The 126,490-nt window shown below is 37.3% G+C and overlaps 2 protein-coding genes across 4 annotated transcripts; one reads left to right on the forward strand and one right to left on the reverse strand.

Annotated features, from left to right (window-relative positions):
• Positions 1–13,250: 13,250 nt before the first annotated feature.
• Positions 13,251–121,270, reverse strand: TRPM3 (transient receptor potential cation channel subfamily M member 3). 3 transcript variants are annotated; one of them, XM_053466593.1, is made up of 27 exons: positions 121,055–121,270; positions 61,787–61,866; positions 59,460–59,664; positions 58,570–58,783; positions 57,965–58,089; positions 57,332–57,503; positions 48,499–48,673; positions 47,579–47,702; positions 45,067–45,139; positions 42,749–42,849; positions 41,429–41,563; positions 39,990–40,040; positions 32,789–32,824; positions 32,488–32,628; positions 31,322–31,351; positions 30,194–30,483; positions 29,674–29,902; positions 29,012–29,179; positions 28,423–28,500; positions 26,002–26,139; positions 24,809–24,937; positions 23,425–23,676; positions 21,949–22,123; positions 18,084–18,234; positions 17,424–17,623; positions 15,153–15,285; positions 13,251–14,685 (listed from the first exon to the last, which is right to left on the reverse strand). In XM_053466593.1, the coding sequence occupies exons 1-27, from the start codon at positions 121,142–121,144 to the stop codon at positions 13,251–13,253; spliced, it is 5,130 nt and encodes a 1,709-aa protein (XP_053322568.1). In that variant the 5' UTR covers positions 121,145–121,270. The 3 variants fall into 3 exon arrangements, with proteins under 3 accessions (XP_053322568.1, XP_053322577.1, XP_053322585.1); XM_053466602.1 differs by lacking the exon at positions 28,423–28,500 and having other exon boundaries at positions 121,055–121,269; XM_053466610.1 differs by lacking the exons at positions 28,423–28,500; positions 32,789–32,824 and having other exon boundaries at positions 121,055–121,269.
• On the forward strand, positions 97,898–100,433 carry LOC128496815 (uncharacterized). Its single transcript, XM_053466619.1, has 2 exons — positions 97,898–98,660; positions 99,451–100,433. The coding sequence occupies exons 1-2, from the start codon at positions 98,553–98,555 to the stop codon at positions 100,114–100,116; spliced, it is 774 nt and encodes a 257-aa protein (XP_053322594.1). The 5' UTR covers positions 97,898–98,552; the 3' UTR covers positions 100,117–100,433.
• Positions 121,271–126,490: the final 5,220 nt, after the last annotated feature.

Raw genomic sequence — 126,490 nt, forward strand, 5'->3', positions numbered from 1 at the left:
GACCACTATAATTTTACAGTCACCATATGACATTTATCTCCAGAAATGCTTCAGTAATGCCTGATGTCGTACAATGTTGAGTAGGTGGTGTAGTTTGGAGCATTGCTGTTGACAGCTGCGGATGATTTAAAAGCATTTTCTTGGAGGCAGACTCTATAAGAACATAGATGTATTTTAACAAATTCAGTGGTGACTGTCTCCCCCCAAGGTACTATGACACGTTGTGCAGTCTCTTTTCTGAGTGCCAGGACATGATGTCACATCATGATGCTCTGCCTTCTGAAAGATGACACAGTGCTACAGATGATTTGCTGACTAGGAAAATGGAACAGTTACAAGGGATATCTATGATCCGTCTAACTTGTTCTGTAATGGCACTCTCCTGAGCCTGATCACCGACAGCGTTCTGAAAATGCAGCAGACGGGCTTCATCTTTCAAGGACTTTCAAGAACTTGTTTGTTTTTCAGGGTAAACACAATATTCTTGAAGGCTACATGAAACCAGTTGGATAAAAGCTCTAGTCCTCTATGTCAATGTTGTAGTGAATTTGTAAAAAAAAATGTAATCCAACATTTTGTGTGTGTGGATAGCTGCTTGAGTTAGTGTTGGTGATGGAATACATTAGATGACATAGGCTTTATTAGCTGGATGGAAGCTGGTTTAAAGCTCTCTCTTGGGGTCGTATAATCAATGGGAATAAACTATCTGTATCTAAATGTACTATCCCTAACCCTTAAACTGCACGTTGTGTAAAGGCAATTGTCTGATATGTTTAGGAGCATTGTTGTAAAAGGCAAATGTTTAAAAACAAAACTAATAGTCTAACTTAAGAGGATATGAACTTAACATAATTAGTAGTCTGTAAGCAAAAAAGAAGGTTAACTATGAGTATATCTAGTAGTAATAAATGTAAAATGAATGTAAAATAAATCACTCTATTTATCTTTTTACCAAAAAATATTAAACCTCTTAAGGGTGGGACTACAGCAATTCTCATGTTTTTACAATGTCTCTGTTCAACTGTAACTTGCCTGTGCACCCACAAAGATTATATTTTGTTTTTCAGCACAAGTACTGCTTTCTTTAGAAGACATATTCATAAATGTAAGACATTATTTTGTATGAATAAAATTGCAACAAAATTTTAAAAAAACCACATTTTTTCAACTGTTACACATATATAAATTGTACAGAGCTTCAGTCAATAGAATAGAATAAAATACCAAAATATATTCATTAACTTGCCCTGGTTCTTTGTCCGTAAGGACCATTTTCTGGCAACATATGGTTTTGAAGGTTTTAAAGAGGTCAGAAAAGCCATGTAAATACTGTACATTTATAATCGTAGATAAAATTGTTACTGTGTGTTACAGTGATTCTATAATTTGTTATATAACATATAATACTTACCAGAGCCAAATTAATATCAGTGCATACACAGCAAATACCATTCAAAAACACCCATCTAAGGCATGAATATTGGGGATTCCGTCACACTATATGGCCATATATTGCTTAGTCCACCACGTCAAAATAAAATATCTTGTATGTGAAATGTTAATACAAACTTAATGAAACTGTTCATAGAGCTTAGTTAAATATAACAGCACCATCTGCTGCTTTTATATTATACTGCACAATACAGAAAAAAAATATTGTTGCGTTTATCATGGCTGGTTTTCAAGTACAGTAATCTAGCTTTTCCGCAGGAAAAAATAGTTTTTTGGGGTATTCACTAAAATATTTGAAGGGCAACTCAGCCCTTCTCTAAGATGAAACACAGCGACGTATCTCCGGGGCTTGGACTGGTCATAGGGTAAATAGACAAAACTAGGCATACTTTTCAGTTGTACAAAGTATCTAATTATCTAACCTGTGACCTGGTGTGCTTTAAATGAGGGGACTATGTTTGATTCCAGTTTGGCCTTACTTGAATCCACTGATGGAAGCCACTAGATGTCCAATGACATACTTTTTGCAGGTTGTTGAACACACAGTTTATATAATGTGTTTATCTAAAGAAAATCAAACATGTACTGTTGGGAGGGTACTTGAAAAATTACACTGAAGAATTTAGTTATTTTTTTTTTTAAATGCGTAGATATTTAAAAAGAGGATGTTGTCAGTTTGCATTCCCTTTGGCTTAAAATCTGTTGTCACAAAGCCTGCTTTTACATACAAGTTTACCTTTTTATTTTTTTTTTTAAATTGTGAGCTTGATTCCTTTCTTCCAGGAATATGTTACTGAAATTGTCTACCAATGAAACCTCATGTCTACAACCTTTTATTTAAGAGACATGCATCTTTGCCTTAATGTTATAAAGTCGTGTGAAAAAAGAAAGTACACCCTCTTTGAATTCTATGGTTTTACATATCAGGACATAGTAACAATCATCTGTTCCTTACTAAGTCTAAAAATTATGTATATACAGCCTCAGATCAACAACACATGGCATATTACACTGTGTGATCATTTATTCAACAAAAATCAAGCCAAAATGGAAAAGCCATGTGTGAAAAACTAAGTACACCTTTACTGCTTCCAGAAGCATACCTAGTGGGGGGTGGTCCAACCCGTCAGGGTCAGGGGGTGACACGGTCTAGGGTGACCACATGTCCCGGATCGCTCAGATCCCCGGCAGTGTCATCACTTTTTTAACACGGAGGAGAGAGAGGGGTGCCTAGCAACCGCTCGGCGTCCCTCAGTCTCCGCGAGGCCTCTAACTCCATTGCGGTGCCGGCATGTCATGCTGAGCGGCGGAATATGACATCATATTTCGGCGCTCAGCAGTGAAGCAGCGCAGCGGCAGAACAGGAAGCAGCGGCAGAGCAGGAAGACGGAGGCATCGTGCTCCCACTGCAGGACTTCTGGATGGTAAATCCAAAACCCTACAAAGGGAGAGAGGGTAGATAGTGAGAAGGGAGGGAGGGGATAGATAGAGGTGGGTAGATAGTGTGAAGGGAGGTGGAGGGGTTAGATAGTGTTAAGAGATGGGGCAGATAGTGAGAAGGGAGGGGGTAGATAGTGAGAAGGGTGGGAGAGGGGGTAGATAGTTAGAGGTGGGTAGATAGTGTGAAGGGAGGGATGGGGTATATAGAGGAGAAGGAAAGGGGGTAGATAGTGAGAAGGAAGGAGGAGGGGGTAGATAGTGAGAAGGGAGTGTGTAGATAGTGAGTAGGGAGGGGGAGGGGGTAGATAGTGAGAAGGGAGGGGGAGGAGGGATAGATAGTGAGAAGGGAGGGGGATTGATAGTAAGAAGGGAGGGGGTAGATAGTGAGAAGGGAGGGTATATATAGTGAGAAGGGAGGGGGAGGGGGGTAGATAGTCAGAAGGGAGGGGGTAAATAGTGAGAAAGGAAGGGCCAGATAGGGAGAAGGGAGCGAGAGGGGGTAGATAGTGAGAAGGGAGTGAGGGGGATAGATAGTGAAAAGGGGGTAGAAAAGGGGGAAAGGTAAATAGTGAGAATGAGTGAGAGAATGAATGAATGTGTGGATGAATTGTCTGAATGAGGGAGATAATTAATGAGTTTGTGAGACTGCATTAATGAATGTGTAAAGTTATGTGAATGAGTGAGAGAATAAATGATTGTGTGAATTAATTATGTGAATGAAAGTGTGAATTAGTGAGTGACTGTTAAAGTGTTTGTGTGTATGATAGATGCATAATTGATTTGTGGAAAGGCAAAGATGGCACAAGCAGGATGTTTGAGCCTTGGGGACCAAGATGACACAGGCAGGGTGTTTATGGGACAAAGATGGCACAGGCCGGGCTGTTTGTGGACAAAGTTGACTCATGCTGGGCTATTGGGGGCCAAGAATGGTAAATCCTATGTGTGTAATCTGGGTGCTGGTCAGGTTCTATATGGGCAGTGTAGATGCCAGAGCTGGCTTTGGGTTGTGCAACCTATCATCTATGCCTGTAGTTTTATCTCTTGCTATGTTTCCATACATTATTATTGTATACCTGCAAACGGGATTTGTATGTCTGATTCTATGCCTCCAGTGCTGAGTTCACATGTGAACAATAATAATAAAAATATGTATATATATATATATATATATATATATATATATATATATATATAATTGCTAACAGCAATCACACTCATATCATGCCAAGTCAGCTAGTACATGCTGGAATCTGGGTATGCCTGGGCATGATAGGAGTGTGATTGCTGTTAATTATATATATATAAATATATATATATATATATATATATATTAATATTTTTATTGATTTTTTTGTCCTATTTTGCTGTGTTACTTACTTTAAATAAAAGTGTGAGATTTTTTTATGGTGGGGGGTCATATTTGGTTTCGGACAGGTAAATGCTAGAGTTTCAGTCCAGAATTTTTCGTTTCGGTGCATCCCCAAGCCAGACAATGAGGTGGTAGGCCTACACCACATCAATGTTTGGCTTAGTATATAGTGATAGGAGTTATGCTGCACTATTATCAGTGTCTGTCTCATTGTATAGTGATAGGGATTACGCTGTACCACCGTCTGCCTCAGTATATAGTGTTAGGTGTTATGCTGTACCCCCGTCAATGTCGGCCTCAGTATATAGTGATAGGTGTTATGCTGTACCCCCATCAATGTCTGCCTCAGTATAGAGTGATAGGTGTAATGCTGTACCATCGTCAATGTCTGCCTCAGTATATAGTGGTAGGTGTTATGCTGTACCGCCGTCAATGTCTGCCTCAGTATATAATGATAACAGTAATGCTGTACCACCTTCAATGTCTGCGCCAGTATATAACGATAGAAGCGATGCAGTTTTAAAGTGTTTGTGTGTGGGGGGTGCCACATACAGGATCCGCCCCAGGTGCCAAATACACTAGGTACGCCCCTGACTGCTTCCATAGGGATTAAGATGCTAAGTAGCAAATAGGTGCTGCTAATGAAATGCCCTTGATTAATTGATCATCAACAAGTGTGACCACTCTATAAAAGCAGAAGTTTTAGCAGTTTGCTGGTCTGGAGCATTTAGGTGTCTGCCAAAAAGGAAATATATCAACAATGATCTTAGAGAAGCAATTATTGCTGCCTATCAATCTAGGAAGGCTTATAAAACCATTTCCAAACAATTTAAAGTCCATCATTTTACAGTGAGAAAAATGTTCAAAACTGGAAAACATTCAAGACAGTTGCCAATCTTCCCAGGAAAGAACATCCACTCTAACAAATTCACTCTAAGGTCAGACTTAGTGATGCTTAGAGAAATTGCAAAAAACCCAAGAGTTACATCTCAGACGTTTGGCCCTTGCATCCTTTGCGAAGGGTTTCCACAAGATTTTGTGTTTGTGGTCATTTGTAAGGTCAGACACTGATGTTGGGCAAGAAGCTATGGCTCGCAAGCTGCATTTCAGTTTATCCAAAAGGTACTCAATGGCGTTAATGTCAGGGCTCTGTGCAGGTCACTTGAATTAGTCCACATCAAACTCATCAAACCATGCCCTTAAGGACCTTGCTTTATACACAGAGGCTCAGTCATGCTGGAACAGAAAAGGGCCTTCCCCAAACCGCTGCCACAAAGTTGGAAGCATACAATTGTCTTAAATGTATTTGTATGCAGTAGCATTAACACTAACCTTCATTGAAACTAAGAGATCTAGCTGAAACCCTTTACAGTAGGCATTTTCTTCTAGTATCTGCCAAATCCTGAATCGCCTATTAAATGTTTTTGTAGTTCATGAAACCAGAAAACATGTTTTCATTGCTCCAGAGTCCAGTGGTGGTGTTCTTTACATCACTCCAGCTGATGCTTGGTATTGCGCCCAGTGACCTTTGGGTTGTATGCAGCTGCTTGGCCATGGAAACCCATTTTCCCCCATTCACTCTGCCTTTGTGTTATTTATGTATGTGTAATTTTTTCCATATTGTCGCACGTCTATATCACATCCAAAGTTAATGCTGGTTCTGATAGAAAGGTGTCAGAAAGCACAGTACATTGTAGTTTGTTGTGTATGGGGCTGCAAACCTGCAGACCAGTCAGGATGCACATGCTGACCCCTGTCCACTGTCGAAAAAGCATACAATGGGCACATGAGCATTAGAACTGGACCATAGAGTAATGGAAGAAGGTGGCCTGGTCTGATTAATCACTTTTTCTTTTACATCACATGGATGGCCGTGTGTGCGTGTGCGTCGCTTACCGCCTGAACACATGGCACCAGGATGCATCCATGGAGGCCACAACTCTCAATTTAAAGGACCTGATGCTAATGTCTGGGTGCCAAGTACCATAGCACACCTTCAGATGTCCATGATTCCACGGATCACGGGGGGGGGGCTACACAATATAAGCAAGTAGTCATAATGGTATGGCTGATCTCTGTATTTTGCCCATATCCAGTGTGCATTACTCCTTCAACTATTTAATTTTTAATAGATGGTCCTTGGAACTATAGAATTGTGCAAAACTTTAATTTTGTTCTTCATTTTACTTTTCTGCTCTTACTGGTGTTACAGACAACAATACACAAAATTCAAAAGAATTTAAACCACATCTTTTGTTTTATTGCAAAACATTTGTTACATAAACATCAGAAATGTCTACAGAAGAAATGTATTTTGTCTAAACATCTAACCTAAAAGTGCATTGTGGATTCAGTAAACCATTTACAAGTTATTTCTTCATAAAACATTTCTAGATTTATTTACACAGTCATTTTTTATGAAGCAGATTATAACTTGCTACCTTATTGAAATGATTTTTTTCAAATAATGCAAACAGCTATATGTACACATGGCACTGGCTTCTGTATGGAGGAACCACATTTGTATAAGAATCAACACAACAATCTGCTAGAAATTATTGTGAAATGATTTATTTAAAATGTCCTCCTATTTTCCCTTTTCTTTAAAAGCTATTAGTCCTTGTACAATTTATAGAAAGAAAACCCAAAGAATAATCTATAAAATAGCATTGCAAAGACTGTTCCAAACAGCAATAGCAGCAAAGGTCATCCGTTTCTAGGTAGTGGAGAAAATCATACTTCAAAAACCTCTTTGTTTTTCGACACCTGAAGGCTATTATGATCAAAAGTTTAAGTATAATTTTACATTTCTGACCCTCAAGGTCTTTGGTGATGGCTTGGGACAGCCTGGCAGTGGCAACAGCTGAATTAGATCATCATCTTTCCATGTACAACATGCCCAATGTCGAGGCTAATACGGCATGGCTACAGATTTGCTTGTGCAGATCAGACTTCAGAACCCATGGGAGATCTGCGATGTCACAACACACACACTTGTTGCAGAAAGAGACCAAATGGAAACGTGGGCACTGTAAACTACTCCAATGAGAGACATGTATGGATGTATTTAGTGTGTCATAGTGAATTCAAATGGATCAATAATGATGGTAAAATAATATTTATTACAACATTTACACCTTCACAGGATATGGAATTTGAAAATTGTATTGTTTTCACGGCACCTGCTTATATGTAGTTCTGTGCCTAATGTTCAATAATTATATTTATGAAGGCAATCTTGTAACATATCTGTCTATTGATAATGTATAAACAGTGATTCAGATGGAAAGCTTGGAAAATAGTCTTATCTCTAAATAAACCAACAGGAAGTTCCTGCATGAAGTCCAATTCCAGTTGCTGCAATGGGGAGACCTCTTTAACCCTGCATTGTGTAACTACTAAAAAGACCAACAGAGCACCAAACTCACAGAATTATTATCCTACCATTAGTTCATGAAATCATTAAACTAAAAGGCCATTGCTATTTAGTCTAATATTCATTCTTATGTCTCCTAACATTTCCTTAGTGTGCAATCATTATTTATTGTGCAAGCCTTTAAACAATGGCCTAGCTTGTTCTAAGTAGTCAACTGTCAAAGCTGAAGCTACTCTCAGCCCTTAACACCCCTCATACTCAAATTGGTGTATTTTGTATGTGTGTGGGGAAACTATCTTAAACTAGCTAATTTTGTAAATAGTGCTGGGATGGTAAGGTCATTGGTGATCTATCGAAGATGACTGGGACCCCCTTGCCTGTAGAAGGGATGTGCCCACAGCTTCTATAGCATATGAGCCAAAGTGTGTTCAGCTCATGTCTATGTGGGTCTGTTTACCAGAGTGAATCATCATACTTTACTTTGGTACATGTTAGCAATTGCATCTTTCAAGTTCTGTACCTCAGAATAAATATAGAACAAGTAAACTACATGTGATTATGTCAGTGAAATAATCAGGGTCATTTGTATTTAATAAATAAAATATATGACACCCTGTTCTGATTCTTAATACTTATATACTACTAATACTGGCAAGAACTGAATGATTGTAGTTGGTATTAATGGAAGATTTCTTATTAAAATGTTACTATGCATTACAAAAATAATATATATGATACATATGCAAAAATATTGTGCCCCCATTGTCTTTAATGATGTTCTGTATAAACATTTCTCAGTTTATAAATATTTCTCAGATTTAAGTGGATTCGGTAGATCCTATTGCTTGTCTCAGCTCCCACCAGAAAGCCGTATACCACAGTTCAAGTATTCAGCTATATAATCAGTGCATATCAATTGTATTGCACCCTTAATCAATGTCGTTACTATAGGGCATTTAAAAAGACTTACACACAGAAATGAGCTGTGAATATAAACAGATAAAATGTACTATATATCCATATTCACCAGGAATGGAAGATATCATTTCATTTTCATCTATGACATCAGAGATTCATAACTAATACACTTATATTTTCCATTGATAAATTACGAGTAGCAAAACTAACATGCAAATCCCGGTAAATTCATTTTAATCAATGAAGAAAATAGTAAAAGTAATACTTTTTTACTACTAGTATTTTACTAGTATATAAACATATTTTAATATTTACTTTCAAGTTAAAAGCCTATTTATTTTGATAGTTGATGGCACAGGGTCAGGGCTTTGCCGAGAGTTTATATTTGACTTTGTGATATACTAATTACTATTTAAATAATAAGGCTTTTGTAAAAATAATTTAATGACATAAAAAAATGCAGTAAGCAATTCAATGACCTGACAAGTGCATACCACGACTGTACTGTACATTTCATTATACCAACACACTTCAGACCATAGAACACTCTGCCCTGAAAGCTATTTAAAGTGCGCAGTTTGTACAAGCAATAAAATGTATACATTGTTGTGTGTACACTTCAGACCATAACATTTTTCCTCTAATAATAGACTTCAGGGAACATTAATCAGAAGAGTTGGTTTTTAATCTGAGTTGGCTACATCCCTAGACTTATTCTGGGATTTTAGCCAGCTCGATAATAATTTATGAGAGGTCACTGATTGAGCTGGTTGCATTCCCACACTTATTCTGGGAATTTAGCCAACTAAATATTTTATGATAGGCCAATTATTTAGCAGGCTGCATTCCCAACTGCTGTAATCAAATTTGTCATGCCAAGGGATCGCTCCAGCAGACTTTTGTTTCTTTTAATCTCATTGATGGTTAACTTGGTTTGCCATTCTCACAGCATATGTTGTGATTAGGTGACATGGACCTTTCTTGCTTACATGCATTTTGGCTGACACGTTGTACATGTAGTCCGGAGCATTGAATTGCGCTTCACCTTTGTATATAGAACAAATGTTCTATATTTCCCAACTATAGCCAAATTTAGTCCGGAACATTGAATCAACATCATTATTTATACTCTAATTATTATTAGTTCTAGGGGTGTTGGACCAATTGAACGATTTTAATCTTTTACTGTGGCCCATTGACTTGGATGAGAGATATTTCAGTTTGCAAATGAATCTAGGGTTTCTATCATTTAGAGGAATCTTGCTATTTAATATTTTTTATAGTGTGGACAATAAAGGTATTGAATTCACTGCCAAGGGAGGTGGTGTTATCCAATACATTAGATACCTTCAAAAGGGGTCTCGATATTTTTTGAGAAAGGCATGGCATACAGGGCTATAAATAGAATTAATATTTTAGAGCTTCTTGATCCAAGGAGAAATCCGATTGCCTCTTGGAGTCAAGAAGACATTTTTTCCCCCTGATGGCAGAATTTGAAGTAGCTTAATTAGGGTTTTTGGGTTTTTTTTGCCTTCTTTTGGATCAAGAATAGGAAGATTAGGTAGAAGGGTTGAACTTGATGTCTTAGGTCTTTTTTTCAACCTTATGAACTATGTAACATAATTTGGTATGCTTTATCCAAATAAAAAATGTAGAGTTTTTGTCGATGCACTATAGCTTATTTTCTATGTTTTAGTAGAATTGATGCAATTCTTCTCTTTGTGTCAAACAAACACCTTGTTACATATAACAGGCATATCTTTTAAATGGAAGTCTGTTCATGTTTTATCCAGTTCTTTTTTCGTTTATATACACAACAATATATTTTCATTTTGAGGTATATAGAATAATCTCACGTGCCAGCTTTGGCAAAATATTTTACTTCATACTTTACTGTCATTTCATATTCTGGTCTCTGTATTTTTACTATAATGCTTATAGTAAATGTTTACTTTATAAATGCTAAGAACTACGTTTTCAGCTAAAGGCCACACTACTAACTGGAATCTTCCTTAGCAAATATTTGGTTAACTTTACTTGACCCAGTGTTCTTGTCTTATTTATTTCAAGTTTCTACTAACATGCTTGACATATATAATATCACAAAATGTACTTACCAATGTTGCTGCCACATATCTCATATCTTCACTTCAAACACATCCCCACATCACCCATCTTTTCTGGCCGCTGTCTTCGTTATTTCTCTCACCCTTCCCAGAAATGTCTGGTTTTCTCACCCCTGCCTGTGGAATTTACTGCCTAGATATATTCGACAATGAGATTCATCTGACTCAGCCTTCAGAGCTTTAAACTCTCAAATAATTGTCCTAACTCCCTATAGCCTGTAGGATGAATAGAGAAGGGTCCTGTACTTTGTGTGATGTTTGCAGGTATGTCAAAGCAGAACATACATTATAAATAGTATTTTAAGGGAAGAAATACAGTACATCTTAAAATTTTCAGGTAGGTAAGTCTAATAACTTGGGATGATTTGGCTTGGCAACGCTGAGGTTCTTTCAATTTTTAAAATGTTTTAACCTGACTTTTTCTTTGGGAGATGTAAAATGCTCAACAATTTATACATTAGAGTTTATACATTGAGTTCTAGTGAATAGCCAGATTGCAGCCCCTGGGATTGCATCCAAAATCCACCTTTGCCCTGTGATATGTATTTTTCCATACATTCATGCTTACACAAGAATATCAACAACATCCAGGCTGCATACTAAACCATGCTCATCATTTTTTGGGCTTTTATATATATATGTTAAATATTTTACAGATTTATCAAGCAATGAATGCTTTAACATGTAGTGTAATGTGATCATTCCACACATACCCACTAAATGCATACATGTGTAAGTATCTTTGCATTTTAAATAATGATTGTATAGCTTGATAAAGTATGTAGTTTACTTCAAATAATCAAAATGTAGTTTATCCAGAAATAATAAAAAGACACTTTTTGGTAAACACTTTTTTTAGATAAAATATAAATAAAAAGTACCGTATATTCATGTGCAATGCTGACAGATCACTAAATGATACTGTATTTATACCGCCTCCTTAAGGATCACACAATCTCTTTCCAATTTTACTTAACGTCTGAATGTGCAGCATTAGTTAGTTAAATGGATAAAGATTAAATGCAGTCAATTTCAAACTGGGCTGAGGCAAAAAAGAATTCACCCTAGATATCTGTATGTGTTCTACATCTGCAATTCTGGTGCAATATACAACACATACCAGCTTGTCATGTATTACATACTATATTCTTGGGGGGGGTAATTAACATAATTAATGCAATTATGAAATGTGAGATGGCTCCTAAAGGTTCTTGACTAAGTTTCATATTTTCTCAACTCCCCAAATCTTTTCTGTATATTTGCTGTAGCTCACTTTGATCTCCGCTTGCTGTTTGATTATAGGTCATACTTGTTATTTTTTCACACATTTCTTTAACTTAATTAGTTTTAAATGAAGTGTTGCCTAAGTGAGTTATTTTGTGCTTGTTTTTATTTTAAAATGTCTCCCACTCGTTTATATTATTGCAAAGATAAGGGGGAAAAGAACAGTTTTAGGTTTCATATGTAATGTCCAGTCAAACATGCATTCTTTTTCACATCTTATGACGTTGAAATCAATAGGTCAGACCAAAAGTACATTATAATTACATCTATCAACATCAAATACAGTATGTTAAAAATGAAAACGGCTTTACTTTATATCTTAAAGGTAAAGTAATGACTTTCAACTTTTTCTTTTTGTAAATGGTTCAGAGTGCTGGCACGTTAACAACAAAGCGCTAAAAATGATCTGGCAGTGTTTATAGAACATGGAATATAGAACTGAGAGATATTAGACCACAGTGAATGTACTTATTATACCACACTCCCATGCCTAAGCAAATTAGTATCTTAGTATCGCTGGTTTTGAAGCATGTGTTTACTGAGGCAACTGCATTGACAACACGTGATAAAAAAATAAAATATTAAAGTACCATTAAAGTACATTCATCCTGAGCTTGCTCAACTGTCCTAGAATGCCCATGAAAGACAAGAAAGTTTATTATGTACTTTCCAGAGAAATTCCTTCTTCCATAGTTAGTAATACAAAAGGCATTTCTTCCTTCTAATAAAAAATAACCTTTGTGTGGCACTGGGACTTAATACAGAACAGACAGGACAGTAATCATGCCATAATCATGTTATCTTGCTTGTCGACTGTTACCATCTCAATGAAATTGTTTGTTGGCTTATCAGGGTTCCGAAACCTGAGAGCTGTTGTTATGAAATACAAAACAGGACAAGAGGCTTTAATATAAGAAGGTAAATACGAGAACTACATATTGTGTGCTATTGTAAAATTCTTGTTGTATCATGCAAACTTGAAAACAATGTCCAGACATTAAGAAGTTCCATTGATTTTCCATAAATAAATAAATGCTGGGAATGTGTACTTGGTGTGCCTGAATTTACCTGCATATCAATCACAATAAATAATTATTTTGAAACATAAAGAAAAAATGGCACCTTCAGAGGATTCAAAAAGCTAGTTAATTGATGCTTGTAACAACATGAATGCTGACTAGTGTCAGCCTCGGCCTTTATTTGTTGTGCCATAATTTGTGAGTTCATTATATTGTGATAGAAAATGCAAGTAGTTGCTAAACCTATCCTTTATCAAAATCAAGACCTAGCTATGCTTGCTTTCAAAACTACGAAAGGCTGCTGTTCTTGAAAGTCTTCTCATGGATAGATTGTCTCCTTTACTTTCTGGCCTAGAGGATTTACTTCTTTGGAATGGGTTTCTAAGGCTTGTAGTGGTACGCTGCCCGTCCAGTTTATCGCTAATTGAATAGCTCTTCTTTGTGTGAGCGTACAGTGCACTTGGTTCCTCTGCAGAGTAGCTGTTTGCACGTTCTATTTTAGGGAATGTTAAGTTATTGGAGAGAGTTCTGGATGGGGAACCTTCATGGGCTGATATAGAGGTCATTGTACATTTGTTTTTTATTTCTGTTTCATTATCCTCATTGTCTGAGCTTGGGTGACTTAGTTCTGCCTCTCTCTCTGGATAGCAACAACTAAGGTCTTCCACTTTTTCTCTAATGCACCCTGGAGATGTAGACCGTTCTGCCGTAGCCTGTGGAGAATTGCCGACACATCTTGTATCAATACAGTCTGTGATACTTGTATACTCTGCAGTTTTTACAGGTACACCGAGATTACTGTAATAACTCTTACAGGGCGAGAAAATAAAACTCTGGGATTTCACTATGGGCGTTTCCTCTAGGGTAAAAGGTGCAGTAGCCAACAAACGGCTACTTTTAGAACGCTCTAATGTATGGTATGTAGGAGGATCTGTTTCCCATGGATTTTGGCTGGTTGGAATATTTGTTACTTCTAGAGGATATGTATCCATTAATGTGCTTTCTTCATAACTTGGATTTCTACTGCAGCTTCTCCTGCAGTGAGTGGAAGAACTACAGCCTCTGCCTGCTGAAGCTGAATCTGCAACGTGATCTGTGCAGGTTACATTCATTGAACTTTCTCCAGGTTCCAGAGCAAAATGTTCCTCATCCATTGCTGAAACATATATGTCTATACAAGATGAAGGCCTCCTTGAGTCTGAAACAACAGACAAAGAGTTTAAAGGTGAAGGTGGAGGTTTTGTATCTTTTGATATTGAATGCGAACTTGTAGCTCTATTCAAGCTTAAGGTCCTTTCCTTAAAAAAACCCTCAAATTTTTCAAAACCACTCTTGTCCTTTAAATTTGTTGCATAAAAAGACTGACTTCTCATTCGAGGGATGAGAGTAGGAGAGGTAGGAGACAAAGGCTCCTCTCCCACAGGATCTACAATCTCATGGAGTTTATATGCATTCCCTTCTTGACTATTAAAGCTGCTCTGTCTAACTATATAAGCAGCATCCGTGCAGTCTGAAGATGTTCTAGATCTTGCTTTATTCGTATCTACCCTTTCAACACCAACAAGTCTTTCCATTGCTGTAGCCATCCTCCCCAGCATTTCCTCCAGTTGAGCCAATCTAATATCTACTGTCTGTAGTGACGCTTTCATGAAATGTTCTCGCTCGTTCACTTCTTCCAGACGCATGGACATATTTTCCACTCTGCAAATTTAAAACACAGTACACAATGTATTTTCTTTTGTTGAATATTCTATCATAATCTTCAATGTTAAGAACTAGAATGTCATTGCTTAGTACTTAAGGGTTGCTAGTACACTGTGTTCTAGGATTATATGTTGCTTTGTGTAAGCATGAAAGGGTCCAATATTCTAACAACTGTAGGGAACTTAAGAGCAAACTATGACAACCTTATCATGAGATAATGTTATAAGTTGAAGTCTCTGTACAAAGACAAATACTGTCTACCAAGGCCTAAAGATTACGGTACAATTTGCAAATATATAAAAGCCTCTCTAGATATTATATGGCCAATGTTTTGTAACAGTAATACTTTACAAACCATGGCTTTTTTTTATAAAACATGCTAGGTCCTAATTATCTAAGACAATTGTGGTTTTCATATGGAATCATTCAGAAATTGAAAAACTATACAGAGAAACAATCGTTACCTTTCAGAAGTGACTCTGATTCTTTCATCATTTGAAGAATTAAATCTATCTTCTTTTTCTCTGAAATATTCTTCTATGCATTGTTCTTCAAAATCATGCACTTTTTTAAGTTCGTCCTCTGTTATAAATAATTCTGTTTTATAGAAAAGATACGAATACAATACTGTTAGTTTGCTTTCAATGGGCAAATGATGATGTGGTTTGTTCACTTTCTCATGGGATAAATAACATGATAGATGCATTCTCAGAAGTGAAAAAGAATCTCACAGTCAAAACAATACATAACACCTTGGTATTGCATCATCAGAACTAAATACAGGACATAGATTCTTGTAGGTAGTGTACTCCTAGCATTTTCCAAACCTGGATTCGTCCATCAGACTTTCAGATAGTGAAGGGGGATTCGTCATTCCAGAGAATGTTTCCATTGCTTCAAAGTCCCGTGGCACTGTACACCACTGCACTGAACGCTTGGCATTGCACATAGGGATTTTGTGTGCAACTGCTCGGCCATGAAAACCAATTTCACAGTGTGGCAGAGCCTGTCCTAGTGTGTGTATTCGAGTGTCAGTGTGGCAGAGCCTGTCCTGGGGTGTGTGTTTGAGTGTTGGTGTGGCAGAGCCTGTCCTGGGGTGTGTGTGTTTGAGTGTCGGTGTGGCAGAGCCTGTCCTGGTGTGTGTACGAACACAGAAAAGAACCCCAGCACTCCAACCTTTAGGTTACTTTATTCAGAGAAAGCAAAACAAAAAAAGCATCGTTTCGGACAAACAGGGTCTTTGTCAAGCTCAAAAGGTCCTGTTTGGCTGAAACGTTGCTTTTTTGTTTTGCTTTCTCTGAATAAAGTAACCTAAGGATTGGAAGCTGATTGGATTCTTTTCTGCGTTCGTATACTTCAAGAGGGTTTATGCTGTCCCTTTTTTTCCTGCTAGCACCCAGCTTCCTGGGAGTTGAGTGCTGAACCATTTTTTCTTTTTTAACTGTCCTGGTGTGTGTGTCTGGTGTTGGTGTGGCAGAGCCTGTCCTGGTGTGTGTTTTGGAGTTGGTGTGGCAGAGCCTGTCCTGGGGTGTGTGTCTGGGTGTCGGGGTGGAAAAGCCTGCCCTGGTGTGTGTGTGTTTGGTTATCTGTTTCCTTAATTTACAGTAGGAACTATTTCATTTTTACTTATCCAGAGATAAAACGCCCACCTGAATTTGTAGTGACTTCGGGGGACAAAACATTCAAGGCCCTGAATCATTTAGTGGAAAAGATAAGATATTGTGTTATTTACTCTATAATATTTATTTCAAGGATTAGTCGCACTAAATTGTGGCTTCAGGATTCCCATGTTGAATGACCAAGTATTATGTATGTACATATATGTTTTTTCATAAAAATGGGCTGCTCATTCTGAAATGCCTGGGCCTATTTTTTGTCCCAGTCCGGGCCTGACCATAGTAGATTGGTAATCCTGAGTAAAATGTAAATATTATATATACAGACAATGTTATTGAGGGGATACTTTAAAGGTTACACCAGGACCCAGCAGAAACCGGAGGTTGCGCCAAAAGTGACATACCGGAAGCCGGAAGTGACATACCGGAAGTGACATTCCGGAAACTGTAAGTCTGTGGAATTGGCGCCCAAACTATTGTTAGGCACATTATAAATATGTAACCAGAGGATAAGGACAATACACGTGAAAAAGACATAAAGTCGAAACGCGTTGTGTTTTTAAATATACTTTTTATATTTGGGGAAATATAGGTTTTTATACCTAGTTTTCCTTATTTTAATAATAAAAGAATCCAGAAGGAAAAGAACTGTGTGGATCCTTTTATTTCCTGGAGTGGGTCCTTTCGCTTACACCCCAAGTGGGCACCCGGAGCTGTTTATATAGAGCCTGTTCACGGCTCTATTCCATGTGAGTCTATTCTATACCCCATTACAATCATTATTGCATTTATGGGTTACACTATGATCTCTCTGTGTCTCTACTTACAGGGCTAAAAGAGAGGCCTATACCACATTTTATGCAAGTATATATACACAGATTTACTCTAAGGTTGTGTATTGGGGCATGTGCGCTTACACCTTTATGTTTATTGTTATTTGTATTATTTTAGTGGAAATTTAAAGTGGTTTTTTCACGAGGTGTGTTATAAGTTTCACTTTACTTTACACTTATTGTTAATTATTTGATTTTGTTATTTTAGACAATGTTATTGCATTTCTACTGGACATGTATTTTTTGTTTAATGTAAAAATGGACTTTAAAAGTGTTCAAGCCTTACTTAGTCCGTAATCTCTTTCATCTTGGTCACGTTCATGCTTTCTCCATCGACAGCAAAGGTGCTTACATATCATGGTAAAATGACTGAAAATAATCAAAGGAGGTGGCAAGACAGGCCTTTCGTGAAATGCCATAATCAGCTGGTACCGCTGAAATTTCCATACTTGGTTTGATATTGATTTAACTTCAAAGAATGTGTTGCTAGAGGATAAAGAACAGAATCAGAAAGTAGTACATGGACATTTACTAAGCAACTATTGAGGGAAAAAACGCCGGTACTGTGACAGAAATATTCAACAGAATTGTTAACTCACTAATTAGCCTTACATGCATTTCCCATGTACTACTCACAAACAGAGAGGAAAAGTCTGTATACCGCCAACTGCAGTGATCTCTACCTCCTCTCTCCACACAGCAAACTCACTACTAAAGCCTTGGTGCCAATCATTTGCAATTTGTTTTATGCAAGACTACAAATTCAGACAGTGAAAAGGCTATTATATTTATGGAGGCGAGAATTATTTTAGCATATGGGGGGCGGGGGAATAGAGGGGTGTGGATGGTATTATTTTGTATGGGCATCTCAACAGAACACAATTGCCTTTTTGCTATTAATTTGTTATTCATAGAAATACATACATTTTGATGGATAGACACTTACTTAAATACAGCGATTAATAGGTTTACTAGAAGAATATTTGCAACCAAAAGGTAGCAAGCCATAATGGCTGGAACGATCCAGGCGCCTGTCTTACACGGAGGAAACTCAGTCACTTTTCCATCTTCTGTGGTCTCGTTATATCCACAAGGAGCTAGAAAGATATAAAAATCCCAGCATGATATTTAGATGTTTAATACAACACCACAGTTGTGTGTGTATATATATTTATATATATACTGCTTGTCAGTGCTTCACGACTGGAATGCATGAAAGGCATTAAAGTTTCCAAATAAAGTGTAACAATACACATTTGATATTCATTAAAATTATGGTATAATTAGAATATAGAGTGAAATGAATTGTAGAAAATGTCTAAATATTGGTAAAGGAAATGTTTTAAGAACAGTCAATTTTTGGTGCATGTTCATAGTATTTAACAGAATGTACATGTTTTAGTAACTGTGTAAAATACTGCTACTTCTGTGCTCTGCGTTAGCATCTAGAGTCTCTGGGTGGCACAATGCCTCCCGGTTCCATCCACATCTTAGCTCACCACAAGTCCAGCTAGAGCTAACACTTTCCGTTATCACGGCCTCACACACTTTGGGCCTTACTATGGAATATCCAGAAAAGACCACTTAAAGGTCTTTATAAATGCAGGCCTTGTTCAATTAATTTTACTAGAGTGAATTATACAACAATCAGGGGAATACCCTTGCAGGTTGCTCAGTTTTTCTCATAGAAGCGGAAGCTCATGTAACGCTGGCGCTCCTTCATAGAAGCCCCGGCAGCAGTGGGGGTTGTCTGCATCGCACAGATGTCCACTGGCTGCCAGAGAGAAGGATCCAGGTCCCTGCAGTACTGCAGGGGGATCTGGATCCTAACCCTGGTGCTTACCTGCAGCAGGGCTAAATGAAAAAGAAAAAAACCTGCCCGGCACCCAGAACTGGGCGATACGAACTGCGCACCCCTGCGCTAAGCCCCGATTATAGGACACACTCACACTTTAAAGTATATGTGAAGGGTTCTTTTTGCTGAAGGTTCCAGCCTAAAATAAGGCTAAGCAGCTCTTAGAATTATTTTAATAGGAAATGTATTCATTTTATGTCAGTACAGGACAATAAAATAAACTCAATTGATTTTGACCAATAAAAACAAATGAATCCTGCATAATTCTTTGTGCAATTGCAATAGAAATTAAAGCAATAAACAGCATCAATATACCATTAATTTTAAAATTTTATTTTAGCTGAATGTGTAAAAATGGCTGATTTTGCTTAGAATATAGAGAATATAGTATAGGCTTTTTGCACATATTACAAATTTAAAATGAAAACAAATAATAGAAATAAAAATAGCATTTTGCTTCCCAATATTGCTAGGTAAAAGTTAACATATCGCTGCAACAATTCTTAACAGCATTATGCAATTTGAGGGTATGTTTAACAGAACTAAGGACTATATGTTTCATGTAGTAGGTCTGTGCGATAGGGCAGTCCAGATAACTTCTTGTTGGGAAAAGCGCTGTGAGTTTTCACAATTTAAGCAGTAGCAAAGAATGGAGGTGCCCGTAATGGCAAATTTTATTTGATAATAACATATAGCTAAATGCCCCTTGTATTTAAATTCTTAAATATTCTGAAGGAATAGTGATGATCCCCAGGATCAAAAAAAATGTGCTAGACCACTACAGTTATTTTGTATTTACAAAACATATTTATAATTCATTTGTTGATTTCATAAAAGCAGGTTCAATTGCATTACAAGCTGCAAGAAAGCGGTTTTGTACCTATTGTAATATGTGCAACGCAAAACTACAATATTCTGTTATATTCCAAATGTGTCGTTAATATGCTTATCTAAAATCAGCCTTTCTAGGAACCGTTTGGCACTGTTGGGATTGTAGACTATCACAGAATAGTATTATTTCCAAAAATGTTTAGCCTTTGGCAGTTGGTAATATTTTTGGAAAGTAAGTGCTACAATCAATAAATGGCTACTTGTAGAAGACGGAAATCAGTTGTAGCCTATCAAACAAAAAATAAAAGCAGACAACAAGAAATAAGGAAGAAAAGGGCAAAAGGGGCCGGTGTTTTAAAGGTAGTTTTCTGCTGCCTTGTGTCATTAACTCCGGAACATTCTAATAACTGCCAACAATGACGTTGGCATGCAAGTCATATCCACATATCAAAACCAATTGTTATTTTGTCTTAAAAGACTTAGCCAGTAAATCTGAGTTATTAACTCATTTTCATCTTGACCTTTTAGTGGGTTGTTTGTGGCAATCTCTACCAAATCAATAAATTCATCACTATCATTTGCAAGTACCATACCATAGATTAGAACAAAGCTATTGCTTGCAAACAGTTTCAGTAACTGCCTACGTGATTAAAAAAATGACAGTTTGAGATGTATCTTCTTTGTTCACTAATCCATCTCCCTAATGTACAATGTTTAAGTGTACAAATCCTAATTCAAATCTGAATGTAATTAAACACACAAAATGAGTTCACTTTTTTAGCAGACTTTTGCAACTTTACCATATGGTAATGTGAAATGTGTATCAAGAGTTAGCTGTGGCATCTCATAATCAGTCTCATAATCAATGCACTCAGGATCCACTGAATCTACATATGTATTGATAGTAGGATATCCTCATGCATCACTTTTTGCATGGATGGATGCACAAACTATTCACATTCTTTGCGTGCCATGATGACATGAGAACTGATAAACTTGGTATTACTCTTATATTAATGAAAATATTATCAGGGGATATATAAAACCTAGAACATGAACACATTGTGTCAATGCATAAGAACAACTTGATCCACCTAATTTGCCTTGTGTTTTACTTGGAAAACATCAAATTATCTAATTATTGGCTTCGTTTTAAATCTAGGTGCTCCCTGTGTCTCTTCCATGCTTACATAACTGTATTGCAAATGAACTGGAAAGAAGTTAAATGTAGGTCCTACATTTGTCAGTGGATGCAAAGGCGGCACTTTTGAAGGGGCTTTGCCGCCCAAGCCCTTTTTTTTTTTTTAAGTGGAAGAGAGAGAGGGGCGCCGAGTGGTTTTCGGTTACCAAGTTGCAGGTACCCGCTCGGCGCCCCTCTCTCCTCTGCAAGCCCTCTAGCTCGTTCTCGGTGCCGGCTTGTAATGCTGAACGCCGGAAGATGACGTCATTCCCAGCGCTCAGCATTACAAGCCGGCAACGAGACCGAGCAGGGAGACTCGCCGCAGGACTGCTGAACGGTAAGTACAAAGGGGGGGTGGGGTAGATAATAGGGAGGGAGAGTAAGGGTAGATAAAAAGAAGTGCAATAGCAATAATATAAAGGCTTATTTCGCATTTTTTGGTTTATTAGATTGACATTCAACACACACTGGAGTGGTTGATACAATCCAGGATTTGAAGAATACCAAATCATGAATTTCATTTTTTTTTATTTGCCTTTGTTTATTAAAAACTTTTCACTGATACATTTATATGCTTTACTGTAACCTAATTATGGTACAGGGTTGGTTCACACAGACAAACATGACAAAAACACCTAAAGACCTTCTGGTCTTAAAGTGGTAAATGTGGTACAGTAATGTAATTCTGTTAGGTCTCATTAATAAGTAAAAAAGGCATGATTTTTATTTATTTTAGTTTGATCCGTGCTGCCTACTTTTTCATTTTTTTATGTATATCTAGAGTCTGATAAAATTTACCTGTAACTTCTGTGCCGTTGAGCAACTAAAAGTGGTTCTTCTACACCGAGCCATTTATTGCGGATGGAAATGATCCAATAGAAACACTACCTGATCAAGGTTAAATACCTGAGTAAGTAGCTAGAGAATCATAAAGGACTTGCTTACGGTCTATCTGGTCTGCAAACACTTCTCCATAGATCATCCAATATGGCATGTAAAAAATATTCTTTGCCAACTTCCACGAGGGTTGCTCACTGGGGAAAAGAATGGCCTGCCTTGCGACACCAAAACTCATCAAAACGACTAACATAATGATGACAAAATACATCATGTCAATCATCTGAAAAAGAAAACGATGAAAAAAGTACATAGGATGCTAAAGAGAAGAGAACCAATGGATATTAAAATAATTGTTTTTATTCTACGTGCAATTGAAAAGTGTGGTTTAGGGCTTGGAAATGTTGCTCTTTCAGCTGTTGTTGTCCTGCCAAATTTAATAATATATTAGTAATGCTCAACAGCATATGAAATAAACCACAAATGATAACACTGTACGACAACTCAAATTGATTACAAAAGATCAACATAACATAAAGAAGAATGTGAATGAACCGTATGATCCATCCAAAACACTTCAATTCCAACAAAAAAAATCCAGAGGAAGGAGCAGACTGAGATACGAGATAAATCTGACATTTTCATCATTTTCCTTGATAAAGTAAACATTCGTATATGAATGAGGGGTTGATATAATGTATCTCTTTTTCAATGCCACTAGATATTGCTTTTGTTAGTATTGTATTTTTCATTCAGATTACGATCTGTTTTATATTGAAATCTTTTGCAATACCTTAAATAGATTTTAGTTGCATTTGTGGTTTATGGTATGCAGCGACTTGGCTAATACTAGATCATTTATTTTTATCTGTACATACTGCAAATCCACAATCTTCAGAATGCTCGTTGATGACAATCTTACTATCATGTCAAATACTATACAGCGCTGTAAGAGCTCAGACACACAAGCAGGTAAAATTCAGCTTCACACACACACACACACTGTATTTACTACAACAAGGGACACTTTTGTAGTTGGGTTATTTGTATTATTAGCAATAGTTAATTACAATTTTATGTATTTTACCTCAACTCAGACCCAGGAAGGCAAGCGTATTCATACTATGGAAGGTGGTGCCTAGATTTCCATAAGGATAACAGATCTTGGCAATTAGCAGTAGGGAAGGCAGCAGTAAAGGTTGCGCCACAAACTGATGGTAAGCTTAAAAATGCCTTTAAAATTCATTAAATAGACACCAAACTATAGTTTGTCTCTACTTCAAACTCTTGGTTTGATTAATAGAACCCAGAAGGGTAGAATACATTGAAATAAAGGAATGTAGGTCAAATCATATAGTAACCTAACCATGTTATCGAATCTCACATATATTGGGCCAAAGTCTTTCTATTTTTTTTAGGATTCCCTTCATTAAATAACATTTATTTACTCTGATTGATAGCATACTTAAAAAAAAAAACATGAATCCCTTTATAGGCTGCCTTAAAAAACCTGATATGCCATTTGCCTTTAAGGGCAAAACTTAAACAGCCTTAATAGAGAGGGGTAACAGACTTTCTTCTCACCATTTTGCCAATCATCATGACATAGGGCCCAAGGTACTTGTTCACTCCAAAGATGTCCAGCAAGCGAATATACCAATAGATAATATTCACGCAATATATCACTCTCCCATAGCTGCTGAAGGGCTGCTCTTGTAAACGAAACACCATTCCGATCGAAAAAAGTAGGATGGAGATGAGGTCTGTTACATTCCAGTATTCCTGCAGCCACACTTTAAACTTTTGTAACAGCTTTCCTGGCTCTGACATCAATATCTGCAGAGTGGCACAAGCGATTATCAGACCATAGCACAAACCAATGACAGAATTGGAGGAAACAATTACGAATAATAAATTCAATTCTACAAAAAGTAGTAATTACATGACAAAATGTTCATCAAAATCTACTAGTTACTGTCAGTATATGGTCTTTCCCCAATATATTATACAATAAGTACATTATCTTTTATGTGAGTTATTTTTTTTTTTTTTTTTTAGGTTTACAATGACTTTGTTTTTGTAGATTTATTTCTATTTATTTATGCAAATGTTTCATTTCTGAGCTACACTTTTCCCAATATCAGGAAGTTTTTTTTTTCTCCATTACTTCAGTTTAACCAGTATAATTATATGTAAGTTATGTGGACCGTTCTATCTGTGCTTACTATGTGATGAGATAATTGTATTATGCAACTAATGTACGCCAGGGTCAGGTTGAGTACTCCTGAGAAGAAAGATGTCTCTCAACAGCTGCTGCTAAGTTTTATGGAGCACAGAAAGGGAAACAGTTCATCACCCTGACATTTATTTTGCTTGCATGATTTATATTGTCCTGATTGCTTGTATATTTGTAAAAGGTGATGTCAGTGAATACAATAGCTTTTAAGTAGTTAAATATGTGCCAAAATTGTGATTCTGCAGAGCTCTCTAGTGGCCAATCTCTAAACTTCAGCCTTTTTTTTAATTTCTCATAACTTTTGTCAGGTTACAGAAAGTGAGTAATAAAAATGTCCCATTGCTAACATTTTCTTTATAATATTTATATAACTCTAAAAACCTATTTAGAATGTGAACCAGCCACCAGATTTGCAATGTTTCTCACAATACATTACTAAAATGTGAATATTTTTTAAGTGTTTGTCTGCAAAGTTAAATTCACTCAGATTTTAAGAACAGTTTTTCGTTAACCATTACAAAATGAAAAAAAGGAAATATGGGGTCTGGAAAGTGCATGTGGCCTTACATTTTCCTGTCTGAATATGTTGGCTCAATGCATGGTGTTACCAACCTGTGAGACTTCCTTTTTAATCGGGATCAGTAAAGTCAGCCAAGTAGTTATGAAAGAGCTAGGTACACTTTCAATAAATTGTACTCAAAAACATATTTTAGATTGACTATCTTATATTACCTCTCTCATTTTTTCTATCCCCAGGGTAAAAATGTAAGAGATAACGATCCATTCCTGTGTAGATGGCCACCGATCCATTTTTACTAGAACAATGTAGTTGAACAACATAAGATACCCCATGTAGGCCATCTGTATGAAGAAAATGTCAAGATCAGTTTAAAATGCCAGACAACTTTAAGTAATACATGATTCACACATGAAGTGAGCCAAAATACCTTAAGAATTACATTAAAACTGCATGCAAATGTATTCTCTTAGAAAAACAATTGCTTGCTTGCTTTATTTGGCTTTCAAATTGTGTGGTCTTCAGGTAAATGTATACTAACTGAAAATCTGAGGTCATCTGAGGTCACCCAAATTGATTGTCCCATTTTATAATCCCAACTGTAACAAATAACTGACATTCACTGCGGAATGTGAACATTAAAGAGCGGATATTGTAAGACTATATGATGGAGAACGGCAGAAGTGAAGTCAAGTGAAATGAGTGAAAGCAAGAATGACATTTAAGGTCGTGTTCTGTGTCAGTAAAGAGCAGACAAGCTATTTCTAAGCTATTTGGCAGGATCTGGTAATACATTGGCCGGAAGGAATTAAAGTGAAATTAGATTAAACTTGTCTACATCATGATATCTGAAGATGATAGATAGATAGATAGATAGATAGATAGATAGATAGATAGATAGATAGAGAGATAGATAGATAGATAGATGATAGATAGATAGATGATAGATAGTAAAAATAGGTGGAAACCAAGAAGTAGAATTGTATACCATATTATAAGATGTCATCTAATTAACTAACAAAGGAAAATGAGATAAACATTGTATACAGAAAGGTAATGTGAAGTTATTATTAATGCTACAAAATGGTTTTCGATATTCGTAACAGGTGTTTTTGTTGGGTATTGGCAGGGCATCATACTGTAGCATGGTACACAGTTATTGTGAATGACTGAGCAGTGATGCGTAACTAAAACATCCATAGATTTGTTATGTGATGTTAGTGTCTTTTGTAGTAATTACCATAAAAATGATATGAATAGTCTGGGTTATTAAACAAGGGACTGCATTTCACTAAAAGGAAAATAGTCTACTGGGAATCCTCTTTTGTTATTGTTGATGATTCGTTATCAGCAACTGGAATAGTCAGTGTTGAATGCAAATTTAAAAAACACATTTTGTCAAACATACTGTAAAAAACCAGAATTTGACAATTGGAGCATTGTAAAACTCATAGATTTTCCTTCCAATAGGAATTAGTCGATGTCTTGAGTGGTCCTCATCATCTTTCTTTCTAGAGGAATCTACATTGCCTCTGGCCAGCATTGCCTATAAAAATATAGAAATGTAATAAATGATTGTTGTAATTCATTATCACTTCAGAGCTTAAATATATAAAACTGAAATTGAAAATAAGGAAAATAATTCAATAAAATACAAGCTATAACTCATTTTATCCCTGTTTTAAAAAAGCACTGCTGTAAAGGAAGTAGAATTTTTATCTCACATTATACAGAACTATGAAACTTTACTAAATTTACTAAACTTTTCCATAGTATCTGGATAGTATTAGGGTGAGTTACCCTGTAAAACAAAAAGATGTGATCGGATGGACACATATTGTCCAGCAATACTCTGAAATATGTGTATTTGGGTACGTGTACCCAAGAACAGAGGTTTGCCCAGTGGTTTGCCGTCTCACTTTTGCAATATTCCCAAAACATTTACTCTGAGTATTCAGTAATAATTCATGAGGTATGTAAACTCAAATGAATGACATAATGTATATACAATTTACTCAAGTTATCATACAACTTTTTTATTTGGATTATACACAGGTTATTATACACTGCCAAATTTTGGTTATTTTTATAATAAAAAATCTGTGGCAAATTATGTATTTGTGATGGAAACTAATTAAATATTCTTGCAGAAAGCCTAACTTTGACAGCAAGTATGACCCATTATATCTTGGGTGTTACACAAAATGTATTATTAAAGCTTCATTGTATCTTGATAAAGGCAAATCTATCATGTGTTATTCTAGAGAAACATGATTTTATTGTGCCTGAAAACGCCTGTCAAAACTTTTATATTTAACTTCAAAGCAACTTCAGAACTATTTTTTCATTTGAATATTTGTCTCTATACATTTGTGAATTTTTGGAAGGTAGGGTAGAAGAAGATAGAGTTAGGACTAATTTGCAATATAGGGCATGGGGGATTTGGGATGGGCTGTGTTGGTAAGAAGAGAAGAGAAACATTTGGAGACAAGTAAAGGAGTAGCCCAGGGAGCAAATATTCCATAGAAAAGGGAACAAAGAAACATTCTAGTGAGAAGGGTGGACTTGGGGAAATGAGTTATAGGGATTGAGATGGTAGTGGATAGATGGGATCTGGGGAGAAATACAGGGCAACTTATGAAAGGAGATCGAGGTTGATGTTAGTCCTAAAAAATAATAGAAAATATTTCATTCTGTGATATGTGTATTGTTCTCTGAACACTGAACCATTATTCCCCTTTTCTAGATTTATACCCACATAAATTAAACATTGTTTTGTTAAGGACAAGTAGGGTCTTCCTTGAAATCAAATAAATACATAAACATAATAATTATTAGTGATAATATTTAATTTAATGTTTTGCAATTTTGCTTAGCATATCTTCTACACAAGTAGGTGCCACTGCTAAACAATGACCAAATTAATGTTCGGCAACATTGCCTGATTACAATAATACCCTGCATATATATTTTAGTTTATGTTGTAGATGGCCAAACCCATCTCTTACATATTACCCTATTTTGTATTTTTTAATAGATATGGGAATAGTGAAGGTTTATATATAGTATTTTATTTATTATTTTTATTTTATTTTTTCCTTTATATATATTTTTTTTAAATATTTTTTTTATGTTTAGAAATTTTGCTTCCCTGTGTCCTCCCTCTGAGTTCCTATGTACTGATCAGCAAGCAGGTCCTTAGCCCTGCATTCTTGATAGCAAGGTCTGTGATTAGCGAGCAGGAGAAGCAATCTGAGATCCCATCAGGGTCTGGATAGACCTTCTTTTCTCCCAAGACCTCCTGGTGGGGGTCAGCATTGAGCTTGGCCGATCAAGGAATTGGGCATTTATATAAAATCGGTATGCCATGTTTGTGCCAAGCACCATTACACCAAGACATGGATTAGTTATTGGTTCAGTATTACTTCTGACCCAACTTGCTAATTAGTTTAACATATCTTTCTTATCATGACTGATGTCATTTAGAACATGACACCTTGCCATCTGCATGCAGGCCAACACCTGGTGTGATTTTCCTGTACAGACTCATGGTATGCTATTCATGTACCTGGACTACAGCCTGATAATTTTATTCTAAATCCATCAAATAAGAATATTCCACATGAACAATTTTCCGAATATCAGAAAATTTGAACCCATACAACATGTTTAGGAATGGGATAAAGACAAAGGATGTATAGATGAAGAAAGAACACCTGAACACACACAGAAGCAATGGAGAAAATGGGATTAAATGTGGGATTAGGGAAACTTCCCATCCTGCTCACCCTTTACACATGGTCATGATCTTGGTTATCCAAGTACTTACAGCAGTTAATTTTCTCTTGAAGTGCTTTCTTTCTTGAAACGATTCCCCGGGTGGGCGACTCCACACCCTCACCACTCCCTGCATAAAAAAGTTTTATTGTAAACTGCCCATCCCTTATATTTTAGTTATCCCTTTCATATTTTTGTAGCTACATTGAACACACCCTGAATTCTGTTGTCTGGTGCCCACATTTGGCAGGTGTGGCAAATCCATTGATAATTAACTCACACAGGAATTTTTTTTCAAGAAAACAAAAAAAAAAACTCAATTGCAATGCATAAGGGGGAATGGATTCAAGACACAGACACCAACGGTTTCATAATTAGAAGCACAAATATTTGTTTTTAGCAAACTATAGCACCTAAAACAGGGAGTAGGCGAACGTTAACACATTAGGGATATTGGTGAAAGATTGAGCAGGATGGTTAATTGTGTATGGGATGCTCCATGGAGGAATAATGAGTGAATGTCATACAGGAAATTGTATTATTCAGTTTTATAAGATTATTGGACACTGGAAGGAAGTAGCATTGCTTCTAGGGAGGTAGCCTCTTGGACACTGTGCTCTGAGCACCTATTCATATCCTACCGTCAGCTCCATGTCATCATCTTCTTTATCCTTCACAGTCTTGTCTGGTTCTTCCACTTCTTTCTCTTGCATATCCATTTCATTTGCCTGGGACATGTATGGCATCTCATCTTTGTTCTTAAACTCCAGGCTAAGGATTGAGGGAGGTAGCAGAATTCCTAAAATGACCTACAGCAATAATATTAATCATTATAAATGCTGGAAATAATAAAAAGATCTATTTCCACTAGAAAACTATAAATATCATGTCATTAAAGGGGCAGTCTAATGTCACTGACACCCCTAATATAGAAGAATGCATATCAAATTACTATAATATTCATTCTTGCAAAATGAAAAAAATAATAAAACCCTTAAAAAAACATAAAACATTGCAACCATGGTGCTAAATCTTCTTTCTTCCTGCATGATCCGAATTTTTTTGTCCTTTCAGCTGTCCATCATTAGCAGTAAAGTACTCCAATTTAAATAATTGGGAAGACTTAATGCATGTGCACTGGGGTCGAAAGAAACCCCTGCATGTAGTGTTGAACTGAGCCTGAGCTGAATCTGACTGGCGGTGAGTACATCACGTACAGTGGGGTGCATTTGGCCAAATACACCCCCTGCAAATCATTTAGCTGGGGGGGTGGTCATGTAAGGTCATGTAAGCTAACACTAACCTTAAGACCTGAATTTTTGCGCATCCGCAGCCTGCCCATCCACATATCTGTCAAAAGCATTTGGCTGCATGTGTGAGCAATGAAGTCTCGATGCTTGGCTGCTACTGCAAGCTGTAGGCATGTGGCATTACTCCAGTTCTTCAGCTCATAGGTCAGCAGTTTCATTGCCAGCTGTTCATCCTGCTTGTATGACTGGTCTAATAATTCCACCGCCAGCTGACCAAACTCTCTAAAACAAAGTACACAGTTATCATTAGTTTTGGATTACATGACTTTCAATACAATGTTAAATGCACACTTTGAGTTATAAAATAATTTAAAAAGTAAAGAAGCCTTTATCTCAGTAAATAGTATTCACGATATGTTGTAGTAGAAAGTCTATACTACTATCATAAAAAACTACTTCCACATTCAGTTTTTTTATGTAAATCAAGGAAATGAAGACATTTCATAGTAACATAACAGCTTAGTTACAGTAAGCGAAAAACGTAAAAATGGCGAAAGAGAAAAAATGGCCCACCTGGAATTGTGGTTCAGTTCTTGTGATATGTCCTCAACCATGTCATTTTCTGATGCTTCATGTGCCATAGCTTTGCAGAGTTTACAGGCTACGAGGGCTTTGGCCATCGCTTCCTCTCCATGCTGCCAAAAGAATAAGGCCATCTTCTGACGCTTCATCAGTACAGCCCACACCATGAGCTCGTGGAAAGGGAAAGGAAAGTGATTAATCTCTGGGTCATCCAAATCAATGTCTACTTCCTCTTCTCTCTTTTTTGTGGTCTTTCTCCCTCTCCGTATAGGGATGTCATCCTGTTAGAAGAGAAAGTAACTTTTGGATTCTCAGATCAAATCAAATGCTATCCATCTATCTATATCTATAGTAAATCAAAACAACAACAAAAATATATTTTGTAATACAGTTAAAAAACATAAATGAAGTGGTTAAGAAACTCAAAAATAACCTTAAAATGGTGCATGACTGCTTAATTTTGAAATTGGTCTTCCAATTTTAGTTAATCTATCCATACGGTGTTTAAATGTAAGTTATGTGCTAAACCATTAAAACGTATTTCATGAATGTTATAAATATGCTTATATTCTACAGTTACAGTTATCACAATTCTATGTTAAGAATAACAATTAACCTTCAGACTTTTGCACAAAAGTGACCATTATTACTAAGGACATAGAGTTCAACTGTGACAACATTTCTCAAAGCAAACATTAAAGAACAATACGTTTACAACTAACCATTTGGTACTCTGAAGTCAGCTTTTAATAGTGTTTACACTGCAAAGGGCAAACCTTACTAAAATATTATCTGTGCTCATAATGATACTTTTTACAAATGCAATATTAGAAAGTATTTTTCCTCACTGTCATGATACCAGTTATACCAGGAGTTTTAAACTAGTAATAGTTGCACAAATCTACTAACTTTGTTAAGTTATGCTTTATTAATAGAGTACCTTACTTGCATATGCTTGAAACATAAAGTCTAAAAGACACACACACACACACAAAACTGAAGAAACACATTTGTGGTTTTCTAATTAAATTGAATATTCCTTAGCTGTATATAAAGTATGTTGGAATGGAATACCAAGTTGTATAAACAAGTATAAAAAAATCATATGATGTGACTTACCTCCATACCAAGTAGTTTCAAGGCTTTTGGCTGTTTGGAACATAACAAAAAACACCTTAGCAATATTTTAACGCATCCTTTGTGTAAAATATATATATATATATATATATATAAGAGAGAGAGAGAGAGAGAGAGAGAGAGAGAGAGAGAGAGAGAGAGAGAGAGAGAGAGAGAGAGAGAGAGAGAGAGAGAGAGATGCATACTCTAGACTTTCCTTGTCACAAATACTATGCAATCAAATCATTGTGAGTACAGCAGAGGCTGAATATACACAAACATGCTCAAAATTGATGTAGCATGATCAAATATAAGAGTAAAAACGGTGGACTGGTTAGGGCTAACATTTCATCATAGATGAGTACCTCTCATGACTCCCTCCAGTGGCACCATGGATGCCTACTCTGCCACATTTGTAATTGGCTCATCATGATATTTCAGTAATTTGCAACAAACTATATTATGAGATCAAGTGTCTACATTTTGGTAACAAAATGATGTGTGATCAAATTATTCAATGAATAAAAAGAACTGGGTTGGGATATTCCAGTTTATTATAGGCTGCTAATTGAGGAATGGAAAACTGGAAACTATATAAAAAAATACAGATTATGTTGAATAAATTAATTATTCATTAATTGATTATGAATTATAGTAATTAGATAAAGAGGCTTTCGCAATTAATAAATTACACATTGCCAGGAATTAAAGCCATACCTCCAGATAAATGAAAATTAGACATTAATCACGCATAAAAAAATTAATAAAATGTATAATGCCTTATGACATCACCCAAATTAGTGTACACAAATGCTTCAGAAAGGACTGTCTTTTGACCGTCCTGTTCTCAGATACATAACCCTGAATCAATATAGTGGGTCACGTTTGGTTTAAAAAAGTAGTATATAGATATGTTTGCTGAAAGCATTTAAAAATAACCACAGACTTCAGTGTCAACTTACAAGAGACTAATTAATAAAAGGACAGTTAGATATCAGCACAATAATTATCATTATTATTAACATCAAGGTGTACCAAGCGCTACAGTTACTGGTCAGAATCGTGGCAGGACAGATTATATGTTAGAGGACTAAACAATTGATACCAGGATTGTAATTTTTCTTTAAAGGTGGCCAAAGTTGAGAAAGGTGGCCAAAGAGTTAACTTACTCTTTTTGGTCCAAAGAGATTGTGGTATAGCGTTCTAAATCTTTTTCTTGTGTAGTTGCAACGATATGCTCCTCCCATGAGGTACTCAATAACAAGTCCAATATCAATCAGGCTTATCCTGTAATCCGGTGGCAAATTCCCCTATGAAAAACCCACACATTTACATATACAATAAAAAAAATAACAAAATGGAGGCCACAATAACATTTCTAACATACATTTCTACAAGTGTTCAGCTAAGTTTAAAGGAAATGAATTGAAATGTATGGAAACAAATGAAATATTATACTAGGTAATTCACCTTAAAATAGATCCAACCGAAACCTGGATATTCTCGCTTGGAAAGAAGACATAAATGAAATAAGAAGGTGCAGTCATTTATAAACATACAGGTGTTAGAAATGTATAAACTACAAACAACTTGAGCACTGAAAAAGAGTAAAAACATTCCTGCTACCCTAGATCAAACATTTTATGAGTAAGATCAATAACTATATGTTCCTACACATAGTTATTTGTTATTTCAGTCTTGGCACTAATTTTCACTCAAAAGTTGTTGACTGGAACAGATGTTTCTTTGATATCGTAGGCTTAGAAATTAAGTAGGTTATTCTTTGTTTTGACCTTGGTTTATGTTAATGTGAAAGACACCACTCAAGATTAATGATTATTTTACGCTGCTTGGTCACTAAATTCAAGCCTCAAGTTCTGGTAACTACAAGTTCCAGGACAACTTGGATAACCTTGGGCTAAAGGTGGTTTATTGGGTAACCTACCCACAGGACTTAAATGGAGTCAAGTCCACATACATTGATTAGTTTACAATGGTGTAGCCAATAAAGGTGATGTTTCCACTAATCTGCTGTTTTTAACATTGTATAACTAAATGCTTAAACATCATTCCTAGTACTATTAATTTGGAAGAGATAATTATTAGACTTGTGCACATGGACCAAAAAAACGATTCGGACTAATTTTTCATTTCCTTTTCGATCCATTAATTTTCCGTCCAGTTGCCCTTTCAGTTTGGATGAAGTTCGGAGGACTTTTTCAATTCGGAAACAAAATTAATTGTCCCTCACGCTCTCACTTGCTCTCTCTCTCACACACACACACTGTCTCTCACACTCTCTATGTAAATTTCTCCCTACATTCTCCACCAACTGCTTCTATGTCTCTGTCTCCTTTCCTGCTGCTCCTCATCTTGTCTTGCCCCCTCTTGTTCTTCTGTCTTCTTTTTTGGTCTGCTTTTCTCCTCTATTTGCTGCATTATCCAGAGAGCTTCCACAAAAGGACGGAGCCTCCTCTCATGACCTCTCTTCCAATAGAAGGAATTGGGGAGAGGCTGTCCCTGTGGCTCCGCCCTTTTGTGAAAGTACTGCAACAGGCCAGAATAATGTAGATGGACTCGAGGAGAATGTCTGCTTAGGTTTAATTTATTTCTTTGGGGGGTCTCTCTTCGTTTTCGTATATTCTTACGAATTAACAAAATTGGCAAAGTTTGTTAAAATTTTAATTTGTACAAATCCAAATGCACAAGTCTAATAATTATTTAATCACATAAAATGTTGCCTTGTTAATAATTTTTCCAGGGACACTTAATTATCATTTGACACAAAAACACTTTTTAAATGTTTGTGTGTTGTTTCTCCAAAGGACCAAAGACAAAAGTTGTGTATCGCATTGTGTTATGCCTCTGACTGGGCCATCATAGGGTTTTTATTCTTCCCTTACTATACTAAGTGTCCATATTCCTCTGTCTTTCAAAGTTTTAGATGCCACTATATTACTGGGCCACGTGGCTTTACATGACATGGTCAAAATGTGAGTTGCCCTCGATTGTTAGCACACACATAGGGCCATGAGTATAAGTTATATCACTATGTGGGGTCATTGAAGAACATTGTTCTACCAGAATGCAAAGTACCTACTGGAAAGATTGGTGGAGGAGATGGTCTTAGGCTCTTTTCTAGGGTTTGGATAGGGTCCTTAGTTCCAATGGGTAATGTTAATGCTACAGCATTTTAGACAGTTGTATGCTTCCAACTTTGTGGCACCAGTTTGAGGAAGGTCCTCTCTTGTTCCAGCATTATTGTGCCCCTGGAACACCAATGAGGTAGACCTTCTCATCCAACATAAGTGCCTCATAAACGGTCTTTTAGCACACATCTTTTAGCACACTCTCTGATGACCCAGTAATATTTTCTCAATTTTGCTTATATTACAGGAGACAGGAAGATTTTTACAACCAACTCTTCACCAACTCTTACCTTTCCATAGGTATCTTCAGTCAGGCCATCACAGACAAAACCTGACTAGTGAACATTTATTAAAAAAAAAATAGCTTAAAATATCCACTCATGGTCTGACACAACGTCACTGTTATCTACACAACTGTGATGGAAGCATTCACAGTGTGTGCAACATTGTCCAATCTGCACAGAAACTGTCAGGACTGCAGAATTGTTCCCTTGTGTTTCAATAAACGATTAGGACAGAAAATCAGAATTCATTCAGATATGTGGTATCATATCTGCAAAGTATGCATGATCGGGTAAAAACTCGACAACATGCTGATAAAAAATAATCCATGTGTCTTCAGATATAACAAGCAAAAAAGAACATGTAATGACATACTTACTGTAATTTAAATTGTATGCTTTATTTGGTTATATTATACCAGTGGGAGATGGTACTCATACTTACACTGGATAATTGAAAGGCAGCAGGTGTTTTGTTTCATTTAATTTTTGTTATACATTTTGTATCAAAGTTACTCCTGTCTTTCATTATCACGGGATTGTAACTGGATATTTTAACAGATGTATTTAAAAAGGATACAGAGTGCCTTGGGAGAAATCTATCATTTAAGTTTCAATAACAGTTAACATGTTGCAGTCACACACAACCTGTTAGTGTATATAAGGCACAATTAATGTGGCCTAAAAGCAATCCATGACACCATAGTAAATGAAACAAAAAAACGTGTTCTTTGCAGCTCATATAGACAGGGCATACCAGGCAATTTCTGGCCTGATATTCTATTAAATAGAATAAAGCTGGCAGCCTATAAAATGTCTGCCCAGAGGGGCCAAATAGGTAAACTTATGCTTCCATAAATCACTGGATTTTATGGATCCTTTTAGGAAGTCCTTGAATTTTATTACTTAGAAATAGGAAAATGGATCCCAGAATATGATTCAATTAAGCTCATAGTGAACAGTCAGAGAAGACTGTATTCACTAATCTGTGCAAGAGAACACATTTTTACTATGCATATTATGAAGGATCAACCCCGGTGGGGAAAAAAAAGACGGGCTTAGTTGGCCCAGCAGAATACATAATTAAATCTCTAAAGAAATTCATAAAAACAAAAAGTTATCAGGTCACAAGATTTTGGGCTGTCACTCAGAGTTGCATATGCTGTGGTTCCAGTCCTGGTCACTGATTTGACATGCACAGTAAGGTTTCATGCATGTTGAGGGCTGCTTGTGTACCTGTACATTACTAGGCTTTCCTTGAAAGGAACTAAATTGTCAACCTGGTACCAATCCACTCTTTACTGTACTGTTTTAGTGAAAGTAACTGGATTGAGAAATAAGTAATAAGTATAATTTTATACTTTGAGTATAACAGATTTATTCTACTAAGTGCGCCTCATAGAAACATTTGTTTATAAAACATAGGCTGTCTCTAGCAAAACCATAAATTGTGCTCACTTAATTCGAACCTACTGACAAAGTTTTAGGGACAGCAAAAAGTTGGTACTGCGGCAAAATATGGATTTTGGTTGATATGCAGTTGCAGATTTGACCGATTCTGGTTTATTGAGTATTTGCTAGAGAACAGAGATGTCAACCTACATTCATTTGATTTCTATGGTTTTATATTTTCTTGTACTAAGCATCATTGTTAGGGTTGTTCTCAGCTGCAGTATATATTGGAAGTTATATTTTTATATTTTGATAGTTATATACTGTATTTGTCTTGCTCATTTTATAGTGAAGAGAGCTATGTTGTACCACCGTCAATGTCTGACTCAGTACATAGTGATGGTAGTCATGTGTGCAGCCATGTGCATTGCCATGGCTCAGTATATAGTGATCGGAGTTATGCTGTACCACTGCCTGTGTCTGGCTCCCTATATAATGATAGGAGTCAAGTTATGCCACCCTCAGTGTCTGGCTAACTATATAATGATAGAAGTCATACTGCACAACTCTAAGTGTCTAGATCACTCTATCATGATATGAGTGATGCTTTACAACTGTCTGTCTCTGGGTTACTATATCATGATGGAAGTTATGTTGTACCACCATCTTTGTCTGGCTTGCTAGATATTTATGGGAATTATGCTCTACCACTGTCTGTGTCTGGATCATGCTGTACCACTGTCTGTGTCTGGCTTACTATATAATGATGGGAGTCATGCTGTATCACTATCTGTCTGAGTGAGTTTATCTCAGCAGCGTTTTTAAAAGGAGGAGCAATTTGGGCCACAGTACAGTATAGTCAGCATCCTGTGATATAAATAAAAATATATAATTTTACCGTGAATTATCACATTTTATGCATTTTTTGTATTTTGATGTTTATGAAGCCTCATTGCCATATTGTAACTCATTCACTAAATAATGAGGTTTAAGGAGTTTGTATGAGTTATTTATAGTTTAACAAACTTTATATGACTATTCCCCAAGTATGCATTTTAACTCTTTATACTGTAGGACCGTACTAGGTAGAGTAGTCACAGTCCTGTGTTCTGGGACCAGTTTTGCACTGTCCCGAAATTAAGCCTGGTAGCCTGAACACATATTTATACTACAAAAAAACAATACACAAGTAGTTCTTAAAATAGTTATTGGTACTTTTTGATCTTCAAAGGGACAGTACAATGTCCCAAATCTAAAGGTGGCACATCAAAGTACGTATGGTGACTGGAGTGTCTATTTTACCCATTAATCTGAAATGCGTATACTATTGCATGGACGGATGCATTGTAGAAGCGAGTTATAGTACATTGTTACAAGTTCTTGTAGCTTCTTTTTTATTTAGCACCGTAGGATTGGTGCTACATAAATAAGTATTGATGATAATCTAAACATCTATAGATTTTTGGTATCACATGTCTAATACTTCCACAAGAGGGTGCTCTTTGCTTAGAGATAAAAGGTGTAACACATTATCATTTTATCACTGTCTAGCAGTAAAACCAGATTTAAAGCACAAATGCCACATTTAAACAGTGCAGGCCACTTTGTGAACATGTATTTGTGCATTTTTCCCTTTCCCATACACATTGGGTTAGATTAAGTGCTGGGGAAAATCTATTATTATTAATTGAATACCAATGCTTTAGCAGATTGCAATGGAAAAAAGAAAGAAAAAAACAATGATGCATTTTAAAACATTTAATGAGTCTTTGTCAATATATCTCATTTTTTTCCCTCTGCAATCTATCGGGATAATGCTTTTAAATCACTTATGAAAGATGTATCGAGCCCATTAATGTTATAAAGAAATTATAAAAAAAATGCGGTCTGTGAAGCTGGCTTGAAAAATACAGGAACGATAACTAAAGTCTGTATGTTCTCTATGGCAATACAATTTTGCAATATTTTATAGTGAGCAATATTACAATAATTTATCATTGGCTTCTTTTATGGTCCTTTGTTTTTAACTTAGTACTTAGACTGTTCATTTCCCCCCAGACTGTTAAGGAAGGACGATTTAGTAAACAGAACACCAAAAAACACTGTTAGCTGAGGATAATGTGTACACATAAACAGGTTTATAGGGATCAGAAAACCATACATGAATTCAGTTATATTAGACACATGGATTTTTGTTGCTTATAAATGTATGATGAATGTGTGTGTTTACACACTACACACACATACATTCATGCACAAAGTATCAGTTATCACCTGTGAAAATGGAAATGTTCCAACTGGAGGCTTAAAAGCTCTTGTGTCTGCTTTAGAATACTATATATTTGTGTTGAATGATGGGAAACCGTGAAAAAGAGATTTGCTTTTATAACCAAATTGAATATTAATGTGTCAAGTGTTATAAAGTATTTAATTATGTCCATAGAAATGTCCAAATTGTATAATTCTCTTCTTAAATACACAAATAACTATCTGTCAATGTAGATGATGGTATAACATAATGGTAGTCTGCCATTAGCTCCTGAGAGGTGTAGAGTTTTCCCATCATTGATATTTTATAGAATTCATGTCAAATGCCACATGCATACCTGGGAACTATTTTGGTTTGGCCCAGAGTCTCGGGGTGAAGCTTTATTTTTCTGGGTCTCCATGTAAGTTTATTCTTTCTCTGGGCATGGGAGCAATGTTTGGCCATGCCTCCTCCTACACCATGTAGGCGAGGCAGCCCTGCTTCATTCATGGGTAGCCCTGCCTTTACATTTGGTTAGCTCCTACCCTTTATGAAGCTGCTTCCCTGGAAGAGGGGGCGCTCCAGGGAATCTACTCTACGGAATTCCCAGGTATGGCCAAAAAGCCCTCTAACCACAGGGATTCAGTTCAATAACAAATCTCCATTTTGAGCTTTTTTTTTTTTTTATATGAAATAAATGAAAATGCAAAACAGAGAAAAGGAATACAGAGAGATTCACCTTTTGTGGACTTCACACATTTTTTTTTTCTTATGGTAAAACAGTTTTTACATACAAGCATGTTATAAACACGTATATTTTTATTAACATTTTCTACTACACAAAATGTTAATAAGTAACAAATTATTACTTGTTAAGCATCTATCTCCACCAACACAAATATTATACACCTTACTTGGTAATTAGTGTGATTGACACATGGTAATATGTATCAAGGAAATACATGTCATATTTTTAATGCTCACAATTGATAAAACAGCGCCAGATGATAAATAATTAATATTTGAGCAATACATTATTTCTTTTTCTTCTTATAATACTATTAAAGCTGCATTATCATGGAAAAAAACATTTAAATGTTATACAGAATGGTGTTTAATGTAGTGTTTTCTTACTATGTGTGTGTTTTATACTATAGCAGACTTTCATCAGTGGAAGTACATATCTCCAAAGTAGATATTATGTAAGTATTTATGGTAATCTATATAGTACATAACACGACAATTAATGTTAAACAAATTAAGTTGATAATTGATATTAAATGACAGTATATTACTTTCCCCTGACCCATGGAATAATTACTCAACCCAAACAGCATTACAACTAATACCGGTATATGCAAAATTGTATTCAATTACATTTGAGCACCACGCCAAGCTGGATGTTATTCATCCATCTTGATACATATAATGATATTACCAAAAGAAATGTGTGGCTGAGATGAGTGTGGGTAATATGAGGAGCAAAAGGTGAAAACACATAACATAGGTCTGAAAAGCTCATGCAAAATAGAGATTGTTACTAGTATTTAGAAACAACATATAACATTACCTTTTTCTCTAATTTGGTGTCTGACTCTTACCTTTTTTACATCCCTGACCAAGTGGTATAAGGTATTTGAAGGCCCATGCCTCTAAAATAAATAAGAAAACAGAGGCGCATTAGCATAAAATGGTATATATACTTGCTGTTTAACTACGATTTTGGCTGCGCTGCTGTTTTTAAACTCATGCACAATAAAGGAAGTATCTTGGGATTGGCGTCACAATTGTGAGATTTCTGCAATTATAGGACAAATACTCCTTTTTTAGGAAAATAGTTAACAATGCTGTGTGTGTTCAGCCGTAGGGTCAGCTGCATTTGCAATACCCAGGTAGTGATGGGAGATTTGTGGTCTCAGATCACTATTCCATCAGTGTTGTGGTGGTGGCCATTCAGTAGGGCCATTTGACTTGAAGACCATGACCCCTCATTACAAATGTGGAAGAGGTAGTGCTTCCTGAGCTAAATTCCTCACTGAGGATTGCTAATTCTGCAATGTGTGTGAGTGTTGTGTGTGATGTATGTGGCCATAAGTGGTATGCGTGAAGAGTGATTGGTTTGGCCGAGTGGTCAATGTAGTGAAGAGTGGTCAGTATGAGTAAGAGTGTGGCCAGGAGTTGTCAATGTTTTTGAGTTTGTGTGGTTTAGCTGAAACCAATTAATGTGAGTTCAGTATGGTGAAAAATGGTCAGTGTAAGTTTGCATCCCCTTTCTAGGGGAATTCTGGGTTACCACACCATGAGGTGTCCATTAAAATGTGCTATGTCACAGCTCAAAAATATTACCACTTCAAAATCCTAGGAGTTATACTTCCAAAAAAACATGTATTTCGATATACATGCACCTTCAGTTTTAACGTGTATGCATAGCTATCAATACCTAGGCCAACCAAACTCATTGCTAAATACAGAACATGAATTATTTATGTATATTACAATGTATAGCCCCAGGGGACACTTAAGATGCATAAAACAGATCATTTTCAGGGTCACGTATTCATACTGAAGTGAACATCAGTGCATTTTATAATATAGCCATACCATTTCACATTGACCTTAAGAAAGTCTTTCATAAAACAAAGAGTATATATATATATATATACCCTTTAAAATACAGAGACCATCGTTATATCTTTGCTTGTCTTTTATCGAGTGTTTCCAACTGCTGAAAACTGTTTACAAATTAAAATCTCAAGGACAGATGAATTTTTCAATAAATCCTATTTTATTCATACAACTGTTAAATATTTAATAGAGTAGAGTTGCAACACTCCTATTTTAGTTGCAGAACATTATTTATGCAATTTGTATTATTGGCTTAATGAAGAAAATATCACATTTAGGAAAACATGAGTGTAGAGGGCCATTGTCACTAGGTCTTACAATGTATCTTGTAGTAAGATAATTAAAATATAGTATAGTACATTGATTATTGTACAGCTTAAATAATTCTCATTAAAAAAAAAATGTTTTTCCATACCGTATTGTATAACTCTTCTAGTCTTGAGAGGGTTAGGAAGCGATGCATGCTTACTCCATTTTCTATAAGTAATTTCACAAAATCTACTCTGTCCAGAACAAGGGCATCCAACATTGCTTGCTCAAGGGACCCCACCTGAAAAGAATTATATAATTAAAAATAGAATTACCAGATGAAAACATGGCTCCAATCAGAGTTGTGCACCAAATCTAAACTCAAACGAAATCCTAAAACATAAACCTAGCTAACTTACTTCTCTCTAAAGATGAAATTAATATACTTCATCAACAATGGCTGTGGTATAATTGCTCTCACTACAATCTGTACTGGAAATATACTAATTATTTACCACACAAAGTTGTACTTAGCCTTACATATTCTATTTACAAAAAATGAGTTGCTGCTGAGTCAAATGGTATTAAGTTGGACCTATTAAGTCCAATTTCTGGCAAGCAGAATTAAACTACTGTTGGGTTCATCTTGACTACTGTCAAATCCATTCTTATGTCTGTCAATTCTGTTAAATTTAATGGCATTCTGGGTAAATTCATCCCCTTCTGAGGAATCGAGTTGATTTTGTCAAGTTAACTTTATGTTAAAGTCTTCTCATGTACAAATTTAACCAACTCAGCTGAGCAGAATGGAGAAGCCTAACTTTTGACTCTTTTTCAATAGACCTTAAACAATGGGATCCACAAATAAAATTGCAATGACATTTAAAAGTTCTATTAAAGAATAGGATTCTGACATTTATATTTGTACATTATATGTTTTATCTTACGTCGTGTTTAACTGTTGGTTGATGCAACATTAGTTATTATATAATTAGTAAACAGACTTCAATGCAAACCACATAAGACTGTTAAAGTATATCTGAAATGTTGATATATATAGGGTTATTTTAGCTTCATAGAGAGAATATATTTCTAATTAATAGTTTGTTACAAAACAAAGAAAAGAAAAAACGTCGGTGCGCTAAGCTAGTCTCAGGCTCAAATAATACAAATGTGTAATACGAGGCCTACCAAACAGGTGTAAGCATGCTGCAAAAACAGTGTATTGGCTGTACAATGTATACAAGAAACAAAAACTGTCTGCGCTTCTTACCCTAATAAAGTTGGCAACAAATATATAAACATCTCATTTATATTATGTTTATATATTTGTTGCCAACTTTATTAGGGTAAGAAGCGCAGACAGTTTTTGTTTTTTGTTACAAAACAAAATATGCCTTTCTTTCAGCCATTTAATGATCATTTGTCATGGGATGTTGTTTTGATATGATTCAAATTCTATATATTCTGTATGAGTGCACTATACCGGCCACTGTTGCCCATATATAAAGATCTGACTTCTAGCGATATCCACTCGATTCCAGGCTAATGCAAGGCTAAGCTGGTCCGGAGCAGAGGCATTGGCACCTATTTATGGAAGTATGACAATTCAAATAACAAGAAAAAAAGTTTAGAGCTTGAATTATTATAAAATACATTTACATAATATAATGTTCAAAACAGATAAAATGTGCAGTTATATTAGAAAACATATTTTTTATATTTCTACCACTTCTCTTTTTTAAATATCTCATTCACTTGAAATGGATTTATTAGCCTAATATGTTTACCAAAGTCAAGCTAGAGCACAAATCCATCCATCGCTATGTACGTACAATGCATGCATTCCAGAATTGTGAGTGGAAAATAAGCTATGGGGTAAGAAATACGCCTCCTGACTAGTTAATGAATTTACACGTCCATACTACTCTACCGGTTGATGACGCCATGGGGTCATTGACATTACATCTCATCACCAAAAGAGCTATAAGTCACCTTTAATAAATACAATATATCTTTAAACGACAAGCTACTAATAAGAATGAACTAGAAGTGAGCAAATTGGCCTGGACAAGGCATAAACCGAGCCAATCCAAGGCTCTACTCATTGGCCTCATGCAAGGCAATCCAGACTAACTTGCAGGAGACCAAATATCCTTGTACAAAGATGCTCATATTACCATTTTTATAGATGTTCAAATGAATTCTAAAATATCCATAACATTTTCAAAAGGGCATAGCATTGGTGCCCTCAATTTTCTGTACCAGTGTGTTTGCTGGTACTTTGATGAAGCTGTGACTGATTCCCTTTTGTGAGTTATTACATGTGTGACAAAAAAATAACACTCAAAAATTAAATTTTCTAAGGGATGGAATTATGATGAGGTTAAATTTACAGAATTTTACATCTCATCATCCAAGAATAACTATAAGCTATTTCTATGCAGAATTTTCATATGTTACCTTAATGATTTTTATGCCTGGTTCAATTTTAAACTGTTAATCTTCATCAACATTGTGTAGCTCTAGTATACAATTAAAACAATGTATTCATCATTGTAGTTCCTTATGGGTACTTAATGTATCTCTCCCCTTATTAAACACACTCAGGTTTCTGAGCAATCGTTTTTTTTTATTTCACCTAGTCCACTAATATGTAAAGAGGCAGCAGGTTCCTATAGCATATACCATATAGCAGGATGCATTTTTTATGTGCAGTGATAGAATAATGCTGGTCACATCCGAAGCAATCTCAGCACTGTGCATCGCTACACAAAGGAATTTCAGTTTGATGGGATTTCAGTATTACGTGTAGTCACTGGGGCCCAGGTGTCTGTCTGGTCATTTAGAAAATGAAAACAAATTTGCTGTATTCACATTGACAGACAACCTTTTGGAGGCATAGCAAGGTTGTATAAACAAAGCCATAGAGTTTTAGCATTAACATATCAAATTTGGTCATTTATTGATCTGCTGCCACCTGCTTGTTATTTACAGCTAAAACGTTATTAACCTTATGATAAAGGCACACTTCTAAAAAGTATCCTTACAGTTCCTACGGACAGTTCCTGTAAATTTTGGAATAGTCATCTTTAACATGGGCCACAGCGTCTGTTCCCTGCCCTCCCAACTGTGCTGCACCTCTCCTAATGCTTTCTCTCTTTCATCATGTGCTCTGCATGCCATTAGAGAGTGCATTAGAGAGTCCTACTGTCCACAGAGGGAGCGTTAGTGTCTGTTTTAAGTCAGCAATTGCACAGACCTCAACTCAGGAACCGTTGGGTTGGGGAAGCCACAAGGGGATCTTGCATGGGATCCTTTATTTTTAAAGACAGCCCTACATTCACCTATATCATTCACCAGATAAGGGTATTTGGCAGGGTTCACCTTTGATGGACCTTTGGGTCTATTCACTAAGAAGTCTAGTGATCATTTGAGTTAATGGTAACTTAGACTTGACTTCAGTCACATGCCCTTACATGCTGAATGCACATGTCCTCAAAATTAACACCACAGCTATATCAATTTAAAAAGATGAATAAGTTAACCAAGAAAGCCTAGGGCCTAGGGCACAAGCTCAAGGGCAGGCAGGTCTTGGGGGGATGCCAGTCCCTCTGTTCCCTGGCAATCTCCCTATCCGGCCTACTTAAGCTTTATTGTATAGAAAGTGATGTCAACATAATGATGGTAACTGCACCCCAAATAATGAACACAAATAGATGTTTCAGGTTTATATTATTTGTCAAATGAGATTGTAAACATGGTTTAAATGTCCATTAGACAATCAGATAAATCAGATTTTACCTTTCAGCAGAGCTGTAAGGATTGCTAAATCAATATCTTGATGACCTTCTGATCCCATTCTGAAAACAGTGATCTGAAAATTAGTGATATAGAGATTTTAGAACAATTCATTTAAAGAGCAAACAGGAACAGAATTGTATCAGATAAATGATAATATAAAGACTTTCAAAATTGTTTTTAAAATTAAAACTCTAATTAGTCATATATACATATATATATACACACACACACACACTATATGGGCAAAAGTATTGCATTGCATTCTAGCTAGACATTGCATTCTAACTACATAGACCGTTTGCAACTATAACAGCTTCCACTTTTTGATTTTAGAGTGTTTCTGTGGGATGCAATGGTGTTGAGGTCAGGCCTTTGTGCTGGATGGTCAAGTTCTTCCCCATCAAACCCACCCAACCTGGTCCTGGTCAGGTTCACTGTTCAGGACAGAGCTCCTCCACACCAAACTCATTAAATTTTATGGAACTTGCTTTGTGCACTGGGGCACAGTCATGCTGGAATAGAAAAGGGCCTTCCTCAAATTGTTCCCACGAAGTTGGAAGCCCAGCATTGTCCAAAGTGTCTTGGTATGCCTACACAGAGCTCTGACCTCAACCCCATTGAACACATTTGGGATGAACTGGGACTTGTCGAACATCAGTGCCTGACTTCACAAAGGCTCTACTGGATGAAAGAGCTTGGTTTGCTCTATAGAATATATAGTTAAATCCTTTAAATTTATTTAGTCTCCTTACTTATTAAATTATACAGTGTGAAGTATGAATTATGAGTAACAGTGCCTTCCTAGCTGAAACCTAACAGATTGATTTTCTCAACATTCTTTGTTTTCTTCAGGTCAAATTAATCATGTTTTGTGTCCAGCAGCCACAAAGGTTATGCAGCTTAAATTCAGCTAACATGACCATAAAAGCACCTAGGGGGTCCATTTTAAATTTATGACTAATGACAGAATTCAACTTTTTTATTGATAGCACCTAAACTCAGACTATTAATCCAGGCAGCATTCTGCAGGTTTTTTCTGCTAAATTGCATGAAACTTCTGCTATGTTCTTGTGACTAGTTTTGCAATATGACATATTTTCCAGCACACTGAACCAATAAACAACGCCACCCAACTACTGAAAAAAGGTAGGCATTCAAAAGGCGGGTATTACATTGCCGCGGGACGACGACAGTACAATGGCTTAGGGGTTAGTTCAGCGGCTAAGGGGATATTACACAGGCTGAGGTCATAAATACAGAGGCTAAGGAAAATTTAGGGGCTGTGGAGAATATTACAGGGGTCCAGGGAATATGACTGGGGGCTGGGGTTATGACATGGGCCTGAGGCATTTGGGGGCATATGCCACAGTAAATCATATACCAAAGGTGATCTGAGAGAGGGCTGGGCATATTACAAAAACTAGGTATATGACAGGGATAAGGTATTTGAGAGGAGGCTGGGGCCCACTAGGTCCCAAACTCAAAGGATAGACAACACCTAATCTAGCAACTTCTCTGACATGGCAATATATACTGATCATAATATAATAATATAGACACTGTAAATATGTACAATGCAATACAATATAGCATCCTTATATGATCAAACTAGGTTGGTGCAATAGAGTAATGTGGTACTAAAACAATGTGCCATGCCATCTTTAAATCTCCGCGTTTGTAAAAATAGTATGTTATATTGGTAGACACTCTAGCGCGAGAGGTCTGCAAATTGCCTCCATCAATCAAAAATTGAACATGTAACGGGGGGGGGGGCATGAATTGACTGCTGATTTTACTATGATTGAGATAGCTGACAACTTTCCAATAATGTACTCAATTTGAACTGTTACTTGGTATAGCGATATATATGTTTTCTCAAAGGTATCCAATAAATTAATCAATGTAATAACTTCATTAGCAATTTGAGAAGAAGCAAATTATTTTGCATTATATGATCAACATTGGTTAAAATGAAGGTATAAAAACGTAACTAAAAAATTTAACCTTATGTAAAAATCCACTTGCTTTTAGCTTAGATTAACCCCTTTACCACCAAATGGACATACCAATACATCTATAAAAGGTGAGGCAAGATGCCCCTTTGGATGTACCGGTCCATCCAATCTTTTTTTTACAGTTGTGATGGGCTCTGTGATGGATGTATTAAATATGTATTTTAAATGTATATGATGGAAACAACTATCTTCTTATTCACTACATAGGAATTCGATGATTATTTTTGTCTCATTAAATTGTGACGGTTGTGTCGGTAGCCATTGTCGATGTGGGATGAGAAGAAACGAGAGGGATTTCAGAATCGGGGCCTAATCATTAGAGTATTTACACAGATCCCTCTTTGAAGTAAAATAATCCGTTATTTTAACAAAACAATGTCTAAAACATTACACTTATTGGACAATAAGTCACACAAGCTATTTTGTTTTAATTTACGTTACTATTACCACAAATTGGTGTCATAATAGCATTAAACAGGTAGATGCTATGTACACACCAGCTCTTTTTTCTTCATGCATTCCATGAGGATCATAAATAGGTGCTGTGCCTGTGTACGAGTGTAGGTAAAAGTCTTCTGAATTGTAACTAGCAGCTGGTCTCTTAGGGATTCATTGATAAGACTGAAACAAGAAAATAACAATTTGCATAATGATATGCACTTACGATAATAGAATTACAGAATTCAAAAGGCAAAATCTGTTAATAACATAAAATTATCCTATCAGCATAATTTGTGTCAGGTGACTTCAGGCTATAATTGTTCTGGCCCATTTACCAATTTTAAGGGGCGATGTTCACAAATATACATTTATAAAACTATGAATTACAATCAAAATCACCAAAAAAAATGTAAAAAAAAAAATTTAATAGTAGAATGGTATAATAGTAAAAATAATAAACAGGGGCTTTTAATTTAAAGTAATAACTACAGGTATTTCTCGGGTACACTTTCCCCCAAAGTTTCATGGGAAGATCACCTTATGTCAAATCTAGGTCTTTAAAATAACTGCAAACTTGGGAAGAGATTCTTAAGTATTATTAGTAGAAGACAAATAACACCTCTTCTTTATATTATCGCGTGATCTGCATTCTGCTCAAATAACTAAATAAATAAATACATGGGGAAAGGCAAATAAAAGCAGGGACACTAATTTATAACATGTTTCCGTGTTGAAATTGACTTTGCACATACATCCACAAAAAATCTAAAATATCATTATTCCAGATTCATTATTGGAATCTATTGACCAAAGCAACATGCATTATAGATCAGGTTTTATAGATTGCTGCAAATGTGTGATGTGTAAACATGACACATTTTTGAACATAACATGTTTATTTCATTACACCCCAATGTTTTCTACTGAAATTAAACACAATTATCTATTTAAAAAAAAAAAAAAAGGAAATAATTACCCTCCTTCTTCAGAGTATTTATGACCAAAGGCAAGTATGTCAGATGCACGTCCACTTCCATCACAGACTACAACAGGGACTGGAGGACTGTCACGTAGATATTCTAAGACAATCGATATCACGTTGGGTCCACCTTCTACAATTAGAGCTACTACAGGAACACCTTGTCCAATTCCTGTAGTAGCAAAAAAAACACACCCAAAGCAGCAAAATTTTATTAATTTAAGGATTCCATGCATACAAATTATAGGTGAAATGAACTGTAAATGTTTTGGTACTCAGCAGCAATTATAAAGTCAGTAGATTAATAAACGAGTTAACAACCCATTATATAAGGATACTAAAATCCTTCATTCTCCTATGGATGTATCATGTACAGGCACAATCACAAAAAGCTGGCAAGATGTCCCTTAGGACGTACATGCACATCCCAAATATTTCTGCTGCACAGGAGATCATGCTGTGCAGAAGACAGCATCCCTCTGGAGCCCTGCTTGCTGATCACAGTGTGCTTCGCACAGTAGAGATCAGAGGGAGGAGAGAAGAAACCAAAAAGCATTAAAATATGAATTCACATGTATATATATAAGGTTTATATTTAAGGTAGCAGTGTTATACAATATTATATTGTATTTGCTTTGGAAACTAAATGAGTTGAGAATGAAAGAAATCGACGGAAATGTTAGCTGAAGGGTCATTGAGTAGTTTCTGATTTATAGCTGAATGCATGATTAGTAATTGCATATATATAGCCCTAAAGATAATTTTTGATATCCTAAGTCTAGAAATAATGGGGCACTCTAAGGCAGGTGAATAGCACCCAGTATCTGTCAGATCTGGTGACTAAAGGGAGCGCCTTGAGTACCTGCCATTATGATTTGTTTTATTTTGTAATTTTGTAAGTTGTAACATCTATGATGGTCTGGTATTGCACTTACATCTGTGCACAATGCAATGCCTCCTAAAAGAAGGGAGGGAGGCGCTAAAGTGTGTGGGTGCACCTGAAAATAAACTGCAAACGTAGTGAATAACATTTGAAGGTATGATGAGTAAGAGATGACTGGCAATAATTGGTGGTAACAGAGATTTAGTGTATGGTGTATAACCTGAATCTCTGAATAATCTGCATATTGGGGCACACAGACTGATGCTGTATGTTTGAGGCCCAGACTGACAAATGGACATATGACAAAAGTGCCCAGTGGCCAGAGCTAGTGGCCACACCAGAGCTTTTTGAACCCTTTCAAGAAGCTGCATATGTTCACTGTTAGTATAGTGTAAAGTGAGTGGTGGTTTTCAATTCTGGGCATGGTCACCCTTACAAATGATGCAGGATCATACATTGATTTAGCCACCTGTTGACTGGTTGTGTTGTAACCTTCTACTGATCAAGCTACTGCTTGGTGTCCACAACTGTCTCAGACTGAACAAATTGAAGCTAAATCAAGATATGTGGGTCTATGGCTGGGAATTGATAGAGCTGCTGACAGTTGTTAAAATCGGTATATGAGCTGTGGATGTACTAGAAAAGAAATATGAAGAAAAGGAAGAAATTGGTGTGTTAAGATATGTGATGTAAAATGAGAATAGAAGGTGTCCTAAAACTGAACCTTGTGGTTCATCAACTTGGAAGCAGAAAGGAAGAGTTAGTAAAAAGGGAGACATTAAAGGTGTGATTATGGAGGTAGAATGTTAACTAAATTGTGGAGGGTTTGAAGAAGTGAGTAGTCCACAGTGTCAAAAGAAGAAAAAGGGTCCAGAAGGATTAGCAAAGAGTAGAAACAGTTGAATTTAGCATTCAGTATATCATTGGACAAGTGTGCCAAAGCAGTCTCAGAAGTATGTTGAAAGCCAAGAGTCCAGATTCAAGAAGGAAAAAGGTTAGAGCCAAGAAAATTAGTTAGATACAAGCTGTTCAAGAAGCTTAGAGATGAAAGGAAATAGACAGATAGGGTACCGAGTGGTAGGATGTAGAGATGACTTTTTAATGATGGGAATTATAATAGCATGCTTGAGTTAAAATGAGAGGTAAGGTAAGAGCAGGAGGAAGACTGCCCCGATATTTTGCATCTAATTGCCTCTATGTTATCTGTAAAGTAAGTCTCAAAGTCAGAGGCTTTCAGAATTATGAGGCAGTGAGGAGAAAATGGAAATGAAGTAGGTTTGCTTCGGAATGGATAAGGCAGAGTGATAGGCATGTAGTATAAATGTATGGTGCAGAAAGTCAGATGTGGAACAAGAACTCCCCCAGAAATGTCGAAGACATCTAGCTAGTGTCATGTTGTTGTGATGCATGGGAAGGAATAGGGGGCAGAGTCAGAAGGCAGGAATAAAGGTGGTGGAGAGAAAGGGGGGGACAGGAATTAGAGAAGCTAGTGATGGAGCACAGGCTAGAAAAACATAAGGTCCATGGTGTATATCCTATTGAGTAGGGCAATCAGTATACTATGTGAGATCAAAGTAACAAAGGGTTTTTCGCTCTAAAACTGGCATGCTGCTTTAAAAATATTTTAGATTAGTAGAAAGAAAGGAACTGGGCTGTTTAAAGATTCATTTTTGAGATGTGTTAAAAATTTATAAAGTTCAAATAAAATCCCCGTTATAGTGCACATAAATAAATTAGATACTGACCTTCATATACTGTACTGTACACATCACTGAATAAAAAGATGAGAATAACCAGTTTTTTTAAGCTCATGACACTCGGGTCTTTTTACATCCTGTGAACCATGAGAACTATGTACTGTAGTTTTTTTTAGATATAGCTTTAGCATAAAACCTGATGGATTTAGGAGCAGATGTGGAGGGTACTCCTATGATGAGAGGACTTGTCATCAGCTTTTCATCCTGTGTGTCTTGTGGTGGATCCTGCATGTCATTAGAAGTGCAGGGAGGCAGAACAACATCTGTTTTTTTTGTTGACAGAATAAAATTAATCTTGGACGATTTATGTAGGGGCCTAGTTGTTTATGATCAAAGCTGTCTAATTACCACTGGAACTGTGACTTCATTACTTTAAATCTAGATTAACCGAAGTGAATTATTTGGAGTTATTGTCATGTGTCTGAAGAGTAGAAAGGTTGTAGTCCCTTTTTCTTGACACAGGCCCTCATATGTACGAGAGAGTACCTTTCATAGGTCTACGAAAGTATCTCTGTTCATTCCCTGTTTTCTCCGTTTTCTTCTACTGAAGATTTAAGTTTAAGAGAGTCTAACAAAGAAATATGTAAGTTTCCAGTCCTCATCAATGTGCTCATTATGTTCATCTCTTGCTATAAGTCTCACCACATCTCAACCCCTCAATTTTCCGCTCACTCTCTTTCTCCTTGTGTGCGTTTCTTTTTTCTACTTACACTCCGAAAGAGCACAAGAAACATTAAAAAGTGAGTTTTTTTCAACTGAGTCACATGGTGGGGCCCACACCAGGATATGGTGAGATTAGGGCCAAGCAATCGGACAGTAAGTATGTGCTGATGGTAAGTGTTTGAAATGCCACTTTTATAGCAAAGGCCCATTCTGAATGACTCCACTAGACACACTCACATCAGAGATTGAAATTCTTCGTTCATTTGTTCCATCGTCTCGGATGCCATTTGAACTACAGTAAGAGGAGGATAATCTCACCATTTTGCCTGCACTAAGAGAAGGAACACTGAGTTTGCTAATCTTTGTCCAATCAGCTCACTCCCGTCACATCGTGCTGAGGGCTTGTCCAATGACAAGAAGTCATAGAGAGCCTATATAAGAGCAGAGCAGGCATGTCGCTGTGACTGCTTTATGTGACTCTGCTGTGCTTCATCTGAGCATTTTACAGAGTGAGATTCTTCTGTGTGAGATTTGGTCAGCTTCAGCCTACCATTTCTCACACTGTATAAGGCTTTCTAAAGTTTTAAACCATAACCCAAAGCTAATTTTGATGGTCTTTCTTACATCCATTGGTCTCAAATTCCCTACTGAACTTCTTCTACTAGTTTATTTCTTGTTTCCATGACATCAACTATTCATGGGATTTCTGAAAACGAATATGAAAATGAAAATGGAGACAGACAAAGAACACCCCCCCCGAAAACGGACACGAACTATCCGCTGGCGTCCAAGTCTAGTGAAAAGCTTTAGTGAGTCACCAGAATGAGGGATCTGCACACACACCAAAGGAACGCAGGTGCTTAACTGTGCCAGGAAGGGCCAGCTCCCCAGTAGATCAAAATAAATAAAGGCTCCAGGCACTCAAGGGTTCCAGCTCAGGCAGATTTATTAAAGGAAAACAGCAACAAGGTTTTGACCTCACAATGAGGTCTTTATCAAGTGAAAAGCTTTAATCACATGCTTGTGTTGAATCATAATGCCCACGGGGGCCAACATGGCCAGAGTGGGCCCTGACTGGGCTCCTGAGTAGGGCCAAGCTTTGGCGCCAGTTTTGGTAGGGTGGGGTTTAGGGGGTAGTTACTTAAGGGGCTGTGACACAAGGTTTAGGGACATTTTGTAGTTACCTTACCATGTGTTGTTTTTCCCGCCCTCCCTCCCTGTTTATCGTGTTATGCTGAGGTATTTGTGTTATGTTGGGGTATTTCTGCTGTCACAGCCGGGTGGGTAGCTTACCAGGCATCTAAGGGGTGTGAATGCTCTGGGGGAGAGCATTTGACGGGAGGTTCCCGGTAGGTGGTGCTGGGAGCCTCAGGTTTTGGGCATCTTGATTTCCATGTCATCTGCTATTATATTAAACATAAAATGAGTAGAGATGCAGTGAGGATGTAGAAGAGGTGCCCTCTTGCCCCTTATAGTTCATGGAATACTTATTAGCCCCTTTGATGGGCCACCCACCGTGTAGTTCAAAGGTCTTACTAACTAATTGCATTGCAATTGTACTTGGAATGTGTCTAAATACTGCAGACAAGACAGGTTGACTAATATACATATAGCCTTGATGTCACTTTCTCACATCTTTTTACTTATTATTACTTAATTTCCTTCTCTTTTCTTCTCTCACACCTTTTCACATAACAGAATGCACCAGAGACTTATAAAAACATTGGTTCTCCGTTTGACTTTATTCTGCGCACTTAATATTGACAATTTACTGTAATGTCACTTCTTTTTGGAGTTCCGGCAAAATAAAAGAATGTTACATAGTGAATGGCTGGTTATCAATGAGTATAACGTCCTGATGTCTTATGGGTGTTATCAGTGATGTCCTTAATGATGGAGCGATGAGGGAGATGTCAGTAATGACAGTTGAACGTCCCTTTGCCTTCCCAGCCCCCATCATATATTCTCAGGCATAGGATGACAAAGGGAAGCCCACGGGTCACGTGACAAGGTAAATCATCACTACAAGTCTGTTAAGGAAACAGCAACCATTTTTCTAGCACAAAAACAAAAGTACAGTGGATGATTCTACTGTTGTAGCTCAGTGGGGGTACATTAAAAATACACTGACTATGAAGGCTTTTCCTTCATAGTCAGTGAAAATGTGGGAAACATATTTGGATTTGTTCCTTAAAATGTTTGATAACAAACTAAAAAAATAGTATTAATCAACACTGATTGGACATTTAGTAGCAACAAAAAAATCATATATAACTACAAAACCTTCCGTGTCATAGAAAATATTTGAAATAAAGGGTAGGCAGATGTTCTCTGCAAAGAGACGGGTGCGTATTACATCAGACAATGAAGAAGTGGGATTATTGTAGAGACCCCAAGAGTATGGGTATCACTGCAAGTAGTACCTCCAGTTCAAGACCTCCCTTAGCCCCTTTATTTACTGGTTGAGTCACAGTGCTCACTGGGCATAACTTTTTTAAATGTGCACGGAGGTTAGAATACAAATCCCTCTACAACGAAACTATGCTCCTGCATAGAAGCCTAATTTACGTGATAAAAAAAAACCTTCACAAAAAGTACACTTTCAGTTTTTTTTACTGGCAGAACAGACTAGACGGGTTTGACACCATGATGTAAATGGACAGACTTAGAAAAAAGCTGGAATTGAGTTTCTGTCATTTTCATCTTTTCATAAACTGAAATCCTCTGCCAGAGGGTTTTGAAGAAGATACTAATAGTTGAAGATTTACATTGTAATTTAAGTCTAGGTAGATCTATATATTGGCCAAAATGTTGTTACTAAACCAAAATTAGTATTTATACATGTGCCTTAATGGTAAATGTATAATTCTATATAAAACTAGTATTTTTTTGGAAGGCATGGCCACAATGCTAATCTCTGTGGCTGATGCACTACTACATGATTTAACTTCATTTTTAGAGTCATGGAGAAATGTTCTGCATCTGATGAAACTGGAAACCTAAAGGTAATGCACCAACTATTCAGTTCCTCTGCTGTGTTTCACAATATAGAGGACACAAGGGTTTCTTGAATGCTTTCCTGCTCCCCACAGTGCTAAAATTGACAGATTCTGTTAAACTGACAGAAAATCCGTCAACCGTAAATGCATCAATAAAAATAATCGTGAAAGCCTATGGTGAATATGTATGAGTCGTTTCACCTTTCTGCAGTTGAAATATCAATGGCAAGAGAGAGAGATGAGAGTGAAATGCTATTTACTGTAATATTCCTTTAGTATAATAGTTTCCCCATTAATTATCAATTAAAGAAATTTCCACTCTGCCTGGTTGATTTGTAGTCCATATATAGAGAATGTGTTATGTGGTCACCATCATCAAACATTATTGTTTACAGTGACTTTTGATTGAGGTCATAGTTCTTATTTTCTAATACAGAAGCTCTGGCTTTAAATTTGCTTCTGAGAAAATTAAAAGTCAATAGTGAATCTCTGAAGTGACACTGATCCCAAGATTAAATTGTATGCCATATTTGCTCTTGGGATATCATTACTGTAAATGTGCAAAATCTGTAGCTATGCAAACCATATTTATACACGGATTGTTTACACCTCTCACATAATTGAAGTTTGCGTCAGCTAAGTGAGGGAACCCAACAGAAATATCACTATTTATGTTCTCTATGAAAAACCCTAGCCTGCAGCAGGGCACAGGCCAACCATCAGCACACAAGGGTTGAGCCTCTGGCTTTAAACAGCTGGATGCTATTAGTGCATATATTATAGGCACTACAGACGTTATGTCCATCAGTCAAACAGTTCAGTACACAGGAACAGGGCAGCAGGCCCCAAAGCCAGGATGGGTATAATTATGATGAGTAATAACAGCCAACCTGACTAGGATAGCAAGCCTCAAGATATACAGACTTGGAGGCTACAGACCTTAGAATGCAAGAGAGGTCTTATAGGTCCCATGATATAAGACTTTGATTTCCATAAACACAATGTATAGGTCAGTGCAAGGAAACTAGTTGTTAGATATGTGTTTACAGGACATCAGCAACTGATAACAACAAATAACACAATTTGCAGTGTTCTCTTTTAGAATTGTGTAATGTACCTACTTACAGAGCTTGTTTCACCATCTCAGCTTTTCTAATCAGTCTAACTCTACAAACATAGACCTCTGCTATGGATCCTAAATCCATATCCACATCCACTTTCATGATCAAAGGAAGAGTAGTTGCTGGCAATGGAGCTTACATAAATAAAATTCCTATCACCTGATTAATACTATACTTTCAGCCTTACCCTCCTCCTATGTTTAGCCAGGACTGTAAACTCAAAGAAGTCATTATTATTATGTAATCATTTGGCATTGTTTTACTGTTTAGATTTAAAGAACAATGGATATTATTCAGAGGCCAATTAATTCTAACCTGTGCTAATAAATTGAACTTCTGTCGGCAGATTTCTGTGTTGATAAAAGAGAATACATGGCAAACACCCTGACACTCTTTATTATACTTCCTTTCATTATTCATAGTACTGTTGAAAGTCCTAGCCCGTGTCATCAATAATTGAATTAAGTAAAAATTTGTCTTGATCAAATTTTTGCCATGAATGTTTATCATGTGACCAAAACCAGGCACTGATTGATGTTACAGAAACTGATAAATTCTCAGTTTTTTACACCATTAAACCTTCACTTACCACATCCTCCCACCCACTCTGCAATGCCTCCATCCACCTGTTTTGCCCCCTCCTTCCTCATGCTTTACCCCCTCTAATGTGAGGTGAAGTAAGGTGAGGATAAGTGAAAAGAGGAAGGGGTAGGGGTGGGGTGAAAGAGGGCTGCTGATTGATGTTGCTTGTGGGAGGGGTGGGTTGGTGCTGATGATCTGTGTTGTGTAGGTGGAGCAGGTTAGGGCGCAAGGGTCCTACCAAATTGTGGATAGCAATGGAGAGATTGGGTTGGGGAGGTAGACGAAGAGCAGTAACAGGAGGAAAGCAGGATAGAGGAAAAAGCGGAACTGAAGAAAGATCCAAAAGGAAAGGGCGATGTGCAAAATTAAGAGGAGAGAGAAAGGTGAGATGAAAATGAGAGAAGGGAGTGGGGTGAGAAAGAGAAGATAGAGAGAGAGAGAGCAAAGAAAGCGGAAGAGTAAAAAAGTTTGACAAATAATTTATGCCAAATAATATACTAAACAGCATACATGCACTATTAAAAAAAATACCAAACATTTCACTATAACGAACAAATAATTGGGGAGCAAAGTTTTTTCCAGCACTCCATGATGCTCCATGTGTACTGCAGAATGAAATATGAACATGTTTAAATGAAATCATGAGTAATAAAAATGTGATAAAATGTAAATGATTACAATTTGTTGCTATACATTATAATTTACATTATAATACCTAATTTTGAAACATACGAGGGACACAGAAAAACTGTAATCTACACTCTTATGCAAGAGTTAAAAAAACCCCAAACATTTAAAAGTAATACTGTATAACTGACCACTTACGTGTATTGATTTTTTGAAGGGATATGTGCTTCTCCAGCTGTCGCCGTAGTTTTACTTCAGCCCCATATTTTCCTGTAGTTCCATTGTCAGCAAGAATGAAATGTGAGTGCATGCTATTGAGTACTGTCAATTTACTCATAGGATTTGACATGGTTTGGTACGGGCGAACCACCTTTAACAAGAAAAGAGAAGAATTATCATTGAGCAAGCCATATTCATTTCATGCTTCAGATAAAAGCACATAGAACCCCCATCTGCCTAAAACAAAGCAGGTGACTAAGGTGGAGAAGAGGTATGCAAAATACTTGAAGTTGGTGTTGGCATGTAGAGTTTGTAATGTTGTTAAAAGCTTTAAAAAAATAATTAGAATTTGAAAAAGTGAACCAATATGAACCAATATGTTTAGAAAGCATTAGTAGCCTCATTGCCTAGCATCACTATGCATAGACTCTTCTAAAATATTCTGTGCTGGGGTAATAACATGTCTATAAAATCAATCTCCTGCTAACTGCCCTAATTAATAGAGAACTCAAAGAGCAACAGCGCAACAGTCCATTTTAATCTAGTCTTCTTACCTATCTTACATATTAAAAGACTCATTATCACATCCATCACAGTAGGCAACTGACTTACATCTTTACCAATTAGATCCTCTTGGTTTTCTACGATTCCCCAAGGAGCAATTCCAATGGTGCAGATCTTGCCTCTTGACTTTGAAGCATGATCTTTTAATGCGTCTCCAACATGACGAATGACCCCTAAAATATTATTAGTTAAACAAGATATCAATGCTAGAGGTAAATACTTTGACTGATGTTATACGGTGACAGTGCAACAACAGCAAATCTTCTTGAGCAGTCAAAGATAGTCAAAGATTTGAACAGTTTTATTTATTAATTTATAAATGCTTTTTTCACAAGTGAAATATTAGTACAAATTAAGGAAAACTAGAGATGCATGAATACTTCAGTGGTGTGGCATGGTGTAATTAGCCTTAAAAGTAAATTTTTGGGCCTAAATACTACATAGCAGATGTTCAGAACAAGTAACATCACGACTTTCTGTTTTCAGCAACATTCCCAGTAGCAAGGAAATCTGTATCTATTTTTAATTTCCAGCTCTCAATAATGATTGATAGCATTAAACAATGATTCACACTTTTAAAGATTGGACTACATGACCTCAAAAGGAAAATAATTATATATTCATGCAGCAGGTTATTATAAATTGATATTTACCCGTGTTGACTCCTCCAGTAAATATCCAGGCCCCTGTTGTCATGGCAGCTTTAATTAGGCCTTTCCCAAAGACCTGTTTGAGTTTCGGTTGGAGCTCAAAGTTTTGGAGGCCTCCATGGACAGATATGAGAAGTTTCGGGAGTTCCAGCTGCCACTCTTTTGTCATGAGATGCAGTAGAAGATCTGGTTTTGTGTCAAATGACACTCGCACATACTGTGAACAAAACAATGATTGTAGTTAACATGACAGATAAATGAATGTAGCTATTTCAAGATGTATGTGGCACATAACGTTGCACATAACCAGATTAAAATCTGTGGCCTTTGTGCCCTCAAAGCTTCATGGATGAGGTTAAAGTTAGCGTTTGTGACTACTGATCTTTCTTCAACAACAAAACAGCATGGCTAATTACACTAAAACAGAATTGATTCATAGACAAGAGATTCCACTAAAGCTTCTCTTCAGGAGATAATTTTTTGGTTTTCTCCACTCCAAACCAAGTATCTGTTCCATTGAAATATACTCCAGTAAATGATCAGATTGAGTGCATTAATGGTTGGTACTTACAGGTATACAAAGTAAATGGTACATCATCTATTAATTCTCCTTGTATTCAGCTGTGTGTCAAATGCAATTATAATGCAATTTAATAACAGAAACAATTTTATTTAAATGTTGCATTATAACGTGCATATAGTGTTGCAATCTTGGTTACGACTAGCAATGTCATTGCACAAATCATATTAATATAATAGCAAATGTATACAATGGAAATTGTTTACATAAATTGTTGTAATGCTAGTCATCTATGGAAGGATGGAAGGGGACCAACGTATCTGCACATATACCATTGTCACCGCAGTTATAGGACATTATAATAAGAAAATACCATAGCTTTATTGGAATGACCCCCTCCTTGAAATTCAATAGTTCCGAAGGCATCGGTGGGGCTGAGCTGTGTGTGTTTTCCAATCGACCACTTTTCAGACTGTACATCGTTACGATTTAGTCTGCCTTCATTCTTCTCATTTTGGATGACGGAAATACTTGGCGTTAAGCCAACATGCTGGCCTATGAGACGCCCACAGCAACACCTACAGCATAAAGAACATGATACAATTCATGCCTCAGCATCACAACACAGTCCAGCATTATTCTGCATTGCCAGTAAGCTCAGCGGTGCTTTTGGGATAGCGTCTGTACTGTGTGAAATATTAGACAGCATGGTAAAGTCAAGCAAACTGTCTGTCTCAGAACTTGTGATTAATGGTAGTGCTATTATTCCGCCTTCAAATTTGTTATCTGCACATGCATCATCATTGATGCTACAAAAATGGAAACAAAAATGTTGTTATATTTAGCCTGTTTGCGTAATGTGATGTATGATGTGTAAGCTTGATTATCACTGCTCCTTTTCAAAATGTGTATCAGAGAACATATTTCCGCTTTATATGCAAAACATTTTTGTTACTACTTTTCTTTTTTTGCTTTTGTCAGTTTGCATTAAAAACCGCTCTAAGACAAAGCATATCTTGACCAATAAAACATATATGTTGAACATATAGAATTGAGGTGCTATGGTGTTAAATGTATTATGCTTCCTGGCCTAATCATTACCAATATGTTTAGAAATGTTTCATGCACCTCTAGGTTTTTGAAGAATGTAATACACTAAAACAACTGAACAACATTCTTGGGCAAGTAAAAAGTATGTTTTCAATGGCATAAGGCAGAGGGGTAGCAATTCCCACATTTTTAATTGTTTAGTGATAAAAACTTGCTTCACTGATTCCCTGATATCCAAGCAGCATTTCACTTTAGAAAATGCTGCTTGTTTACTCGCCCACTCGTGATGTTTGACAACAGGAGTTGCTGTCTGCAATTACAGTCTGCTGTTTTTGACCTCCTTAATAAATATAGGCCAATAGTAATGGGGGGTATCTTTTCCATTATTATTGATACTTTAATAAGTATCCATCAGTTTCCCCCTCCAAATGCCCTCCCTTAACAATATAGCTCATTTAATGGCGTTACTGTTTACTCCAGTCAAGTAAGCATAATCTGTTGATGATATTCAAAGAGCAATGTCCACCATCACTCAAACCTAGTGTTACCCAAGCGTCAATAAAACTATACCTTCCGCCTACAGACAGCAGAAATAACGTTCATAAAATAAAGTCAATATTTAAAAGAGTGAATTTCCTTTCGAATACATCCACCAATATTGTTTCATAAGGGCTATTACAACATCTGATGCCTTTCTTCGCTGGGTTTTAGGGTAATTAATACATATCATACTTGGTACTGTTAAATGTCCAACCCCCTTCCCAGAAATTAATATATCATTTAGTCAAGTTTTGTCTCGTTTATATTTTTGTTGAGCACACTTAAAAGCCAGGTGACTCAAAAGCAGGAACTAATGGAATGTTGCCATAGAAAACTATTTTTTCTATTGTTTCTCTTTTGTTTTTATGTCATTAAACCTTAAGAGAAAATAATACAATGACAGATATACTAAGGTTTATTTGCCTAACTTAAACAACCCTCAATAAAAGCTGGTAGAGCATAATGGCAGTGCAAAAGATAGTAAATTATTATGAATATTGTGTACATTTCTTTGTGATTTAATCGAAGAAGCACAATCATAACACAAAGATGATGTCATTGTGAAAGGGAAACTAACTTCCACTGACTAAGCGATTTCACAAAGAACAGAAAATAAGTAGTTGTAATAAAAACATGAATTCTAGTAGAAAATGTCATGATTTAAATAGAGGCTGGTTCACTAACCAACGAGTTGTAGCGAGATTAAAAAGATCAAGACAATAAACCACTATAAAATTGTTGGAATCTTAGAGATCTGTGTAAGTGAGTAAATCCCTTTGTGGACAGAAGGTACCAGACATGGAATATTCAGTTAAAGAACACAGATAAAGCATTATGAAATTCGATCGTGAGTTAGATATTGGGTTAAAGCTACATGACTCAAATATGATCTTAGACAATATCAGGTACAAGTAAGGTTCATAGAGTCCACTGAATAGAGAGAATCTTCAATGGTGTTATACAATAAACAAAAAACATAAACATTATTATAACCAGATTTTTATGAAATGTATGGGTTGTTTCCTGGCATTCATTACTTTAAAATATTTACCAGATATCTCTTTAGCAAATATATATATACCGTGCTTCATGTTATGCACTAACACTCACCTATGGGGGTCTTTGGTGCTTGGTATAATGTGCACACACTCCCTCTTGTGAAATGCTCTTTCGATCCATGATTTCTGAGCCTAAATTAAAAAGTATAATATACAAAACCTATTAGTGATTACATTAGAAGTAACAAAAAACCTAATAATGAAGCAGTACGTATTGTGAAGTAGTAGATAGTGTCAAACATTGGTTAGTATACATAAATCTAATACAATATTATATATATATATATATATATATATATATATATATATATATATATATATATATATATACAGTATATATACAGTAATAACTGTGTGTGATATTATTGCAATTGACTTTTGGGCAGAAGATTCTGGGTTCTACTTGCCCGATAATATTTTTAGCCAATTGAATGCACTTCACTTGCATTCCCCGTTATTATCAGATGACTAGTGATTGATAAATCGTTAGTATGAATATTTTTTGGTGTGTGACAGTTTGCCTATAAGACTTTCCTGTAATCATATAATTACGTCCTCTGTAGCCCGGTTTGAAAACAAACAGTAGTATGCCATGGTTTGCACCTGCAATAGATAGCAGCAGCTATGATTACTTGGGTTTTATGAAAAATAATCTTTGGATAACTTTATCTCAACAATCTGTTGACTAATAGCTTTCAGCAGTTATTCTGATTCAGTCTGATATATTACAGTGTTACAATTGTGGCCTGAGAGGAGTAACTGATACATTTTAATATATGATAATAAAGTTGTGTGAACCAAATAAACTATGTTTACAGTTTCAAATAAGCAATGCATACATCTTAAAAATCATTTACTGGCGCTAAAGGCTATAAGATCACAAAACATTCTCATAATTCCAGCAATGGTTTGAATGAAAGGCACAGTTGCCTTTGGAAATCTTGTGCTGCAAAACTCTCTTTATTGATTTATACACGGTAATAATTAAGATTTACTCATTGAGGAAACAATAGTGAATTATAGCTGTATAAGGTACAAATAAGCCATTGGTTATTCTCATTAGAACAAAAGGTTTCTATATAAGCCACCTAAGCCATTTTATGATAATGTATAATTCCATATTATAATACCACATTTTGCAGTAGAAAGTTATGGGGTATGGGGTTTTGGATATGGAGTCACAAAGCATTTTGATTTTTGCCTCCTTAATAAATATAGACCAATGCTAAGGGGGGATGTATTTTCCAATATTATTTATAGTGCCTAATTTTCTATACAGCAGTGATACTTTAAAAGTGTTTTTCTGGGTATTGATTAATACCATATAAAAAAACACTATTGTATTGGTGATTCGATACTATGTCATGTGCAATATCCATGGCAGAATTCAGTAATTATCTGAGGTAAATTATCTGGTGTATTATACTTCAGCAGACATATAGAATAAGTATAACTTTGTGTAATATTACATTTTTTGTACTTATGCTTGGATACAGATAGTTATACATGCATAATCAAGTTAACACAATGTTCTATGTAAAGTTTTCTTCCTTTAGTCCTGAATTTTTCCTCGCATATTATACATAAGTGATTTTTATACCCAAGGTGTTATGGTAACTCATCTGCTAAATGAAGAACAGAACAGTGCGATCAAATTAAAGAAGAATTGATGAAAAGCTATTGTAGAATATCTTAAACTAAAGTATCTAAAGACTTAATTAATAAGTAACAAAAACCCTTATTTACACTCATTTATGTTTACATACCATTGCTGTTTATAGACTGCCCTAGAGCGCACATAATCAGTAAAATTACTATTTCCATACCCAAAAGAGATAATTACAATGAATTAGACAGCTGTAAGGAAAACATCTCACCAGTGTACGTAATGCATGGAGGCAACTGATTTAAGTCCATCCACCTTTGCAATGCTAGGTTTTTACCTGAGCTCAAGGCAGGATCAGGCACTCAGCACCAAATGCCGTCTTCTGAAGTATGACCTGAAGTCCTTTGAATCTGGCCATGATGCTAATAGCATATTCAGGAATCATAACCGCCTACTGAACAAGCCACTCAATCCTTTACTGTTGGTAAAACAGTCAATGAACCTGAGCGCATTAGCCACTCGGAATGTACTGCTGTGGGATTAGCCTCATTAAAAGTTCCACAGATATTTCATGACACCCCCCCAAAATACACTGCATGATTTAAACATCTAATCTGATGCCAGAAGAAAAAACAAATCCTCCGAGAGCTTGGATTTAACTGGCACAAGCCCTGACAAGCTGTTTTATGTTTTTTTTGCTTCTCCATAAAGAAAGCATGTGAAAGTGTGATAAGGTGTACTGGCCTCCGAAAGCCTAGCTCTGAAAAGCAAATTCTTCAAAAGACACAGTGTACTAAACCGAGGAGGAATCCGCACACACAAGACATATTGTTAATCTCCGAAGAATGAATGCAGTGTACTGATCTGAAACTATACACCATGACACCACATTGATAAAATAGCATCATAAAGCAGCTGGAATCACAATACCCAAAGATACAGAATACAAAGAAACTGACATATTTATCATTTCTAAGAGCTCAGAATTCTCAGTGATACGTAGAAGTACAGTACAAGTCCTCATACGACTTACATCTTCATTGCCTCTTTATATTTAAACTGATGCCATTCTTTCTGTAGGATATAAACAAAGGTTTAGTCCCCACTTTGAGTCATAATTCATTTCCTGCAATCACAGAATTCTTTGGAATCTAAAAACGGCCATTATTAAAGATGAATAATAATGTTTTAAGCGTATAAGGGTATGATAATTATTTCCCGATTATATTTTATTTTATAATTTATTTTATTTTTAGCTATATGAGTGAAAGGAGAAAAAATTAACAAGGAATAAGTAAAGACTAATGAAGGGAATTATATAAATCAGGATAAAGATCTAGCGACTGCCTAAGTAAATACTTGTGTTCAGTTTTTACAGGAAAAAGTGAAGGGAAGGGGCCTGCTCAAAAAAAGAAACAGGGAAGCAAGCATGTAGTAGGGTAGACATGGCCAACTGTTGAAAAGCAAAGTCAGTGACTGGGAAATTAATGGCATACAAGCTAAAGGAAAGGATTGATAAATACATGGAAGCAAATAAGTTGGAACATCACAACCATCATATCGCAGGAATATCTTGTCAAACTAAATGTATTAATTTTTGACTGGGTAACTAATATAACAGACCAGCGTGGAGGAGAAGATATAGCCTATTGGGATGTCCTTCATAGAAAGCCTATAGATACATTTCAGTGTTTGGGTTTGGATGTTAAAAAAGTTAAATGTATAAGCCAATGATTCAGTTATAGGACACATAAGATTGTAGTTAAAGGTATATATTCAGGGGAAGGACTTGTTACTTGTGGGGATCCATTTTAATATTAATATTAGAGATATTACAAAGGGTTTGTATTTTTGCAGATGATACAACGGTCTGCAGCAGGGTAGACATTCCTGGTGGAATAAACCAGCTAGCAAGTGACTTAAGTAAAAAGAAGAATGGTTGAGGGTGTGACAGCGGAAGTTTAATGTTGATAAACGTAATATAATGCACTAGGGACATAATAATCCAATTACAGCATATAGCATTGGTGGCAGTGATTATTTCTGTATACTTAAAAATAAAAAGGCAAAGAAATAATGCATAGAAAGAGACATTAATGTCAGAAAGAGAGGTAGTTCTGTCACTTTACAGATCGCCCATTGTGTACAGTTCTGGAGACCCCATCTCCATAAGGATATTGAAACACAGGAGAGAGTCTAGAGGAGGGCTACTAAAATGGTAAATGGCCTGCAGGTTGAACATTATCAGGGAAGACTAAGTGATCTTCATATGTATAGCTTGGAGGAAAGAAGAGATAAGGGAGATAGAAAGATTTCAATACATACATAGATTTAATAATGTATAGGAGGGATGTTTATTAAGAAGACATAATCTAAAACTAGAGGTTAGAGTAGATAACTGGAACATGAAGAGAGTTAAACATCCATGGGTTAGGCGTAAAACTATGCCAACTCTAAGGATTGATTAAGGTCTGAGTCTTTATATCAGGAAAAACGTGGAGACTAGACGGGCCAAATGATTCTTATCTGGCATCAATGTCTATGTTTCTATGTTTGATAAGATTACTGTACCCAGTCCAAGCAAGGATGTTCTACATGTCTACTGAAATATAGTGAAAAAGTTGCATATTACACACGGTTATACTTATTGTACATGTCTACTGAAACAAAGTGAACACGTTTTTTTTAAAACCAAAAACATGTACTAGTTTTTTTTCCCATAGACCATCTTTCTTGAGATATATATATATATATATATATATATATATATATATATATATACTATATATATATACTATATATATATACATACATACATGCATATATACAAGGAATACAAGGACATTTCTAGCTGTGCCAACACAATTGCAAAGGGTTTTCTAATGATCAACTCGCATTTTAAACTCAATATGGATTTGGGAACAAAATGTGCTTTTCTTTCAAAAACAAGGACATTTCAAAGTGACCCCAAACAGCAGTATATATATCTTTATATATCTCTCTCTCTCTCTCTCTCTCTCTCTCTCTCTCTCTCTCTCTATATATATATATATATAAATACACTGCATAGTCTACATAAATGTGCAATGGTGCCTTTTGAATGCATGTGTTAAGTAAAGTGCTGGAATAGGCGTCTCTACAGACTCTGTAATACACCACTTGTTAGATGGGATAAGAGGCTGTGTTTCTTAAACTTTGTGGAATTTGATTACACAGAGCATTCCAGGTCCCTGCCACAGCGTGCTCCTGTAGCAAGACTTGCTGTTTATTACATACACATTGTTTCCATGTGATTTATTGCAAGATTTAATTTAATACAGATTAAGGCTTTTATTAAGCTGTAGATAATTGAAGTCTCAAGGCTTCATTAGCTGTTGTTCAAAAATCGATTCATATACTTTTTATTTTGCTGAAGCTGTAATAAGTGGTTTGTTCAAACTAGTCCTCCATAACTAGTAGGGCATTGATATTTATTAGTAAGGTTTATACCGTATTTGCTCGATTATAAGACGACCCTGATTATAAGACGACCCCCCAAAATCTGAATATTAACTTAGAAAAAAAAGAAAAAGCCTGAATATAAGACGACCCCAAAGGAAAAAAGTTTTACCAGTAAATGTTAATTCATGTAAACTATTTTTTTTAATAAAAGCTATGATTGAGAAAAATATTTTTTTTGTTTTTATTTCTTGTATTTTCCAACCTGTCCCCCAGTTACGCACATCTGCCCCCAGGCTTGCCACTCCAATATGGCACTGTGGCCCATGATATGCCTTTTAACCCTCTATATGCCACTGTGCCCCATGGTATGCCTTTTGACCCCCTATGTGCCACTCTGCCTCCAGAAATGCCTTATACCCCTATATCCCATTCTGGCATTTAGGGGGTTAAAATGCATATTATGGGGCAGAGTGGCATATAGGGAGGTTTAAGGCATTTCAGGAGGCAGAGTGGCATTAAGGAAGTTAAAAGGCATTGTATAGAGCACTCTGCCTCCAGAAATGCCTTATACCCCTATATGCCACTCTGCCATTTAGGGGGTTAAAAGGCATATTATGGGGCAGAGTGGCATATAGGGAGGTATAAGGCATTTCAGGAGGCAGAGTGCTCTATTAAATGCCCCCTTAACGCCACTCCAGAAATGCCCTATGCCCCCATTTAACACACACACACACACACCCTATACCCCCATTTAACTAACTATAACACACACACTCTCTCTCTCAATGGTGACTTCAGAAGGCTGTGTGCAGGGTCAGTAGCTATTCATTGAATACATTGAATAGCTCTACTTAATAGAAATGAAAATGAATGAAAATGTAACAAAATGAAATCAGTCAATTTGGTCAGATGTGTAATTCAAGCACAGGTGGACATTATCAAATGTGATGCACTACATGTCCACACTGACAGATTTACAGATAATAATAGCATCTAGGCTATTTAGCATGTAATAATTTGAGTGGATGTAAAGGGTGAAAGGCTTACTTTAACCACTTCAAATCCCATAATTGCCATCATGATATTTGAGCAGAAAAAAAAAGAACCAGGACTTCCTATTAACAAAGAGTAGACTGACATTTTTTTTTCTTTTTTTCCCACCCTGTGCATGTTTGAGCAGGGAGTAATTAAATGAATCTGAAGGGTATTATTGCCTAAATATTTCCCCTTGCCCCATCCCCTGCTCAGAGGGAAGGAGATTGAAAATCATAAGACTAAACCATGGGAGGCCCAGAGCTTTGTTTGACCCAACATCCCACATTCTTGCCTGCTCCCCTGTTTTTAAGTATTATATTGCGTTGGGCAGAGTTTCAGGTAAAGACATGCAAGTAATTGAACTTGTATGTCCTTACCTGAGATTCGAAGTTGCAGACATGTGACCTCAGTTTCATCTGGTCAGTTAAATTAACTGGTAAAGTGACTGACTACTCAACTTTTTAGTGAATAGCCACCTGTGTCTGTTTTCTAGCATAATGGGTGATTGAGTATGTGCAAACTGACAATGTAATACAAGTGGAGTTGACATGACGTCACACCTGCCAAATGATATCGTTGAGCCATGTATTATGTATGGAGTATGAGATGATATCACAACCCAACCCACATTATTATTATTTAGCGCCATCAAATAACGTAGCGCTGCACAATGGGTAAACAGGACATAACAAGTAGTACGTAACATAACAATTTGACTTACAGAAACAACAGGTGAGCTTACAATCTAGAGGTCGTCTCTACATTCTATCCTTACTAACCATGACAAAATGTCAGCTTTGTACCAAATTACACATTTAATTCTTGTATTATTGATTTGTAACCTATTGCACCTTTGACACATATGGCATGTAGTGTTATCCAGCTTAGTTTTAGAAATGTAAGAAATCTGAACAATGGTTTTCTCATGTTCTACAAAAGAATCTCAATTTTCTGCATAACCATGTAGATAGATGGATTCTGCATACTGTTACAGTACTTCCCTGCAGCCAGTATGAAAGCAGGAAGACAGAAGTGTTAACCATTGTGCAGTCATGGGTTGACAAATGTGAATGCCTAAATTTGTCTACTGGACCAGAAAGATGAGCGTGTTTAGCGATGTCACTTCTAATAAATTACAGTAGTAAAGAACAACCACACAGCCCATTTCCCACAGATATCTTCAAAGCCCTATAGTCTGTCATTTGAACCATTGTTTAATTACCTTTGGCACAGGCATGAACAGCCCACCACACTGCCAAACGAGAGCATATTAATTGCATATAAACTTTGAATGTGCGCCTTTGATGTATAACTTCTAAGACATTTGTCCATGGAGACAACGAAAATACTTATGAAGATCTTAAATATTCAAAATTTAGTTTAGTCTTTTTCAGTCTTAAAAAAAAAATTATCAAATCCAAAGTGAAATTGTGTTTATAATTAATATTTTCAAGGTACTGGAAAAGTTATAACCTCTGATGGATTTTCTTGTAACAGTATAGTTTATAATAATATGTGCGTGTAATATGACATGTTCTCAAGAAGTGAGCAGAAGTACGCAGCCTTTTTGTTTATTAGGGGTCTGTTGAGGATATTTGTCTTTCGATGTTTTTGTTCATATTAATAATTTGATTTTTGTATTTATCAATGTGTGCCAGGGCAGAAATTGATATTATTGGCCTAATATGATCAAAATCAAATCATAAGAAGATTACTTAGCTCAAGCTATATAATCTAGCTATATAAACGGGATCAGTGATTTGACCCAAAACATACAAAGTATTATTGCCCTAATTAAATATAATTCATTTAAAGGGACAGTTTAGTGTCCGTGACATTCCTACAATGAAGCTCTTAACTGCTGTTGAAGCTCCAGTCCTTCTGCAGCAGATGCCCTTCTCCTCAATGGTCAGACATGTCTTGCTACTGATTGGCTACTTGAAGCTGACTGGAGCTGGGTATATCATGTGCATACATATGTGTTCCGCCAAACACATCGCCTGCATAACTAATTGCTTGGGATTGGGGAAAGGAGCAAATGGATTTTGGGGAGTCTGCAGACATCCCCCATGCATTTACAAAATGAACAACAGGAACATTTCTGGAGACCACACAGTTGTTACAGTTATGCCAGTTTTTGACCTTTCAGCCTAATCTTTCAATGCAGAGTGAATTTTTTGAAGTGCTTTGCAGGGAACCCAAGCCATTCCCCTTTCAGTGTCTTTAGTCGGTTTATCTATGTTTGAAGTTAGTAGTCATAGATCTGGCAATGACTGTGTTAATGTGCCATACATAAAATATGTGAAAGTCATGAAAGGTTATAGCATCACATCAATTTAATATGTGCAAGATTATATGTTTTAGTATTAATGGTTAAGCATTTCTTGCCAGTATTGTGAATAATAAATAAACAATGACACAATGTATACGGTCTACAAAAGAATCTCCTGCAGATTCCAAAGCAATAATGATCAGCTTGATAGGAGAGCTGTGTGAGAATGAATACACTACCGGGAGATTTGTCTGTTTACCGAACCTTTCAAAGTTCTTTATAAAATGTAACCTTGCATTGTGTGGTTTGCAAATCCTGCAGAACCTAATGTACAGAAAGGTTATCCGCTACTGAGCGTTAGATGTGAGTAAAAAAAAAGGTCATTTCTAAACAAGTCTTAAGCAGGTTGTCAATGTTAAACAAATTTGCTATCAGGATATATGAGAATGTTAAACAAGATAAAAAAAAATAACCTTCCATAGGTGTTCAGGACCTTTTTAGTGCACCACTAAAAGTATTTTAAAGCAAACCTTATTTCTATCTTCTGCAGAGGTTTCCTTCTCTTTTTAGTCCACCTACACAATGATATCATTGAGCAGTGGGAGAAATAATTACCCTGCTGGGTTACAGTAAATGGTCTTATTTTATTATTTAAAGAGTGCAATAAATGCTGATGGAATAGATCGATTTGCCTGTTTTTAGGTAATGTAATAAATCAGGGGCGTCAAACATGTGGCCCGAAGGCCCACCGGACATCTAGGTGCGGCGCACATGAAATCTGCAACGGTAACTTCAACTCCAACTATTGGCAGATCTAGAGTCTAGAGGGGACTAAGTCTTGACTCTTTGTCTCCCTAATTTCCAGGTGACCCCGCAGCTTGCCAGTCAAGCACAATCATAGACGGGCTGAAGTTTCACAAGGTAAATGGGTTTGTGTGTCTATGTATGTATGTGTGTCTGTCTGGGTATGTTAGTGCATGTCTGTGTGACTGGGCGTGTTAGTGTGTGTGTCTAGGTGTGTTGAAGTATGTTAGTATGTGTGGGTATGTTAGTGTTTGAACATGTGTCTTTAGGCATGAGTATGTGTGAGTCTGGGCATGTTAGTGAAAGTGTGTGTATGCTAATGTATACTCCTCTAAGAATATGGTTCGTGAGTGAATGTCTGTGCCTTTAGAAACCTAGCCTACTTTAACGGATAATGTGCCAAGTCATGGTCTTGATACTGAGGTTGTGACACTTGAGGTCAGAACAAGCTAAAGTCAAGGGATAGCCAAGGTCAGTAGATTTCAAAAGCACAGAACAGTCCATCCAGACAGAAACATATTTAAATGGCACTGGAAGATAGCGATATGGATTGTTAAAGAAAGTACAGCCTACATGTTTAAGTATACAAATGAGACTTTGTTAAGACATTTACACCCCAACTGTAACTCCACCATAAAAAATTAAAGTAAAGCACACACAAAGACTCATAAATGTATGTAAATACAGTTTGCCCTAGTCTAGAAACAATGCTGCAAAAGCTAGTAATGGGTTTCCTGGTCAAACTGTGCCCCAATACACCCAGGGGACTGGGAAGCTGAGAAAGGAGCTTTCCCATGAATCTGCCATGGCCCCCTCCCATATGTCCTCAGTCTCAGGGGCTTACCGTGACATTTACACATCCCAAACGTGTTATCAAGTGTTTATGTTATTTGAATAAATAAAATTGTTTACTGTTGTGTCACGGTGCGGAAGGTGAAGCTGACGAGGCGAAGCTGACACCAATCCAAAGCAGACTTTAATAAAATATATTTCACGTACTATCTTGTTCATGTGTATTTTTTGAACGGGGAGAGTGCCGACATTGACGGTACCTTAGTCAAGTGGAATCCTGTCATCTTTTATGCCATGCGAGCCAAGCCTAACCAAATGACCACGCATTGTAACAGACCTCAACACTTTTATCAGACAAACCATTTGATGCAGACTATCTAGTCCTGTCCAACACAACTTCACCAACTCAAAGCAGCAATAGTAAAAAAAATACCCAGTCACAAAACAGGTATAACCCTTGCTGGTGCAATAGCTAGACTCCCTATGATGCCTGCCAATTTGCACAGATTTCATATGTTTCCTGGTTAACATATTGAAAGCAAGCTGTTTTTTCTCATAGTGAGGGGCAGAGCTAGGAGCAAATATATTGGCTTTCACCCTAAGTCTCTGGGTAAAATGCTGCTTCGCTGGTGTCCAGGCTAGAGTCTTCAATCTACAGTAAGGGAGCAGCATTTGGTTATGCCGACTACCTGCCCAGACCCTGCCATACCCCTGCCTACCCCTCAAAATTCCTTGCTCCTATAAGTGGAGAGGGGTAGCTCTGGGCAGTAAGCGAAGAGCGCATCTGATGCTTTAGCCATAGACTTGGGGATTTAAATCCAGCACTACCACCCAAGTGATATCACAGAGAATATACGCCATTACAGGCTGTTATAATACACTGCGGTCTTTATATTAATGGCTGCAATACCAAACATACTCTCTTCCTACAACTAGTTTTGCAGTTTCTTTAAACATTTTTATAGGATCAGTAACCCTTTTTAACCTTTTGTACTGCAGCAAATACCAATGCGTGTATAATCTACATAGATCCCTGCATTTTATATTAATTCTAAAAACCCACCAACAAGCTTATGAACACAGTAGAATTATTCTCTAGATTTGAGAAAATTGCCTTAATAGCTTAGAGATGAATATAAAATCTATGAATTAGCACTTGGGGGTCAGGTTTAATTGCAGAAATAGTACTAAGACTTTATGAAAGGCTGCAGTTATTGCTGGCTGTTCCACATGTAACAATTTCACAATTTAAAGTGAACAAAAAAACGTGACATGTTTTGTAAATACACTAAACAAACTGAGTGTTTGTTTATGTTATACAATATAGAATGTTAAAATAACATCATATCATATGCAGTTTAGCTGACACTTTTACATTAACATTTTGCTCCCTGTGCCAATGCATGGAGGGACCTAGGAGAATACCCTTATGCATTTGTACTCTTTCCCCACCTCAACACCTTGGCTTTCAGTGGCTATTGTTCTATACTCACCTCCAAATAGCTCCAGCTCTAATGAGACCCCCAATTGGGGGACAGTGAGGGACAATCATGCAAGCCTAGTAAGTTTTCATGTGTTAAAGAATCTCTGCTTTTGTTTTTAAAGCATGGCACTAGTAACTGACAGACCAGGGTAGGTCTTGCCATTCCCTCACGTCCTCTTTCTCATTTAGTTTTTTTTTTAAAATAATTCTATAATGAAAGGTAAGTCCAGAAGATGTCAGGGACCTCCTCCTTTGGGAACGCCTTCCGAATGTTGTTTCAAATCAAAATAGGCCTTCGAATTTCGCCAGAGCCGAGTGGTTGGGAAAAAAATTGTTGCTCGAGACAGAAAGGGACAAAAATTAAACAATGTAGGACTCCTGTACATCCTTAACAGAAGGCGACTAGGTACACTGCACTGGGTCAGACCTATTCCTTCACTGAAAATAAATACCGTATTGGCACGAATATAGGCCGCACTTTTCCCCCCACTTTAAGTCTTTAAAGTGGGGGTGCGGCCTATATTCGGGGTCTAGCGCCCGACGCCCGGGACATGCAGTCCCGGGCGCCGGGCAGGCAGCAGGGTTAGGATACAGATCCCCCGCAGCGGTGCAGGGGACCTGCATCCAACTCCCCGATACGCTCAGACAGCCTCCCCTGCCAGCACTTCCCACGGGGGGGGTGCCGGCACGGGAGGTTGTCTAAGCGCATCGTGCGGACCTCCGCACGATGCGTTTTACCTCAAATCCCCCCCCGGACTTACCGGAGCAGACTCCCGGGTGTCTTGCGGGGCCGGCGCATACGCGTATACAACTTCCGGTGCCGGCACCGGAAGTTGTATTGCGTAGATGTCCCCCGCCGGCCCCGCAAGACACCCGGGAGTCTGCTCCGGTAAGTCCGGGGGGGGGAGGGTCAGAGGAGGACAGTGGTAGCGTATCTCGGGGAGGGAGGACAGTGGTAGCGTATCTCGGGGAGGGAGGACAGTGGTAGCGTATCTCGGGGAGGGAGGACAGTGGCAGCGTATCTCGGGGAGGGAGGACAGTGGCAGCGTATCTCGGGGAGGGAGGACAGTGGCAGCGTATCTCGGGGAGGGAGGACAGTGGTAGCATATCTCGGGGAGGGAGGACAGTGGCAGCGTATCTCGGGGAGGGAGGACAGTGGCAGCGTATCTCGGGGAGGGAGGACAGTGGCAGCGTATCTCGGGGAGGGAGGACAGTGGCAGCGTATCTCGGGGAGGGGGGACAGAGTGGCAGCATGTTTTTTTGGTGCTTTTTTAAACAAAAAAACTTTTTCTTTAAAAAAGCACCAAACTGTTAGGGTGCGGCCTATATACGGGGGCGGCCTATATCCGAGCCAATACGGTATGTTGCTTCATCCATCCATCCTCACTAAATAATGTAAGCTTCCCATTGCTGCTGTGATCAGCAAACAGCTGTTAATCAAACATTGTCTTTCACAAAATGGTACAAGGTTTCATTCTGCTGTTTGATGTTGAAATTCAGTGGGTGCTCACATTGTCCATCTTCATAATTACAGGGTCTCAAACTCAGGTCACTGTCTTGCCTGCTCTGATCCTAGAATTAGGCTGTTTTCCTTTCCACCCACCTTTCACAAGCACAAATAATAATTTGTTTTTAAAAGGGTCACTGGCTCCCTCATGTGGAGAAATAATGTTTTGATCTGCGAATATATTATACTATAGATGTAATGCGAGTCCTGGTATGTGACATTTTTTTCTGTGGCAGATTAAAGTTACTCACAAGTTTTAAAACTGCTACTCCTAGAGTCTGTTTCCATTTTTTCAATGAAGTCCAGAGCAACGTTTATCTCTGGCAAAGTCGTGTTGCTGTATATATTATGCACATATCATGTAGAGCTTAGCAAAGTTACAGTGAAAACCGCCATTTTCTGTTAACTACTATCACAACTCATGCAATGTTGAACCCAGTTGTGATGTTATAAGAAGCCAAGTTAACTATACGTTCATTGAAATTAAGAAGTGGGAACAATGTTTTGCAAGTTAGCTTGGGCTACTTTGTGTCCATTTTCTGAGATGTCCATGTTTTTTTTTTTTTTTTTTTTACCAAGTTCTAAGTTTTGTCCCAAAGAGGTTCTGGCACTTTCAATTTCACTACAGAACAAAAATATTGTAAATTGCCTACCTTGACATACATAGTAATAATGCATTTCTGTTTCTTAGTGGAAAATACATTGAGTCACATTTTGTGTTTGTGACTAAACGGCTTCTTCTTGTGCCCAAGGTGGGGATAGGGAGAAGGCAAATCAGATTGAGAAGATGAGAATGGGAAAAATGGCAGTAGGGTGCTTTAAGAATCTGTGGGGTCCTCAAGACGATGCAATGACTCCCATTAGATTTAAGGAGTTCTCTGCCCACCCCTTTCAATGACCTCAGTTTATTCATCTGTTACGATTTTACAACATGACTTTTTGACAAACATATACTGTACTTTAAAGACAAAAGTGTTTCATTGATCATTATAAATTGAAAGTGAAAATAAACAGCAACTATATCTATACCTCCAAAGCTGCTTAAATTCTTTTTTTTTAAAACACTTTTTAGTGAGATACATAGCAGTGAAATTTAACAATGAAGATAAGACATACAAATAATACAACAAAAAGTTAAAAGGGATTTAGTTGACAGGTTACAATTATCAAAAACAACATTGGCATACAATTTATTTCTTCTAAATAGAATTGTTATTTCCAACAAAACAATTTTCTATTGAGGTTGTGTAATAAATGAGCCATGATATAATATAATAGCCAATGTGCATCGAAGAAATACATTCACAACGTCAGTTATGAATGCTAGTTTTTGAAAGAACATGCCTACAAAGTTCACTGATCCCAAAATGCCATTACACTTAAAAGTTTTCTTTATGTTTTTCAAATGTTTATAGATATTAAAAAAATTATAATATTCAGTCTGTATTGCTATGTTTTACTTTTACTCACTGCTACCTAAACTGTGAATAAACAATTCTTTTGAAAACGAGTTTATAATTTAAAAATTCCAATAGCAAAATTTTCCCATAATCCCCAGTATAATTAGCCAGGATCTTTGCCTATATTATATATATGAATATATATAAATATGAATTGGAAACAATATCTTTACTCTAGATATGCTCCTACAAACCAAAAATTTTGGATAATACATTTGCCTTTAGCATGTTTTACAATATACTTTATAATATTTATTGAGCGATTGCTTGTCTTTATCTTTGTCTAGTGGGAAAAGTAGTTGTTGCAAGCTACAAACAGGGGTTCCTGAGGCTAAGCAGGATACACTACAAAAAAGGAAAACAAGTAGAAAATATAATGATCTCCTGCAATTGATTTCTTTATCCTCATTATTATTTATTAAAAGATGTAAAAAAAAAAAAATAGTGCTTTGGGGGTTACTTAAACCTCTTCGAGGTTTTAAATCGAAAGGAAGAATCTGACATACCTTGAACTTTATAAAAATACTGTTTTGCAATATTCATGAACAGGGTGAGTTAGGAAACTAAGGGGAAATGGAGGCTTGCACATAATCAGATGTCATCTGCATAAGTACAATGCAGCCTAAAAAGACTTGTAATTTTATGGGTGTCAAGTATTGCTTCAACCACTGCTCTGAAGAGGCGCCCCTAAAATGTGTCACTCTCTGTATACCTGCTCTTGACCAGTCCTGGAATGAAAACTTGACATGCACATTCATATATTAGATAGCTAAGCATGGGTGCTTAAGCCCCTAAAAGCAGTAAGAACATTGATGCTCCCCATTAGTGATTTATGGACATAGGCAAAAAGGGACTGTAAGAAGGCCACTCCCAACACATTGGTGATCCTGGCTTCCTCCTAGAGCACTTGTGTCAGGAGATACATCACGAGATCAGGGCCGGCCGAAGACTTAACGCCGCCTGGGGCGAAGTTTAAAACGCCGCCCCCCACCGGCATTTTAAACTTCGCCGACGCCATAATCTACGATCCCCCCCCCCGGTACTTACCTTTAAACAGTCCTGCGGCGAGTCTCCCTGCTCTGCCACTGTGCCGGCTTGTAATGCTGAGCGCCGGAAATTGACGTCACTTCTGGCGCTCTGCATTACAAGCCGGCACCGGGACCGAACAGGGAGACTCACCGCAGAGGAGAGAGAGAGAGAGAGAGGGGCGCCGAGTGGTTTTCGCTTACCCGCTCGGCGCCCCTCTCTCTCTCCTCCGCTTCAAAAAAAAACAAAAAAAAAAGCGCTTGGGGCGGCAAAGTGCCGCCTCTTCTAAAGTGCAGCCTGGGGCAATTGCCCCAGTCTGCCCCATTATAGGGCCGGCCCTGCACGAGATTCCCTCTTGTGTTAGCATGCCAATTTACGTGTATCGTGTGACTTGTTGTGAAGGGAATACAGGCCATATGGAGGCACTGTCCCTAATATGCACTGACGGTCTGACAGACCTTGTATATGTCATGGGTGATTCTACAAGGCAGATATGGCCCTAGTACAGAGACAGCAGAAAATGGTTTGGCAGAGGTGTAAAAAAATAAAAAGGAAAGGGGGAACAGAGACATATTTTGCTAAGGACTCTAGAAACCCTAAGCCCAGCATGTGTGAAAATCGCCCCCAACTTCAGCAAGCAACATGTCCCACCTGTGCCACCTTTGCCCTAAACAGCTTGTGAGTACCTTAGCTTGTAGTTTATCAGTGTCAATTTATCCCCCCAAACAGCATGTCTGTGCCATCGTGGCCCCCAGCTTGTCAGTGCCCCCAAACAGCTTGTGTGCCATCACTACCCTCAACTTGTCTGTGCTTTCTTTGCCCCTTGTCCCTTTCCAACATACACTCTGACAAGCATGTGTAAACACAGTTAATCATACTCACAAACACACTTACACATCCATTCTAACACACACAATCCCTCTCATACCACTTACACCTCCATGCTCACACATACACTTACACATCCATGCTCACACACACAGTTACACATCCATGTTCACTTACACATCCATGCTCAAACACACACACTTATACATCCTTGGTCACACACTTATACATAGACATCCATGCTCACATACAGTTACGCTTGCATATAAGTGTCACCGCGGGGTCACGTAACACAATGTCATGTGACGTAACATGACCCTGATATATTCCTGTCTCCCCGAGTTGCTTCAATGTAGTTTAGAAAAGGGCCCTTCCGACCTGGGCTTCCCCCCCCTACACCACTGAGGACTTGTTAAAAAATAGTAAAAGTTGCCATTGCCTCTGCTAAGCCCATCCTTGATTCTTGTGATGTATCTGCTAAACTTTGTGTTTTGCATGAATTCATAGTTATTCATAGTTTTTCACAAATATGCAAATACTTTCTTGAAACAGCTTCCATTTTTTAAATCAAGACAAGAGCCATTTTGCTACAGGAAACAACTTACTATTATAATGAGAAACCTAATTGGTTCTTGATGAATCTTTTGGTAAACTGTGAGAAAACCTTGATGCAAGCACAGTTAGGATATTGCTGTCATACCAATTCAGAAGAAGGATTTCACAATCTAGTAATAGTAATATCTAGTAATAGAAATTTCCATACCACAAACACCTGTCATCTATGCACTTGTTGTACGGTAAATCACACGAGATTGCTTGATGAAAGGCAGTGATAGGTGATTTGCAAGTCGTGGACGATCAAAAGCTGTATAGCGTATTGGCAAATAGAGTGTATTTAGCTCTGTTATCAAATTTGCTTATGGTTTTATCAGCTTAAATACATTAATGTATGACGCTTTTGGATCAAATATTATTCTTGAATTGGAAAAAATTAATTACCGTATGCCTGAAAATAAATTAGTTATTTGTAATAAAATGTACGTTTTATGTTATGTTTGTGTTGTATCTTAAAAAAAGGATATTGGTGCAAGGCAAGCCTGGCAAAATGAAACAGATGGTGTCCTATGGAGGAGCAGTCATCTGTAGGTCAATTAAGGCACAAAGTTGCTGTCTTGCTGTTAATATGTTGTTTCAGGATGTGAACATGGCTTGCTTCCAATTTTGTTGCTCTAGGCGAATTCCCAAATCTTTTGTCTAATTGTGTTTTCTCCATTTCTCTAAAGACGAACCTCAGATACTCCAGACATGACAGCTATTCTAGGTCAGCTTTAATCTTAATTGTTAATTGAAATAAGTAGGATTTAGCTCTACCTCTGCATTCCCTGTGCCACACTCCAATGAAAGAGTGTGTTTATTAAATACAGCTTACCCTTTTTTGCGATAGTTGTGTGATCTGAGGCCACATCATATAATGAGAAAAATGGATGTCTAGGTTACAAATCTGCAACCACAGACACAATTTGACTCTATGAATAATTCATGATGTCAGGGTCTTTAATAAATTGTCTAAACATATAGTGCATTCATCTGTACAAATGAGGTTGGATGCCTACGTCAGTTCCAAAACATATACATGTAAAATAAGCGTTGCATTATTTGCTATGTTTCCAGGTGATTACTAGCTATTTATGCAAATCTAGGGTTTAGTGGTCCCTTTCGCAAATTAGAATTGCAATATGTCTTAATAAACTCTGTAGCACATCTGTATGCATTAACACCCAATACCCTAATACTGCCATGTGGTTTCATATTGCATTCTGGGCAGATGCAGAAAAATCACTTGTGATTAACTGAGAGCAAACCATTTTTGTATTGTGTTAAAGCATCAGATCATTTGGGAGTTCTGTATGTTGTGTAATGCATTTTAATGTATAGTGGTTTTTCTAGGAATTCAAGCTTCGTGAGAACACCATTATAAAGAAACCATATATATAACGTTCTTATCACTATCTCTCAAAAACTGTGTTATAATTTACGTAAGCTACTTATTTTTTGCAATATCTATAGCCTTTGTCTTAAATACAATTTTATATTAACTGAGTTCCTAAGGATATATGTTTAAGTAAATTCCAGATTCGTAAGCTACTTATAATACACGTATAATAAACATCCCTGTATATTTATACATATATTTTTGTTATATATATGTTGTTATGCTATGAGGACCTGCATAGAGATCACAGTGTGATCGGTGCAGGGGGATTGCGGGGAGGGGAGTGAGAAACCATCTCTCTCACTCCCCCTCCCGTCCTGTAAGAGAAAAGCAGAAAAAAAAGTTAATTCATTAAAAAAATAATATTAAAAAATCATTAAAATAATAATATAAATAATACAAAAAAAAATTATAATGTGAGCTGTGATGTCATTGTGACATCACTGGCATGTTCAGGAGGTCCCTAGGAGGACCTCTAACTATTTCTGTGTAAAAATAATATATAAAAAATAAAAAAAAATTTAATAAAAAAAAACTAAAAAAAAATATATAAAAAAAGATAATAAAAAAATTATTAAAAAACCTTACTTCCCATTGCCCTAGCATAACATCTAGCCAGTATAACTCTCCTGCCCCCGTTCACAACCCCCAAACCCGTTAAGCCATAGGCATAAAAATTATACAAAATTGTACACCTTATAGTATGCTCCCTGGTGCTGGGAAAGTATGGAAAATCTATATAAATTAGGTATTTCTGAAATCAGGACACCTGAATTGATAAACTTGGAGGGGATTTTCCATGACTTTACCTAATTTTGTGAGGATTCAGAGGGAAAATGTAATACAAATTAGTTTATTTTTCTAATCTTCGCTAGTTTTTTCTAAATTTCTCATTCTAAATTTTCAGCTAATCATCCAACTGTGGTATCAAACGAAAGCTCTATCTCTCCTTGAAAAAACAATATATAGTTTATATGGGTACACTATTCACAGGAAAAGAGAATCAGCGCTAAACCGACATACCCCGAAAATGGCAAAATTGCTCTGGGCTTTGAGGTACCAAAAACCCCTGGGATTGAAGGGGTTAAAACAGATGTCACAATGATTGATCCAGCAGTTTTGCCCTCTGCTTCGGTGTGGAAAATTAATTAATCTGCAATTGCTGACATCACTAGTGTTTTATAACAGGATTACAACAATATCACTGCTGCTCAGCCATATGGAAATGACGTTATTGAAGTATGGAAATCAATGCTCACTAATGTAGGCAAGAAATAAAGCATGACATCAAGGGCTTATATGAAACAAATTAGAAGGGTAGCCAATAATTTAAAACAGGATAAAAACCTATTTCTTATACATCATACAAGCATGAAGCCATTTTTCTGCATAGAAGTAAATATAGTGGATAAAAGTTTAACCCCTTAATGACAAAGCCCGTATATGTACGGGCTCAACATGCATTGTTTTCAATGGGTTTAGGGACCGCCCATTGTCCTTAAGGGGTTAATAAATAATACAAACATAATAAACAGGTGAATGTTAACACAGCAGTCAATGAATGAAAACCAACATAAAACAAAACTGCATTCTTAGCTGAAATAAAAGTATCATTCTTTTGATACTTGTGTGAGGCCGCGCCATATAGACGACCTAGATCTCTCCCATAAGAATCAATACAAAAGAGAAGGGATACTAGATATATAATTGATGATATGAATAACTTATGATATCAGGGTGTTTAATGGTATGTCTAAAGGTATAGTAAAAATAAAAGATAAAACCCATATTTTAACACAGCATACATGTAAAGCTCTTTTTTCTGCATCTACTAGAACTGAGACCTATGATTTTGCTTTAATCGTGTTATATGATTCACTTGAAGAAACAACTGCTCAGACTAATCCTATTTGTGAGAAAGTCAATTTGTCCAAATTCACCTGGGGATAGCAATATAGTCTAATATTGTGATGAGGTTGTAGTCAGTTCATTTAACGCACATGAGCGGTACAAAAATCCTACAAGGGTTTCTATTACTCCATTATTAAATGCAATTTCCACTGCTAGGCGCCTGCCTATTACTTACACATAAAACCCCAGTTCCCATGTATATGTATACTGTATGTATGAATATTAGTACCAGCAAAAGTATTATATAGATTAATACAGTGAAGGTATTTATGAGATAAGCACATGGCTTCCCCGAAGACAAAAGCAAGCACAATATAAGGCTCATTACATCAGGGAAAATGGATCAAAGATGGGTCAAATGGAACATCTTTTTGGAACATTGGATTATGTTTTAGTTAACGCACATTTGAAAAAAAAATTTTTTTCCTTATATCAGCCACAAAATAATTAGACACGAGTCTCTGTTTAGAAGTATTTAGAAACACTTTCAGTTAATGACAGAAACACTGGTGGGGGAGAAAAGGAACTAAATGGCAAATAGCACTTATCTGTAGCAGACTGGAACATCACTTGGAACACAGTAATAAAAAATCCTCTCATTAGCAAAATCTTCACAATCCTCTCTAATGCGCCAGTAATGCCCAACCACAAGACGCTTTGCATGCCTGATATCAGTTAGTTAAAAAGCCAGATAATCAGTTGTCATCAATGATGTACATGCAAATCCTGTCATAAGCATATTATTAATCCCACAGAGTCATAGACAAAGCAAAATAAAAGCTATTTAAAGAACCTTACCATTCCAAAAATTATTTTAGACCAAATTCTTTTTATACAAAAACTAGTGCTCGATACAGAAAATTTGATAATGCGCCCAGGGGAAAATCAAACAATAATAGATGTTCCTTCCCTCTGTTTAATGCGGATGACATTTTTATTTCTCTTGTTAATAAATATGTATGGTTTTATTCCATGTGGCATCTCCTTTTGTTTTTTTTTTTTTTAATGTATGAATAGTATGCTGCCGAATGTGAATCTGAAGAATCTGTCATACAATATATGATGTCATCAACTATACTGTATGTGGTTGGTGTGTTGGGTGGTGGTTGAGTGTAATTATGTATTGTATATTGTATGTATGCCAATGCTTGTTTCCCTCAGAGGTTTTCATTCTCTAACTTTTTTAAGGTGTACTATAGATTTGAATATTTGAATAGAGTTTACTGTATAGGCTGCAAACCTTAGGAAGTAACTCGTTTCCTATATCACTGGTTTATGATAAATCTATCTCACAGATTTCAATAAGATGACATGCTTCATCTAGAAATGGGCTTTCCTCACATTTATGTCCCAAGTGTTAACATGAATTTAAATTCCAAAAATGCCAGTAAACTATTGCCATATCTACCGTTTTACTTTTTTTTAACGTTTTACATATATTGACATATATTTACGCTTTGTATTGTGTTGTATGCTAGTCTTATGCTTATTGTTTCATATAGAACCAGCATATTCCACAGGGCTGTACAATGGATCAACAATACATGGCAAGTTGTGTATAACACAACAATATGGTTTACAGAAACAAAAACTACAATAAGCACAACATCATGCATACCTACACAGATATTTCCATATAAATACACGCATAGCCGCATATACACTGACTGTTATAAACCTCAGCTCTTCCTGTAGCTGCAGGTTGATGGCTAGGAAATCCTCAAACTGACTAAAAAAGGATCTCTTAATGCTTTACCGACAATTGATGTGCGAGACACGTCTCAGAAAACCATCCCGTTGATGACAATTGACGTGCCTGGCACGTCATCAGTTAAAACTGGTTTAGAACGTGATCAAAGAGTCAATGTGCACCATATTAATTATTGCACCGTCCGCCTGCTTTAAAAAAGTTATGAAGCAATCGACAAAGCCTGGTAGTCGAATTACTGCATTTGACCCTAGGGTGTCTAGTTTTCAAACATGTATGGTTTGATGGGGGTCAATTGAACTGACCAGCTTCAAAGATGTCTCAAGTAGGACATGAACGCAGAAGGACCAGTTTTGAAAAAAAAGGTTTGGTAATAGCAATATGTACTTATTGCCCTATAACTTGCAAAAAACATAAAAACATTTGCATTTCTGAACTCGGGACAGATATAATTTATTTAGTAGGTTCTTTCATTAGCTTTTATTGATGAGTAACAGAAAAAGTCCTCATTTTTAGTAAATGAAATGGTATGATCAAATATCTAAAGAAAGACCTTTTTGTCCTGAACAAAAATGTAATATATAATGTATGTGGGTACACTATATGAGAGAGAAGGAAATTACAGCTAAGCATGAGCACTGCAGACATGTTAAAACAGCTATTGTCACGCAGGGTACAAAATAAAATAAGCGGCTTTGTCATTAAGGGGTTAAAGGCTGATTATGTTCTATGGTAGTGAGTAAGGAAGCTGACTCTGCTATCACTGATGGCATATATCCCATAATGGAGTCTGTCTGTGTCTCTGAAAATACGCTTGCAGCAGGAGAGCGCCCCCATGCACCAAGTGGTACCCATCAGGGCTTCCACATTACCCAACACAAGACGTAATGCTGTTCAGTGCAGATACATACTAATTTCAATGCAGCAAGTAAGCAGCAAGTGAGGGCCCCTTGACACCAGGGGCCCTGGGACAATTGCCCCATTGTTAATCTGCCCCTGGTTAGCAGATATTTGTGTGTTAAAAGTGTGTGTCAATGTGTATGTTACAGTGTTGCAGAGTAACTATGTTTAACTGTGAGAGTGTGTGTAAATATGTGTGCAAGTGTGTAAGTTAGTGATGGGGGGGCAGTAGCCTAACCTGCCCCCCAAACCAGAAGGTGCCAGGCCTCCCCTATATAGGGTCTATATAGAAAAAGATGTAGAACCACGTACGCTTTTCCAAGTTCTCTTCTTCAGATGGAAGAATCAACTTTGATGTTAACATATTCTGATGCTAACCTACATTTCTGCATACAACATTGCATGTTATGCTCAAGGAGAAAAATATGTTTTCCATGAGACCTCCATGAGATATTACAATAGAATTCAGGAAGCTTTTTTCACCCAATATTTCGTATTATACACTGAATGTACAGTTTTCCATGAATAATGCATCAGGTAATTGAAAGAAAGCAGGAATCTTCCACGTTTACTAAAATATCCATAGCAAAGAATGTTGGATCCCTTCAAATGCAAAAAATGCAGTCAATGTCATGTATAGATGGGTGAATACATGAGTATGTGATTTTCTGGGCCATACACTTGAAAATTTGAAATATTGGGAGCCCAGCCAATACACATACACACACACACATATAGATAGATATAGATATATCTATATATATATGCCACTATGTGTGTGTGTATATATCTGTATACATACACCATATAAATATACATATAGACTGGAAACATAGTAGACATTTGAAAATGGAACTCATTTTTGTAAAGTACTTAAAGAATTTACTTTATGTGGCATTTCAAATTTATACACGTAAAAATCCAACATAACGTCATCTCAATACATCTCATATTTCCCAATATGTTTAAGTACAGCTAATTCCTGAATGCATTTAAACCGAAAATACAAAAGTTTATCAGCAGAGCACCATCTCTTATTGTATCACTGCAAATGTGACAATTCAATGGATAAGCTTTTTTTGTACTGAAACGGTTGACTGCTGCTAAAATGATAATGTAATTAAATACCCTAATGTTTCTTCCTACTTGACAAGTAGGTGAGAAAATGTAGCAAGCAATGTAGTCCTCATTTATTGTCTATACCTAGAACATACTCATGAATAAGCTGAGGATCACATTTGTATGTCAGCAAAATTCCAGGTGTTGTAAAATATGCATACATTAGAATTGTGTGACTTGCATCTGCATATGTCAGATTGGAAAGACAGTTGAGAACTGCCATGTTAATCCTATTTATAATTCAGCAATTATTAATTTGGCATTAGTGGATAAATAAGAATATAATGTAGGAGTATATAGAACTGATGTAAAATATTTACGTAATATTTCATTAAGTAAATGCCTGTAATCTCCTATCCTAAAGATTTTACTTGCTTAAGATTTAAATATAAGTGTATCCAGGGCCACCATCAGAAATCTTGGGCCCAGTACAGGCATGAAGCCATGTCCATCCCATTGTCTGGCCCATTGCTCTGCCTATGTTCCGTCCTTCCCTTCTCCTTATGGTTTTTCATTAGGCACACCTTATGAGAGCAAGGGGTTGCCTATATGTAAGTGTACGAAACAAGTATGAAATAGCGAGTTTACATGTTAGTATATATACGTGTTAGTATGTATGCGTGTTAATTATAGAGACAACAAACAGATACTACACCCAGGTGCCAGTAACAGGCACTTACTCACTCTAACACTATAAACTTACAAAACACTTTCTCCTGCTCATCCTTTCCTTACACACTAGGTCAATAAATGTTCCTGTGATGGAGAGACTCTCGTCACTAGTAACTTTAATATTGTCTCTATTGACCAGCAAGGTTTCCCCAGTAAGTAGGAACCATTGGCAGACAATGATAATCAAGGAGCAGTCTGGTATATCAATAGGGATTTTTAAATGTACTGTGTTTTATGTATTGAGGCTATATATGATATCTCTCTATAGTGAGAGCAGTGAAAACATCCTTATGATGTATGGTCCAGATTGCAGCTACTCTAGTTACATATAAAGGCCAATGGACTGTTTTTTCAAGAAGTTGGGAAACATTCTGGAGTTTACTAGTCTTTGGTAAAGCCACATTTACAGGCTGCTGCAAATGACCTTGCTCCTTATAGTAACACTAGCTTATTTATTTGAGAAGAAAGCTATTTTTGTCCTATTCGTTTGCATCATAAGTGGAAGTAGATGCTATACATTTGTTTTTTACAGTTTACATTTTTATATGTGTCTTTTTTAGGTTCTTTTTACTTGCCATTAAAATACCATTTTAAAAATCTTACCAGTTTTCATGTACCCTCTGACCTAAGAAATAAAGTACAACATGCTGAAATTGGATCCGGCACCATAACTGCAGGGCAGAATGCCCCAAAGGGCAATGAGATGTGCTTTAATTCATCAGTGGCAGAGGAGGGATCATGTAGAGATTTCATGTCTGATTGTGTCAGTTATTTTTTAAAGTAGGTTGCAATGCCACAGGCTCTAAGGCTACTGTAACCGTGTATCGGCATAATAGCAAATTGAGGGTACTGATGAGGCACCTAAGGTTATTAGGGAAAGGTATTCGATCTCCTTGTCAAATGATAAAGCTGAGTAATAGGAACTGGTCAGGTGGAGGTTGTTTAGAATGAGAAAGCGGGATAACAGGTGGTAGTCAATGAAGAGGGATGTTAGAGAAGTTAGCTAGAAAAAATAAGGTCAAGGGTGTGTGTTCTTGTGAGTGTAATTAAAAGGTAATAAAGGGCAATCTAGATGCCACAGAGCTCATAGGGATGTCAGAGGAGAGGTTTATGGAGAAAATGACGAGAAAATATTGAATGGGAAAGAACGCTGACTAAAGGGAAGAGTTAACAAAGGGGTAGGGAAAAGCAGCAGAGGGTGAATGAGATGGAAGGGTTATTACGGTATATATATATATATATATATACATATATATATATATGTGTGTGTGTGTGAGTGTGTGTGTGTGTGTGACATAGAATTAGTTATGGATTGACTACTAGTGAAACAGTCTGGTTATGTGTTTTTGCATTTATCAATTATTACATCACATTGATATTACATTTTATTTACATAGAGCCAGAAAAGCTTGTAGCACTGTTACAACAGCAGAGAGTGAACATTAACAATAAGATAAAAATATAAAAAATTGACAATAACATTAATGCACATTAAGAATGTCTAGAGGGCCCTGACTATTTGAAGATTGAGGTGAAATAAGAGATAAGATGAGGGGCTGCTTGGGTGAGGATTCTTTGGTTATAGATTTGATTATGGAGAAATTCTCAAAGATGGGAAAAACAGATGGTTTCTACTTTCTATCAGAATGCAGGTAGTGGGTATAGAATGCGTATAAGTTGTATGCTTTTTAGTGAAAGTTTAAAGGTAGAATAAATAGGGGAGTGTTTCATAGAGCAAGATTAACGAGAACTGAAACAGCACCAGTAAAAATCCTAGAGATACAAGCGGAAGTAAATCATAATGATTAAAGTTAGATGCAGGAAGTGGCCAGAGAGAAGAGGACAGTTAAACTACTTGGACATAACAGTGGGGGTATAAGGAGGCACAGTGTTTTGAAGACTATTTATGTAATTCTCAATGTTATGGAGTGCCAGAGGTTTTCAGAATGGATTGAAAGTCAGAATGATTTGGTTAGTGACTTGATGTGAGTGGTGAGGAAAAGTCTAGTGTAACACCAAGGCATTGAACTTGGGCTGTTGGGTAGATTGTGGAATTCTCAACAGTGATGGCGATACCTGGAATAAAGGATTGAGGAGACAGGGGAATAACAAGAAGCTTAGTTTTGTAGATGCTGGGCTCCTAGTTGTGAGATTTCATTTGGGTTAAGATGTCAAAGAGACAGTGAGGCAAGTTAAAAGAGAGGTCAGGAGAGGAAAGGTAGAATGGTGTGTTGTCAGCATAGACCTTACTAGATCCCAAAATATGATATTTGTTTTCCAAGAGGAGTGGTAGACATAGAATAGTAGAGGTTCCAGAAACTGATGTGGATTCTGGACAGCGTTTATACTAATACTAAACAATCTCTGAGAAATTGATAGTAAAATACGTTTTCTATTGATTTAAGGAAGCCTTTATTTAAGCTGTTACAGTCTGAATTATATGGTTGCTATTTAGTGTTTTAATACCAAACCATGCACTTTTAATGACTATTAACATCAGTTAAAGGTTAGATGGGTCATTAAGCCCACAATATGTGATGGTATTGTAGAAAAAGGCAAGCAAAAAACCTTGTTGTTGCTGGCATAACATTTGTTTACACCAGAGCATATGAGAAAAAACATGTCCAGTCTACAATTGTATCTTTTTTCTTCTTGCTGTAATTGTCTGCAGTATTTGGTGTCAGTATAGCCTAAGCAGCTCTCTGAAATATTAGAAGGTCTGTACATTTCTTGCAATATTCATGCAATATTATCAAAGGCCTGCTTATGTGGCTTTATTCACAGATATCAGTGTCTGATTTTTTAACACAATATTACTGATACTAACTCACTGGTTTAGAAGGAAAAGGACACAGAAACTGGTTTTTTTTTTCATTTGACCTTGCTCTATTTAAATGAATTTCTGAAACAACAACCCTAAACCTACTAGTCGCCTGTATTTAATTCTCCCACATTGTTAGCATTATAATAAAATATGCATTCCTTTAATTTCTATTCTTCTTTGACTATTAAACTGCTGTCATCCATCCTGGATAAGTCTCCTCAAAGTTCTTCATGAAGTTTCTATGCCTATGCCCTACTTGAAATTAATTAATTAGCACATAAGCATAAATCGCATTTTAATTACCATATTTCAAATGATAGATCTATATATCAAAAGCTGTTTGATGTAGTTTGATTCCTATCAGTTATAGAAATTGTTCTAATAATGTAATTGTTTATTTTTGACTTTGCTCATTATATAATTAATCCAATATTTTAGGCCCATAATGTTCTATAAAAAAATATAGCTAGAACTATTGTATATTAAGTATTTTGGCTTTCTCTCAACATGCAATCTGTTACTGCGTTAAGTGTTTTCTGCCTGGATCATTCCAACTAATTGCTCTTCTACAGCTCGGAGGAAGGACTTGCTAACGGTGTCTTTGGATGTGGAGAATGTATTCATGAGCTGAGACCGCGCTGGAGCTGTGGTCTTTGATCTCAGCATCGGCACCTCAGAGGCCCTCAGGATTAACACATTACCTCTGTCATTTAGATTTTAGATATTCATGTTGCAGTAAGGGTAAATGTTAGGACTGAAATTATAATTTAAGTTGCTGATACATCCTTAAACTGTTACCAAATTAGAGGAACATACTTTTTAATTTGTGGGTTCCAATTTCAGATGATTAAAGTCAATCTTTTTACGTCCAAAAAACCTTTGATGGGTGCAGAACATCAAGAGAATTATATGTTTGTGTACCCATAGAAGCAGTATGCAACTTTGAGTCCATAAACTAGACCAGCAAGCCATCTACCAATAACAATCACTCAATTTCTCAGAGATTGAACTTCTAAATGATTGTCTGGACTTCCTAGAAGCGGGAGGTAGTAGTAGTAGGAGCAGAAGCAGAGAGCTGCAGCTAAAAGCAAGCACACCAGGGGCAAGGGAAGGCATTAGAAAGTTACCCTAAATTTTGTGATTCAAAGCCAAGTGAAAATGAAAAAGGAGGGGACAAAAGTCAGTTCAGAAGATTAAATATGAGACAACTTGATGAAAAGATGGAGAGGGTGTAATAGTTGACTAGAAAAAAAAATATTCTAGAGAGGTTACAGCATAGGAAATATTTTTCTTCCATTTTTCTTTCTAAAAATAATTTAAAAAAAACACTTTTGTTTTATGATGGGAATGCCTTATGTCTGAAACATGTGTTTACATGCGCTTACTGAATGTAAACTCCTTCACTCTATTAACCTCTACCACTATTGCTCTACTTATCCACCCCCTTCCTCAGTGAAGTATAACATCCTTACATTACATCTAAGCTTTCGATCCTCTAGTTATAGACTACAACCTGTTGTCCTAGCAATATTCTTGCTATGGAAAGTTTCTTGAACAGCCAGTCAAGACCAAAGATTTTGTTTAATCATAATTAGCAGTCAAATGAATCGTGTTTTTATATTTTTTAAGAGGGGATGTGGGCCATTTTGAAATGCAGAAGGGTAGAGACAGTCAAACACCACAATTGAAACTATTGTCAATGCAAATATTTAAAGTTTGGAAATTCATTATATTTTCTTTTTTCCCAACTACCTAATGTAGTCTTAGCCTCTACTGGGCTTTGAAACATTTTATATATTTTATATATCATTTTCTCATGATGAATTATAAAATGAGAAGATAGTTTTATAAAACCATTTGATATCTCCAAATCTTCCAAATTAACGTTTTAGTTATCAGCCTGAGTGGCATGAACAGCTTTAATTGAAACCCCCAGTTTAATAGCGCATCAGTGGATAGCTACAAGGCTTACATTTAATTACTGCTCTCTTGAAAAGTGCATGATCTTGAGAACTTTGTTAACTTATTACTTTTTTAGTAGTATGTATTAAAATAATCAGCCGTTTCTAATTCAGGAAGTCAATTAAATAACGATTCCTTTTGCCACCAAAAATCTATTTTATTTCATCAATAGTGTGACTTTAAAACATCTTTCCATCTCACTGGGGTCTATTCACTAAAGAGCAGGTCTGAGGGAGGGGAGGTGGGGAAGGAACAGCAGACAACGCATGGCAGTACAGGGGAATAGGAGTTGACAGTTGAGAATGTGTGTATTTGTGTGTATGTGTGTTTATAAGTGTGTCTTTGTGAATATGTGTGTATGTGCATGTGAAAATGTATGGTGTTGGAGTGTGAGTATATGTATGGTGTTAAAAACATGTATGTGTGCCAGGTGGTATGAAATATGAGGGGGTCAAAAAGGAGAGTTGGAGAGTGAAAGATAGGAAAATAGAAGACGGGGAAATAATGAGTTCTGGAGTGAAGAAAGTGAGAGAGGAAAGAGAGAGGACAGAACATGGAGGAAAAAGGGAAAGTAGGTAAAATGAAAGAAAAGGACTGAAGGGATAGAAGAAAAGGGACAAAAACAGAGAGGGGGAGACAAAATAAATGAAGGGTAGAGAAGAAAGGGGAAAAAAGAAGGAGAATAAGGGAGAAGAAAGAAATAGGAAAAAAGAAGAGCATTAAAGGATAAAAAGTAGATGGGAAAAAGAAAGCAAGGGGGAGAGAGAGATATAAAAAAAAGAGAGAGGAAAAAAGAGGCAGAAAAAAGGGTGAGACATATGATAAAGAAGTAGTAAGAGGAATAGAGAGAGACAGAGAGAGAGGGGAAAAAAGGAGAGAGAGGAAAAAAGAGCACCTTTTTTAATGATGTGCACATTCACCAGTGAAGAAATAATGCCAGAAAATAAAGCCAGGCTAACTAATGGTAACATGTGGTTCCATGCTAGATTGAAGACAACATACATGTTACATGTTTGTGGTAACAATGCATGACACACTGACAAGTCAACAGATGAATACCAATACCAATTTAAATATGAAATATAACAACTAGTGCTTATCTGTGATGATGTGAGAAGCACTGCTTAATCTAAATGAGAAGACTTCATTACTTGATAGGATGTGAAGTTGCTGTGACATAAGGCACAATGTTAATGTGCATCTTTGCTGCACCACTAGACAGCACAAATGAGACAAAGAAAATACAATAGTAATTAAAGATGGAGTGAAATTTATGTTTTCACCTTATTAAACAAATGCTTGCTTTTATGTAATGTTGCTATAAAATATTTTCTGTAATTTTGCTCCCTGTGTTGCAGGAACAGTTTATTGCTGTCAATTTGGTGCTTTGCAGTCACACATCTGCGTCTCAGTGAAGATGGCCCACTGGAGGACCTTATCCTGCAAAAGGAAGAAGCCTGCCCTGCAGGAAAGAAGCCAAGCATAGCAGTGGTCTACTGTGGCTACGGATGAAAGGTCTGACAGCATCATGTTAAAAACAAGTTCACTCCGGCATTAATTTGGAGCCAGTTAGAGGGAGATCTATGATTTCCCCAGCCGGCCCAAACAACCAAATGGAAATTCTGGGGCTTAAGTATCCCCTTAAGGACAATGGGCGGTCCGTAAACCCATTGAAAACAATGCATTTTGAGCCCGTACATGTACAGGCTTTGTCATTAAGGGGGAATGCTTTAGCCCCAGAGTCTCCGTTCAGTTGAGACTCAGGGCTTCAGCCCCAGTAGCCCACCTAGCAAGGCCCCTGGTCAAACCTATATTTATTACTAACATCTTGCACTCACGTTTACCGATGCTCAACTCTCATTAGCTTCAATTCATTAAGTAATCTGTAGATTTTACTCCAGCTAGCAGACGTCAACCTCTCATCCGAAATAAAGAAAGTGAAATAAAAACATCTTAAAGGGGAATTTCCAATAGTTCTCTTAACCTACTGAAACAAATTATTGCACCTCTTTAACCACTGCATGGCAGTTGGCATGACACGCCCAAATGGGGGATGGATTTATATCGTGTTTTCCAATGCATTAAAAACTCGACAGCATTAAACTCATGTCTATTCTCCTAATGTATCTTATTTATATGCCCTGTGGCATTTCAGATTTCATACCAAAAAAGTGTATACAAAGAGGCGTGATACCCACATAATGTGCAATGAAGCTGCTGTGCGACTCATCTCCAACTCTGCATTCAGATAATCTGCGTTTGTATGTGTATTCTTTCTTTGCCATAAATTTCTTTGCCACAAGGCATTGCTGTAACATTCTGAATAAGTGGATATTGTTAAAAATATTGGCATTGATTAAATGGACCTGGTTAGATTTAGAAGTAGTCAGACAATACAGATTAATTATACTCCGGGTGTATGGAGCAATTCAATGCTCCTGAATAACAACAAATAACGGACTGGTCTAAGCCAAAATTCACTAAGCAGTAAACAACCATGTGCTCTGAGAGCAGGAAAACCACTTAACCACCATTTAGTGCAGCATAAATCATATGAGACACCTGTTTCTAATTGAGTTGACTGAGATCCCAGATTATTGCCAATATTGCGTTCTCTGCAGTATTCTGGGATCAGCAAATTCAATTAGAAACACGTGTCTCTTGGGACTTGTTGATTGAAGTCTACTATTCACATTGATCTAACGCATACACTAGTTGAGCAGTTTAATATATGGTCTTCTATGAGGTTTAGTCACGTAAAGTTTAGTAAGGTTACCGAATCAACCCGATAACGTCCATAATGCTCATTCGTATCATTACCCCTTAACAATATCAATCGGCATGATTTACCACTGCTCTTTCATTAACCTCTTAATGACAAGACTGTTTCTTACTTGTAGTATAATTTGGGACAAAGGCTGTTTTAACATTTTTGCGGTTTTTCTGTTTAGCTGTAATTTTCTACATTTTCTCATTTAGTGCACCCACACATTATATATATTGTTTGTTTCAGGACAAGCAGGGCTTTCTTTATATACCATTTTTTTATCATATCATCTAATTTATTATAAAAATATATATATAAAATATGGTGATTTTTTTTTAAAAAGGACTTTTTCTCACTTTTATTTGAAAAATCTTTTACTCATCTGCAAAAACCAATTAAAAAACCCTGCTAAATAGATTCTACTATTTGCCCTGAGTTTAGAAATACCCAATGTTTTTATGTTCTTTTGCATTCTTTCCAAATCTGGTCAGTCTGCCACATGTGGTATTTGGGACATCTTTGAAGCAGGCCAATGCAATTTACCCCATCAAACCATATATTTTTGAAAACTATACACCCCAGGGTATTTCAAATGCTAGTATTTTAACTCTTTCTATACACTAATTCTACCACCAGCCTTTGTCAAACTTTATAGTAATACAATTCAATTACCTCATCAAATCAATTTAACCCATCAAATCATATATTTTTGAAAAATATACATATATACATTATACATAAATAATTTCAAATGCTGGTATCTTAACTTTTTGCATGCACACATTTTACCACCAGCCTTTGTTACAGTTTGCCGTAGTATTTTCTTGTGGGTTTTTTCCACACACATTGTATTCAGGTATTAATTTACTGAGTAACATTTCCTGCATACGTTGATACAACCCATGCATGAGTTTGTTGAGTTACTTGGGAAGTGAAAGGCCACCTTTGTGAGGTGTGCATTTTTGGAATTTGGACATCTTTTTTGTGTGTATATATATAGACTTTTTTTGGTGACATCAGTGGGTAATTATTTTTACATGTTACCAATTGTTTTTCTTGTTTTGAACGTTAATAAACACATTGTGGTTAGAGAACTGGGCTCCATTGACTTGCATGGTTGAATGCAGTACCTGTCTGGATAGACCCTCTGTGAACTCATTGATGTGTCAGCTGGCACCTCCATCTTGTGTGTGGCAGCAATGCCACTCACTGATGGTGCTTGTGGTTGCTCTTTGGAGCAATCACAATAAGATCGGGGTAGGGGGGTTGTGTTGCTGAATGCCTCTATCGAGGCATGTCAGCAACACTGATTACACTTTGGATGCGATTGCTGATCGCTTCTTAAGCTCTGTTTTAACTGGCCAATGCCGCCGAACCGATCATCAAAGATGATCCATTTTTTTGGAGGGGAGGGCTTTCCTCTCATGATCCATGGCTAACCAAGCGGCGATGCAGGTATTTGATTCATAAATTCACTTCCAGCAATTTATATGAATGATCCAACTGTCGCCCTCATTCATAAAATGAACCTATGAATAAAACAAATGTATAACACTGTAACAGCTAGCAGCAGCATTGACATAACTGTTTTCACACTAAAGAATGAATATGAAATGGCAGCTGTTCTTCATTGGTTGATGCCAGACGAGCCCTCTGCAGGCAATCAATAGAGTCACTCTTACAGACCTTTAAATCCTGGCGCCAAAGCCAGATTTTCCACTTCATGATTCCCCGCCCTGATGAAGCCGAGGTGCAGGGCTAGAGTGCTAGGGATTTATTTTTCTCACGCTATTAGCTTTTTCTCCCTTGTATATTCCCCTATTAACCCCTGCTATACCACGGAAGAAAGGCTAGAGGCAGTGACCTGTATGGGGGAAAGGACCAGGGGGATTAGCTAGGAGATATTTAGGGATTTTGTCTTAACTAATAGGCCAGCCTTGTGTATATATATATATATATATATATATATATATATATATATATATATATAAACACAAATTCAAAGAAATGAAGAGAAATGCATTTTGCTACATTTCTGGGCTGTATGCCTGAATATTAAATTTTAAGGCAAGACAGGAGGCTTCGTATTTTGCATATCTTCCTTTACTCTCACCAACAGCAGCAAAGAAAGAGTTAATAACACAAGTGAAAACAACCAGTAGAAACAGTACATAGGTGGTATATAAACTCCTTAACTATCTTCCTCTTCCTCTTTCTTTGCTGCTCACCAAAGCTGCAGGTCAGTCCTCTTCCTACCTACATTTATTGCTGATTTATTGAATAATATCTGTTTATTATTCATTACATATTGCTTTTTTCACCTAATTCTAGATAATTAGGTGGGTACGCACATTTATATACAGTATAGGTTTCTGATATAAATATATGTTTGTATGTATATTTTTTACTTGTCTTTCATTATTTATATTCATTGTTTCTTTGCATCTGTGCATCTTGGGAGGGATTTTCCCTTCTCTTTTCCCTATCTGGGACCCCTTTTTGTGAGTTTTGGTCGCTAGTTTCTTCAGTTATTTTCTGGATCATTACAGTTATGATGTGTGTGGAAGTGATTTTGAACCACATATAGCTGGCATTACTCTAAAGGGCTCCTTCTTATCTGTGCCTCACTGGAGTGGTTACAGGGTGAGTCCTGCATTACTTTCAATATTCGTTGGGAATTTTCTGGAATTGCATCTCCCAGGCTGAGTTCATGTGGTTTTGCACATTATATACAGGCTGAGTCCATGTGGTTTTGCACATTATATACAGGCTGAGTCCATGTGGTTTTGCACATTATATACAGGCTGAGTCCATGTGGTTTTGCACATTATATACAGGCTGAGTCCATGTGGTTTTGCACATTATATACAGGCTGAGTCCATGTGGTTTTGCACATTATATACAGGCTGAGTCCATGTGGTTCTGCACATTATATACAGGCTGAGTCCATGTGGTTCTGCACATTATATACAGGCTGAGTCCATGTGGTTCTGCACATTATATACAGGCTGAGTCCATGTGGTTCTGCACATTATATACAGGCTGAGTCCATGTGGTTCTGCACATTATATACAGGCTCAGTCCATGTGGTTCTGCACATTATATACTGGCTGAGTGCATGTGGTTTTGCACATTATATATAGGTAGAGTCCCTGTGGGCTTGCACATTATATACAGGCTGTGTCCCTGTGGCCTTGCACATTATATACAGGCTGTGTCCCTGTGGCCTTGCACATTATATACAGGCTGTGTCCCTGTGGCCTTGCACATTATATACAGGCTGTGTCCCTGTGGCCTTGCATATTATATACAGGCTGTGGCCTTGCACAATATACGGGCTGAGTCCCTGTGGCCTTGCACAATATACGGGCTGAGTCCCAGTGGCCTTGCACAATATACGGGCTGAGTCCCAGTGGCCTTGCACAATATACGGGCTGAGTCCCAGTGGCCTTGCACAATATACGGGCTGAGTCCCAGTGGCCTTGCACAATATGCGGGCTGAGTCCCAGTGGCCTTGCACAATATGCGGGCTGAGTCCCAGTGGCCTTGCACAATATACGGGCTGAGTCCCAGTGGCCTTGCACAATATACGGGCTGAGTCCCGGTGGCCTTGCACAATATGCGGGCTGAGTCCCAGTGGCCGTGCACAATATACGGGCTGAGTCCCAGTGGCCGTGCACAATATACGGGCTGAGTCCCAGTGGCCGTGCACAATATACGGGCTGAGTCCCAGTGGCCGTGCACAATATACGGGCTGAGTCCCAGTGGCCGTGCACAATATACGGGCTGAGTCCCAGTGGCCGTGCACAATATACGGGCTGAGTCCCAGTGGCCGTGCACAATATACGGGCTGAGTCCCAGTGGCCTTGCACAATATACGGGCTGAGTCCCTGTGGCCTTGCACAATATACAGGCTGAGCCTCTGTTCTCATCACCTACCTTATACAGACATAATGTCTCAGGATACTGTTCCATCCCAGGATGCCCTTATGGCCTGGTTAGGGGCAAAGTCTTCTAACTCAGTGGAATCCTTTTTCTCTAAACTGTCTGCCAATTTGCCCCAAGGGCAGCCTCCTGCTCCCTCCAGACCAGAGGCAATACCATCGGAGTCAGAATCCGAGAACTTTGAAGGAGAGGCGTCCGGCTCCAAACGGCCTTGGACGGGCAGTAGTGTTTCAGTCGGCAAGGGTAAGGTACCTGCCAAACGCCCAAAACCCCCTGACACTCCTTTGCATGACCCATTATCTATAGTGGACGTATGGCACGCGGATTCATCTAGTGTATCAGAGGCTTCAGCAAATCTGGTCTTGCCCAGAGATTTTGACTCACGCTTCGTCCGTGAGTATTTGGTGGATGAGCCCCACCTAGATGATCCCAGGTTGGCGGAATTGGGCCCTAAAGACCTAGGTGCAGCCACTTACTGTTTGGAGACACATTTGTCAAGGAATTAAACCGCCACGTATCCGTGATGACATCATGGAATAAGGCCAAACTGTCAATGAGGAAGGTCTTTCAGACTGACCTTTGTTTTTCTGGGAGGGCTGGTCGACCGCCGGGCCGCCAGCCGTTCATCCACAGGCTCCTGGTACTTCCCTCAGAACCAGAGGTCCTACAGGACTCCGTTCCAACAGAGGGCCTTCAACCCACGCGGAGATGGTAGAGGCGCTTCTGGTTTTCCCAGGGGACGCTCAGTTTTCGGTAAGTCCGAATGCTTCTTGTCCTTCGTTCCCTTCCTCGGGGTTGCGGGCCATATATCATCTTTTTCCACGACTGGGTGTGGATTTCGTCGGACCCTTGGATCCCCCTAACGGTACAGGTTTTCAAGATAGTTTTTCAGCTCTTCCCCCCTTTCAAGTACGCTGACCGCCCACATCTCAGAGGGCATTACCGATCAGGCCTTAATGGTAGCAGAACTCCGTACCTTCCGCGACAAGGGGGCTATCCAGCGGGCAAAAGGATCAATCGGTTTCCTCAGCTCCTTTTTCCTAGTACGCTAATGCACCGGGGACTTCCGCCCAGTGATCAATCTACGGGCTCTCAATGCTTTGTTTCTCGCCGCTTCAAATGGAAGGGATCCGTCTCTTCTGAGACCTTAGGTTGGAAGGCGATTGCTTTACATGGTTAGACCTCTCGGACGCTTTCTCTCCGTCCCAATTCACCCAGATTCTGGGCGATTTCTTCGGTTTCGCTGGGGCAGGCAGGTATGGCAGTTAAAGGCCCTTCCCTTCAGCCTAAGTTCAGCCCCTTGGTGCCTTACAATGCTCCTGAAGCCGGTCATGGCTCTCTTCAGGTCCAGGGGTATCAGGTGTATAGTCTATCTAGACGACATTCTACTCTTCTCTAGCTGCCGGGAGACCCTGCTCGCCCAGACCGATTTCGTGGTGCAGACCCTTCACCAACTCGGGTTTCTAGTCCATTCTCTCAAATCCGAACTAGTCCCAAGCCGCTTTCTCTTCTTAGGCTTCTTAGACAGCATGTCGGCGGTTCGATATATCAACCGCTTAGGGGGTTCTCGGTCCAAGTACCTCAGAGGTAACAAAGGATGTTTTCGACTTTTGCCTTGCGTGCAACATACTCTGCCGGCAGGATACCTCCCGGGCGCCGAGGTTCTCTTGGCGGACGGGTTCTCCAGACACTGGCGGGATGCGAGCGACTGGAGACTTCTCGGTCGGGTCTTGCACCTGGACCTATTTGCATCCAGGACGAATCCCCAGACGGTCATTTCGAGGGTCATCCATCACCTGTGTTGGGACGGGGGGCCTTTGGTTCTGGTGACCCCCCCCGTGGCATGCTCAGCCGTGGTTTCCAGCCCTGCTGCAGTTATCTGCCCAGGATCCTCTGGAGATCCCATCTCTGTACTATCCCCTGACAGGCCCGGAGGTCCAGGTTCATGCGCTCATCCTGGAAAGACATCTCCTCCTGGTCGTATGGACGATTTCAGGGGACCCCGAACGGTCTCGGGCCTATTGGAGGCGGCTCAGTCCTTGCTCCGCAAATCTTGGGCTCCAGGTACCAGTATGTCATACCGGACAGCTTGGCGAGGCTGGGCTCCTTGGAGTTTGGGACGGCACATGGATCCCCTTGGCTCCCTTAGTCTGCCACCTTTTGCGTGGTATTCATTTATCCCGTCCTTCGGCGCCGCGCTACGGTTCTCTGTGGGAAGTAGCTGTCGTGTTAGTTTTCCATTCGGGATGGCCAGACAACGATTCACTCTCCCTCCAACAGTTGTCGGCGAAACTTACCCTTCTGTTGTGTCTCTTATGCTTTCGTAGGGTTTCAGATGTTAGCGCTTTGGATGCTCATGCTGTCTCTATTCTCCCCCGAGTTGTTCTCGTCTGTATCCTATCCCTTTTTTCTAGACGACCCAAAAATGTGTCGCCGGGTGTGTCAGGACTTATCTGTCACGCACGACGTCGATACATCCGGTCTTGACATCTCAACTCCTCCTCTCCTTTGTGAAACCTTTCAAGGCTGTTTTTCTTCTCCTACAAGAGCATCGGTGCTCTTTCCGTCAGGGGGGCTGCGGCCTCCTGTGCCCTTCGGGCTGGTGGAGCTTTAGTGGCTATTCTGCGAGCGGCGGATTGGTCCCGTGCCGCGACCTTTCGGGCATATTTCCGCCTGGTTTCTTCAGGGGCAATGGCGTTGGTTTCCGGCGTTAAAAATGCAAAATACGAAGCCTCCTGTCTTGCCTTAAAATTTGAAATTATTCTAGCCTTGGTGCCCGAATAATTATAATTTTAATAAAGACAGGAGGCGAGTATTTTCCCTCCCTACCCTCCCGATGGTTAGGTGTACACTCTGGGTAAGTAAGCCTGGTTTGAATTTGTTTTGTGTTTTCTTGGGGTTTTGTCTGCTCCGTTGCATTTGATGATTTGTGATGACTGTCAGTGATGCTCGTTCTACTGTGTTTTACCATGTTTGTGAAGAATTTGGTTCTGTTATGTCTCTCTCTTTGTTTCAGCTTGATACCATCTCCGTGTCATAGCGGTTCTGTTTCCCAGTTGGAGTGCATTGTCGCCTTGCTCTTGACTTTGGTTCCAGTTCGAGCCCCTGTTCTGAGTGTTGGGTTCGGTTTTACGTTGCTAGATGGTTTGCTGCGTTCTTCAGTTCCGGTTCACAGCGGACGAAAGAGGAAGAGGAAGATAGTTAAGGAGTTTATATACCACCTATGTACTGTTTCTACTGGTTGTTTTCACTTGTGTTATTAACTCTTTCTTTGCTGCTGTTGGTGAGAGTAAAGGAAGATATGCAAAATACTCGCCTCCTGTCTTTATTAAAATTATAATTATTCGGGCACCAAGGCTAGAATAATTTCAAATTAATCAGTACTATATTATTTTGTTTATCTGCTTGCTACAAATGCATCAATTTCTTTGGCAGAAGTCCACTTTTGCTTTTGAAGTGGGAATTTCACCAATTATGTATAGTTTGTTGTCTGGGTTTCATGCCAGAAATGTATCAACCTTAGTGAAAGGAAAATGTACACAGACTACTTCAAAGACATTGAAAATTTATACATCTGTATCAAGCATTTTAATTAAACAACCCTCATGATTAATGATACATTTTAGGCATAAAGCCAAGCAATATATGAAATCTGTATTAGTTCTCCATACCAAGAAAATGGGGAAAATTCTGATTATTTTTTTATTCATCCTTTTGAATGCTGGTAGATTTTTAATGATTTAATACAATAAATACAGGAAACCACTGCATTGCATAGACTCCAAAAAATCTGCATATATGTACTTTATATTATAATTAATTTAGAAAGGAAAAACCTTGTGTAATGAAATAAGACTTTCGGTTTTCAAGGATCTTAGCACATTACATTTCTACATTATACTTGCAATTACATTATACTGTTAGATTGCCAGAAGATTCCATAGAACTATTATAATAGAAGGTGAAAACGAACAATAGCATTAAAAAACTATATACAAACTTGACAATAACATTAACAAACCTTGACATACTGAACAAAATTAACATGGATTTCTACACATTTTTATTTAACTGACCGAAACTTAACGTGGAATTACTTTGATCTCATTGGATTGCCTCGTTTTAGATTTGGAGTCCGTGCTCGTTGGGCTGTGATTATAAGATCACTTGTAAATTTTGGCATTATTGGTAATTTATTATTTTTTTTGTTACATAATGGCAAATTTTCTTTCATGTAAGCTCTAGATCTAGATTTCAGATGGTTCGTTAAATTACATAACTAGATTACATGAGAAACATTTAGAAATATACATATTTCAATAAAAAAGTTAATACACATAGTCTATAGTGTTTAGATTGTACATTGTTGAAAATGATTTTCAGCCAAACCCTTTCTAGCACTAAAAATTGCCCTCAACATTGACATTTGTTTTTCCTTATGTAAGCTCATGTACATTTGCATTATTACGCAATAATATAAAAGATATTGCCTTTGGTTATGTTTTGAAGGGTGATTTTATGAGGCAGCTGTAATTGGATTTATAATACTCTGATATGCATCTTCTGTGCCTTCCCCATGCTTAACATATCAGTTTAATGTATAATTTGTGACTGTTTCAACTAGGAAGCCAGGCTTAGAAGATTTTGAGGGATGTGACACATATTTCTTAAAATATGCTCATGTATTCAAATTTGCACATAGATTCAAAGCACAATAATATATGATTAATAATAACTGAAAACATTTACTTAATTTTAATGTTTAAAGAAAACAATTCTGCGGGTTTTCCTTAAACATTCCCTAGGGTTTAAGAGTTCCCTGTACCCTATAGATGTTGCACACCTTTTATAAACGTTAATGTGGTTACCTTTCCATGCTTTGTACTACAAATACAAAGATAATGATTGACCATTGGCTAATTATTTTTCTTTTCTGAGTCTTTTCCCGGAAGAAATGATGATGTGATTTATAGGTAACCATATCATTTTGACACATGACTTCTTTCTTTCTGAAGCCATAGTACATCAACATTCTGAAAGGGGTCATGATTTGTGTGTGAAATCTGCCCTCTTTAAATCTCACGCAGGAGATCAGGCACATTTATTAATGTAATCATATACCAAGAAAACCTAATCAGATGCACTTGTCACAGTAAATCCTTCTGTAAGTGGAAGGCATAACCAACATAAACAGTAAGAGTGCATTAATGACACCATGATGGATGGCTATGTTGTTCATTTGGTTTCATATACACTGCCTCAGCATTCCCCATGTGATTTACAGGTGTTATCAAATGTACTGTGCGGTAATGGCTTCTGAATACTGAATTCTGAAAATCTGATGGCATTTAACAACTATTGGGTTCATCTAATCTACCTATTAATTCGAAGAAACTTTGAACCTTGGTCACGGTCATACATTCAGGATAAATAAATAGTTGATGCTAAACTAACTTTAATTGCAGCACTTTTATCAGGACACGCATTATCATGCTAGCAACCAGATGTCTATATACTCTATACCACAGTGTCATGGGAGCCTCCGGGACTTGAGACTTGGGGGCACCTGGAGGCTGTATTTCCTGTTATAGATGGTGGACTCCTGGATTGCATTACATACTTCCAGCAGGCAACAGTGGACACTAATTACAGTGCAATATCTGGTTTATTTGCTTAGATTTATGTTTAAGGCGTGCTTGAAATCCCTACTATGTTGAGGGCTTTCTTTGTGTGCAACTGCGTGCCCAGGACTCTCAGAGATGTAGTGAAAGGCTCTGCTGGAAACAGCTCTGTCCCTTACAATTGGACTATGCCCTGGATCTACTCGGACTTGGGCAAATTTGTAAGGGAGCACCAACTGGATGGAGTTAAACCAGACCTGTGGTCACCTTGTGTGATCCACAAGCTCATCAGAGCCAAAGACACTGTCGAGAACATCCCACAGCCACGACTGTTTGGGCTAATGTGGCATCGAGCAGGCAGACCAACAGGCATATAGACATTGCATGGATGGCCATTGAGGGAGGCCTCCCCTAAGGACATTTATGCATGCCAGGGGGCTGTGCAGATATAGACACTGTCCACAATGCATTGTGGAGGAGGAAACTTCCCTTCACTTGCTCTGGAAGTGGCATTTTGCACAGGCTTTGTTCAGAGCCCTGGAGAAAACATTCTTAAAATAACAGTTCCCCATAGGAAAAATATTAAAGTCATCCACCATCCTATTGACCTCCCTATTAAATTAAGCAAAAGTCTAACCGAACTGGGGCTAGGTATGCCTAGTTCAAAAATCAGCTTGTATTTTCCTACAGGAAACAAAACTCCAATCAGAATACCTTACAGAAATGTAGCCTCATTTCCTGCGAAGTATTTGACAATTTTAGTCACATGGTATGTGGTTCCATTACCTGCCTGCTACAATGTAAAAACATGCAAAAATGTGCTATTTAAGAGCAATGTGAGGCTTGTGTTATAGATAAAATAAACTATAATACCTGCCACACAAATACTCAGATAATATACACACATACGTAATAACATTATTTATACTACTTCCTCAAGTGAAATTCCACTCATTAAACTGCAAGAAAAAATCAAGGAATAACCTTGTATGATCCTTCAAATAAGCTCAGGGTGAAAGATATTCAGAGTGACACATTTCTCTATCAGCCTCCCAAACCTTAAGAATATTTATCCTTAGTCTTACACTATTTTCTGGACTGTGTTTTATTTAACACTTCTCAAGGTAGTATAAATAATGTTATTACGTATATGTGTATATTATATAACCTGAGTATTAGTGTGAATTGTTGAGAGCCAGAACAAAGCCAAAGCAGACCCCAAAGATACTTACTGAACCAGCACACAAGTTGCATTTGCCCCTTGGATGCACACTCTTCTTTAATTTCAGAGAAGGTGGACTTCACAACATTTCATGCAGTTCTAGTGCTTAGGACCATCAGAGCCACTGGAGAAAAGGAATATGAGCCTTAAACGAACCTTAACCAATTATCTTTAAAGGGTTTATGTAAAGTATAGTTCAGTATCAGCAGGGATTTAAGAATACAATATGATTGCAGTAGGGGGCAGTAAAAATTAACAATAACATTTAAAATGATAATATACAAAATTGACAATAATTGACCCATGTTGAGAACTACTGTAAGAGAAAGAGAAGAGGCCCATGCGCTTGCAAGCTTATAGAATATTTTGATTTTGAGGCAGTATAAACCAATGAGATGGAGTGCTTGGTTGAGGATGTTTTGATCCCGGCGATGGTGTATTTACCTTGTGAGTGTGGACCTGCCTAATATAATGTAGTTCTGTAGTTTTGTAGTTCAGCACAAGGTTAACTGTAATAAGGCTCTGAAATGATACATTAGGAAGGGCTACAGAAACATTCCGCTCGGCAGATGTTGGTCTAGATTAAAACAGTGTATTTGCCGTTTCATTATATGACTTTAAGTAGATGATCATTTTAGAAAATAAGTTTATATAAAACTATCTATGTTTATTCTCAGTACATTGTGGTCTGTAGAGATGTATAAAAAATGAATCAAAGCTTCGTTCTGTATCTTATGATGTATTATAGAACTCTCTTTTAAAGTGATTGTGTTCCTAAAGCATGTTTTATAGAAATGAAAAAACATATCATGTCAGAAACATTAAAAGGACATTGCAGTCCAAAATCTTTTATTTGTAAACCACTCATGCATAAATGTCCCTGATTCAAGCATCACATTGTATTTACGAGTAACCATCTTTTTTTCTTCAGATCTGTGCAGGGCCTGGATATAAAAATGCAGTACTATATGGGAAATGTCAATAATTCCACAGCACTACATTTAATCAATGTAGGAATCAGTATTAGAATGGGGATTTTCACTTTTCAGTTGGTAAGTGTTCAAATCAACTATCATGCATCATACATAATAGGGCTTTAGAGGGTAGGTGCTAGGTTCCAAAAAGATCTGAGATTAAAGCCCAATGGTAATTATGACATACACCTCTTTTCTGTGATTCCTTTTAATATATGCATTGAATAGTACATATTTAATAAATATTGTGTTAATATTTTGCATGTAAGATGTAGCTAGAGAAAATAAACCCTATATATTCCAGTGCTCCTGGAAAGTGGCCATTGAAAAAGGCCCCTTCTATAGATTGGTGTTCTTAGTTCCTCTATAAAGTAGGGCAGCCCAGCACTGCATCCATCTATTCAATATAACACTTACTATAACACCATGCACACATTCATGTACACATTCATGCACACATTCATGCACACAAGCACACTCCCCCTCTTTTCCCCTTTTCTCAGACGCTACTAACCCTTAGCCCATCCCTAGTGACACCCCTGGCCACAAATTGTGTTTCTATATATGTGTATAATAGAATAAGATGTTGGAGGAATATTCTTTAACAATTGGGCTTGTCATACCCTAGAGATACCTATCATCATATAACATACATACTGTATATTATCTGGCCTCTTAAGTTATCAAAAAGTGCAATTTGCTGTTATATAGTAATTCCACCTCGACATATGGAACATCTCATTCCGACTGTGACTTGATTAAAGATGACTTGCCTTCAAACACTTGAATTAATTTTAGTAAGTATCTACAGTATATTTAGCCAAGCCAGATACAGCTCATGCAAGCATAAATTATTCTTTTCATATTCACACGCACCTCAAAAGATATTCTAGCCTGAAGTGAGAAAATAATAGTTATTATAAAAAGTATATTTTGAGAGTTTGTTCTGCTTAATCAGCTTAAACATGAACTAATGAGTCCGCCTACACCGGCATATAAGAAAATACTACAGCTTTGACAGAAGCTAAAAACTGCTTAAGAAATCGCACCATAAAGGCACTGTTAGAAGAGGTCATATTTTGTTAAAACAACAATCCAAAAATGTATTAAAACAAAGAAAGGATGAGAAGAATAAAAAAAATTACAAATAGAAATATGAGAATATGTGGGCGGCACACTTTTCACTACATCTAAAAGAATTCCAGAACCCGAGGAATGGGCACTGCAAGGGAAGTTGTATTTATGGAGAACAGAAGGGCAAATATCTTTTGCACTAAATATTACCTTATATAACTAGCCCTTGGAAAGAAACAATATAAAAAGGCTAAATATACAAATATTTAAATGCAACATGTATCCCCAATGCCTAAAATTAACTTTTATTAGAAGAATGTTAAGAGACACCTGAGTTAACATTTCCTTCTTTTGGTGTTCCAATCCAGTCTGCCTGTGCAAATACCAAACTTGCCTGCTAAACATGAAAGAGTTGAAAAAAGAGGCATTAAAAAAAGAGTTGAAAAAGAGGCATGGCAAACATTAATTAAAAAGAGGCATAACCAAGCAGCCTACTCAAAAACTTTGCATGGGATACTTGGGGAGATGTTTGGAATAAATTAAAGGGACATAACCAGACCCATACTACAGGACTCCAGTTCCACAAGGCTTTATTTTGTACTTAGCACTAGCCTAAAATGAACGAGTAAGGAGAATCCACCATCTTAAAAAATAGGTCAGCTGAAAACCTTGATCTTTTTTTCCAGCTGAATTACTTAAAGACCCAGGGCTTGCACACTCTGCTAATATACTTTATATAAGTCTAGCAAAAAAATAACCCAAAAAGCAAATCTTTAGCGCTTGTCAAATTATACACTGAACTATGTAAAATCCCCTGGGCAAGGTATGAGGGGGCAGCTGGGATCATTGTCCTAGATCGGGATGCACTGTTTTGCGAAAACATGACTTAAAGAAATATATTTTAAGAAGAGAAATTCGATATTGATAAAGAATGTTATTCAAATGCCAACAGCAATAATAATAATACAGTTATAGTACAGTGGTACACCCTTAAATGAAAACAAATTTGTACATATTTCTATCTTTAAAACTGAACATTATTTTTCTTAAAGAACCTATGGCTATCATACGCTTTGAAAACATATAGAAAATGCTCTAGCTTTAGAAAAGTTTTTCTTTGCCGTATTTTCTTGCAATTTAAGAAGCTAATGTCATAGTGAGTATACAGTGCACCCAGAGAGATATTTATCTGACCTCGGGATAAATGACGGAAATATAATAGGGAACTGTTTCAAAGATATCAAGGCCAACTCTCATGTCAACTTCAATTCATTACTAAGACACTATTCAATAAGTGACAACTAAATCAGTTGGTGCTGCTATATACTTACCATGAGCATTGGGAGATTTGACACACAGAGATATGATCTGACATTCTTAAATCCGCAAGGAGGTTTATATACCATGACCTGAACCACATATAAGGATGGAGAGGACAGGTCGTCTGTTTTATTAGTATTTCATTTATGTGTATGTTTAACCTGAGTCATCTTAAAACTGCAAAGACAACCTGGGGTTAATGAACGCACAATTCCCTGTTGTTTTAAACTTTCAAGAAAATCAAGCTAGTAGGTCAGCGCTGCATCGAGTGACCTCTGAGCTTGTCCTTCCTATGGGAATTTGTTTGGGCCAAACTTTGGTAAATAAATTATTGGAAAAAGTACTTCCACATTGTTAATTAACCATTATCTCATAAACACTGAACACAAGGTGGTTTCACTACAATGACATCAACATGGTGACCCACAAGATAAAAAGGGAGACTAATCAGACTTATCAGATCAAATTTGTTATAATAGTGGACAAAATTGCTTATTTGCATACTTAGTTATGCTGTTAACTTCCTGAAATGTCAATTCTCATACCTTATTTATAAGTTATGGCTTATTTATACCCTCAGACTGCCTTGCAGACATATCTGAATTATCACTGTCTACATGTAGCCCAGGAGACCTCATGTTTCACATTAATGCAGACGCTTATTGTTTTTTTTTTTTTTTAGAGTAACGTTATGGGGCAACATTAAATTGAACAATCAAATAATCGCTGAGGCAGAAGTCAAATTAATTATCTTACCTAAATGCGACTAGCTTCCCGATTTTTCATTCCTCAATAAAATTATGCATTTTAAGGATAAAATGGCCTGTTTTAATTAAAATGGTGTTAGCCTCTGATACTCTTGTTTTGTTTATGTATTTGACAATGTGGACCTTTCTGGGGGTCCAGTCTTCTGTCATTGGCTCAATAGTTTGTATGGATACAACCAGCACATCATCCAGTTATAGGTTTTATCTCCATGTTGTTAGAAGATAAAGAAATGGTAGCTGAATAACTTTTGACCTGTACATCTAGTAGAAAAGTGACTAGGAATGCACAACTCCAGTCCCCAACGTCACAATTCTTAGATGTCCCAGCTGTGAGCAGAGGCATCTCGATTATGAATTCATTAAACAACTTGCTGTCGGGCACAAATGTTCTGGTCCGTTTGCCGCCCTCGAGGATTGGGGTTGTGCAGACCCGGGCTAGCACAATGAAGAAGTAAAATCAAAATGTGGCTTAGAAAAGGATACTCTGTATTTTTTAATGCTCTTCAGATGATAAATAAACCTCAACCTACCAAAGTGATATTACACAGCACAGCCAACACAGTGTGAAAGGGCTCAAAAAACAGGAAGATGTGTCAGAATATAGTGACTAAAAATATATCAAGTCCTAATTTGCTGTTTAATGTAAATGATTCATGCATTGCTATTTTGAGTGTATTTTAAACATCTAATTATTTTGGTGAGCCACTGCTGAGGCTCCAGCTATCTGTAAAATGTCCTATCTTTATGTAATTAATTTATTCTGGAGGCTTAATAGATGGATATTCTAAGTGCGTTATAAAAGATTACCTCACATCTCCTCTAATTCCTAATATACATATTACTGCTTGTCGCTACTAATATGCAAGGGCGAAGATACTTACTCACCAAGCAGCAATTTATCTTTTAGCTGTCAGGAAAATGCAACATATTTTTTTTCAGCAATGCTCTGAAAAAAGAACCCTTGAGCTCTGAAGCAGTCAAATATGAGAACATATTTCACATTACAGAAGTGTAGTTATTTGAAGAATCGGAAATCAAATGTGTATTTCTACATATTTATTTTCGCTGGAATGTAGAATTCAATATATTTACAATCTTGTTGGTTACAGCGTTCCAATTAACATTTTATTTGAGATATGTAAATTAGATAAGAGCCATACAATTAAAAAAACATATTTTTGTCTGCAGAAATTAAAAAGTCTCCCTTTTAAACTAATACTTTAAAGATTAAATACATTCTAAATAATGATACTGTTTATAATTCATCCAGATTGCCTGTGCTAGGGCAAGCTGTATGTATGGGCATAAGTTTACTCATTTCCCATACACCTTAATGTCTGATGTGTTGTGAGGATCACACATGACTTTCTAACTTGGTTGGTGGGATAGACATTGATGCTTCCACAACTGCAACTCTTGCAGATTATAACTAAAACTAGATTGTCAGCCTGATGTGACCATGCTGAAAATAAAGCCCAGTCTGAACCATGTAAGGTACCCTGGAGATCTGAACAGCCCTGTCCACTATGCCTATGAAAGTGTTTCACAACTTCAGTTCTTGAGGGCCAAATACTAGTCAGTAATTCTGTGAATACTTGCTTAAAAATTATTGAGATGCCTGTCCTTAAGTTGGGATATCCATAAGCAAGTCAGCCCAAGTTTCTTGAAGAATTTGGTCTAGCTGGAGGCAGTTTCTTTGCGAGACCCCTGAGCCAGCCTGCCCCTTATAAAAACACATATTGTATATAGTGCTGCAATGCCCTATACTTCGGGTATAGACAGGGCCGGCCTTAGGGGTGTGGGACCTGTACAAAAAAAACCCGGTGTTTTAATTTAAGTCCTGGGCAGGGGCGCTCGTGAAAGTTTTCAGCAACCGATCGGCGCCCCTCACTCTCCGTGACTCCGTCGCGGTGCCGGCGTTTCATGCTGGGCGCCGGAATTATGGCAAAGCGGGAAGACAGACGCCTCCTGCTCCCACCGCAGGACTCCAGCAACAAGGTAAGTAAGGAAAGGGAGAGGGGGTAGATAGTGAGAAGGGGCAGGGGGGTAGATAGTGAGAAGGGGCAGGGGGGCAGAGGGGGAAGGCAGTGAGAAGGGGCAGAGGTGGTAGATAGTGAGAAGGGGCAGAGGAGGGAGATTTTTTTCCTTTATTTTTTGGGGGGATTGGGGGCGCCATGGGAGTAGTCCGCACAGGGCGCCAGAACACTTAAGGCCAGCTCTGGGTATAGGTATGCTAGAAGTGGTATCATTTTTCTCTTTAGGGAACCACACTGTGAAACCATAAGGATTCGATGAATACAAGCTACCACTAGTAGGAACTCTAACTCTAATAAGGTTTCATTATAAAGTGTACTATTAAACGATAGCTAAGAAATAAACATAAATAGAGATTCTTAAAAGTGCAAGTGTTTCAATAATCATTTAATTTCAAGCATTTCTAAAATTATGCAGGATTGAAAAAAGCAAGTTAGTTGAAACACAAGCTACGCATCAACAAGGATTCGAAGGCTGTTTGCTTAGGGAAGTTATCATCTGCAAAGCTTTGGCCGGCATGCTGTTTTCATTAGAAGCGCTAAGTAAATATCAGCAGTACCTCAGAGATAACACTCAAAATGCTTTAACGTCCTCTGCTTGGTGTGTGTGAATTACTAATCAGATAAAAAAAGGTACAGCATGCACACAAGATAAAGTAGAAAGTAAACTTTCTGGCAAGGAAAATATTTCTCTTGGAGCCAGCTGAGTTTCAGTTCCAACGCTATTATTATCAAATGCTGTAGATCAACTAATGGCATCCTTTTTGCATCTCTGAAATGCACCTGAAGCAAACATTATATTCATTATATGTTCATAGCACAGAATGAACAAAGTCAAAGTATTTATTAATAACTCAAGACATGGTGGCTACTGTATTAGCCGTGATGAAGTGTGCTAAAAAAAATTCTTGGGAAAATGTCAAATTTTAATCCAAGGCCTGGTAGTCCTCTCAGATATTATACTGAATCTCATGTCTCGGTTTGTTCCTGAATTCAAGTGGGAGGATTCAATCTCTGTTATATTATTTACCATTGTTCCAGGCTAATCATTGTATTATTATAAATCCTTAAAAAGTTACTTATAATGCTCCAATACATTCATAATGATGCACAATAGGCAGATAGAGCAATGTACACAAAACAGATAACTGTTTACCAAAGATAGTTGAGCTCCTAGGCTGTCTAAAGTGTGAATATTCAACACTGGCATTCTTGGTTGTTTGGTTCAAGCCTACATTAATTTTTCCAGCTATGTTATAAACACTGTCTAAACTCAGATTTTTAAATCAAGTGAAACTTGCCAGCACTTTGGTAATTCATGAAAATGCAAGTTTCCCATGTAATTAACTTAAATGTCAAGAAGTTCAGTAGGTTTGCTGTCCAGTTTGCAGTCAATTGGAAATTAGAATTTTTTACTGACTCGGCTCAACTACCAATTAATTTAGTTTATAAGCCCCAAAATGACCCATGGTATACAGGAGATCTAATGTCAGCTGATAATATCCTGTTTAGAAGATATTAAGCTGCGATACTTACTACTCACATTGCTCAAATAATTTCCTCGTAAAAATACATGTTTTTACATGGTAAGGGACTCCTATTTGTCTCTTGCTTTATCATTTACTTCAGTACTAAGTATTAATGGCTGCATTTTGTGCTTATTTGGTTAGATACTCGGGTGTATTCACTAAGGCTTGACTTGGCAAGAGAGTTTGCATGGAAATGCATAATAAAATCTGTGAAAATTCTTCAAAGTCCCCTTACTATTCTGTGCTATCATGTGTACAGAAACTTTCCACTGATAAACATTCATAATCTATAGCTCAAACTACAACTTTCCTGTAAACTGTAGCCCTAGCTAATAAACACTACTGACTAAGAAGTATTTATTTGAGTTAAGGGTTAACTCAACTGACCACACTTGACTTCAGTTGCATTCCTTTGCATTCTCACAAAACAACTTGTAAATTCACTAATATGCATGTTTGTGACTACATGACATGTCATTACCTTAAACTTCAAATTTAGTTAAATCAGTTTACATTTCAATGCTGAAAAAACCCAGGTTCTCTTGGACTCCATATTAACAAAGGAGGTAATGAAATAAGCCATTGGGGTATAGGTTACAACTATACTTACCTTCACCATCATGGTGAGCTGTAAGGGAGGGTCCATTTATAATGAAATATCCTATGACTGGGTTAACAGTAAAATTAAGCCCTTGAAGGACATCAATATCATCATGTTGGCACCCAAAGGGTGCTTGGTTTTACCTAGGGCAGCTAGAGGTAAGGGGTAGGTAGGGTGAGGGAAGATATATTTGGGCCTAATACTGCTCTGAAATGTTTTATTATTGTAGTACTCTCTACCCCATTGGACATATAGGAGGTCTGTGGCGTTGCTTGGTATTTTCAACTTACATCAACTTGACTCTTTTTGCCATCTTGTCTGCTTTTTAAAATTGTGGCTAGTACCTCTACATGTTGTTTTATTAGCTGACAGGTCAACTTGAATATTAAAAATATAAAAAATACTCTAATATAAAATCTCAAATAATTTAATAAAAATGAAACAAAAATGTCATACAGGTCATCAGCTTTCAAAAAAAAAAACCCTACATTTTTTATCCAAGCACACTATGTAGCATTTTGTTTGTTATGGTCAATAAGTATGAGAAGAGAATATGTTTGGTGGAAGTCTGCAAATGGAACTACCTCATTCTAAGACTAAGAAAAAAAAACACCCTAATTTTCTAGGAAGTGACATGAAATTCAGTGTTTATCAGGGTAGATTCTCAATTCTAGAGCAAAGCTTTCTGATGCAATCACAGCTGCCAAGTCTATGTCCTTACAACATCTTACTTTATCAAGCAGCTGGACCAAGCACGGATTACCCAAGCTAATGATTACACACATATTGCCAGCCGTGTATATTATCTGCCCCTGTCCAGTAATAAATAAATAAAAAAATGAAAAAATCGGTTGCTCTCTGGACTGTATAGATGTTATTTTTTTTATAGATCTCGCTGTCATTGATAAGGTAATTATTGTTCATTGTTTTCTTTTGGCAATATTATATATAAATAGAGCAGACGAATATAGCAAGCAGCTAAACAAGTAATGCGTAAAATAGCTAACACATTGAAAATATATACTCAAATATTGTTAGTGAATAAATGTTAACCTAGATTTAAAAACACAGAATTTTGAGTAATACAATCCAGTTGCCGAATATTCCTCAGAACTGCTGTGCTTAGAGCAATGCAAGAGTCAAATCAGATTAGGAGAGATTACCCAAACATTTTTTATAGTTCTCTGCACAGACATCTCTATGAATCTGGCACTGCTGAACATTACTTACAAGTGAAAACAGGTCAGCACTTTTTATGCAGAAAAATGCTGCCAACAATTATTCAGCTTCATAACAGAATTCAGCCTTATTAAGATGATTTTCATAGTCAAGAGGGATATAATTGATTTAAATAAGCATAACATTAGTTGATTCAACTGCAAACTAATGTAAAAACAGAGAGGTAATTAAAGCACTGCACCTGATATGCAGTAATGTTAGTGAACATACAGCATATGTATGTGGTTGTGAGTTATTATTTATTTGTTTATATTTTATATATATATATATATATATATATATATATATATATATATATATATATATATATATATATCGAGTTCCAACAAATGATACAGTTTGATAAAATTTACCACTATCATCATAAGCGTATTCATTTTTCTATAATGATGTTTTCAAAATAAAATTAGCAACAATAAATACAAGGCAGGTGCATATTTATAAACGGTTATTTAAAAAGGGCAATTCTGGTGCTAAATTAAAAAAATGATCTGTTAACCATAATAACCAATGGGCAGGATCATGAAAAGACTTGTACAAAAATTGCCCTTTATAAATAACCCGTTATATCCGATTGTATATGATTAATGATTGCTCCATCTCTAATTTAACATTGCCAGCTTCTGGCACTCAAGTATTTAAAATCTTGAATAAGGAAGTTTTTTTGCGAAAATACAAAATGTAACTGAATAGCTGGCTATTTAAGCCTCTCTCTGGAGTTCCTTCCTTTCTGGATGAGTGGAATTCAGCAATTTTATCTGGTGTTCAGGTAGCAGGTTATTTAAGCTCATATTCCTTTTTTTTTTAAATCCTACAAATGAAGAGTATACCACTCATGTTCAAATATCCACCAGATATACCTTAACATAATGAAGCCAATGGACTCTGGCCTAGTCTGACAAGTTTGAGACTGGTGCTTAACCATGTTAGGTATCACCCTATTCAGCATGGTAAATGATTGGCATTTCAAGTGAAATAAAAATTATATGGTGTGCAATTTGATTGTCAACAATATTCTGCATGGCCCTCATCCAGTCCCTCCATCTCACTTAACGTTCATTGTATTGTAGGTTTAGATAGAGTGTCCAAGGGCAGTGGATAGGTGGAGCATGGTTATTTCCATTACCTTGTCCCTGCTATTCTGGACACAGACACTCCAAGGGAGAGATTATGGCATTAGCACAACATATACAGTATGGATCAGCAGGTGAGCAAGCAACAGGGATTTGCAAGAGAACCATAATAGAAAACCTAGCGTTATTTTTGTTCACTCTTTATGACTTTATCTGATATAATTGTATTACTACGTTTTCTTTCTGATTATATTTTTAGTGACCCTTATGTAGGTGATTGAGCTACACATTTCAAAGCCAATTAAAATGATGAATGTGCGCCATTAAAATAATCTACAGTTGCTATTGGTAAAACCATGTATTTTGCATATTAATTGGCCTTTCCAATGTTCTAGTACGGTAGAATATAATTTACAATCCATGTTTAGAGAGAAGCATAGCACTTCCCTATTGACAAATGTGAATTTGAATTGGATTTGTAATTTCCTTTCTAGTAAATTATGTAAAAGATAAAAAAATCTGACTAAACTCTTCGCTATAGATGCACGTGAGGCTGTTCTTCTAGATTTTCCATTCAGGCATTGTTGATATTGTACTGTTTTATTTAATCAGCAATGCTTATTAATTATTTTCCAAATTTAAAATTAAACATGAATCAATAAGGAATGTATGTGTTCCACTGAGAAAACATTTGGGTCTGCACGCAGTTTGTGGATTTCTTATGTTCTTGGTCATTTGGCATTTCTGAATTTTCAAGGACAAATATTCACAAAGGTTACCTGCAAAAAAAGCATCATGGATGGCGCCAACAACATTTAATGATACCAACAAAGAGTTAACTCAACATATCGATATTTTTAGGTTTGCTCTGATCCATCACAAACACGATGGAAAGTACCCTAGAGAGTAGAGGCAGTCATTTTCATCATCTGGTGCTTTGAAACATGCTTCATTCTACTCTTTGAAGTACTGTGGCAATGGCCAGCCCAGTGGATGTAACACGTTGAAGAATGAGTGGGTATAAAATATAAGTGCTTTTATATATTCTAATAGGCACCTCACTATTACCATACTCAAATATGGAGTATTTTCTAGAAATGACAGCATATCAATGGACAGATACAAAATCATCTTCAATGTACAACTCTAGTTTTAATTAGAGTGGACCTGTAATCTATCATTTTTGGTATGATAACATGCAGACTTAATTCTACTTTACATAGTTTTTTTTTCAGATGAATATTAATCAATATAGTAAATAGAAGTATATGAGCCAGCTTTGGAGCTAGACTCCAAATCCTGTTTGTTGAGCCATGTGACTGCAGAACTACTGTAGGCTCATCCTCTTGACAGCAGGTGTCCTTATACTGGTCAATATAGAAGCGAGATGACCACATTAACAAGGGTGAAGAAAAGTTTGAGCTGGTACAACTCTACATCACACTTTTCCCCTTTGATGGGCCAGTCCAAAAACCTGAGGCAAAAAAAGCCAGAGTTGGTCAGGTAGGGCCATGCCAAGCCACATAATTGCCAACAAATCCACTGTACCAGGATGCTCAATATGTTTCCTGAAGCCTGAGAGGCTGAACTGGACAGCTCCGATAGACGGACCTCATGAAATAGTTGGTGTGTAAATAAAAATGTTCTTCTTTGTTCTTAAAGGTGATTGAGATGGAAGAGAAAATGGTAATGATGACTCATTTCCCTGCTGAGAAAAATAAACCCTTTGCAGTAAACATTCTTTATTGCATTTGTGTCAGTGTCCTTTATTGTCAAGAAGCTTAGTCTTATGTCTCGTTCCTATCGTGAAAAGCAGTTGGAGATCATGAAAAGGAACAGAGCTACTAACATAACAGGAGATATTCTGAGGTCAAAAAGACACCCACAGGAATTCTGAGGAACAAAGTCCTCCCAGTACTTGTTACGTAACATTTATAATTCATTGAGCGCCAGATTTCCTCCTGGACACACAAGCACTTATCACTTCTACAGGCTAAAATGATGTCTATTCTTTTTTATACCAGTCAAAAAATACATTTTTGCACAACATTAACTATATGTGCTTCTGGTTATTGCATTTAACATGGAATATACATTTATGTATACTTCCAGACATACACTGTAAACAAAAACTGATATTTTGGCAAAAAAAAAAGAGAAACAAAAGACGAAACAGCAAGTATGCAGGGAAGTTATGACATACTATTTTATGTCCTAAAATAAATGGTCTAAATTACTACTGAGGATTTAATAGTACACCCTGCGGATTTTGCACACGTGGTGACATTGGCATAGTATTTATGCTAAATAGGCTGACACACAAGCAATTTTGCAACTCACCAACCCTATAGTCACTATATATTATAATTCATGAGTCTCTGTACTAAGCATTAGTTTATTTGATGTGGCATTTTGGTCTCTTAACTCAGAATCTGCTATGATTGCGGTAAACATTGCATTGCATAAATGCTTGATTTTGAACGCATATTGGCCCCTTTGCCCAGGGCCTTCAGGGTAGTCGTGAAATTTCGAGGTTAGGCAGCGTTCATAGGCACATATCCAGTGCGGCACTGACTGGCAGAGGTGACTCCGCTGTAAAAGCGAGGCTGCTCGTACAGCGTGTGAACACTAGAGAGAAAGCTAAGGGTGAGGTAAGGGGGTGCAAGAGGGAGTGAGCTAGTGAGTGGGAAGGTAAGCGAGGGAGTATGTATATGAGAATGCATATATAAGACAGCACAGGCAGACTGTGGCACTGACAAGCTTTCTGGGGCAAAGATGGAACAGGCATACTTTAAATGGAAAAGCAATGACTGCAGGCCTACACAAGTTTGGTACCAGGGTATATGAGCCGTAGATCACCGGTGGGTGAGCTACTGCTTCCTACTTATTCTGGATATATAGAAGGCAGCTGTCCCCACGACTAGGAATTTAATACGGCATGTTATATAAAGACCTGTTGCAATATATATATCACTATAAAGTATATGTAAATATACTTTATACTTTATATGTAAATAAAAATACCCATTTTCTAGGCTGAGCATACCTGGGAACACTCCAGGTTTGGTCCAGAGAACTCCGGGAAAAGTGTCGCTTCTCCGGTTCTCCAGATCAACACCCAAATCCTCTGGGTCGCGGGAGGAGGATCCTGACACGCCCCATTCCCTGACCATTTCCCCTTTAAATGGTGATGTCAGCAGGAATGCCCACTGACTTTGGTGGGGCTGCCCCTCAATTCAGTGGGACCGCCCATCAATGTCAGTGGAACCGCCCACTGACTGTCAGTGGGCAGTCCTGGCAGTGTCCCAGAAGGGTAGGCTCCAGGTAGCCGGAGGCCACAAGTTCCCACCTATGCTGATGAGATTTAAATGCATCTCGCAGCAGAAAATGACAAAACACAGCGTAGTAAAGACCTGGCTAATGATGGTTCAATGCTTTGTGACTACATCTTTGATCAGGAGACCATTGGACCGTTTATAATAGGCAAGCATTATTAAAAAATATATTAAAAGATTAAGATGCTTATATGAAGTTCAATGATAGTATAAAATAAACCAAGTTATCAGTGATAATTAAGCATATAGCAGTCATTGAGGATTCGAGTCTCAAACAGGCCACAATTGTTGGATATCCCTGCTGGAGCACATGCATCTCACTTATATTGGCATATAAGTCTCTTAAAATTGGCAAAGATCCTTACTTAAACATCATCTGTTTTAGGCATGTCCAGCTGGGCCCTTGTAGGTCAAAACCAGTGATGGTTTCTGTAATTACAATTCTACAAGCAATTTTGCTATTACTGATCATCATTAAGTCTTGTTCTGAAAACCCTTTCAGGGCTGGAAATTTAGATGACTGAGATTTATTTTGTACATATATTAGAAATGTCTAATCTTGCCCCATAAGCTCCAGGTACAACTGTGTGCTGGGCTCCTAATAAAAGTATTTTCATCTCCAGGTGGTGCCAATGGATTCTGTCTGTGCCTAACCCCTCCTGCCACTCTATGATGGGGGATGCGAAAAGAGCCACTGGAAACTACCTATGATATTCCTGGGTATGAGTAGATGAGTAGTATAGTTAAGTGCTATATGTACTATATATAATGATTGTACCAAATGCTGGAGTAAAATCTCCAATCGACAGCCTTACAGGCATAGTTAGGAACCATCTGAGCAGGTGCATTCTGGGTATTCAAATGGGACCAATAAATATAGCAGTAAACCTACAGGTTTTCTAATAAACTCCAACACAGGGGATTGATCAAATACACTGTGACATTTCATGTACAGACAAGCATTTTATTTATGAAAAATGTCATTATCTTTGTTACATAGTTAGATAATATTTATGATGACCATTTGTTTTCCTGAAGGACACGTTCATAGAGAAATATTTCAATTCTCTTTGTCCTTCAAGTCCATTTTTCTTCTTAATTATTATCTGATTTCTCTGTAGATTTGCAGTCTTTATGCATGATTTATGTGTCTTTCAGGCAAGTGTCATTATGAGGGACACCCTGAAAGTGATTACACTGTCCTTCTACTCTGCATGTCACTGTTTCCCCCACCCTTACTGTAATTCCTCATCGTGAGCATGCGTCCCCTGAAATAGCCTCTTGTCATTAACGTGCTGACATCTGTCAGAGACCAGGCATACACTAGTTTTTGTGGATGCTGTTCAGAACATCTGTAGCTTATCTGAACGCGTCTCTTAAAGAGGCTTCCCCATCTTTTTCCACTAATGTCTACTTTTTTAGCATTCTAGGAGCCTGCGTAGTGACACACACAGGAGTCAAACAAGATACTTTATATTTGACAAGGCTGTATTATTCTCAATTAGAAATATGTCATTGAATTCCATACACAGATCAACTGTTGCAACCTTAAGACAAGGCACCAAAATGAATCTCGGATCAAGTTTTTACGTATTTTTAAAAATAATGAAATCAGTTTAACGTCACATTTACATCATTAAAAAAACTCAATATGGGACGGTTAAATATTCAAGACTGGTAGCAGTCAGCATTTTTTATAACAGTCATCTGCTTCGTTCAGTAATCACAGGTTTAACCCATAGCACACCGCAGAGCTGCATTATCATTATTGTTTTATATCGCGCCATCATATTCCGCAGCGCTATACATATTACTCCACCACTGGAACAGGTTTACATAAAGAAATTGGACAGATACACTATAAGGCATGGCTTTTGGTTATAAATACCTTAAGAAAAAAGGAAAATAACAGTAGAGAGATTTTATAGAATGCCTCAGCATTATCGTCTTCGCCACTAAGTAATAATAACTGATTTTTATCTTCTTTTAGTACGTTCTTCTTTATAACTGAAAAGGTTAACTCCCTTCAATAACCGTCTAAACCTTGAGACACAGTGGAAGTAGAAACCTTTCATAGCTCAATTGTGCCTGCTGTCCCCAGGTGTTAAATAAGCGTTTTATCTACTGTGACAGTCTTTTGTTCCCTTTGCATTGATCCCATAACTGTCGTTGTATGGCAAAGGTCCTGCAGGATTTAAAAAATAACCATGTTTTGTGAGTCGTTCACCTTCAGCTCCTGAGTATAAATGATGAAAGTATGTAGCATTGATGGTTCGGGTTGTGCAGAGATAAGTACAGAAAGCTAGATCATTGTTCACAAATTCATGAAATGGTATGAAAATCACGTTACATGCCCTTAGTGCTTTGTGAAATGCTGAGTAGTGAAGTTATCATATAGAAATGCAGCTGTCATAAGCTATGACAGCAAAATATAAAATGATCATAATATTCACAATATCATTCGATATCAGCCCTACCTTGAGAAGTCTGACAGAAGGTAAAAAGGCAGCATGGCACAGCTTTCGAATGGTCCAGTTAAGAGGCCGGGGAGCATCAGTTTGACTCATGACCCTTAGGGATATTCCAATGGGAAAATGTATCTCAAACCTACAGAGACCTTTAAAGAACAAAAGAGCCCTTGCAATTCTGACATCCCATATTCATCAAGTCCACGCCGGCTTTGTAGCAATTCCGTGCGGCTGATGCTCCTGCGAACTTAGAAGGCTGGAAAAGTGGATTTTCTTCAGCTTCTGATCCTCCTTAAAAAAAAAAAAAATCAACCTCCTTTCTTGAAGCAGCAGTGCTCATGCATACCAAATGTGGTTGTATGGAAGCAATCAGCCTGCTGCTCAGGGGAGGGTTGCACTGTTTTAAATGAGAGAGGGGTAGCCTACATGAGAAAAAGAGAAACTACCTCTCTCTGTCTCCTTGTGTCTTTCCTTCACCCCCCTCCTTTCCATCCCTCTTCCCCTGTTTCCAGTTACACATGCTATTTCAGTATACTACCACACATCCCATTTATCTAGAGTGTTACAGTCTATCTGGCGTGCTCTTTATTTGTTTTCATGTGTGTAGTAATTTCACAGAGATCCCCTCTTAGCATCACGCTGGATGTACAATGCAGCTTGCAAATGCATTCGGGCATTCTATATGAAACCAACATACATCTACTGCTCATTTCAGTTGTAATTTTCACCATCAAATACCGATCACTGATTTTCCAGTGAACGCAAAATATCAGAGTCTATTTTTTTCATGGCCATATGCTAGTTACGTGGATATTTATATTTAACAGACAGTGTTATTGTTACATTTAGGTCTATGTGGGAGATGTATTGAGGCGTAATATAAATAGGACAGGCGTTCACACCAGGGAAAGGAGTTATGTTGTGTTATGTTGTGAAATCTATGCGTTCATACATATTCGTGCATACGTTTTATATCATAAAAGTAAAGGAGAGCTACTTAAACCTAAGGGACAATTATTTGAGCTGCTATAAAAATGTATTGAACGAGAGAGCAATATTTTAGGGGTTAAGGATACATTTTAGGGTTTTATGTTTTCAGTTTATGTTTTGTATGTTTGTTAATTATTTTCTGTGGGTTAGTTGTGCTAGAATAGAATAATACACCACCTCCTTCCTCCTGACATGTACAGTGTTGGTTCTTTAAAAGCTTCTATGTGGCAGCCATAGACCTGCCAGTAGCTCACAAACTATTGGAGACCCCTAATTTAGAGCCTTGTAATGCGCCATGTGTGTTGCTTAACAATAACAATTTACTCGTATTGGTATGGAATTAAGGTCAGATTTAGTGTGATTGAAAAAATAGGTTATTTAAATTAGGGTTTCATAGGTAAAAGATGACAGTTCTAAAGAGAAGAGAAAAAGGGAGCCACTGACAGGTGATAGTTAACAGCATTCAGCCTGGGGCAAACCCAGCCAAATGAAGACATGAACAATGCAATAAAGTGTTGTGCAGTAAATAAACAGATACAATGAGGAATATACTTATGAAAAGATGTGTCCAGTAGTACTCAAGGCAGCAAAAATAACATGTAAAAACATAAAATAAGATATACCGTATTTGCTCAATTTTAAGACGAGGTTTTTTTCAGAAAATACCCCTCGTCTTATAATTGGGGTCGTCTTATAATCGGACCTCAAATAGAGGTCTGACTATGAGACTAAGAAAAGAAAAAATGTCGGTGCGCTTTATTAGGGTAAGAAGCGCAGACAGTTTTTGTTTTTTGTATGAGACTAAGATCCAGATCCCCCGCAGCGCAGCTGGGGACCTGGATCCTCCTGTCTACGATTCGCGTAGGCAACTTCCGCTGCAGCCGGAAGGAGGTGCGGCTGCAACTTCCACTACTAACCGCACCTCTTTCCGGCTGCAGCGGAAGTTGCCTACGTGAATCGCGTAGATGTCTACCCGCTGCCCAGACAACACACCGAGGAGTCAGAAGCACTAGTAAGTTTGGGGGGTGTTAAGTGGGGGGCATAAGGCCTTTCTGTAGGCAGAGTGCTCTATGATATGCATTTTAACCCCCTTAATGCCACTCTGCCTCCAGATATACATTTTAACCCCCTTTATGCCACTCTGCCTCCAGAAATGCGTTTTAACCCTCTATATGCCACTCTGCCTCCTGAAATGCCTTATGCCTCCCTATATGCCACTCTGCCCCATAATATGCCTTTTAACCCCCTAAATACCAGAGTGGCATATAGGGGTATAAGGTATTTCTGGAGGCAGGGTTGCAGATAGAGGGTTAAAAGGCATATCACGGTGCACAGTGGCATTTAGAGGGTTAAAAGGCATATCATGGGGCACAGTGGCATATAGGGGTATAAGGCATTTCTGGGGCAGAGTGGCAAGCCTGGGGGCAGATGTGCATAACTGGGGGCAGGTTTGAAAATAAAAGGAAATAAAAACAAGAAAAATATTTTTCTCAATCATAGCTTTTATTTAAAAAAAATAGTTTACATGAATTAACATTTACTGGTGAAACTTTTTTCCTATAGGGTCGTCTTATATTCTGGCTTTTTCTTTTTTTTCTTAAATTAATATTCAGATTTTGGGGGGGTCGTCTTATAATCAGGGTCGTCTTATAATCGCAAATATGGTACAATTGTGTGAATCTGTATAGAGTGTATATAATATATATGGTAAACTGTATGATATCGCACTCACATTTACTAGAGTCACTGCAATATGGGCGCTAGTATATAAAAGCATTGTAGTTCCCAGTCCTCCCTGCTGGCAATTAAAGAGTGTTTTACAACACTATATGCAAAGTCAGGTAAATCGCAGAAATCAAAGGGATCAAACATAGCATAATACCTATGAAAAAATAGTTTATTAGCCCCAATAGTTAGGCATACATCATAAAAAGTCTGTAAAATGGATAATAAACTTGTGCGTGAAATATACAAGAAGGAGTAAAACAGAGGCAGGCAGTGTGGATTTCACCAGGTCCTAGTGCTAGAGATCATGATTCTCGCAACTCCGCAGCTTTCTTATCCCCAAAGCAATCGGCTCGTTTCATCCATCCACGGCTTATTCACAGTACAGCGAATAAGCCGTGGCTAAGCGAAACGCGTCATGCACACGTCACACAGTGGGAGTGTCCTGTTCAAGCTGATTGCTGTGGGGATAGGAACATTGCGGAGTTGCAAGGATCAGGATCTCTAACACTAGGACCTGGTGAAATCCACACTGCCTGCCTCCATTCCACTCCTTCTTGTATATTTCACGCGCAATTTATTATCCATTTTACAGACTTTTTATGATGCACGCCTAACTAAGGGCTAATAAACTATTTATTTTTTTCATACGGTATTATGCTATGTTTGATCCCTTTGATTTCTGCGATTTACCTGACTTTGCATATAGTGTTGTAAAACACTCTTTAATTGCCGACAGGAAGGACTGGGATCTACAACGCTTACCAGAGCCCATATTACAGTGGCTCTAGTAAACATGAGTGCGATATCATACAGTTTACCATATATATTATAAACACTCTATACAGATTCACACAATTCTGCTACCCACCCCCTTCCTGTGATCTGAGGTGATTATTGACAAATCCACAAACACCTCAGCCCTTCCTTTGTTGCACATCCATCGTGTGTGGAGGGCCATGACGTGACGTCATACTCTCAGACAGTAAAAGAAATACTATGGCGGTCTCTGCTAATTAAAGCACAGATTCCATTATTGTTTGAGCTGTCACACAGTAAAAATATAAAAATACTATTTATCGTATTATTGCGTAAATAAATTAATTTTCTGTTATTTTTTCGGATTGGTTACTAATGTCACTCATAAGAGGTTTTAAACTGATAACGTCTTACCAAGTAGAGCATAGACTAGATGCTGATGTTCCAGACATACACATTTTGTAAATTCTTCTTTTAAAAATAAATTGTACAATTCTACAATGTATCAACCGTGTTTTTGAAGAGGAGCACACGTAAACGTATCCAATCATAAAACAAAATCCAAGCTGTCTTTTGGAATCATGAAACCATTGAGTACAACAGTATCAAATATGTATAGTTTAAAATGACATAAAATATGTATAGCTGAACATACATGCATGACCCAAATTGGTAATCAAGCAGAACAGATTTTAAGCTTTAGATGTTCATAAATCTTTTTGATGGTGTGTCACAGAAGATAAATGGCTTGACATCTTAGTCCCAACTGGCCAGGCCTTCTAGTGCCACGTACGTCCCTTCGACAGGTGTCCCATTGCATGTCCTGTCATTCAGTATTGTATTTACCGCATGTCAACAAGTAGAACTGCACATGTATTCAGCTGTGATGTCCAGATGAAAATATGGTGGAACTGGCGTTATGAATATTACAAAACTTGAATAATGGGAACCATAACAGAAACATGTTAAAAACAGTTACCTTTAAGCATGCGGTGGTGTTTTCTTTTAATTACTCCTAGACTCAGTAACATTACAATTTTCCAGAGAACCATCAAAACAGGGCTAAATGAAGCATTTTTTTATTATGTTTGTTTAGCGATGATCTTTGAGCACTGTTAAATGAAAAATAAATCACAGGAGTAGCTGATTTAAAATTCTTATTTATCTCAAGTCGATCTACAAAGCTTTCTTCTGCATTTTAATATTTAGAATAGATACATTCTTGAATAGATAAATCATCTGATTTCTGTAATGTGAGGTAAATCACAGAACAAATGTATCAACATCTTTTACCACTACCCCAATTTTTTGAGCTGTCAGACTCAGGGGAGTGCTAGTGCCTTCTGGCCTGGGAGGGGGGCAAGTAAAGACAAATGCTCCACATTGGAGACCCCTAAGATAGAGCCTTGTAATGCGCCATGTGTGTTGCTTAACAATAACAATTTACCCGTATTGGCATGGAATTAAGGTCAGATTTAGGGTTTCTTAGGTAAAAGATGACAGGCCTCATAATGTGACCCTGCTGAACCCTGCCTCCACGAGCAGGCCAGCACGAATGAAGCCTCAGGGCTAAACGTGTAGTTATACTGAGCTTAATGTGCTCTGTGCATGCGCTGAATTGGTGTGACACACTTGATGTTGTCGAGGGACATGATTAGAGTTTCCCTATGGCTATTTCAGAAATATTTAGAAGTTTTAAAATCTCTTGTAGGATGTTTGGTGTTTTTTTGAATTATGGATCTACTTTTTACAAACAGAAAGCCAATGTGCAATGTGTAAAGGCAAAGAAACCTGCAATATATTTGGTAACTATGCGCAACCATTATTAGCACTTGAGCTCAGTAGTTATTGCCAGCGGGCTACTAACCCTGATATCAATGGAAACTAAAAGGAAAGCTTGGATTCTCTGTTTGGATGCTTTCACTGCTCCTCTGGGTGTTCACAGCTTTTGGAGGTGAGTGTATTCTGCAT

The sequence above is a fragment of the Spea bombifrons genome, chromosome 1 (genome assembly GCF_027358695.1).
Source record: "Spea bombifrons isolate aSpeBom1 chromosome 1, aSpeBom1.2.pri, whole genome shotgun sequence".
Taxonomy (NCBI): domain Eukaryota; kingdom Metazoa; phylum Chordata; class Amphibia; order Anura; family Pelobatidae; genus Spea; species Spea bombifrons.

Bases quoted from the DNA above. Each gene is read 5' to 3' on its own strand.
- LOC128496815 (XM_053466619.1), top strand. From the start codon at position 98,553: ATGCTTCTTGTCCTTCGTTCCCTTCCTCGGGGTTGCGGGCCATATATC. The intron at 98,661-99,450 runs GTTTTCAAGATA...CCGGGCGCCGAG, and splicing joins GGATCCCCCTAACGGTACAG to GTTCTCTTGGCGGACGGGTT.
- TRPM3 (XM_053466593.1), bottom strand. From the start codon at position 121,144: ATGAGTCAAACTGATGCTCCCCGGCCTCTTAACTGGACCATTCGAAAG. The intron at 59,665-61,786 runs GTGAGTGTTAGT...TTTATGCTGTAG, and splicing joins AGCACCAAAGACCCCCATAG to GTGTTGCTGTGGGCGTCTCA. The intron at 26,140-28,422 runs GTAAGTACTTGG...ATATTTTTATAG, and splicing joins TCAAGAGAAAATTAACTGCT to GCAATGCTGGCCAGAGGCAA.